Source organism: Coregonus clupeaformis, chromosome 16 (genome assembly GCF_020615455.1).
Source record: "Coregonus clupeaformis isolate EN_2021a chromosome 16, ASM2061545v1, whole genome shotgun sequence".
NCBI lineage: Eukaryota > Metazoa > Chordata > Actinopteri > Salmoniformes > Salmonidae > Coregonus > Coregonus clupeaformis.
The window spans coordinates 4539743-4683921 of record NC_059207.1 but is presented as its reverse complement, the minus strand read 5'-3'; the positions used below and the strand labels follow the sequence as shown (position 1 = coordinate 4683921).

At 45.1% G+C, this 144179-nt stretch overlaps 1 protein-coding gene and 3 pseudogenes across 1 annotated transcript; 2 read left to right on the top strand and 2 right to left on the bottom strand.

The window, feature by feature from the left end:
• Positions 1–17027: 17027 nt before the first annotated feature.
• LOC123492738 lies at positions 17028–23433 on the bottom strand (annotated as a pseudogene).
• Positions 23434–37488: 14055 nt separating this feature from the next.
• Positions 37489–46927, bottom strand: LOC123492713 (annotated as a pseudogene).
• A 329-nt stretch (positions 46928–47256) lies between these two features.
• Positions 47257–69951, top strand: LOC123492737 (annotated as a pseudogene).
• Positions 69952–72037: 2086 nt separating this feature from the next.
• Positions 72038–125291, top strand: LOC121572601 (titin-like). Its single transcript, XM_045225874.1, has 9 exons — positions 72038–72047; positions 95318–95662; positions 109877–110242; positions 110390–110734; positions 123876–124220; positions 124371–124415; positions 124658–124771; positions 124870–124904; positions 125020–125291. Exons 1-9 carry the CDS (start codon positions 72038–72040, stop codon positions 125137–125139), a joined length of 1725 nt encoding a protein of 574 aa, XP_045081809.1. The 3' UTR covers positions 125140–125291.
• The last annotated feature ends 18888 nt before the right edge of the window (positions 125292–144179 follow it).

Genomic DNA, 144179 nt, shown 5'->3' with positions numbered 1-144179 from the left:
CCTCACCTGGGATTTGAACTCACAACCTCTTAGTTCCAATTTTTCTGCTTCACCGCCATGTCTGTATTAATGACTGATTTCACCTGTAGCCCTATTCCTACACTTTGCACTTTAAAGTAAATCTCAGCTCTTTTAAAAATACACTCAAGAAAAAACTGAACAAAAATATGAACGCAACATCCAACAATTTCAACAATTTTACTGAGTTACAGTTCATATAAGGAAATCAGTCAATTGAAATAAATTCATTAGGCCCTAATCTATGGATCTCACATGATTGGGCAGGGGCACAGCCATGAGTGGGCCTGGGTGGGCATAGGCCCACCCATTTGGGAGCCCACCCACGAGGGAGCCAGGCCCAGCCAATCAGAATTAGTTTTTCCCCACAAAAGGGCTTTATTACAGACAGAAATACTCCTCAGCATCCCAACCCCCCAAGCAGATCAGGGATGTCAAGGTGGTACCCAAACATATGCTATGTGTATAGTGTATATAACAACTACCAATAGCACCTACTAAATTATAAGCGTATAGTCAATAAAATAATTACTCTGTAAAACGAGGAATGCATTTACTCAATTCAACTCCACATTCGAATTAATGTCACAAAATAATTAACACTCCAACAATTACAGTGTACATGAAATACAGTTGAAGTCGGAAGTTTACATACACTTAGGTTGGAGTCATTAAAACTCGTTTTTCAACCACTCCACAAATTTCTTGTTAACAAACTATAGTTTTGGCAAGTCGGTTAGGACATCTACTTTGTGCATGACACAAGTAATTTATCCAACAATTGTTTACAGACAGATTATTTCACTTATAATTCACTGTATCACAATTCCAGTGGGTCAGAAGTTTACATACACTAACTTGCCTTTAAACAGCTTGGAAAATTCCAGAAAATGATGTCATGGCTTTAGAAGCTTCTGATAGGCTAATTGACATCATTTGAGTCAATTGGAGGTGTACCAGACTACGGTTTGCAACTGCACATGGGGACAAAGATCGCACTTTTTGGAGAAATGTCCTCTGGTCTGATGAAACAAAAATAGAACTGTTTGGCCATAATGATCATCGTTATGTTTGGAGGAAAAAGGGGGCTGCTTGCAAGCCGAAGAACACCATCCCAACCGTGACGCACGGGGGTTGCAGCATCATGCTGTGGGGGTGCTTTGATGCAGGAGGGACTGGTGCACTTCACAAAATAGATGGCATCATGAGGAAGGAAAATTATGTGGATATATTGAAGCAACATCTCAAGACATCAGTCAGGAAGTTAAAGCTTGGTCGCAAATGGGTCTTCCAAATGGACAATGACCCCAAGCATACTTCCAAAGTTGTGGCAAAATGGCTTAAGGACAACAAAGTCAAGGTATTGGAGTGGCCATCACAAAGCCCTGACCTCAATCTTATAGAACATTTGTGGGCAGAACTGAAAAAGCGTGTGCGAGCAAGGAGGCCTACAAACCTGACTCAGTTCCACCAGCTCTGTCAGGAGGAATGGGCCAAAATGTACCCAACTTATTGTGAGAAGCTTGTGGAAGGCTACCCGAAACGTTTGACCCAAGTTAAACAATTTAAAGGCAATGCTACCAAATACTAATTGAGTGTCTGTAAACTTCTGACCCACTGGGAATGTGATGAAAGAAATAAAAGCTGAAATAAATCATTCTCTCTACTATTATTTTGACATTTCACATTCTTAAAATAAAGTGGTGATCTGAACTGACCTAAGACAGGGAATTTTTACTAGGATTAAATGTCAGGAATTGTGAAAAACTGAGTTTAAATGTACTTGGCTAAGGTGTATGTAAACCTCCGACTTCAACTGTACATGATACATAACAGACTACTCAGAGTAAATTACTCACCAATAGGCTAAGTCTTAACGTGGTTACATGTCTTCAGTTCAGAATAATCTCTAAGAGAAAAAACGGTGTGTGATGCACACAGGAGCTTGCTAACAAGTATGAACAAATTCCCTGTCCTTTTAACCAAATTCAAGCAGAAACTTACGCCCAACCTGAATTAACATTTCTTTGCACTTTGCTAGTAAAAACAAAAGACAGGAACAACACACCCAGATTCTAATCTAATCAACTCAATTGAAGTGATAGGAGCTCACCCCTGTGTCGCTCCTCTTTGAACTATCCTCCGTCCAAAGAACAAAATAACACCGTTCCTGTAACAATAAATCCATAGCACTTACAGTACAATAAAATATATCAAAATTCGAAGCTCTTTATGAACTCTTGAAACAATCCAAACATGACAATTCACACAATTGTCAAAATAAACGTTTTCATCAGTCTTCACATCTCCAGCGGTGTCCGTGCTTGCAGGGTTCTGTGGGAACGTCCCTCCCCAGAGAAAGTCACAGATAAGGTATGTTTGACCCCTGTGATAGCATACAGATGGTCAGCCATCCAAACAATGTCATAAATCGTGATTGAGTCATCACACTGGGCCTCAGCACCTGCAAGTCGTTAGTCGCGAGTATTACCTTCTCTAAATTTTCCACTACAACGTTCCCTTGGGACCATCACGCAAGGACTAGTAACATGAATGTCCTAAAAAGATCCTGACATAATTCTGACATGGTCCTCAGTGATGTCCTGGGAACTTACAGGGAACTAGACAAAGATCCCCAAGAGAACCTTCCCTTGGGACCATCACACAACATTCTTAGAACGTTCTCAGAAGGTCACAGGGATAACGACACGACGAAACCCTTAAGGGACCTAATGGGAATGTCGCCGAATGTCCTCAGGATGTCCCCTGTTTGCTGAGTAGTGTTTGTGAGTTGTACCTCAGGGCCACTGTAGACCTCTCCAACTCAGTTAGGGCATACAGCTCAGTGGTACAGGGTGTGGTTGGAGAAAGGGAGTTAGAATTAAAAACACCACTGTTTAATGGCCGCAGGGGAGTAGATGGCCTCTCTTAGCTTAGATCTCTGTTGTATGAGCCCCTCAGGGGTGCGTGCTTAGTCCCCTCCTGTACTCCCTGTTCACCCACGACTGTGTGGCCAAAAAACGACTCCAACACCATCATTTTTTAAATTAATTGTTTTGGGGTACTCCAACACCATCATTAATTTGCTGACGACACAATGGTGGTAGGCATGATAACCAACAACGATGAAACAGCCTGTAGTGTAGTGGAGCGGGTTGAGTGGAGCGGGTTGAGAGCTTCAAGTTCCTTGGTGTCCACATCATCAACAAACTATCATGGTCCAAACACACCAAGACAGTCATGAAGAGGGCACGACAACGCCTATTCCCCCTCAGGAGACTGAAAAGATTTGTCATGGGTCCCCAGATCCTCAAAAAGTTATACAGCTGCACCAACGAGAGCATCCTGACATGTTGCATCACCGCCTGGTATGGCAACTACTCGGCATCTGATCGTAAGGCGCTACAGAGGGTAGTGCGTACGGCCCAGTACATCACTGGGGCCAAGCTTCCTGCCATCCAGGACCTCTATACTAAGCAGTGTCAGAGGAAGGCCCAAAAATGTTTAAAAGACTCCAGTAACCCAAGTCATAAACTGTTCTTTCTGCTACTGCATGGCAAACGGTACCGGAGCGCCAAGTCTACGTCCAAAAGGTTCCTTAACAACTTCTACCCCCAAGCTATAAGACTGCTGAACAATAAATCAAATGGCCACTCGGACTATTTGCATTGACACCACCCCCCCCCCCTGCAACTCGCTGTTTATTATTTATGCATAGTCACTTTACCCCTACCTACATGTACAAATTACCTTGACTAACCTGTACTCCCGCACATGTACATATACCCTCTGTATATATAGCCTCGTTATTCTTATTTTATTGTGTAACTTTTTTTAAACTTTAGTTTATTTAGTAAATATTTTCTTAACTCTATTTTCTTAAAACTGCATTGTTGGTTAAGGGCTTGTAAGTAACCATTTCACAGTAAGGTCTACACCTGTTGTGTTCGGCGCATGTGACAAATAAAATGTGATTTGTTATACATCCCCATGTCAGACTGCATGTCATCTAAAATGGTCAGCACAGAACTGGATCCACTCTTCCTTGTAGCAATGCGAACCTTGTTGTCAAACTCTCCAAAGAACATTGCAGCGAGCATACAGAGATTAGATCAACACTGGCGCTTGTCCCATTGTCACATTGAACCAGTTGTAGTAGTTGCCAAAGTCCCCAGTGAGGAAGCATTCCAAATGAACTGTGTCTCAAGGGATAAAGGTCTTAAAACATCAGACTGAGCAAGAGCAAGAGCAAGAGCAAGAGCAAGAGCAAGAGACAAAGCTGAAAAAAGTTAAGTTTTGATTAATGAAAGACCTCAATATTAATCTAGTTCATGCGTGTTCAGGTACTATAGTGAACATTGTTACAAAGTGTAGTATTGGACAACATATATTTCAATCTTAAATACAGTTGAAGTCAGAACACCTTAGCCAAATACATTTCAACTCAGTTTTTCACAATTCCTGACATTTAATCCTAGTAAAAATTCCCTGTTTTAGGTCAGTTAGGATCACCACTTTATTTTAAGAATGTGAAATGTCAGAATAATAGTAGAGAGAATTATTTCTTTCAGCTTTTATTTCTTTCATCACATTCCTAGTGGGTCAGAAGTTTACATACACTCAATTAGTATTTGGTAGCATTGCCTTTAAATTGTTTAACTTGGGTCAAACGTTTCGGGTAGCCTTCCACAAGCTTCCCACAATAAGTTGGGTGAATTTTGGCCCATTACTCCTGACAGAGCTAGTGTAACTGAGTCAGGTTTGTAGGCCTCCTTGCTCGCACACGCTTTTTCAGTTCTTCCCACACATTTTCTATAGGATTGAGGTCAGGGCTTTGTGATGGCCACTCCAATACCTTGACTTTGTTGTCTTTAAGCCATTTTGCCACAACTTTGGAAGTATGCTTGGGGTCATTGTCCATTTGGAAGACCCATTTGCGACCAAGCTTTAACTTCCTGACTGATGTCTTGAGATGTTGCTTCAATATATCCACATAATTTTCCTTCCTCATGATGCCATCTATTTTGTGAAGTGCACCAGTCCGTCCTGCAGCAAAGCACCCCCACATCATGATGCTGCCATCCCCGTGCTTCACGGTTGGGATGGTGTTCTTCGGCTTGCAAGCGCACCCTTTTTCCTCCAAACATAACGATGATCATTATGGCCAAACAGTTCTATTTTTGTTTGTCCAAAAAGTATGATCTTTGTCCCCATGTGCAGTTGCAAACCGTAGTCTGGCTTTTTTATGGCGGTTTTGGAGCAGTGGCTTCTTCCTTGCTGAGCGGCCTTTCAGGTTATGTCGATATAGGGCTCGTTTTACTGTGGATATAGATACTTTTGTACCTGTTTCCTCCAGCATCTTCACAAGGTCCATTGCTGTTGTTCTGTGATTGATTTGCACTTTTCGCACCAAAGTACGTTCATCTCTAGGAGACAGAACGCGTCTCCTTCCTGAGCGGTATGACGGCTGCGTGGTCCCATGGTGTTTATACTTGCGTACTATTGTTTGTACAGATTAACGTGGTACCTTCAGGCATTTGGAAATTGCTCCCAAGGATGAAACAGACTTGTGGAGGTCTACAATTTTCTTCTGAGGTCTTGGCTGATTTTTTTTGATTTTCCCATGATGTCAAGCAGAGAGGCACTGAATTTGAAGGTAGGCCTTGAAATTCATCCACAGGTACACCTCCAATTGACTCAAATGATGTCAATTAGCCTATCAGAAGCTTCTAAAGCCATGACATCATTTTCTGGAATTTTCCAGGCTGTTTAAAGGCACAGTCAACTTAGTGTATGTAAACTTCTGACCCACTGGAATTGTGATACAGTGAATTATAAGTGAAATAATCTGTCTGTTAACAATTGTTGGATAAATTACTTGTGTCATGCACAAAGTAGATGTCTTAACCGACTTGCCCAAACTACAGTTTGTTAACAAGAAATGTGTGGAGTTGTTGAAAAACGAGTTTTAATGACTCCAACCTAAGTGTGTGTAAACTTCCGACTTCAACTGTACATAGGCATGATCCTCCGTTTCAATAGTAAGTTTCCACTATTACAGCTGACTCTACCTGCTACAAATAACTTACAGAGTTTAGTCATTGTCCTCCTCTGTAGATAGATCCCATCATGTGTGTACTAGTCAGGCCTGATTGGCTGTTCTGAGACCAGCAGAGAGAAGGAAGAGGACAACCTACTGTATCATCAGTCCTGCTTCTAACAGTGAACTCTGAAGTTATGAATAATGAAATAAAGTCATGAATAATCACGAGGTGAAAAACATTCTAATCTGTTTGTAATTTGTACACTTTTTCCTACAATGTTTATATGTATATGAATCAACCATCTTTTCAACTTAAATTAAATAGAATAGTAATAATTACTGTACCTTTTCCTCCAAAGTCCATCTTGAACAGCATGACTGTGTGATTGTTCTTCAACTGCTGTATGTTGCTGTATCAGAGCTTGGCTCAAACGTGGAAAAAGGTCCTCTATAGGTGTCAGCTAATGCCCCTTTCTTGCAGTTTGTCTTCATGGACTAACTAATATTAGAAAGGCGACAAGTGCATCAACCACAGTTTGAGGTGACAGGAACTAAATTACAAGGTTGGGGCCAGAGATGACCTGACATTATAGGTTAGTAGCTCTGACTCCCAGACAGACCTGCTTGCTTTGATCAGAGCAAAAAGGCCTGTATACCATTGTAGCTGTGCAGATGTAGGATATTAATTTGATCACCCTGTTATTACAGTCAATGCAAACGTGTAGTGTATTCGAGGTTGAAAAAGGCTTTGACTAAAGTTTGTTCCTGTCCCTCGCACCAAGCCTGTGGTGCGCGTCGCCAGCCCGGTCCAGCCTGTTCCTGCTCCCCGCACCAAGCCAATGGTGCGCGTCGTCAGCCCGGTCCGGCCTGTTCCTGTTCCCCGCACCAAGCCAATGGTGCGCGTCGCCAGCCCGATCCGGCCTGTTCCTGCTCCCCGCACCAAGCCAGTGGTGCGCGTCGTCAGCCCGGTCCGGCCCGTTCCCACTCCCCGCACCAAGCCAGTGGTGCGCGTCGTCAGTCCGGCACGGTACGTGCCTGTTCCACCTGTGCCTGGTCCGGCACCGGTCAGCTGCTCCACGCCGGAGCCAGAGCAATCCGCTCCACCGGTGTTCAGTCCAGCTCCGGCCAGCAGGGCCAGACCACGAGGGCGAGAGAGAGAGTGGTGGTCACGCCCCGGAGCCGGATCCGCCTCCGAGGCGGAATGCCCACCCGGCCCCTCCCCTGTGGTGTTTGGTTGGCGCGGTCGCAGTCCGCGCCTTTGGGGGGGTACTGTCACGCCCTGGCTCTGGGGACTCTTTAATGTTGAGCCAGGGTGTTAGTTCCTATGTTTAGTTGTTCCTTGTTTTCTGTCTAGATCGTTTAGATCTATGTTGGCCAGGGTGGTTCCCGATCAGAGGCAGCTGTTGCTCGTTGTCTCTGATTGGGAACCATACTTAGGCAGCCTGTTTTGCACAGTTGATTGTGGGATCTTGTTCCGGAGAGGTTTGTGTTTGTTAACCTTAGGACTTCACGTATCGTTTTGTTGTTTTGTTGTTCGTGTTTAAAGTACTCATTAAAAGATGTACGCATATCACGCTGCGCCTTGGTCTGTTACTTACAACGATCATGACAGCATCATGGAGAAGTGACAGGATGAAGGCGAACTGCTACCAGACCGCTCGACCACAAAGATAACAGCACAACATATAGGCAGTTTTGGGCAACAGAGGGACAGTTCTGAGAAGTCACACCTCTAATCTCGTCATGACATATAAGTGTGTTTGCAGCTGAAGCATGCAGTGGGTTGAATAAACTTGGTTTGAGCATTTTCTAGTTGTCCGTCTGAGTTCATGCTCTGTTTGTTCAGAACCTAACGCCAGCCTTATTTCGATTATTTTGATTGGCCGTAAGACCAATTAGAACATAACTTCCATTTTAATTGCCTTTAATTGCATCAGGGGGACATGGAAACTGAAAATGACTTTTTTATTTGATTACAATCACATAAATATCACAGTTAATATTAGACACTGTATCAACTACTGCACATACTGTAGCACAGTGGAGTGGAGAATGATAGATAGTATTATTTCAGGTGAAGAAGGAACCAAGCTGGGTGTTGGGGTGGTGACTTTTCTTCACAGATGAGAATCCTGGTCCTTCTCTCCATCATAATGTCACGGTTCAGACAGACGACAAGAGGACCACAATTGCGTCACACCAGAAAGTTTATTTAAACTTAAGGGAAAAGGGAAGTAGGGAGTGAGTGAAGGCTCCAGGGGTTATCCCGTCCAATGTGCTGGGTCTGTGCCTCCCCCCAGTGGCAGCGATGCGTCCGATGACGCCGGTGGTTGGTGGTCCAGAAGTCCTGGGGGGGGAGGAAACACAGACACAACGGGGCGGATGAAAACAGGCAGAAGTACAGTTCAAGGGAAATCCAAATACGTTGTAGCAAGGCAGAAGGCTGGTCAGAGTTACCGGGGTCGAAGAGTAGTCAGGAGTCGTAATGGCAGAAAGCAGGTCTGGTTTTCCTGGGGCAGAAGAGTATCCAAGCATCAGGCAGGTCCGGGGTCACAAAACAAGGGTGAGCCAGAAGCGCGAGCACACAGGTTCCGGGTGTGAGCTTTGCAGACGATCTGACAAAGGAGAGCTGAAAGACAGGACTTTAAATACTGGGAGAGGTTAGTGGGTAATGCAGCGCAGCTGGCAGAGTAATTAGAGCCGAGCAGAGCAGGGACAGGTGGAGCTCGTTAGGCTGAGTAGAGAGAGAGAGATGAGCAGAGTGGAAGATAGTGGAAACACATTAAGGTGGTAACCCGGTGGAGTGAGAGGGCTCATGACAGAACCCCCCAAGGGACGGCCCCAGAAGTCCCAAGAGCAACACCACGCCGGGCGGGAGGAGGGGAGCCGGAGGAGGGCTAGAACTCCTCCGAACGGTCCGAGCGAACGCCCTCATCCTCGGAGGAAGCCGGAGGGCCGTGGTCGGGGAGATGGGACAGGTCCCGAGACAGGATCAGGCACAGGACAGGAAGCCGAGCGGGCAGGACGGTTAGGGATCCCTCTGGGGCGGCCCCCTACGGATTGCAGGTTGATCAGGATGCCGTTGGTGGAAGGCGGTGATGAGAGTCCTATCCACAATCCGACTAGCTGGCACCCAGGTCCTTTCCTCAGGTCCATAGCCCTCCCAGTCAATGAGGTACTGGAGACCCCTACCCCTCCGTCTGGACTGAAGCAGGCGGCGGACGGTGTAAACCAGACCACCATCGACTGAGCCGTGGAGGAGGAGGACAAGGCGCAGCAGGGACCAGCGGACTCTCATGAATGGGCTTAATCTTAGACACGTGGAAAGTGGGGTGCACCCTCATGGAATTAGGCAGTTGGAGCCGGACAGCAGTTGGGCTAATCACTCTTATGATAGGGAATGGGCCAATGAACCGAGGTGCCAACTTCTGCGACTCCACCCTGAGTGGCAGGTTCCTTGACGACAACCACACCCTTTGACCAACATGGTAGGTGGGAGCAGGGATTCTCCGACGGTTGGCCCCGGTAGTGTAGCTGGCAACGGATCTGAGAAGTGTGGCTCGGGCCTGTGACCAGGTGCGGCGACATCGACGGGCAAACGCAAGTGCAGATGGGCAAGTAACCTCCCCTTCCTGACTGGCAAATAGAGGAGGCTGGTATCCATAAACACATTGGAAAGGGGACATACCGATGGCAGAGCAGGTCAGAGAATTGTGTGCGTACTCCACCCATGTCAATTGCTGCGACCAGGAGTGGGGGTTGCGTGAAGTCATGCATCGCAGTGCCTTCTCGAGCTCCTGATTTGCCCGCTCTGACTGCCCATTGGATTGGGGATGGAATCCGGAAGTCAGACTGACTGTGGCTCCCAGCAGGTGACAGAACTCCTTCCAAAAAGCGGAGGAGAATTGTGGACCACGGTCAGAAACTACATCCTTTGGCAGTCCGTGGATCCGGAAGACGTGTTCCAGGACCACCTGGGCGGTCTCCTTGGCGGTTGGGAGCTTGGGGAGGGGAATGAAGTGTGCCATCTTGCTGAATCGGTCAACTATGGTGAGAATGACGGTCTTGCCCCTTGAAGGGGGCAGCCCCGTGACAAAGTCAAGGGCGATGTGAGACCAGGGACGTCTGGGCACAGGCAGGGGCTGCAGCAATCCGGCTGGGGGCTGGCAGGACGACTTGTGTTGGTTGCAGATGGGGCAGGCTCGGACGAATTCCCGTACATCCTTTCTCAGAGCGGGCCACCAGAACCTCTGGGCGAGCAGGTTGTAAGTGCGGGTGGAGCCAGGGTGACAAGCTAGGCGGGAGTCATGTCCCCACTGAACGACCTGGGACCTTAGGTTTTCGGGGACAAAAAGGCGGTCAGCTGGGCAAGTGCTGGGACCGGGCTGGTTACGGAGAGCTTCCAGCACCTGTTCCTCAACAGCCCAGGTCAGAGCTGCTACGATGCAGGGACTTGGCAGAATCGACACAGGATCCTTGGAGGGGTTGTCATCCTTCTGGAATTGACGGGAGAGGGCGTCTGGCTTGGTGTTGCGTGATCCAGGCCGGTATGACAGAGTGAAATTAAACCTGGTGAAGAACAGGGCCCAGCGGGACTGCCTGGAGTTCAACCGTTTGGCCGTGCGGATGTACTCCAAGTTCTTATGATCGGTCCAAACGAGAAATGGAATGGTGGACCCCTCCAGCCAGTGACGCCACTCCTCCAAGGCAAGCTTCACAGCCAGCAGCTCTCGGTTCCCTATGTCGTAATTGCACTCAGAGGGGGACAACCGACGTGAGAAAAAGGCACAGGGATGGAGCTTCCTATCCTCCGCAGCCCACTGAGAAATCACAGCACCAACTCCCACATCCGAGGCGTCCACCTCCACAATGAATTGCCGGTCCACGTCAGGCATCTGGAGGATGGGAGCGGAGGTGAACCTTACCTTGAGGGTACTGAAGGCCTTGTCGGCTGCTGGGGTCCAGGTGAAGGGTTGCTTGGTGCTGGTTAGAGCAGTGAGAGGGGCAGCAACGGTACTGTAGTTCCGGATAAACTTTCTATAGAAGTTAGCAAACCCCAGAAACTGTTGCAGCTTCTTTCTGTTCTCCGGGAACTGGCCATGACGTGACTGCTGATACTTTGGCAGGATCCATTTGGATACTTCCCTCTGCCACTATGTACCCCAGGAAGGCCACTGTCTTGACGTGAAACTCACATTTCTCTGCCTTGGCGTAGAGGGAATTCTCCAGAAGACGATGAAGGACTTGCTGGACATGGCGGGTGTGTTCAGACAGGTTTCTGGAGTAGATTAAGATGTCATCCAGGTAAACGAAGACAAACTTGTTTAACATGTCCCGCAGTACATCATTCACTAGAGCCTGGAACACAGCAGGAGCATTGGTGAGGCCAAAAGGCATAACCAGATACTCGTAGTGGCCTGTTGGTGTATTGAATGCGGTCTTCCATTCATCTCCCTCCCGGATCCGCACTAGGTGGTAAGCGTTTCTGAGATCCAACTTGGTAAAAACAGTGGCTCCCTGGAGCAACTCAAAAGCAGAGGTGAGCAGAGGGAGAGGGTAACGGTTTTTCACTGTGATGTCGTTGAGTCCCCTGTAGTCGATGCAGGGCGAAGAGATCCGTCCCTCTTCCCCACAAAGAAGAAGCCAGCACCAGCCGGAGATGAAGATGAACGGATCAATCCTGTGGACAGAGAGTCATTGATGTAGTCCTCCATGGACCTTCTTTCAGGAGCAGACAACGAATAAAGACGGCCCCTTGGAGGGGCTGTTCCAGGGAGGAGGTCGATGGCACAGTCGTACGGTCGGTGAGGGGGGGCAGAGATGTGGCTCTTGCTTTGTTAAACACTTCTCTGAGACCATGGTAGCATTCTGGGACATGGGAGAGGTCAGGGGCGGAGTTAGTAGGTACTGGCCGAGGGGGTAGTGCGGCAGCAAGCAGGCAGGTACGGTGGCAGTCCTCTCCCCACTCCCTGATCACCCCGGTCACCCAGTCGAGCTGAGGGTTGTGCCGGCGGAGCCATGGGTAACCCAGGATGAGGGGTTGGCCTGGAGAGGGGAGCAGGTGAAACTGGATAGTTTCTTGATGGTTTCGGACAGACCCATCAAGACCGGGGCCGTGACATGAGTGACCGATCCGAGTAAGTGTCCGTCCAGTGCCCGGGCAGGAATAGGAGGTGTCAAACGGAGGTTCTCCAGTCCCAGTTGGCGTGCCAGCTTGATGTCCATTATGTTGGCTTCGGCGCCAGAATCCACCAGAGCAGCCAGGGTGTGAGTAGAGTCAGAGAGGCGGAGGTGAACTTGCAGCAAGGGTTTGCGGTCGGAGGACTGGATGGTCATTGAGCTCAACCGGACTCCCCCTATGCCCGGTGAGCTTCGGCTTTTAAAGGGCAGGTTACCACACGATGTCCATCACCTCCACAATAGAGGCAGAGGTTTGAGGTGAAGCGGCGCTGGCGCTCTGCAGGAGTGAGAGAGGCTCGCCCAATCTCCATAGGCTCAGACTGATCAAGCTGACTTGGGTGAGTGGCAGTAGCTGACAGGAGCCCAGTCGGATCTCTCCGAATGCCGGTAGTTGGTGGACCTTGGCGCCCCCTCTCACGACCGACGGGTCTGTATCCTTCTGTCGATCCGGACAGTCAGTGCGATGGCTTCATCAAGAGTGGAAGGCAGTTCATGGGAGACCAACTTCGTCCCTTGATATAGTCAGCCAAGCTATGGAAGAACGCGTCCACCAACGATGGTGTGTTCCAAGAACTTCGTCTTGCCAGGGTTCGGAAGTCGATGGAATGGTCTGCGACTGTACGTCTGCCTTGTCGAATACTGAACAGTTCACGAGACGCCTCTGCGGTTGGTGAATCCAGGTCAAACACCTTCAGCATCTCCTCAGCAAACAGGTCGAAGGTTGCACATGCGGGGGTTTGACGTTCGAACTCTGCTGTTCCCCAGAGTCGAGCTCGGCCCGTCAGGTGAGTGATGGCATACCCGACCCTAGCCCCCTCCGTGGCGAAGGTCCTTGGCTGCAAGGAGAACTGAAGTCGGCAGCTAGTCAGGAATGGCCGGACCTGGGTAGAATCGCCGTTGAACCGCTCGGGGTTTCCAATCTTGGGTTCCGGGGCAGCGGCTGAAATGACCGGGGCAGGTAACTCGGAGGCAGGGCTGGTGGGCAGACTGGCTGGGGTAAGGTTGGTGAGGAGTTGGATGATCCTGGCGAGTTGTTGTTGCTGCTGCTGGGACTGCTGCTGGTGCTGCTGGAACTGCTGATGCTGTTGGTAGCCGGCCTGAAGCAGAGAGGTGATGTCGCGCTCATGCGGCCTAGCTCTCTCTCAGTGTGTTCCAGGCGTAGCATGGCGGTGGGTTGCTCAGGTTCTTCGGTTTCCATGTCGGGGGAAGTGTGCGCTGAGTCCATGATGGTCAGATCGTACTGTCACGGTTCAGACAGACGACAAGAGGACCACAATTGCGTCACACCAGAAAGTTTATTTAAACTTAAGGGAAAAGGGAAGTAGGGAGTGAGTGAAGGCTCCAGGGGTTATCCCGTCCCAATGTGCTGGGTCTGTGCCTCCCCCAGTGGCAGCGATGCGTCCGATGACGCCGGTGGTTGGTGGTCCAGAAGTCCTGGGGGAGGAAACACAGACACAACGGGCGGATGAAAACAGGCAGAAGTACAGTTCAAGGGAAATCCAAATACGTTGTAGCAAGGCAGAAGGCTGGTCAGAGTTACCGGGGTCGAAGAGTAGTCAGGAGTCGTAATGGCAGAAAGCAGGTCTGGTTTTCCTGGGGCAGAAGAGTATCCAAGCATCAGGCAGGTCCGGGGTCACAAAACAAGGGTGAGCCAGAAGCGCGAGCACACAGGTTCCGGGTGTGAGCTTTGCAGACGATCTGACAAAGGAGAGCTGAAAGACAGGACTTTAAATACTGGGAGAGGTTAGTGGGTAATGCAGCGCAGCTGGCAGAGTAATTAGAGCCGAGCAGAGCAGGGACAGGTGGAGCTCGTTAGGCTGAGTAGAGAGAGAGAGATGAGCAGAGTGGAAGATAGTGGAAACACATTAAGGTGGTAACCCGGTGGAGTGAGAGGGCTCATGACACATAAGAACTGGAGTTCTCCTCTGCTGTCTGACCATCTTCATCATCATCTACACCACCATGAAATAGGGTAGTCACTATCTGGCCAAGTTGCAAAGTCAAAAGCCCCGCCTAGTTCTACAACTTATCTTCTTAAAATCTGATTTTAAAACTAACCCTAATTTTAAATGAAGACCAAAAAGCTCAGTTTCGTTATCATAAATGTTTACGATAGACAATTTTGACTTTGTAGCTTGGCCATCTAGCGGGAAACAGGAAATAGATAAAGCTAAGGCCAATGTCAGTAGAGGTTTTTATCACTAATAAAATAATCAGTGTTTTACATATACACAGTAAATCTAATGTTCTATTTCCTGTTGTTGTTATTATGCACTGACCTTAGGCACCCATTCTGAGATGCCGTATCATTTCAAACATATTGGGGCCTTGCGTAGAGGAGTGGCCAGTAAGAAACACATCCCTTCCTGTGGTATGTGTGACAGGAAGGAGAAGCTCAGTGTTGAGTGAGACTTGCTGAGGTGAAAATGACTGGGCCTCTCATAGACTATCACTAGGGGATGAAATGGCCATTGTATGTCACACTCTGAAGGAGAGCCTCTCTCTTATTAAAGTGCCATAAAATAAATTGATGCTTAGCACCTACAGTACCAGGCAAAGGTTTGGACACACCTACTCATTCAAAGGTTTTTCTTTATTTTGACTATTTTCTACATTGTATAATAATAGTGAAGACATCAAAACTATGAAATAACAGATATGGAATCATGTAGTAACCAAAAAAGTGTTAAACAAATCAAAATATATTTTATATTTGAGATTTTTCAAATATCCACTCTTTGCCTTGATGACAGCTTTGCACACTCTTGGCATTCTCTCAACCAGCGTCACCTGGAATGCTTTTCCAGCAGTCTTGAAGGAGTTCCCACATATGCTGAGCACTTGTTGGCTGCTTTTCCTTCAATCTGCCATCCGACTCATCCCAAGTCATCTCAATTGGGTTGAGGTCGGGGGATTGTGGATGCCAGGCCATCTGATGCAGCACTCCATCACTCTCCTTCTTGGTAAAATAGCCTTTACACAGCCTGGAGGTGTGTTGGGTCATTGTCCTGTTGAAAAACAAATGATAGTCCCACTAAGTCCAAACCAGACGGGATGGCGTAGCGCTGCAGAATGCTGTGATAGCCATCCTGGTTAAGTGTGCCTTGAATTCTAAATAAATCACAGAGAGTGTCACCAGCAAAGCACCCCCACACCATAACACCTCCTCCTCCATGTGTTACGGTAGGAACTACACATGCGGAGATCATCCGTTCACAAAGACACGGCGGTAGGAACCAAAAATCTCCAATTTGGACTCCAGACCAATTTCCACCGGTCTAATGTCCATTGCTCGTGTTTCTTGGACCAAGCAGGTCTCTTCTTATTATTGGTGTCCTTTAGTAGTGGTTTCTTTGCAGCAATTCGACCATGAAGGCCTGATTCACACAGTCTCCTCTGAACAGTTGACGTTGAGATGTGTCTGTGACTTGAACTCTGTGAAGCATTTATTTGGGCTGCAATTTCTGAGGCTGGTAACTCTAATGAACGTATCCTCTGCAGCAGAGGTAACTCTGGGTCTTCCATTCCTGTGGCGGTCCTCATAAGTGCCAGTTTCATCATAGCGCTTGATGGTTTTTGCGACTGCACTTGAAGAAACGTTCAGTTCTTGAAATGTTCCGTATTGACTGACCTTCGTGTCTTAAAGTAATGATGGACTGTCATTTCTCTTTGCTTATTTGAGCTGTTCCTGCCATAATATGGACTTGGTCTTTTACCAAATAGGGCTATCTTCTGTATACCCCCCTTACCTTGTCACAACACAACTGATTGGCTCAAACGCATTAAGAAGGAAAGAAATTCCACAAATTAACTTTTAAGAAGGCACATCTGTTAATTGAAATGCATTCCAGGTGACTACCTCATGAATCTGGTTGAGAGAATGCAAATTGAGATGGGTCGGATGGCAGAGTGAAGGAAAAACAGCCAACAAGTGCTCAACATATGTGGGAACTCCTTCAAGACTGTTGGAAAAGCATTCCAGGTGAAGCTGGTTGAGAGAATGCCAAGAGTGTGCAAAGCTGTCATCACGGCAAAGGGTGGATATTTGAAGAATCTCAAATATAAAATATATACACTTTTTTGGTTACTACATGATTCCATATGTGTTATTTCATAGTTTTGATGTCTTCACTATTATTCTACAATGTAGAAAATAGTAAAAATAAAGAAAATCCTTTGAATGAGTAGGTGTGTCCAAACTTTTGACTGGTAGTGTATGAGTTTATGTTTACTATCAATTTACTTATTGTTTTCTCTTTTTCAGTAATGATTAGTCTAGTCCCAGTAATAGTAGGCATACAGTATGTTTCACCAGAGTTGTAATGTGCCTGCCAATAGATGCTATGGATGGTGAAGCACTTGGGGGGATGAGGGACACCAACAGTAACTTTCCACTGTGTGTCATTATCTCTCTATTGAAGATGAGTAACCTGCGCCACAGGAGGACTGGAATTCAGCTCTCACCACACCACTCAGTGTATCAAGACCACACACTCTCTTTTCACACCTCTCTTCATCTGTTCGACACACCAGACCCCTGCAGCTCAATAAGATTAGTGTGTAAAGAAAACAAACAAGGCCATTCTCAAGCATTCAACAAGTGTACAAAGCACACCTCTGACCCATGAACTCAATACATAAAACGACTTCAGTTCACAATGGTATTTATTCATGCTTACAATAGGTGCATACACAGGGATTTGGGGAAAGCATATAACATGCAATATGCTAGGTAATATATGCTAGGTAGACATATCCCCCTCTATTAACTTTTCCTTTGCTTTATCTATTTATTTGTGTTGTAGAGGAGGATGCAAATGATGAGGCAGCAGAGGAGAACTCCAGTTCTTATGATGGAGAGAAGGGTCAGGATTCCCATCTGGGCAGCAAAGTCACCACCCTCAAAGTCCATCTTGGTCCCGTTCCCAAACAGTATCTCCCCACATGAGGCCACAGCACAGTAGTAAGTCCCAGCATCAGAGAGGCTGAGGTTCCTCTTGGGGAGGTTGTAGACACAGCTCTGTGTAGGAGACCCAGTCTCAGGGCTCTTCTCACACTGATCATTCCTGTCTCCATGGGTAGAAATTATTCCTGGATGGGATTCTCCTGAGCCATGTCTGAACCAATAGACACTATATTCTGCTACACAGGTCTCAGTGTGTATTGTACAGTTCAGAGTCACAGAGTCTCCTGGCTGGACTGACTCAGACACAGGCTGCTGGAGCACAGACATGTTTCTGGACCCTGATCCTGACAAGAAGGTTTATAAGTCAGTAAATCTGTTCTCTATGTTGTGTCCCAACTTAACATTTTTGGAATCATACACAGTAATATCTGATTATGCAAATACAGCATAATTAAGTGTCACGATCATTGAGAGGCGGGTCGGACCAAGGTGCAGCGTGAAAAGCGTACATGTTAATTAACTCAATAAACACAAAACAAAACAAGAAACATTGTAACGTGAAGTCCTCAGCCTATACACATACAAGCCTAAACGGAACAAGATCCCACAACTAAGGTAGGCAACCAGGCTACCTAAGTATGAGCCCCAATCAGAGACAACGAGCGACAGCTGTCTCTGATTGGGAATCACACCCGGCCAAACATAGAAACACAACCTAGATCTACCACATAGAAATACACTAACATAGATCAACAGAAAACTCACACCCTGACCCAACCAACGAGAGTTTTCTTGATCAGGGCGTGACATTAAGCCATTGTATCCAAAACGTAATGTGGAAAAAACCCTCAAGATTATAGTTGCAGAACATGAGTTACTATTTCCTTTCTCTCTAAATTAAGATCAGAATGGCTCCTTCTCCAAACTCCATCTGGTTGGCATAAGAGTTCCCACAGTAATATGTGGCTGAATCAGAGAGCTGCATGTCTGATATCTTTAGGTGATTCATTCCTTCACCGCTTTGCACTGAGAAGCGAGTGTTACCATTAAACTCATGGTAAAATGTTGCATTCTTATTATACTTGTAAATTTTTGGGGATTGTCACCCAGTGTTTGCTTGTACCACATAAAGTACAGTGCCAGGTTGCATTTATAGAAGCAGTGCAAAGTCACTGTCTCTCCAACATTGGCTGTAACAAGACGAATTTCCAAGGATTGTACAGCAGCTAGAATACAGACAGAGACATGATCCGTTACTTACACAAGTCCTTGATATACCCAAAAAATACATATATGAATTGCATCAATAAAGTAACTTAGTGTACATCCCTTAAGCAGAGAAATATAAAAGTTGGACTTTTATACAAGAAGTGCCAGTATCAGACACAGTGTGATCATCATTGAAGATGTCCTCTTCACAACCTGTGTCTTGAGTGGAAAAAGTCCTCCATGTAGACAATACTTCAACTATGAGGTTATTGGTGATTGGTCGAACTGGATGTGTCATTTTTGTTAACACCTTATTCAGCCCACTATGGTCTTCGTAACTGAAAATCACTCATATACAGTGCCTTGCAAAAGTATTCATCCCCCTTGGCCCTTTTCCTATTTTGTTGCAATACAACCTGTAATTTAAATTTGGATTTCATGTAATGGACATACACAAAATAGTCCAAATTGGTGAAGTGAAATGAAAAAAATGACTTATTTAAAAAAAGTATGAAAAAAAATAACGGAAAAGTGGTGTATTCACCCCCTTTGCTATGAAGCCCCTAAATAAGATCTGGTGCAACCAATTACCTTCAGAAGTCACATAATTAGTTAAATAAAGTCCACATGTGTGCAATCTAAGTGTCACATGATCTCAGCATATATACATCTGTTCTGAAAGGCCCCAGAGTTGGCAACACCACTAAGCAAGGGGCACCACCAAGCTAGCGGCACCATGAAGACCAAGGAGCTCTCCAAACAAGTCAGGGACAAAGTTGTGGAGAAGTACAGATCAGGGTTGGGTTATAAAAAAATATCAGAAACTTTGAACATGCCATGGAGCACCATTAAATCCATTATTAATAAATGGAAAGAATATGGCACCACAACAAACCTGCCAAGAGAGGGCCGCCCACAAAAACTCACGGACCAGTCAAGGAGGGCATCAATCAGAGAAGCAACAAAGAGACCAAAGATAACCCTGAAGGAGATGCAAAGCTCCACAGCGGAGATTGGAGTATCTATCCATAGGACCACTTTAAGCAGTACACTCCACAGAGCTGGGCTTTATGGAAGAGTGGCCAGAAAAAAGCCATTGCGTAAAGAAAAAAATAAGCAAACACGTTTGGTGTTTCTCAAAAGGCATGTGGGAGACTCCCCAAACATATGGAAGAAGGTACTCTGGTCAGATGAGACTAAAATTGAGCTTTTTGGCCATCAAGGAAAATGCTATGTCTGGCGCAAACCCAACACCTCTCATCACCCCGAGAACACCATCCCCACAGTGAAGCATGGTGGTGGCAGGGACTGGTAAACTGGTCAGAATTGAGGAATGATGGATGGCGCTAAATACAGGGAAATTCTTCAGTCTTCCATTTTCAGTCTTCCAGAGATTTGAGACTGGGACGGAGGTTCACCTTCCAGCAGGACAATGACCCTAAGCATACTGCTAAAGCAACACTCAAGTGTTTTAAAGGGAACCATTTAAATGTCTTGGAATGGCCTAGTCAAAGCCCAGACCTCAATCAGCGGAACCCATCCAACTAGAAGGAGCTGGAGCAGTTTTGCCTTGAAGAATGGGCAAAAATCCCAGTGGCTAGATGTGCCAAGCTTATAGAGACATACCCCAAGAGACTTGCAGCTGTAATTGCTGCAAAGTATTGACTTTGGGGGGCATGCTGTGTTAATCAAATGATACAAACCCCCCAAAAAAATCAATTTTAATTCCAGGTTGTAAGGCAGCAAAATAGGAAAAATGCCAAGTGGGGTGAATACTTTTGCAAGCCACTGTAATCCATGCAAAGTTAACCAATGCTTACTGTATAGAATATGTTGTAGGGGGTGGTTGAAGCATAAACACTTTTTGGTGTCTAGATGATAATTGTTTTTTTGAGAAACATTGTATGGTTTGCTATTTAGGCACCAGCTGAATCAAAGATGTCCAATACTGAAGCAGTGTGTAAAGAGAATATATGAATATCCTTCTGTAAAGTGGGTTAAAATTATAATGATATCTGGTAAGTATACAGTACATTTTCAAGCATACATTACACATACATGTACCTGTATGCTCTTGGTATCAAACTTGTGTGCCTTAAATACATTTTGCCACACCCCATGCAACAGTTACAGACAGTACTCCTGATATAGGAGTGTAATACATAGAACATACAGTGCATTTGGAAAGTATTCAGACCCCTTGACTTTTTCCACATTGTTACGTTACAGTCTTATTCTAAAATGGATTAAATGTTTTTCCCCCCTCATCAATCTACACACAATACCCCATAATGACAAAGCAAAAACAGGTTTTTAGAAATTTTTGCAAATTTGTTAAAAATTTTAAACTGAAATATGACATTTACATAAGTATTCAGACCCTTTACTCTGTACTTTGTTGAAGCACCTTTGGCAGTGATTACAGACTTGAGTCTTCTTGGGTATGACGCTACAAGCTTGGCAAACCTGTATTTGGGGAGTTTCTCCCATTCTTCTCTGCAGATCCTCTCAAGCTCTGTTAGGTTGGATGGGGAGCGTTGCTGCACAGCTATTTTCAGGTCTCTCCAGAGATGTTAGATCGGGTTCAAGGCTCTGGCTGGGCCACTCAAAGACATTTAGAGACTTGCCCTGAAGCCACTCTTGCGTTGTCTTGGCTGTGTGCTTAGGGTCGTTGTCCTGTTGGAAGGTAAACATTCACCCCAGTCTGAGGTCCTGAGCGCTCTGAGCAGGTTTTCATCAAGGATCTCACTGTACTTTTCTCCGTTCATGTTTCCCTCGATCCTGACTAATCTCCCAGTCCCTGCCACTGAAAAACATCCCCACAGCATGATGCTGCAACCACCATGCTTCACCATAGGGATGGTGCCAGGTTTCCGCCAGACGTGACGCTTGGCATTCAGGCCAAAGACTTCAATCTTGGTTTCATCAGACCAGAGAATCTTGTTTCTCATGGTCTGATAGTCCTTTAGGTGCCTTTTGGCAAACTCCAAGTGGACTGTCATGTGCCTTTTACTGAGGAGTGGCTTCCGTCTAGCCACTCTACCGTAAAGGCCTGATTGGTGGAGTCCTGCAGAGATAGTTGTCCTTCTGGGAGTTTCCTCTGTCAGAGTGACCATTGGGTTCTTGGTCACCTCCCGGACCAAGGCCCTTCTCCCCCGATTGCTCAGTTTGGCTGGACGGCCAGCTCTAGGAAGTTCTTGGTGGTTCCAAACTTCTTCCATTTAAGAATGATGGAGGCCACTGTGTTCTTGGGGACCTTCAATGCTGCAGACATTTTTTGATACCCTTCCCAGATCCGTGCCTCGACACAATCCTGTCTCGGAGCTCTACGGACAATTCCTTTGACCTCATGTCTTTGTTTTTGCTCTGACTTGCACTGTCAACTGTGAGACCTTATATAGACAGGTGTGTGCCTTTCAAAATCATGTCCAATCAATTGAATTTACCACAGGTGGACTCCAATCAAGTTGTAGAAACATCTCAAGGATGATCAATGGAATCAGGATGCACCTGAGCTCAATTTTGAGTCTCATAGCAAAGGGTCTGAATACTTATGTAAATAAGGTATTTCTGTTTTTTATTTTGAATAAATTTGCAACAATTTCAAAAAACCTGTTTTCACTTTGTCATTATGGGCTATTGTGTATAGATTGATGAGGATTTGTTTTTATTTAATCCATTTTAGAATAAGGCTGTAACGTAACAAAATGTGGAAAAGGGGAAGGGGTCTGAATACTTTCCGAATGAACCGTATCCTGATATGTCGGGTGAACAGGGTGAAGCATTACTGTGAGGGTATGTGGGGGAAACACCTACAGTGTGAAAGTCAGTCTTATCCCTGTCATTCATGTACTAACTCAAGTGTAGGCTACTGGTTGAACGGTTAATAGGGGTGTACCTCGTGGGTAGGCCTCTTCGCTGTAGCCTAGCATACATTGATACAAGTTCTACTTTAAACTCTGTAAACACATGATTGTAGTTTGAATGAATTAAACCTATGATCTTGTGACAAGATCAGGGGCGGTGTGTTCATTAGGGCGATATGGGCGACGCACTGCCAAACGGGAAAAGGAAGGGATTTTTTTTCTAATCAATTATATCACGGCAACAGTAGTTATCAGTGTTCTAATCTAGACGTCTGATCTGCCACTAAATGTCCAATCAGGCTAAAGTCGTGCTTCAAATGGCCCCCGCCCCTTTTGGGGCGATTTCCAGTCAGGTTGAAAATCGCCCCAGAAGTCTGTCATAGCCTCTCATGTAAAATCTTTTTTTTTCAAATATCAGAGCTTTCAATACAATCTCTATGGGTTTCTGAGGGCTTGCACTTACGCGCTTTCGTCATACGTAACATAACCATGAACGTAACTAAGAAAAAGAGCGGTAGCAAAGCGTCAATCAATTCACGTACTACTATCAAAAGATGGCTAGCGTTCAGTGCAACTCGATTGTCTCGTTGAAAGAAGTTCACATCAAAGACCATTCAAAACGAGCTACTGGAGTGTATGCTAGCGGTCATGAGGGAACATATTGTGGAGGAGGTGAAGTCGGCGAACTTCGTAGCTATCCAAGCTGACGAGACCACGGACGTTTCTACACAGACACAGCTGGTGCTTGTGCTGAGGTACATAGATAGCAACCACAAAGTGCAGGAGCGCTTTTTTGAGTTCCTTCCCATCTCGGAATCAACCTCAGTCTCAATCGCCAGTGTGCTTTTGGAGAGACTGAACGGTCTTTTGCCGGCTGACGAGAAAGTCAAACTGTGGTGCACTGGCACTGTACCAGGTTCTCATGAGCTACAACCTCCAGGAGACGTTCTCTGAGACTGTGACTCTGTTGAACATCCTCATAACTACTCCCATGACAACAGCTGAAGCTGAGAGATGTTTCTCAACTTTGACACGAGTTAAGACATTCCTGCGAAATTCAATGGGCCAGGAACGTCTGAATGCACTGGCCATGCTTTCCATGGAGAGGGAACTAGTCCTCAGCATGCCTGATTTCAATGAGAAAGTCATTGACCGCTTTGCTGCATTGAAAGAGAGAAGAGAACAGTTTCAGTACAAGTAATGTAGCCTCTCTCTCTCTTTGTCCCTCCCTGTCTGTCTCTTTAACACACACACGCCCAAATCAGTTCACAGTTGATGTTGTTTAAAATAGTTATTTTTCATTTAAAAAAATAAAAAATAAAAAATTCTGTTCATGTTCATTTTTACAAATCTATACAATTGGCCAGAATATGGTTGTTCATATTTACAAATCTATACAATTGGCCAGAATATGGTTGTTAATTTTTACAAAGCCATACAGATAGCTGTGTTTACCTTTTCTATAAATTATTTTCAAATTCTGTTTTCAGGCAAAATGTCTATCACTGTTCATTTTCACAAATCTATACAAGAGGGCAGAATATGGAAGTCTATAAAAATTTCTTATTACCAATAACTTGCATCAATGTTTTCAGTAGCCTCTATCAAAAGCTCCTGCTTGCTTGTTGTGAATTATGCTCAGGTGCACATATTTCCAATTCAACCATGAGGCAAAAAATGTGGTAAAAGCTCTTGTTGATCCTGCAATCTGAACAAATACCAAGATGCTGTATTTTCAGCTGATATTTCATTTGTTTATGGAAATGCATATTGTTTATGCAGTGTTGAGGAATGTGAAAGAACACCCTTGATTATTTTTACTGTGATAACTTATTTTGCTTTTGTAAGCCAACACTTTTGAGATCAGTCAATAAATGCTTCTGGCATTGACTTATATGCTGCCCCTGTCTTCATGTTGTTGCTGGACATATCTTTTTTTAAATGTGTGTAGGTCACCTAAATCATCAGAAAAATTGCCCCCCCTGAGAATTTTTTCAGGAGCCGCCACTGGACAAGATACAGGCTACATGGCATTCAGTATATAAGTGGACTGCGTTGCTAATTGTCTTGGTTGTGAACAACAATGAAAGAATGAGAGAAAACAGACTGACACCACATAGACATCCTGCTGAAAACCACATAGAGACACATGTAAAAGGCCAGCAGGCCTGTCCAAAGCATAGAGACGGACTTGTTTTGTGCTCACAGCAGACCACAGTGTGGAGGTACCTGTGAACATCTCACTGTGTGGGTGCAAGCATGGGTGGGTTTAGCATATATCAGTAGGTTGTGTCTGCAGAAGCCCTCTGCACAAACCTCTATACAGACTTACTACTGTACACGAAATGGAACAAGTCTATTTTAGTCAATATCTGTTGTTTAACCCCCTAGAGTCAATAGACGCACTGGTGCGTCAATCTAAGTAACATTATAACAAAAATCCTCATCAAGAAGTATCAGTTTAAGCTTGAGAGATCTGATTTTTGCATTGGCTGCGTCTCAATCCACTACATCCGCCGATGTCGCACTTCCACATCTGCGGTGAAAGGTAGCATAGCTAGAGCAGTGTTTCTCAGACCATGAGACATCCCGAAAATTGGTCTTCTCTCGAAAGCGTCTGTAGCATCGGAACGGTTTGGCCTAAAAATGTATGACCACTCTATGGAAAGATGAGACTCTCATGAACACGATGGTGTTCTCCATTTTGCTCTACAACCCCCTCAAGTGTGTAACGTAATACGCTGGGAGTCAGGAAGCAGGTGCAGAAGGTGAGTTTAATAATGAATCGATGCAGATGAACAAAACATGAGAAACGTACAGAACTTGAGAGAAAACAACACTACCTAATGACTAATGTCTACTGATTGCTAAATAAAGGGGGAGTATTCACGGCAATAAAGATGACCAGATGTGCGTAATGATGGGGAGCAGGTGTGCGTAATCATAGTTGCCAGGGCCAGTGGTTAGTAGACCGGTGACGTCAAGCGCAGGAGGGAGGGAGCAGGAGTAGGCATGACAGTGTTTCACGGGACTCGTCTTAAGGTCACCGGTACCGGTTTAAAAAACGAATGGAAGTATGGAGGTCGTTTTGTACTTACCCAAAAAACGGGGTTAAATATGTATAATAAATATACAGTGGAAGTCGAAAGTTTACATTCACTTAAGTTGGAGTCATTAAAACTTGTTTTTCAACCAATCCACAAATTTCTTGTTAACAAACTATAGTTTTGGCAAGTCGGTAAGGATATCTACTTTGTGCATGACACAAGTAATTTTTCCAACAATTGTTTAAGGACAGATTATTTCACTTATAATTCACTGTATCACAATTCCAGTGGGTCAGAGGTTTACATACACTAAGTTGACTCTGCCTTTAAACAGCTTGGAAAATTCCAGAAAATGATGTCATGGCTTTAGATGCTTCTGAAACTTTGAACATCCCACAGAGCACCATTAAATCCATAATTAAAAAATTGAAAGAATATGGCACCACAACAAACCTGCCAAGAGAGGGCCGCCCACGAAAACTCACAGACCAGGCAAGGAGGGCATTAATCAGAGAAGCAACAAAGACACCAAAGATAACCCTGAAGGAGCTGCAAAGCTCCACAGCGGAGATTGGAGTATCTGTCCATAGGACCACCTTAAGCCGTACACTCCACAGTGCTGGGCTTTACGGAAGAGTGGCCAGAAAGAAGCCATTGCGTAAAGAAAAAAATAAGCAAACACGTTTGGTGTTTGCCAAAAGGAATGTGGGAGACTCCCCAAACATATGGAAGAAGGTACTCTGGTCAGATGAGACTAAAATTGAGCTTTTTCACCATCAAGGAAAACGCTATGTCTGGTGCAAACCCAACACCTCTCATCACCCCGAGAACACCATCCCCACAGTGAAGCATGGTGGTGGCAGCATCATGATGTGGGGATGTTTTTCATCGGCAGGGACTGGGAAACTGGTCAGAATTGAAGGAATGATGGATGGCGCTAAATACAGGGAAATTCTGAAAACTTTCCAAATGCACTGTATGTATATTTACAGAAGAGCAGTTAAATCAATTAACATGCAACTTTTTAAACAAGGTAACATGACTATTAGTTTAATAATAGTAGACTATTAGTTTTCTCACCTCTCTGGAGAACACTGGGTCAAAATAGTAGACTATTAGTTTCCTCACCTCTCTGGAGAACCCTGGTTCAAAATAGTAGACTATTAGTGTTCTCACCTCTCTGGAGAACACTGGGTCAAAATAGTAGACTATTAGTGTTCTCACCTCTCTGGAGAACACTGGGTCAAAATAGTAGACTATTAGTTTCCTCACCTCTCTGGAGAACACTGGGTCAAAATAGTAGACTATTAGTTTTCTCACCTCTCTGGAGAACCCTGGGTCAAAATAGTAGACTATTAGTTTTCTCACCTCTCTGGAGAACACTGGGTCAAAATAGTAGACTATTAGTTTTCTCACCTCTCTGGAGAACCCTGGGTCAAAATAGTAGACTATTAGTTTTCTCATCTCTCTGGAGAACACTGGGTCAAAATAGTAGACTATTAGTTTTCTCACCTCTCTGGAGAACACTGGGTCAAAATAGTAGACTATTAGTTTTCTCACCTCTCTGGAGAACACTGAGTCAAAATAGTAGTCTATTTGTTTTCTCACTTACTTTAGTTACACTTGATTTATCTGGCCTCCATTGCAAAAGACCAGCAAAACCAAGTGTACTTAAAGTATTTGAAAGAAAACTATTATTATTTTGAACAAGTCATTCAACAGTTACAGTACTCCAGATGACCCATAGGACGGCTGTTATACAGTACATAGAACATGTCTTGTCAAGCGGTTAAGAGCATTGGGCTGGTTCAAATCCCTGTGCCGACTAGGTGAAAAATCTGTGGATGTGCCCTTGAGCAAGGCACTTAACCCTACTTGCTCCCGTAAGTTGCTCTGGATAAGATATTCAATCTCTTCCTATCCCAGTCTTTTGTACCCACTTGCTACAAGATGTCCACTATTGTTCCTGTACCCAAGAAAGCGAAGGTAACTGAATTAAATGACTATCGCCCCTTAGCACTCACTTCTGTCACCATGAAGTGCTTCGAGAGGCTAGTTAAGGATCATACTGTATCACCTCCACCTTACCCGACACCCTAGACCCAATGCAATTTGCATACCGCCCCAACAGATCCACGGATGACGCAATTGCCATCGCACTGCACATGCCATATACCATCTGGACAAGAGGAATACCTATGTAAGAATGCTGTTCATTGACTACAGCTCAGCCTTCAACACCATAGTGCCCTCCAAGCTCATCATTAAGCTCGGAGGCCTGGGTCTGAACCTCGCCCTGTGCAACTGGGTCCTGGCCTTCCTTACGGGCCGCCCCCAGGTGGTGAAGGTAGGCAACAACACCTCCATTACACTGATCCTCAACACAGGGGCCCCACAAGGGTGCATACTCAGCCCCCTCCTGTACTCCCTGTTCACCCATTAATGTGTGGCCACGCACGTCTCCAACTGAATCATCAAGTTTGCAGACAACACAACAGTGGTAGGACTGATTACCAACAACAACGAGACAGCCTAAAGGGAGGAAGTGAGGGCACTGTCAGAGTGGTGTCAGGAAAATAACCTCTCCCTCAACGTCAACAAAACTAAAGAGCTGATCGTGGACTTCAGGAGACAACAGAGGGAACATGCCCCCATCCACAGGGCCGCAGTGGAGAATGTGGAAAGATTCAAGTTCCTATTCATATACATAACTGAAAATCTGACATGGTCCACCCACACAGACAGTGTGGTGAAGAAGGCACAACAGAGCCTCTTCAACTTCAGGAGGATGAAGAAATTTGACTTGACAAATAAGACCCTCACAAACTTTTACAGATGCACCATTGAGAGCATCCTGTCGGGCTGTATCACCGCCTGGTATGGAAACTGCACCGCCCACAACCTCAAGGCCCTCCAGAGGGTGGAGCGTTCTGCCCAACGCATCAGTGGGGGCACACTGCCTGTCCTCCAGGACATCTACAGCACCCTGTGTCATAGGAGGACCAAGAAGATCATCAAGGACCTCAGCCATCCGAGCCACGGCCTGTTCACCCCGCTACCACCCAGAAGGCGAGGTCAGTGCAGGTGCATCAAATCTGGGACCAAGAGACTGAAAAACAGCTTCTATATTAAGGCCATTAGACTGTTAAATAGTCACCACTAGCTGGCCCCGCCCAGTACCCTGCCCTGAACTGTAGTCACTGTCACTAGACGGCTACCACCAGGTTACTCTACTATGCACCTTAGAGGCTGCTGCCCTCTGTACCTACAGTGGCTTGCGAAAGTATTCACCCCCTTGGCATTTTTCCTATTTTGTTGCCTTACAACCTGAAATTAAAATTGATTTTTGGGGGGTTTGTATCATTTGATTTACACAACATGCCTACCACTTTGAAGATGCAAAATATTTGTTATTGTGAAACAAACAAGAAATAAGACAAAAAAAAACAGAAAACTTGAGTCAATACTTTGTAGAGCCACATTTTGCAGCAATTACAGATGCAAGTCTCTTGGGGTATGTCTCTACAAGCTTGGAACATCTAGCCACTGGGATTTTTGCCCATTCTTCAAGGCAAAACTGCTCCAGCTCCTTCAAGTTGGATGGGTTCCGCTGGTGTACAGCAATCTTTAAGTCATACCACAGATTCTCAATTGGATTGAGGTCTGGGCTTTGACTAGGCCATTCCAAGACATTTAAATAGTTCCCCTTAAACCACTTGAGTGTTGCTTTAGCAGTATGCTTAGGGTCATTGTCCTGCTGGAAGGTGAACCTCCGTCCCAGTCTCAAATCTCTGGAAGACTGAAACTGGAAGACTGAAGAATTTCCCTGTATTTAGCGCCATCCATCATTCCTCAATTCTGACCAGTTTACCAGTCCCTGCCGATGAAAAACATCCCCACAGCATGATGCTGCCACCACCATGCTTCATTGTGGGGATGGTGTTCTCGGGGTGATGAGATGTGTTGGTTTTGTGCCAGACATAGAGTTTTCCTTGATGGCCAAAAAGCTCAATTTTAGTCTCATCTGACCAGAGTACCTTCTTCCATATGTTTGGGGAGTCTCCCACATGCCTTTTGGCGAACATCAAACGTGTTTGCTTCTTTTTTTTCTTTAAGCAATGGCTTTTTTCTGGCCACTCTTCCATAAAGCCCAGCTCTGTAGAGTGTACGGCTTAAAGTGGTCCTATGGACAGATACTCCAATCTCCACTGTGGAGCTTTGCAGCTCCTTCAGGGTTATCCTTGGTCTCTTTGTTGCTTCTCTGATTAATGCCCTCCTTGCCTGGTCCGTGAGTTTTGTTGGGCGGCCCTCTCTTGGCAGGTATGTTGTGGTGCCATATTCGTTCCATTTTTTTATAATGGATTTAGTGGTGCTCCGTGGGATGTTCAAAGTTTCTGACATTTTTTTATAACCCAACCCTGATCTATACATCTTCACAACTTTGTCCCTGACCTGTTTGGAGAGCTCTTTGGTCTTCATGGTGCCGCTTGCTTGGTGGTGCCCCTTGCTTAGTGGTGTTGCAGACCTTGGGGCCTTTCAGAACAGGTGTATGCATACTGAGATCATGTGACAGATCAAGTGACACTTAGATTGCACACAGGTGGACTTTATTCAACTAATTATGTGACTTCTGAAGGTAATTGGTTGCACCAGATCTTATTTAGGGGCTTCATATCAAAGGAGGTGAATACATATGCATTCACCACTTTTCCATTATTTATTTTTTTGAATTTTTTGAAAAAAGTTGTTTTTTTCATTTCACTACATGAAATCCAAATAAAAATCTATTTAAATTACAGGTTGTAATGCAACAAAATAGGATAAACGCCAAGGGGGATGAATACCTTTGCAAGGCACTGTAGTCATGGAACACTGGTCACTTTATTAATGGAACACTGGTCACTTTGTTAATGGACCACTGGTCATTTTATTAATGGAACACTGTTCACTTTAAATAATGTTCACATAATGTTTTACCCACTTTATATGTACAGTGCATTCGGAAAGTATTCAGACCCCTTGACTTTTTCCACATTTTGTTACGTTACAGCCTTATTCTAAAATTGATATAAAATTGAAAAAATCCTCATCAATCTACACACAATAGCCTATAATGACAAAGCGAAAAACGGTTTTTATAATTTTTTGCAAAAAAAATACATTTAAAATAACAGAAATACCTTATTTACATATGCATTCAGACCCTTTTCCATGAGTCTCGAAATTGAGCTCCGGTGCATTCTGTTTCCATTGATCATCCTTGAAATGTTTCTACAACTTCATTGGGGTCCACCTGTGTTAAATTCAAATGATTGGACATGATTTGGAAAGGCACACTACTGTCTATATAAGGTCCCACAATTGACAGTGCATGTCAGAGCCATGAGGTCGAAGGAATTGTCTGTAGAGCTCAGAGACAGGATTGTGTTGAGGCACAGATCAGAGGAAGGGTACCAAAACCTTTCTGCAGAATTGAAGGTCCCCAGGAACACAGTGGCCTCCATCATTCTTAAATGGAAGAATTTTGGAACCACCAAGACTCCTCCTAGACCTAACCGCCCGACCAAACTGAGCAATTGTGGAAAGGGCCTTGGTTAGGGAGGTTACCAAGAACCCGATGGTCACTCTGACAGAGCTCCAGAGTTCCTCTGTGGAGATGGGAGAACCTTCTAGAACAGGGGTGTCAAACATACGGCCCGCGGGCCGGATCAGGCCCGCAAACGGGTTTAATCCGGCCCGCGAGATGATTTTGAAAAGAAAGGAATTTTTTTTTAATTTTTTTAATTTTTTTTTAAGTATAAAAATGCGCTGCAATTTTTCTATAAAATAAACTGCTGTTCCAATTGCGTCCACTGGATGGCGCAATAGCAATTGTGTTAAGCAAGCAAACTGTTTAAAACGGGGCAGAGCAAGTAGGTCAAGCACGTGCAGCCAATGAGCTACTTTGTTTTGCCCGCGATATTTATTACGGCTTCTACTTTTAACATTATGTGCTTTGGCACCCTCATTGCCCCAATATGTCTCTGTCAAAAAAGAGAAAAGTGGACGCAGAGTGCAGAGTGTTCCAAGAAAAATGGTCATCCTATTTAATCACGGAATTGAATGGGAAAGCTGTATGTTTGGTGTGTTCAGAGCATGTTGCAGTGCTGAAAGAATATAACCTTCTGTCGCCACTATGTGAGTCTTCATGCCGACAAATATGACAACTTTCAAGGACAGCGGAGATGAGAGAAGGTGAATGAACTGTTGGCGGGTCTGAAGAAACAGCAGTCTGTGTTTACTCACAGCCGAGACATCAGTGACGCTGCAGTGAAAGCTAGCTACCTCATTGCTAATGAAATCGCAGTGGCTTCAAAACCATTTAGTGAGGGTGAATTTGTAAAAACATGCATGATGGAGGCAGCGGGAGATTGTGTGCCCTGAAAAGTGGCAGGCTTTTTGCAAATATCAGCCTGACAAGAAAACACAGTTGCAGACAGGATTTCCGATCTTTCAGTGGATTTGGACAGCCAGTTGAAGCAAAAAAGTAAAGTCATTTATTGCGTTTTGGTTGCAATTGATGAAAGCACGGACATTACAGATGTTGCACAACTGGGCCATTTTTTTCATCCGCGGAGTTGATGACACATTGACCGTCACCGAGAGTTCGTGAGTTGGTGCCGATGACAGATACAACGACAGCAGCTGATATTTTTACCGCACTTTCGTCGGGCGCGCTGGACAGAGTCGGAGTGGACTGGTCCGCGCTGTCAGCCTGGCTACAGATGGTGCGCCCTCAATGATCGGAAAAAAGCAGGCATTGTGACAAAGTTCAGAGAGAAAGTGCAATCTGCAAATGGAGGACGTGATTTTTTGACTTTTTCACTGTATTTTGCACCAGGATGCTTTGTGTTGCAAGTCATTAAAGATGGATAACGTCATGAAGGTGGTCATCCAAACTGTTAATTTCATCCGATCCAGAAGCCTGAATCACCGTCAGTTTGACAGCCTTCTCAGAGAGAAAGACCACATCTATGGCCTGCCATACCACACTGAGGTAAGATGGTTAAGCCGAGGTGCTGTGCTGAGGCGTTTCTTTGATTTACGAGAAGAAATTGAACAGTTCATGGAAGAAAAGGGCAAACCAGTGTTAGAATTTCATTCCGCAGAATGGATGCCGGACCTTGCATTTATGGTGGATGTTACAGAGCACCTGAATAACTTGAACAAACAGCTGCAAGGGCGCAACAAAGTTGTCACGCAGTATTATGACAGCATACGTTCTTTCAAGTTGAAGCTGTCATTGTGGGGAGACGCAACTTGCCGGTGGTGATGCAGCTCACTTCCCCTGTCTGAAAAATGTGTGCGCGACCCAACATGTGGCAGACATGAAGCGGTTCAAAGATAAAATAACTGGACTGTTACGGGAGTTTGAGCAACGCTTTCAGATTTATGTTTATATGTTTTTATGTTGATGTGCTATTGTTTTTAATTTATTTTATTTGTATATTTAACCTATTCTTGACTCTGTCACTGAGGCATTGTGTGTTTGTGTGTTCTTTTTCTTTAGAATTTTCAAATAAACTTGACGTGTTTTATGATTAATAGTGATGTTGTGCTTGTACTATTTTGGACACACTGTCCTCAGGCTCCAGCTTTATGTTGTATGTTGATACGTATTAAAACAAAGAAAACAATCTGAAGTTGTTGTTTTTAAGTTATATATACCATGATTTTTCCGGTCCGGCCCACTTGGGAATAGATCCTCCATGTGGCCCCTGAGCTAAAATGAGTTTGACACCCCTGTTCTAGAAGGACAACCAGCTCTGCAGCACTCCAATCAGGCCTTTTTTGTAGAGTGGCCAGACGGAAGCCACTTCTCAGTAAAAGGCACATGACAGCCCGCTTGGAGTTTGCCAAAAGGCCCCTAAAGGACTCTCAGACCATGAGAAACAAGATTCTCTGGTCTGATGAAACCAAGATTGAACTCTTTGGCCTGAATGCCAAGCGTCACGTCTGAAACCAGGCACCATCCGTATAGTCAAGCATGATGGTGGTGGCAGCATCATGTGGAGATGTTTTTCAGTGGCAGCGATTGGGAAACTAGTCAGGATCGAGGGAAGGATGAACAGAGCAAAGTACAGAGATATCCTTTATGAAAACCTGCTCCAGAGCGCTCAGGACCTCAGACTGTGGTGAAGGCTCACGTTCCAACAGGACAACGACCCTAAGCACACAGCCAAGACAACGCAGGAGTTGCTTCAGGACAAGTCTCTGAATGTCCTTGAGAGGCACAGCCAGAGCCCGGACTTGAACCCGATTGAACATCTCTGGAGAGACCTGAAAATAGCTGTGTAGCGACGCTCCCCATCCAACCTGACAGAGTTTGAGAGGATCTTCAGAGACGAATGGGAGAAACAAATACAAGTGTGCCAAGCTTGTAGCATCATACCAAAGAAGACTCGAGGGTGTAATCGCTGCCAAAGGTTCTTCAACAAAGTACTGAGTAAAGGGTCTAAATACTTATGTTAATGTGATATTTCCGTTTTTTATTTTATAAATTTACAAAGATTGCTATTAACCTGTTTTTGCTGTGTCATTATGGGGTATTGTGAGTAGATTGATGGAAAAAAAGAATTTAATCAATTTTAGAATAAGGCTGTAACGTAACAGAATGTGGAAAAATTCAAGGGGTCTGAACACTTTCCGAATGCACGGTATATACTGTATTCTAGTCAAGGCCTATCCTAATGAACTTTTGCTGTACATATACTATTATTCAGGTATACTACATATTTTATCCATATACTGTCCATATTGTCTATACAGTGAGGGAAAAAAGTATTTGATTCCCTGCTGATTTTGTACGTTTGCCCACTGACAAAGACATGATCAGTCTATAATTTTAATGGTAGGTTTATTTGAACAGTGAGAGACAGAATAACAACAAAAAAATCCAAAAAAACGCATGTCAAAAATTGTATAAATTGATTTGCATTTTAATGAGGGAAACAAGTATTTGACCCCCTCTCAATCAGAAAGATTTATAGCTCCCATGTGTCTGTTATACAGGTAACGAGCTGAGATTAGGAGCACACTCTTAAAGGGAGTGCACCTAATCTCAGCTTGTTACCTGTATAAAAGACACCTGTCCACAGAAGCAATCAATCAATCAGATTCCAAACTCTCCACCATGGCCAAGACCAAAGAGCTCTCCAAGGATGTCAGGGACAAGATTGTAGACCTACACAAGGCTGGAATGGGCTACAAGACCATTGCCAAGCAGCTTGGTGAGAAGGTGACAACAGTTGGTGCGATTATTCGCAAATGGAACAAACACAAAAGCGCTGTCAATCTCCCTCGGCCTGGGGGTCCATGCAAGATCTCACCTCGTGGAGTTGCAATGATCATGAGAACGGTGAGGAATCAGCCCAGAACTACACGGGAGGATCTTGTCAATGATCTCAAGGCAGCTGGGACCATAGTCACCAAGAAAACAATTGGTAACACACTACGCCGTGAAGGACTGAAATCCTGCAGCGCCCGCAAGGTCCCCCTGCTCAAGAAAGCACATATACAGGCCCGTCTGAAGTTTGGGTGAGAACCTCCTTCCCTCAGCCAGGGCATTGAAAATGAGTCGTGGATGGGTATTCCAGCATGACAATGACCCAAAACATACGGCCAAGGCAACAAAGGAGTGGCTCAAGAAGAAGCACATTAAGGTCCTGGAGTGGCCTAGCCAGTCTCCAGACCTTAATCCCATAGAAAATCTGTGGAGGGAGCTGAAGGTTCGAGTTGCCAAACATCAGCCTCGAAACCTTAATGACTTGGAGAAGATCTGCAAAGAGGAGTGGGACAAAATCCCTCCTGACATGTGTGCAAACCTGGTGGCCAACTACAAGAAACGTCTGATCTCTGTGATTGCCAACAAGGGTTTTGCCACCAAGTACTAAGTCATGTTTTGCAGAGGGGTCAAATACTTATTTCCCTCATTAAAATGCAAATCAATTTAAAACATTTTTGACATGCGTTTTTCTGGATTTTTTTGTTGTTATTCTGTCTCTCACTGTTCAAATAAACCTACCATTAAAATTATAGACTGATCATTTCTTTGTCAGTTGGCAAACGTACAAAATCAGCAGGGGATCAAATACTTTTTTCCCTCACTGTACATCCCATCACATATATATTTATACTCCGGAATCCGACATTAATCATTCCAATATTTCTGTTTTTCATAATTCCATTCTTTTACTTTTTAGATTTGTGTGTATTGTTGTGTATTGTTAAATATTACTGCACTGTTAGATCTCTACATCTGCTAAGTATATGTATGCGACCAATAACATTTGATTTGAGCCTAATGTAACCAATACACATGGCACACTTTATCCACTCTGTATCACTGTCTGGTTATTGTGGTTCTCATAGGAGGCAATCTATCAGAAGGAGAATCCTCCTCTATTGGTCTCCTTACAGAGAACCCTGCAGTAGTCCTAGAACACTTGTCTGATTGAGAACGTACTAGTTCTCCCATGACATCATCATAAAATGGCCCCTCCCCCTGAGCCCATAGATATAGTATAGATGGTTCTGTATTACACATGACATGAGATGCTTAACTTGTAGAGTTCAAATAGAGCTCATTAGCAGTTCTTTGCAGTTTGTAACTGATTTCAGTTGGGTGGTCCTCTGTAGCTCAATTGGTAGAGCATGGCGCTTCTAACGCCAGGGTAGTGGGTTCGATCCCCGGGACCACCCATACGTAAAAATGTATGCACACATGACTGTAAGTCGCTTTGGATAAAAGTGTCTGCTAAATGGCATATTATTATTTATATTATTATTATCTCAGATAACTATATATATCGGGGTAAGTTTATAAAGAACTGGTTTGCTGTGGCTGCAAGTTGTCAGTAGCAACATGAACAACAGTAACAAATGCTAAAACAACAGACTTACACTAGATAGACATCCTGCTAAAAACCACAGAGACACAGAGACACAAAGATCAAGTAGGAGGGTCCTTTGTGTACAAGGCCAGCAGGCCTAACCAAAGCCTAGATATGGCCTCGTACTTAGAGCAGACCGCAAGTACCTGTGAACTTGTTAGCTGTGTGTGTGTGGATATGGGTGTCATGCTATCAACACATCTAAAAGATCAATACATTTCAGAGGAGATAAAACTTGAAAAAATAGGTTGTGCTTTACTTATGCAAAGACTCCCTGGAACACAATTACAAAACTACACACTCAAACTCATGAGTCATTGTCTTCATCATACAGATCACTCCACTACCTGTTTCATTTTGAGTGATTGTTGCTCCTTGTTACTAAGCTTCACTTTATTATATGTTGAGGTTAGTGGTAATGATCCAGTGATGATGACTGCCTGGCCTGTTTGGGGATTTCTACTTACAGCTGGATTTTCTTTTTACATGTAATGACTATATTACCTTGTTATAGATTCTTAATAGCTACACATGTCTTTTTTAGCATTTGTTTGACTGCAATTTTGGCTAGACATATGAATGCTGTTAATGATACTTCATCAAATTAGTGAACATTCTGAACATTTTGACAACTTCTACAAGTTGCTGCCAACTCTACTGTTGAGGCAGTTATGGGGACTTCCATGTACACTGCTGCTCCCTGTTGAAAGACAAATGAATTGCAGTCCTGCAAGGTGCACTTATACATATTCACATTTTGTCAATAGTTTGTGAAAACTGCTCAGTTACTATGTGAACATTGTCATATTTGAAATCAGTCTCTCAACCATATCAAAACTTTTCAAAGTATATTCAGCTAACAAGTTTATTTTTAGTTCAGTCTTTTCTTTTGGAGAGAGAGAGAGTTGTGCTCTTAGTGGCATGGATGTTTGTGGTTTTGATGGTGTGTGAAAGAGTGTGGCGAGGACTGACGGTCATTGCTGGGGGTTAGAGTTGAGTTTACGTGAGTGGAAAATCTATTTAGGGAAGTCAGAACACCAAAGAGAGCTGTGATACAGGATACAGCTAAAATAATATGTGGGAGGAAGTGTTGTAGAAATGTAAGGACAAAAACATATAGGCAAATCAAACAATTACTCTATTTGAAAGTAGTTGAATGTTTTATTTGATCTAAAATGCACAACAGTATCAATGTAAAAATTAGCAATGAAAAAGCCACAGTCATACATACATACAGTGTAGAACACACAAAATCAATGCAAGTTATTAAAGAGGAAAAGTTGACATTTCAGTCCATGTTTTGGCGTCTCACCCCAGAGTACACAGTGTCTCTCTCCATGTCGCTCCTCTGTCTCTCGGCCTTCGGATTCTTGTGGACGACCGTCAGAGCGGCATAATGGAGTGTGTCAACATCTTGATCCTGAGAGCAATAGAAAAAATCTAAGTCCAATATTTGGTATTAGACTAAACATTGCGGTATTGTGAAACAAAACTTCTAAGAAAATGCACATTTTAATATTTTTATCAAAGGAAAAATACATTGATTCAGCAACAGCTAAACAAGTGTTAGGTCAGGTTACCTGGTTATCATGACTGGGGACAGCAGGAGCACTTGGCTGAGGGTGTGTTCCTTTTAATCAAACATAAGAATCAATATAATCATCATCATACAATGAAGAGCCTTTATGACCAACTTTGACCAAAACATGTAAAATAATGTAATTCTACCAACAATTAATAAGCATACTGTATCTTGCACAATAATATTGCTTACCTGTGCACTTGCTCATCTTGTACAAAACACAAGTAAGGACAATGATGAGGATGACACACAGACCCAACGCTACGCCCAGGAAGTACATGAACAGAAGATGGTCCTCCTTACAACCATCTGTGAAATATCAAATAGGGACAGAGACACTGAGACACTGAGGGATAAAGCCTTGACAATGTTTAAGACACCAACAAGACTCTACCTGATCTGAGAGTCATACTTTCTTCTCTCAGATACAAAGATATCTGAAGGATATAGAAAAAATGTATCTGAATGATATAGAAAACAAAGATATCTGAATGAAAGAGAAAAACTAAGATATCCGAATGATATAGAAAAACAGAAGTAACTAAATGATACCTTGCCTGCAATGTAAAGAACAATGATTATAACAAAACAGAATGTCAGAAGTATCACTTACGGTCAATGTCCAGTGTGGTCCCGTTCCCAAACAGTATTTCCCCACATGAGGCCACAGCACAGTAGTAAGTTCCAGCATCAGAGAGGCTGAGGTTCCTCTTGGGGAGATTGTAGACACAGCTCTGTGTAGGAGACCCAGCCTCAGGGCTGTTCTCACACTGATCACCCCTGTCTCCATGGGTGTAAATGATTCCTGGAAGGGATTATCCTGAGCCATGTCTGAACCAATAGACACTATGTTCTCCTACACAGGTCTCAGTGTGTATTGTACAGTTCAGAGTCACAGAGTCTCCTGGCTGGACTGATTTAGACACAGACTGCTGAACAACTGTCTTGCTGTTGGACTCTGAACCTGAAAATAAGTATCATGTCAGTAAATCTTTTGAATATCCAAAACATCCCTACCTAAAATGTTTTAACCATGATAACTCCTGAGTGGCGCAGTGGTCTAAGGCACTGCATCGCAGTGCTAACTGTGCCACTAGAGATCCTGGTTTGAATCCAGGCTCTGTCGCAGCCGGCCACAACCGGGAGACTCATGGGCGGTGCACAATTGGCCCAGCGTAGTCCAGGGTAGGGGAGGGAATGGCCGGCAGGGATGTAGCTCAGTTGATAGAGCATGGCGTTTGCAATGCCAGGGTTGTGGGTTCGATTCCACGGGGGCCAGTATAAAAAATATGTATTCACTAACTGTAAGTCGCTCTGGATAAGAGCGTCTGCTAAAAAATAAAATGTAATGATAGGATCTCATTTTGATAATACTTAACCCATTAGAGTCTATTTTTTGTACATGTATTTAACCCATTATTTTTGGAACTAAATAATCTAAAAAGCTAAACTGGGAGGGTGGGGGGGGGGTTCTATTAAGCTATATGGAATTGTTTTAAGAAGGTCATACCAAGGATCATTTTGCTATTTGATTTTGAATTTTAAGACCCCTTGAAGTATAAAAAAAAATATATGAAACAATTATTTGATGGAAAATTGTATTTGGCATTACTGCTATTAGGCCATACTGTCATGAGCACTCTCTCTCCCTGGTAGCAACATTAATTGCATTCAATTATCTTCCACTCTGCTCACCTCCCTCTCTCTACTTAGCCTAACTAGCTCCACCTGCCCTGCTCTGCTCTTGTTACCTGGCCAGCTGCACTGCATTTCCCACTCACCATCCTCACCTTGCCTCACTCTGTTCTAATTACTCTGCCAGCTGAACTGCATTTCCCCACTACCTCTCCCAGTATATCAAGCCCTGGTTTTCAGCCAAGCCCTGTCAGATCGTCTTCAAACCCGGACCAGTAACCTGCCTGTCTGCGCTCTGACTCCTGTTTGTGATACCGATCCTTTCTTGACTGCCTCCTTGTTCTACTGCCCCGTCTATCCCAACCTGCCTTCTGGACCTCGACTACTCTCCGATCTTCAGCCCCTCCGGTAACTCGTTTCTGCCTTCTGTCTCTCACCACGATATTTGCCCAGCCCTGATCTGTACTTCTGCCTGCCATTCATATTGCTGTTGTGTGTGTGTGTTCCCCAGGTCTCCGACCACCAGATGAGCGTGCCCAGACGTTTTCACCACCCTCGGCCCGATACACCGCTCCATCAACTGGGAACACACACACTAAGCACTGGACTGGACACCCCGGACATTTGGTGACCCCCGGAGCACAGGTACCCACAGGAGGACCCTGAAAGACCCCTGACACCCCTGGGACTCCTCTTCCCGCCTGTAACCTTGAATAAAGAACTCTGAATTTGAACTTGCGCTCTTGGGTCCTCTTCTGTTCGTGACAGAACGATCTGACCATCATGGACCCAGCGCACTCCCTGACCACGATGGAGGAAGAGCCAGAGAGGACTGCCCTACAGCGACTGGAACGCTCTGAGGGAGACATAAATCGGATGGCTGGCGACATGCTTCCCTTCTCCAGCTATTCAACCAGCAGCAACAACAGTTCCAACTGCAGCAACAACAGCTAGCCCAAGCCCTGCAACTACTCTCAAGCCCGGCTACTCCACCTGCACCCCCCTGGTCCTTTTGTTCCTGTACCACCGATACTCCTTCATCCCTCCGCTGGAGGTCCCAATGCTGCAGGCCCGGCAGTGCTGCCACCAGATCCCCACGCTCCTGAACCAAGGATTGGGAACCCGGAACGTTTTGATGGCAACCAGAAGCAAGTAAGACCATTCTTGAGCAGCTGCCGAATCCAGTTTGCACTACAGCCCAGGACTTTCTCAACAGAGGGAGCCAAGGTGGGGTATGTCATCACACATCTCACCGGTCGAGCTCGGTTGTGGGGAAACGGCGGAATTCGACCGGCAAACCCCCAGCCTGTGCCTCCTTCAGTGCCTTTGAGGAGGAGATGTTAAAGGTCTTTGACCTAGGCTCGCCAACAGCCGAAGCGTCACAAGCTCTGCTCACCATCCGTCAGGCAATCGGACAGTGGCAGACTTCTCCATTGACTTTCGTACCCTGGCCAGTCAAAGCTCGTTTAACCCAGAGGCACTGGTGCAAGCCTTCCTCCATAGCCTGGCGGACTATATCAGGGACGAGCTTGTTTCCCATGACCCGCCCTCAACGCTTGATGCCGCCATTGACCTTGCCGTTCGCATTGACCGCCGTATACAGACCCGGAGGAGGGAGAAGGGGCCGTCTCAGTCAACCTGCCATCCGTACTCGGGTCGATACCGCTTCTGTCCAGCCCCTGCCTGTCAAGTCCCATAGCCAACTCAATCAGCCTGAGCCCATGGAGATTGGCCGTGCCTCTCTGACTCCCGAGGAGCGTCGGCGCCGTCTAAGCTCCAACCTTTGCCTCTACTGTGGTGGCGAGAATCACCGTGTCGCTACTTGTCCGGCAAAAGCCGCAGCTCACCAGGTGTAGGGGAGATCCGGGTGAGCTCAACAAGCCTTCAGTCTCCCTCCATCCGAAAGACCCTGCTTCATCTCCGCCTTCAGCTTTCTGACAAGACTCATACATTGGCCGCCCTTGTGGATTCGGGAGCCAAGCAAACATCATGGACCCTGAGCTTGCACAGCAACTGGGCGTGAACCATCATCAACTGACACAACCCATTCCTGCACGAGCCCTGGATGGGCATCATCTTGGCACTGTCACTCATATCTCCGCCCCCTGCTGACAATCCTGCTGTCAGAAACCACCAGGAGTCCATCCAGTTTCACCTCCTACACTCACCTGGCCAACCACTCATTCTTGGATACCCGTGGCTCCGTCAGCACAACCCCCACATCGACTGGGAGACAGGAACAGTCGTGAGTGGGGAAGGAGTTGTCACCAGACCTGTTTAAGGGGGCCACCCTGCCCGTTCACCGGGAAGGATCTAGCGCTACCTCCGAGCATATCCAATGTTCCGGCCTGTTACCACAGCCTGAAAGAGGTGTTCAACAAATCCAGGCGACATCTCTACCCCCACACAGACCCTATGACTGCGCGATTGATCTCCTGCCTGGCACAGCACCTCCCAAGGGTCGTCTGTATTCACTGTCAGCCCCGGAAAAGAAAGGCCATGGAGGACTACATTAATGACTCTCTTGCCTCCGGGATAATTAGACCGTCGTCTTCCCCCGCGAGGCCGGGATTCTTCTTTGTCGGCAAGAAGGACGGTTCTCTTCGTCCATGCATAGATTACCGGGGTCTGAACGACATCACGGTTAAGAATCGCTACCCACTGCCCTTACTCCGTCTGCCTTCGAACTGCTGCGGGAGCCACTGTATTCACTAAGCTGGACCTTCGCAATGCCTACCATCTGGTGCGGATGAGGAGGGAGAACAGATGGAAGACAGCGTTCAACACACCAACCGCCACTATGAATATCTCGTCATGCCCTTCGGCCTCACCAATGCCCCAGCAGTTTTTCAAGCCCTAGTGAATGATATCCTCAGGGACATGCTAAATACGTTCGTATTTGTGTACCTTGACGATATTTTAATATTCTCAAAGACTCTGTCAGAACTACACGCACCACGTCCGGTTGGTCCTGCGCCGCCTGCTGGAGAACTCTCTTTTCGTGAAGGCAGAGAAGTGCGAGTTCCATGCCAAGACGATTTCATTCCTGGGGTATGTGGTGACCCGAGGGCAGCATTCAGATGGATCTCACGAAGGTGTCGGCTGTCACTTCCTGGCCAGTTCCTGAGTCTCGGAAGAAGTTGCAACAGTTCCTGGGCTTTGCCAACTTTTTATAGGAGATTCATCAGAAACCTATAGCACAGTGGCTGCACCCCCTCACGGCGCTAACCAGCACTAAACAACCGTACCAATGGACATCAGCTGCTGATAAGGCCTTCAATATCCTCAAGACATGTTTCACTTCTGCTCCCATCCTCCAGATGCCAGATGCAGCAAGGCAGTTTGTGGTGGAGGTAGATGCTTCGGACGTGGGAGTGGGTGCAGTGCTTTCTCAAAGAGCAGCTGAGGATGGCAAGATGCACCCCTGTGCCTTCTACTCCGTCGGCTAACCCCTGCCGAATGCAACTACGACATTGGGAACCGCGAGCTGTTGGCTGTCAAGCTCGCCCTTGAAGAATGGCGGCACTGGTTAGAGGGGTCAAAGGAACCATTCCGTAGTGTGGACAGACCACAAGAACCTGGAGTATATCCAAACAGCCAGGAGGCTGAACTCCCGTCAACAGCGGTGGTCTCTGTTCTTTACGCGCTTCAATTTCACGCTCTCCTACCGCCCGGGATCTCGCAACATCAAACCTGATGCTCTTTCCCGGATGTTTCAGAAGAGACGAGACCACCGCCATGACAGCTCCCATTCTTCCCAGCCACTTGGTCGTAGCGGCCCTCACCTGGGAGATCGAGAAGCAGGTCATGGAGGCTCTTCGGGACCAGCCAGGTCCAAGCACCAGCGCCCCCCAACCGTCTGTTTGTTCCAGCAAATCTCAGGTCACCTGTGATTCAGTGGGGGCACGAATCCCGTCTGGCCTGTCATCCCGGCATCACTGCGCACCCTTCATCTGGTCCGCCAGCGGTTCTGGTGGCGGGGATGAGACGGGATGTCCGAGGAATTCATCCGAGCTTGTCCCACTTGTAACCAAACAAGACTCCCAACCAGCCTCCTGCTGGGTTGCTGCAACCCCTACTCATACCCAAGAGGCCCTGGTCCCACGTTTCACTGGACTTTGTTACGGGCCTTCCGCCCTCTGACGGACACACAGTCATCCTTACCATTGTTGACCGCTTTAGTAAGATGACCCACTTCGTGCCCCTTCCCAAACTACCCTCTGCTAAAGAGACCTCCCAGGTGGTCCTGGAACATGTGTTTCGTATCCATGGCCTACCCCAGGATATAGTGTCAGACCGGGGCCCGCAATTCTCAGCAACCTTTTGGAAGGAGTTCTGTCATCTCCTTGGGGCCACCGCCAGCCTATCGTCTGGATTCCACCCCCGCAGTCAAACGGCCAGACTGAACGCATGAACCAGGAGCTGGAGAAGGCACTGAGGTGTGTGGCTTCCCAAAATCCCCGGGCCTGGGCTCAACACCTGCTCTGGGTGGAATATGCCCATAATTCACTCACCAGTTCCTCCACCGGGCTCTCCCCCTTTCAGTGTGTCTACGGGTATCAACCTCCACTGTTTGCCAGCCAGGAGGCGGATGCCACCTGTCCGTCTGCTCTTGCGTATGCCTCGCTGCCGCCGCACTGGGCCCAGGCTCGCACTGTGCTCCTGAAGTCTGGAACCAGCTACGCCGTCGGTGCCAACTGACGGAGGACCCAAGCACCTACTTACCGGGTTGGTCAGAAGGTCTGGCTGTCTGCCCGGGATCTGCCGCTGCGGGTTGTATCACGAAAGCTGGCCCTCGCTTCATTGGTCCTTTTCCTGTGCAGAAAGTCATCAGTCCAACGGCGGTCCGACTTCAGTTGCCCGCTTCCATGCGGGTCCACCCCACCTTCCACGTCTCCAAGGTCAAGCCGGTCCATGAAAGTCCCCTGGTCCCTGCAGCTCCGGCGCCACCTCCTCCGCGCCTCGTAGATGGCGGTCCTGTCTTCACCGTCCGGGGCTGCTCCGCTCTAGGCGAAGGGGTAGGGGTCTCCAGTACCTCGTTGATTGGGAGGGATATGGTCCAGAGGAGAGGACCTGGATCCCGGCCAGGAGGATAGTGGACCGGACCCTTATCACTGACTTCCACCGACTACATCCTGATCAGCCTGCAATCCGTAGGGGCCGTCCAAGAGGGGTTCCCTAGCCGTCCGGCCCGCCCTGCTCCTGTCTCAGTGCCTGTCCTGTCTCCCGACCGTGACCCTCCAGCTCCTTCTGAGGATGAGGAGATTCACTCGGACCAGCTCGGAGGAGTTCTGACCCCGCCTGCTCCCCTCCACCCTCCCGGCATGATGTTGTTCTTGGGACTTCTGGGGCCGTCCCCTTGGAGGGGGTCCTGTCATGAGCACTCTCTCTCCCTGGTAGCAACATTAATTGCATTCAATTATCTTCCACTCTGCTCACCTCCCTCTCTCTACTTCGGCCTAACTAGCTCCACCTGCCCTGCTCTGCTCTTGTTACCTGGCCAGCTGCACTGCATTTCCCACTCACCATCCTCACCTTGCCTCACTCTGTTCTAATTACTCTGCCAGCTGAACTGCATTTCCCCACTACCTCTCCCAGTATATCAAGCCCCGGTTTTCAGCCAAGCCCTGTCAGATCGTCTTCAAACCCGGACCAGTAACCTGCCTGTCTGCGCTCTGACTCCTGTTTGTGATACCGATCCTTTCTTGACTGCCTCCTTGTTCTACTGCCCCGTCTATCCCAACCTGCCTTCTGGACCTCGACTACTCTCCGATCTTCAGCCCCTCCGGTAACTCGTTTCTGCCTTCTGTCTCTCACCACGATATTTGCCCAGCCCTGATCTGTACTTCTGCCTGCCATTCATATTGCTGTTGTGTGTGTGTTCCCCCAGGTCTCCGACCACCAGATGAGCGTGCCCAGACGTTTCACCACCCTCGGCCCGATACGCCGCTCCATCACTGGGGAACACACACACTACGCACTGGACTGACACCCCCGGACATTTGGTGACCCCCGAGCACAGGTACCCACAGGAGGACCCTGAAAGACCCCTGACACCCCTGGGACTCCTCTTCCCGCCTGTAACCTTGAATAAAGAACTCTGAATTTGAACTTGCGCTCTTGGGTCCTCTTCTGTTCGTGACACATACAAACACATTGAATAACAGATTCACTGCATGGAACAACAGATAGTCCCCCAAAACATAGTCTAAAGGAAGTTTGTTCTGAAGTGTCTGTCCTATATCTGAGAGATATAAGAAAGATCAGGAATGTTTTTATTTGTTTTGTACCTGTATTTAACCCCATATTTTTGGCACTAAACAGTCTCTATATTTTTTCAACTGGTATCAGGGGACATTCAGATGAGTCTAGAGCAAATCAACCGACACGTACGTTTTTGTGATAGTCTCACCTTTCTACAGAGGGGTCATATTAGTGTGTAGCCCAAACTGTTCAGACGCACCAGACAGAAGTTGTCAGATCGGCTGTACCGACTGCAGACGAGTCCCAAGACGCTTGTGGGGGTTGTAGAGCAAAACAGAGAACACCATCATGTTCCTGAGAGTCTCATCGTTCCATCATTTTCGGGATGTCTCATGGTCTGACAAACACCGCTCTAGCTCTGTCACCTTTCACCGCAGATGCGGAAGAGCGACATAGGCGGATGCGGTGGATTGAGACTCATCCAATGCAAATAAACAGATATCTCTAGCTTAAACTGAAGGATTTCTATGGGTATTTTTATGATTCTAATTAGATTTCCGCAGGGGCGCAGACATCAACCTTTTATGTACATTTGATTGTCACAATAATTCAATTTCCTTTAGCTATTCTTCTACACTCTTCATGTATAATCTAAGATTTGTAACAATCTGAAAATAATAATTATTTCTGTACCTTTTACAATGAGAATGGTTCCTTCTCCAAACTCCATCTTGTTTCCATAAGTGCTCCCACAGTAGTATGTGGCTGAATCAGAGAGTTCCATGTCTGAGATCCTTAGGTGATTTTTTCCTTTGTCACTTTCCACTGAGAAGCGAGGGTTACCCATAAATTCATGGTAAAATACAGCGGCACTGTCATACTTAAAAAAAAATGTTGACATGAGCCGAGGAATATTTCCAAAGGGTTGCTTGTACCAGGAGAATATTACTGCCATGTCACCTTCATAGAAACAGTGCAAAGTCACTGTGTCTCCAACATTGGCTGACGTGAGACGAATGGCTGAGGATTGTGCTGCAGCTGGAACATGATCTATAACACACACAAAAAAAACATTTATTTCTTAGCTACTCACATATATTAGCCATCACATAATTAAAAATGCAATTATTCTATGTGGATTGCTTGAAATGGACTGTAATATCAATACCCAATGTATTTTGTTATGGTATACATCACACAAGCAGAGAAATCTAATTAAATGTGACTTACCCATTTGTTTAAGGAGGAGAAATATCATACACAGTGTGAACATCTTTGAAAGTATCATCTTGAGTGGAAAAAGACTACCCATGTGTACAACACTTCAACAATGGGGGCTATTGGTGATTGGTCGAACTGAAGGCGTCATTTTGTTGACGCCTCATTCAGACAACCATTGGTCTTGTATTGTACCATAACTCCTGAATGGTCTTGCAAGAAATTGTGGTTTGTAGTTCTCACATTCACTCTGGCCGTACCTGTGAACTGGTTCAAGTAAGTTTATGGCTGCAAACTGTCAGTGGCAACATGAACAACAGGTAAAGATTGTAAGAACAACAGACTTACATCAAATAGACGTCCTGCTGAAAACCACAAGGAGACACAGAGTGCAGATAGCAGAGTAGATACGGCCTCATGTTGCTTAGAGCAGACTGCAAGTACCTGGGAACTGGTTCTATGTGTGGTAGTTGGGTGTGAGTGGCATGATATCAAGACGTCTGAAAGAGGACAAAACATTTCCGAGTAGAGATGACTTGAATAAATAGGTTACTTATGCAAAGACTTCCTTTAACTAAATAGTTTTTTATTTGTAAATGATTTTACATTTCTAATAACCTGTTTTTGCTTTGTCAGAATTGGGTATTGTGTTTAGATTCTGTGCTTCCAACTTTGTGGCAACAGTTTGGGGAAAGCCCTTTCCTGTTTCAGCATGACAATGCCCCCGTGCACAAAGCGAGGTCCCTACAGAAATGGTTTGTCCAGATCGGTGTGGAAGAACTTGACTGGCTTGCACAGAGCCCTGACCTCAATCCCATTGAACACCTTTGGGATGAATTGGAATGCCGACTGTGAGCCAGGCCTAATCGCCCAACACCGACCTCACTAATGGTCTTGTGGCTGAATGGAAGCAAATCCCTGCAGCAATGTTCCAACATCTAGTGGAAAGCCTTCCCAGAATGTACAGTTCAGAATCACAGAGTCTCCTGGCTGGACTGACTCAGACACAGACTGTTGGAGAAAGTGAAAACTAAAGTAAAACTAAGGTGTGAGTGAAATACAGTGGGAGAAAAAAGTATTTAGTCAGCCACCAATTGTGCAAGTTCTCCCACTTAAAAAAGATGAGAGAGGCCTGTAATTTTCATCATAGGTACACGTCAACTATGACAGAAAAAATGAGATTTTCTTTCTCCAGAAAACCACATTGTAGGATTTTTAATGAATTTATTTGCAAAATATGGTGGAAAATAAGTATTTGGTCAATAACAAAAGTTTCTCAATACTTTGTTATATACCCTTTGTTGGCAATGACACAGGTCATACGTTTTCTGTAAGTCTTCACAAGGTTTCACACACTGTTGCTGGTATTTTGGCCCATTCCTCCATGCAGAACTCCTCTAGAGCAGTGATGTTTTGGGGCTGTCGCTGGGCAACACAGACTTTCAACTCCCTCCAAAGATTTTCTATGGGGTTGAGATCTGGAGACTGGCTAGGCCACTCCAGGACATTGTAATGCTTCTTACGAAGCCACTCTTCGTTGCCCGGGCAGTGTGTTTGGGATCATTGTCATGCTGAAAGACCCAGCCACGTTTCATCTTCAATGCCCTTGCTGATGGAAGGAGGTTTTCACTCAAAATCTCACGATACATGGCCCCATTCATTCTTTCCTTTACAGGGATCAGTCGTCCTGGTCCCTTTGCAGAAAAAACAGCCCCAAAGCATGATGTTTCACCCCCCATGCTTCACAGTAGGTATGGTGTTCTTTGGATGCAACTCAGCATTCTTTGTCCTCCAAACACGACGAGTTGAGTTTTTACCAAAAAGTTATATTTTGGTTTCATCTGACCATATGACATTCTCCCAATCCTCTTCTGGATCATCCAAATGCACTCTAGCAAACTTCAGACGGGCCTGGACATGTACTGGCTTAAGCAGGGGGACACGTCTGGCACTGCAGGATTTGAGTCCCTGGCGGCGTAGTGTGTTACTGATGGTAGGCTTTGTTACTTTGGTCCCAGCTCTCTGCAGGTCATTCACTAGGTCCCCCCGTGTGGTTCTGGGATTTTTGCTCACCGATCTTGTGATCATTTTGACCCCCATGGGGTGAGATCTTGCGTGGAGCCCCAGATCGAGGGAGATTATCAGTGGTCTTGTATGTCTTCCATTTCCTAATAATTGCTCCCACAGTTGATTTCTTCAAAACAAGCTGCTTACCTATTGCAGATTCAGTCTTCCCAGCCTGGTGCAGGTCTACAATTTTGTTTCTGGTGTCCTTTGACAGCTCTTTGGTCTTGGCCATAGTGGAGTTTGGAGTGTGATTGTTTGAGGTTGTGGACAGGAGTTTATACTGATAACAAGTTCAAACAGGTGCCATAAATACAGGTAACGAGTGGAGGACAGAGGAGCCTCTTAAAGAAGAAGTTACAGGTCTGTGAGAGCCAGAAATCTTGCTTGTTTGTAGGTGACCAAATACTTATTTTCCACCATAATTTGCAAATAAATTAATAAAAAATCCTACAATGTGATTTTCTGGGGAAAAAAATCTCAATTTGTCTGTCATAGTTGACGTGTACATATGATGAAAATTACAGGCCTCTCTCATCTTTTTAAGTGGGAGAAATTGCACAATTGGTGGCTGACTAAATACTTTTTTTCCCCACTGTATCTGTCTTCGTTTCCTGCCTTTGTGGGAGAGCCCTGGAGTGGGCCAACGCGGTGTGGAACGAGGGAGGTGCCGCGTTGGAGGACTACGGGGAGTTTGCTCGCCTCTTTCGGGCCGTTTCGATCACACGCCTGAGGGTCGAGAGGCGGGCGAACGACTGGTCCATTTGAGGCAGGGGACGAGGACCGCACAGGACTACGCGCTGGAGTTCCGGACGCTGGCAGCGGGGTTCCGGGTGGAACGAGCGGGCCCTGATCGACCATTTCCGGTGCCACCTAAGGGAGGATGTCCGACGGGAGCTAGCCTGCCGTGATGCCATGCTTTCGTTCCATTTGTATTTGCCAAGGTGGAATATTTCCCTTGTGATGTTTCGTTTTGTCGCTGGGTGCGTTTTATTTATGTAAACTGAATAAACTCTGGACTTCAGTATTTTACCTTCTGCGCCTGACTCCTTCATTCACACCTCGTCACAGAAACAAAGATATTCAAGTATGCTACATTTTGTTTTTTTATTATTTTTAAGGCTGTTCTCTTGCTACGATCATTCAGTCTGATATCCTGAAGACATTCACCCAAGGATATACAGTACATTTGCAATGCCTCATGTCAGGTGAAGTTGGAAACTACTACGGGTTCAAACTGACAGTGGGACAAGCTCCAGTGATGATTGTATCTATTTATGCTCACTCTGGAAGTCCAACATTTTATAGGGAGTTTGACAACAACCCTTGGTTTGCTGCAGAGAAGAACAGGGACAGTTCCCTTTCAGTCGGTCACTCGGTATAACATACTATGGGGAGTCAATTACCAATCATATTCACCTGAAGAAAACTAAAAACACACCCAACGGGCCAATGAATGCAGAGGCCGCCTCGGAAGCCCCGCCTTCCTGTCTAAAACACCAGTGCTCGCATTCATTTCCTAAATTCTTCACTCTTCAGTTCGCCTGAAAGAGAACATGTCACGCAATTTACAAATATTTCCAATTTAGATGTCTGTTAGTGGGGGAGAGAATTCTCGTACCCCTAGTTGCGAGTTCGGGTCTTGGTATCAGTCTTTGTGTTTCCTAAAAGCTAGCTACTTTCTGCTCTGCTTGTGTAGCTAATGCTTCCTTGCTTGGGTAGGATTTGTGTTTGCTAAAACCCTACCACTTCTGCTCTGCTTGAGTAAGATGGCCAGTGGTAAGAGTAAGTTCAAAAAGGCTAAACAGCCGGTTTTGAGACTCAGACCGTGCCCTAGGGCATGTGATTTAATAATGAAAATTAAAGATACTCACAAGTGATGTCCTGTTTGCCTGTAACTGTGTTACAGTGGCCTCAGGGCTGCCGGAGATGGGGAGAGGGGGGCTGTTTGTGGTCAGAGTTGTTTCCCGCCTGTAATGCAGGGGACTGGAGTTCAATTCCCTGATGGGCATCCCAGCCAAGCAATGGCTAGCTGGATGGGTTCTCTGCTTCCCTGAAGGTGTTTGGGAACTACATTCTGGAAAGGATGTGGTGTCTCTGACTGGTTCATGTTTTTTTTCGTGCCTCTGCCACAGATATTGCGGCCGGCGGTATGGTTCTCCTCTCCTTCGCAACTTGGTGTCTAGGTTGGGGAAAGTTTTACCACCTGTCATGACTGCGGTAAAGCGTCGCTTGACTCTTTTCAGTTTTTTGACCTGGAATAACTCACATTCAGCCAAAATGCATGAATGTGGAACTGTTTTATAGGGCCGTGGCTAGCTTGCATGCCTGGTCTCGGAGGCCAACAGAGAGGCTAATCCCAGTCCTTTGCTCCTGAATAGAACATGGCTGGTTCCGGTGGACTTGGTCACAAATAGCCTACCGGAGCGGGGAGAATGTGTTTTGGGCGAGACAATTTCCCCGAACTAGTGTTTGGCTCAGCTATGGAGTCCATGCAGTCCCGTTCCGAGGACAAGCGAAAGCAGGAAGTAGCAGTCATTTCTTGCTGCGTTCATGTCATAGTGGGAACTCGTGGAATACGACCTTCCTGCTGGGAAAATGCACGTAAATGCTAGTCCAACTCTTGATTATGACTAGGAGACTCTGGTATGATATCTGGACCCCTGTTTTTTTTCATATGCGGAGCATCAATGTCATGCACCGCTGAGAATGACAAACAGGGCCACGTTTTTGGGCTGTCAATGGTGACAATGTGTATTTAGCATTTTGGTCATTTGATGGACGCTCTTATCCAGAGCGACTTGCAGTAGTGAGTGTAGATGACAATGTATGGGAGGTTGGCTGCGTGCTCCACCCAGTGGAGGGCATGCAAGATGTCCCCGTGTGTGTGTCCTAGCATCTGTTTTAAGAGAGGAGATTTCCTCCCTTCTTTGGAAGCGAGCTATTCGGGTGATTCCTGTGTCGGAAGTACAGAGCGGTTGGTACAGCTGGTATTTCCTAGTTCCTAAAAGCAATGGAACGTTGCATCTCATCCTGGACTTGAGTGGTTTGGACAAACAACTCAAGGTGCTCACGCATTGGTGCATCCAAGCGATTGGTTCATGTCCATTGATCAGAGCATGCATATTTTTGTGTGGCTATACATCCTCACCACAGAAGGTTTCTGAGGTTTCATTTTGAGGGTGTGGCTTACGTGTTCCTGGTCCTGCCTTCAGACACTCCCTGTCACCCGCACCTTTGCTATGGTGGCGAGGCAGCTTTGGCACCGTCCTGTGTCAGGGGATCAGAATATTGGCCTGTCTGGATGATTGGCTGGTCATAGCGGAGTTGAGGGATCAGGTGAATCTTCACACTGTTTTCTGATATTTGGTCTCTGGGTTCATGGTGACTCACAGGTAAAGTTGTCTGACACGTTCAGTTTTCTGGGTCTCGTTCTGGACTCGGTTCCATTAACTCCTTGGAGTAGCCCGCGACTGCTGTCACAGTGAGTTCCCATGGGCCGGGTAATGTCCCGAAAGGTGATCGCAACAGAGTCATCCTCACTGGGATGGGGAGCACTGTGTGTGGGCTACTCGGAAAGGGGGGTTTGGTCGACAGCGCTAAGGGTGCTGCAAATCAATTACTTGCAGCTACCTGCAGTTTTTCTGGCATTTTCTTCCGATATTGGAGGGGCAGCATGTGTTGGTAAGGTCTGACAACAGGACGGCGGTGACGTAGAGAGTGGTCTCTCTCTCTCTCTCCCTCTCTGTCTCTCTCCCTCTCCTGAACCTGTTCCGTTATCTGCTCATAAGGAGCAGTGTGCATTTCTTGTCACTCAGCCCGACATACCTTTCCGGATCTCTCAATGTGGGTGCGGATCTACTTTCCTCTCTCAATGGAGTGAAGACTTCACCCCTCGGTGGTTGCCCAGATATGGGATCGGTTCAGCAAGGCCAATGTAGATCTTTACGCATTGCGAGAAAAAGCGCTTTGTCTCCTGTGCTTCTCAATGAGGGATCTGGACGATCCGTTGGGAACGGATGCTTTGGTGCATCAGTGACCTCGGGCTCGGCTTTATGCTTTTCCTCTTTGGAGAGGGTCCATCAGGAGGGTCTGTTGTTGATTTCTGGGGGCTCTCCGTTGGCCGAGACAACCCTGGTTCGCAGAGATCATCCGCCTGTTAGGCAGGGACCCGTGGAGAGTTCCGTGTCGTCGGTATCTTTTGTCCAAGGTGCACAGGAGTGTTTGGCATCCACGACCACAGATATGGAATCTTTGGGTTTGGCTGAAATTGACGGCTAGGGGTTTACCCTCGAATTTGATTACGACTATACAGTTGGCGTGAACGCCCTCTACGAGGGGGTTGTAAACGTACAAGTGCAGTGCGTTTGAAGGTTGGTGTCAGATTAAAGGAGTTTCTCCTTTTCAGAGCTCTATTGTGGTGTTCTTGCAAGAGCTTTTTGAGCAGGGCTTTTCCTTTTCCACATGGATAGTTTATATGGCAGCCATCTCGGCGTGTCATGTAGGGATTGATGGCTCTACCCCGGGGTCTCATCCTCTGGTGGTGCAGTTCCTGAAAAACTAGCATCACTCAGACCAGTGTCTAAGCCTTTGGCACTGACCTGGGACCTGGCTTTGGCCCTGGCTACTCTGTGTGAGCCTCATTTTGAAACATTGGAGTCTGTGGACCTGGAGGTCCTTTCCCACTAGTCTGCCCTGCTCATGGCCATTGTGGAAATCTCCACGCGCTATAAGTACACCCTCCCTGTTTGGAGTTTGCGACTGGCGACTCCAAGGTGATGTTACGTCCTAATGCAGCTTTTGTTCCTAAGGTTATGCGTATATCTTACAGGTTTCTAGCTTTCGAGGTGTTACCCTTTTCATCTCCTCCGTTTGCTTCTAGTGAGCAACGATGGTTGAGTGGCCTGTGACTATTGCGTGCTCTGCGAGAGTATATAGATCGGCGCTCTGCGCCCGTATATAGATCAGCTCAAGGATATCTGCGTTTGTCACCAGCTATTTGTCTGTTTTGCTAATCCATTTCGGGGTAAGGTACTTTCTAAACAGCGTCTTTCTCTTTGGTTTGTGGAGGCTATCTCCTTGGCGTATGACAGCAAAGGGCAATGTTTGCATAGCGGTGTGTGTGCTTACTCCACTAGGGGTGTGGCAGCTTCTTGGGCATTGTTCAGGTGCATAGCGATTGGTGATATCTGTGCTGCAGCAAGTTGAAGTTCACCACATGCCTTTGTGAGGTTTTATCGCTTGGACGTAACTGCTCCCAGTCTGGCTCATAGTGTTCTTCTGGCTGTGTCTGGGAGTTAGGAAGAGCACTGGTTATGCACTCTTATCCGGGTTACCACAGTTTCCCTGTGGGTTTGAGCCTTGGGCTGCCATGGTTCGGCGATGAGGCAGCGTGCAAATGCGCATTATCAAGTGACAGCAGGTGCCCTGTTGTTTTTTTGGACTCCTTGTGTGAGTTCAGGCATTCCAGACTCCTCAGGAGCCTTTTTGGAACCGGTAGGGTCTATGGACTTGTTTGTGGTCGAAGTTAGGCAGCATTATGTCCAGGTTACCACAGTTTCCCTGTGGATTCCCTTCAGCAGCCTTCAAATCAAATCAAATTACTTACTTACAAGCCCTTAACCAACAATGCAGTTTTAAGAAAGAATACAAAAAAATACTACAAATAATAAGAAATAAAAGTAACAAAGAATTAAAGAGCAGCAGTAAAATAACAATAGCAAGGCTATATACAGGGGGTACCGGTACCAAGTCAATGTGCGGGAGCAACGGTTAGACGAGGTAATTGATGTCATATGTACATGTAGGTAGAGTTATTAAAGTGACCATGCATAGATAATAAACAGAGAGTAGTAGCAGCGTAAAAGAGGACGGGGGGGGGGGGCAATGCAAATAGTCTCAGTAGCATTTGATTAGATGTTCAGGAGTCTTATGGCTTGGGGGTAGAAGCTGTTTAGAAACCTCTTGGACCTAGACTTGGCGCTCTGGTACGGCTTGCCGTGCGGTAGCAGAGAGAACAGTCTCTGACTAGGGTGGCTGGAGTCTTTGACAATTTTTAGGGCCTTCCTCTGACACCGCCTGGTATAGAGGTCCTGGATGGCAGGAAGCTTGGCCCCAGTGATGTAATGGGCCATACGCATTGCGGTCGGAGGCCTAGCAGTTGCCATACCAGGCAGTGATGCAACCAGTCAGGATGCTCTCGGTGGTGCAGCTGTAGAACCTTTTGAGGATCTGAGGACCCATGCCAAATCTTTTCAGTCTCCTGAGGGGGAATAGGTTTTGTCGTGCTCTCTTCATGACTGTCTTGGTGTGCTTGGACCATGTTAGTTTGTTGGTGATGTGGACACCAAGGAACTTGAAGCCCTCAACCTGCTCCACTACAGCCCCGTCGATGAGAATGGGGGCGTGCTCGGTCCTCTACTTTTTCTTGTAGTCCACAATCATCTCCTTTGTCTTGCTCACGTTGAGAGAGAGGTTGTTGCCCTGGCACCACATGGCCAGGTCTCTGACCTCCTCCCTATAGGCTGTCTCGTCGTTGTCGGTGATCAGGCCTACCACTGTTGTGCCATCAGCAAACTTAATGATGGTGTTGGAGTCGTGCCTGGCCATGCAGTCATGAGTGAACAAGGAGTACAGGAGGGGAATGAGCACGCACCCCTGAGGGGCCCCCGTGTTGAGGATCAGCGTGGCAGATGTGTTGTTACCTACCCTTACCACCTGGGGGCGGCCCGTCAGGAAGTCCAGGATCCAGTTGCAGAGGGAGGTGTTTAGTCCCAGCGTCCTTAGCTTAGTGATGAGCTTTGAGGGCACTATGGTGTTGAACGCTGAGCTGTAGTCAATTAATAGCATTCTCACATAGGTGTTCCTTTTGTCCAGGTGGGAAAGGGCAGTGTGGAGCGCAATAGAGATTGCATCATCTGTGGATCTGTTGGGGCGGTATACAGATAGGAGTGGATCTAGGGTTTCTGGGATAATGGTGTTGATGTGAGCCATGACCAGCCTTTCAAAGCACTTCATGTCTACAGACGTGAGTGCTACGGGTCGGTAGTCATTTAGGCAGGTTACCTTAGTGTTCTTGGGCACAGGGACTATGGTGGTCTGCTTGAAACATGTTTGTATTACAGACTCAGACAGGGAGAAGTTGAAAATGTCAGTGAAGACACTTGCCAGTTGGTCAGCGCATGCTCGGAGTACACGTCCTGGTAATCCGACTGGCCCTGCGGCCTTGTGAATGTTGACCTGTTTAAAGGTCTTACTCACATCGGCTACAGAGAGCATGATCACACAGTCGTCTGGAACAGCTGATTCTCTCATGCATGTTTCAGTGTTACTTGCCTCGAAAGCGAGCATAAAAGTGGTTTAGCTCGTCTGGAAGTCTTGTGTCACTGGGCAGCTCACGGCTGTGCTTCCCTTTGTAGTCTGTAATAGTTTGCAAGCCCTTCCACATCCGACGAGCATCTGAGCCGTTGTAGTACGATTCGATCTTAGTCCTGTATTGACGCTTTGCCTGTTTGTTCTTTCGTCGGAGGGCATAGCGGGATTTCTTATAAGCTTCCGGGTTAGAGTCCCGCTCCTTGAAAGTGGCAGCTCTACCCTTTAGCTCAGTGCGGATGTCGCCTGTAATCCATGGCTTCTGGTTGGGGTATGTACGTACAGTCACTGTGGGGACGACATCATCGATGCACTTATTGATGAAGCGAGTGACTGATGTGGTGTGCTCCTCAATGCCATCGGAAGAATTCCGGAATATTTTCCAGTTTGTGCTAGCAAAACAGTCCTGTAGCTTAGCATCTGCTTCATCTGACCACTTTCTTATTGAATGAGTCACTGGTGCTTCCTGCTTTAGTTTTTGTTTTAAGCAGGAATCAGGAGGATAGAATTATGGTCAGATTTGCCAAATGGAGGACAAGGGAGAGCTTTGTAGGCGTCTCTGTGTGTGGAGTAAAGGTGGTCTAGAGTTTTTTTCACTCTGGTTGCACATTTAACATGCTGGTAGAAATGAGGTAAAACGGATTTAGGTTTCCCTGCATTAAAGTACCTGGCCACTAGGAGCGCCGCCTCTGGATGAGCGTTTTCCTGTTTTCTTATGGCCGTATACAGTTCATTGAGTGCGGTCTTAGTGCCAGCATCGGTTTGTGGTGGTAAATAGACAGCTACGAAGAATATAGATGAAAACTCTTTTGGTAGATATTGTGGTCTACAGCTTATCATGAGATACTCTACCTCAGGCGAGCAAAACCTCAAGATTTTCTTAGATATCATTCACCAGCTGTTGTTTACAAATATACATAGACCGCCACCCCTTGTCTTACCAGAGGCTGCTGTTCTATCGTGCCGATACAGTGTATAATCCGCCAGCTGTATGTTATTCATGCCATCGTTCAGCCACGACTCAGTGAAACATAAGATATTACAGTTTATAATGTCCCGTTGATAGGATATACGTGCTTGTCCACTTTATTATCAAGCTATTGTACGTTGGCCAATAGTATCGATGGCAAAGGCAGATTAGCCACTCGTCGCCGGCTCCTTAACAGGCACCCCGATCTCTTTCCGCGATATCTCCTTTTCTTTCAACTGCGAATGACGGGTATGCGGGCCCTGTCGGGTGTCTGGAGCAAATCCCTCTCGTAAGAACTCATTAAAGAAAAATTATTCGTCCAGTTCAAGGTGAGTAATCGCTGTTCTGATGTCCAGAAGCTCTTTCCGGTCATAAAGACAGTAGCAGCAACCTTATGTACAAAATAAGTTACAAACAATGCAAAAAAAAAAACTTAAACAGCACGGTTGGTTAAGAGTCCATAAAACTGCAGCCATCCCCTCTGGCACCATTACAACTGTGTGCGGAAGTGCGCAGAGTGTGCATTTATCAGGGTTACCACAGTTCCCTGTGTGTTTGAGCCATGGGCTGCCACGGCAGCGCATGAGTACACAGATTCAAGGGTACTGCAGGTTTTCCTGTGGATTTGAGCCTCGGGCTGCTGTGGTTCACGGACTCTGGTCAATGCTATGCAGCGCACGTGTGCGCTTTGCCAAGTTACAGCAGCTGTTCTGTTGTTGTGGACTTCCGGTTCCTTGTATGAGTTCTGGCATTTCAGGCTTGTAAGGTAGTATTGTGCTCTGTGTGGGAAGTTTCTTGGAACTGTGGTGTCTATGGACTTGGGCTGCAGCATGTCAGTGCACAGAGCCAAGTTGCAGCAGGATCTGGTTCCCTATATGGGGCACTGACAGTTCAGGCCTCATAAGGCTCTGACAGTTCAGGCATCTCGGGTAAGTATTAGACCCCCTTTTGGAGCCAGTGGAACCTCTGTGTGATTGGGCTGCCGTGTGCCTCCTAGTTTGCTACCCTCTGAGCCGGCTTGGGGCGGGATTATGTGTCCCCATAGTATGTTATATCAAGTTACCGACTGAAAGGGAACGTACTGTTATGAATATAACTACCTGTTCCCTGAAGGAGAGAACAAGGTATAACATATTTTGGCCCCGCACCGTCAGGGGGTTTGAGCTCGCTCAAGAGCGGTACTGAATTGACTAAATTAATGCGAGCCCTGGTGTTATAGCCAGGAAGGCGGGGCTTCCGAGGCAGGCTCTGCATTCATTGGCCCATTGGGCTTGTTTTTTGCTTTCTTCAGGTGAATGTGATTGGTCCTTGACTCCCCATAGTATGATAACTAGAACAGTAGTTATATTCATAACTCTACGTTTTGTGCTGACCATTTCAGATGCAAGGCAGTCAGATATTAGGATACAGTTACTTTGGAAACTGTGACCTTCGGGAAAGGTGTGTTTTTGAGTATGATGGTAAGTAACACAGAAGTTTAATAATACGTAACTGTCTGGCTTTTTGTATGTAGAAATTATGCCATTCATATGGAATCATGTAGAGCCTTGGCTTTATTGCAAAATGTGCAGATTCCAGTACCAAGCATCTCATTCGGCAGCTTGTGTCTAAGTCAGTCCAGCCAAGAGACTCTGTGACTCTGAACTGTACAATACACACTGAGACCTGTGCAGGAGAACAGTGTCTATTGGTTCAGACATGGCTCAGGAGAATCCCGTTCAGGAATAATTTACACCCATGGATACAGGCAGTGGCGGCTCCTGAAAAAATTCTCAGGAGGGGCAATTTTTCTGATGATTTAGGTGACCTACACACATTTAAAAAAAGATATGTCCAGCAACAACATGAAGACAGGGGCAGCATATAAGTCAATACCAGAAGCATTTATTGACTGATCTCAAAAGTGTTGGCTTACCAGGGTTGGTGGAGCCCTCAGTTTCATCTTTGCCTCGCAAAGCTAACTCAAACACTCCGCAAAACTTCACACACTGGATTAGCCGGCTGAGGATGTGGCGGTTCTTGCTAATGTCGTAGTAAATATATTTGTTATAGTGAATATGGAATATGATATGTTGAGTAAAATGTTGTGCTAAGATCTATTTAGGTCAGGAGCTGGTTATAAGTTCTGTTCCTATCCAATAACAATGGACAAAAGGGTCCTATCTTGTCAGCCTTGTCAGCAGGTGGCCAAGGACAACACCCACGCCATAGGCCTCTCAGTTCTTCCAACTCACGAGTTCTTGCTCTGAGGACACACACACACACAAACACACACACACACACATCATCACTGTTAAACACACACACACACACACACATCATCACTGTTAACACACACACACACACACACACACAAAAAATCCCTCTCTTAGGCTGAACATTTGAAGACAGAGAACCCGACTCAGAGCCAATGCAACAGTGACAGTAGCCTGCAGGGGACCTCGCCCAACTCATCAGGACCAATCAGAAGATCAGAACTACTAGATTGAACCTACTTCATTTATTGCATAAAATGTCTGCACACAATGTTTCGGGGCTCTCTTCAGATAATAATAATAATAATAATATATGCCATTTAGCAGACGCTTTTATCCAAAGCGACTTACAGTCATGCGTGCATACATTTTTGTGTATGGGTGGTCCCGGGGGATCGAACCCACTACCTTGGCGTTACAAGCACCATGCTCTACCAGCTGAGCTACAGAAAGTGGATACTCATGGATGCGCATTGCAATTGTAAAATGTCAACACAATTGGAGACACCACGTCATTTTTGGAGACATGTTATTGACAGTAAACTATTGTAGATGCGACTGCTAACTAAATAAAACATTTTAGCTGGCTAGCTAATCATCTTAGCTAAATGTGGGGCAAACAATTCAGTTATTTACCATTAATTTGAGGGATTGGGGTGAAAGAAATCGAGTTACATAGTGATACTTTACGATATACTGTATTGACAATATCGCAATATTTTAGCGCTAGTTGGCTGTACCTGCACCAAAACACCATTATTGTTCCTTCATAGCTTGTTCTCAATCTTTTCACATTGGGAGCAAATTTGTTTTCAGCACTTTTATTTCCATGACTGATCAAAACTTCGTTCTCATGGCTTTCTGATCCCTCTGCAACAGACATATGGTGCGCAATAAAATCACAGTATCGAATCGCAATACGTATAGAATCATGAGACTCGCAATGCTGATGCATATATCTTATCGTGAGGTTCCTGGCAATTCCCAGCCCAAGTTCATTTGCCACAACAAATCTCTTCGCTAGCAAACGCGATGTCTTCTCCAAAACGGCAATGTGTCTCCAGCAATGTTTACTTTTTTGACGTTCTATGGCATCTCCACTTTCCAAGCATATATGACCACATGTAATATTTTGTTAAGTGATGCAAATTGTGAACTATGTAGGGCCAGGATGTAAAATATATGTAGCTGCAGCAATTTCTCTTATCTGATATGGTAAGTAATGGGGCTTAATTTATAGCTCCCTAAGAGTTTGACGAACGGGTCCGTGAACGCGATTCCAGATATATTTACCTCTGAATAAACTGCCTTTATTACACCATATCCACATCCAGTAAACTTGTGATTATCAACACTAACCTCATCGTTGTGGCGGCGGACAGCTAGCCTGTATCCCTCGTCATCCAGTTGAGTGAGTGGCAATGTCTTTTTCGTTCGTACCAATTTTTGGAAAATCCTCGGGTGTAGGACTTTCCGCCTTTAGTAGAAACCTGTTGAATTATTAAATTTGGTCTGGGAGGTCCTAATTGTTTCGTTGCCAATTTATCTCCATTTGTTCGCCGACAAAAAGGAACTTCTTTCAAACAATCCACTCTTTTCTCAGTTACGTTCATGGTTACGTAACGTATGACGCAAGCGCGTAAGTGCAAGCCCACAGACACCCATTGAGATTGTATTGAAGGCTCTGAAATTTGAAAAAAATAGATTTTACATGGGAGTCTATTACAGACTTCTGGGCGATTTTCAACCTGACTGAAATCGCCCCAAAAGGGGGGGGAGCCATTTGAAGCACGACTTTAGCCTGATTCGACATTTAGTGGCAGTGTGGCACTGTGGCAGATCAGACGTATAGATTACAACACTGATAACTACTGTTGCCGTGATATAATTGATTAGAAAAAAAATCCCTTCCTTTTCCCGTTTGGCAGTGCGTCGCCCATATCGCCCTATTGAACAGGCCGCCCCTGGATACAGGAATGATCAGTGTGAGAAGAGCCCTGAGACTGGGTCTCCTACACAGAGCTGTGTCTACAACCTCCCCAGCAGGAACCTCAGCCTCTCTGATGCTGGGACTTACTACTGTGCTGTGGCCTCATGTGGGGAGATACTGTTTGGGAACAGGACCAAGCTGTACCTTCAAGGTAATTTCTTTCACTTATTTTACCAATTTACCATTTCCAGAGTTTTATAGCATGCATAATTAGTAACCTGTATTGTAAGATAAAGTGTACTATTACCTGATATTATTCAAATAAAACATTATATTATTAGATACATAGATTATTATTTATTTATTTATTTATTATTAGATACATTATTATATTTTAACGATCAGAGACCTGATCTCTAAGTAAAAGGTTGCATAAAATGCCCAAGAATTGGATAATATCATTTTATCCTCACACGGGGCACCAAGTATAGGTACAGGTATTATTAACTACACCATTTGTTTTGGTCAGCAACCTTACCAATTCCTTCATTTGAAATTTAGATATTATTTTTCTCCTTCTCAAGAGAATCAAACCCGATTGCTGAACTACATAATGTTTGTTCTGATTGTTATCATCTTGATCGTAACAAACATTCTCTCTGTTACATTCTCAAGCAGAATTACAACCCAGATTACAAGAGGCCAGATAGACAGACCTGAGCGTCCTGTTGGGCTGACACTATTGTTTTTAGCTTCTATGATCAAATGTAATGCAGCGAAGCTCACAATACCTTTAAGGTATACTATAGTGTGACTAAAAGCCAATGCTCCTGCCAAACGCATGTGTTCTTCCGTTCAGTGATCTACCTGGTGCAGTCAGAGGAGTGCCCCCTATTGGTTAACAACCACCAATTCCAGCCAATAGTTATCCACCCCAGATAGAATGGCCAAAATAATGACTAGACGTAACTTTAATGGGTGTCATCACTGTGAAAACATATTTTTAATGTTTACTATCCAGACCCGTTATTACTTTAAAATTGACAATATACAGTATGTTTTACCAACTTAAAATGGTAATTCTGGGAACTTCTATAATGATAAACTACAGCCTACAATAATATATTATCATTCTCTCTCTCAAACCAAATGTAAGAGTAGAAAATCAGTGGTTGGTGGTAAGAACAAAATAATCTGTGGTCATTTTATGCAGATATGGCTCTCACACCATGTCCCGCCCCTAATCACAAATTACTTTCATCTAAAGGTGGAGTCCTTCCTTCATGGTCTGGCAGTGTAGATCTAAACACAGAATGGCACGCATATATTTACCAGCTCTTGTCCTCTACAGCTTGTGTAAGTTTTCTAAGTCATTATGATTTTGGGATTCATAGTTAAGACTATGCTTAGGTATAGTAGTGCATGAGTGAACAGAAAGTTCTATGTTTGGAATTGTTTCTAAACCTTTGTCTTCTCTCTTTCAGATCTGACCCCTGTTGTGTCGGTCTCTCCTCCTTCCTCAGTGGTGGTCCATCCTGGAGATAATGTCACTTTGCAGTGCACCAATGTCACTGGAGCTCCAGGACACATTGGCTGGTTCAAGCAAGTCAACTACTCAGAGCCCCTAGGCATCGCGTCTATGTACAGCTCTGAGTCAACTGTCCGGCATCACAATGGTTTTCAGCCCAGCCATATGGAAATGTTTGTCAGCCATATAATAATCTTCCTCAAAATCACAGAGTTGGATGTAGCTGATTCTGGTCTTTACTTCTGTGGAATGTTCGATAAATACGTCATCTTCACCAATGCAACTCTCCTGAAGGTCCAAGGTAATCTTTTCAACAACTTGTCTGCTATGACTCCAAATGCACTAACATGTATATGAGGTATCAGAGATATTATTGAGAAAATGTTGGAGATATAATACTATCGTACTACAGTGGGAATAACAGTGGGAATATTTATCTCTCCTAATCTTCCAAAAGGTCACAAAGATTCTGAAAAGGACCTTACAGAGTATTGTGAAGAAGGTATGTTTATTCTGTTATTTTAAGTGAGAATCTTTCGTAAATGAATTTATATGATGTACCATGAAAGTACCACAGAATATAAATAAAGTACAACAGCGTCTTATAGCAACCTAGACTGAGAATTCTTGTTATTTCAGTTGCTGATCCACAGATGAGAATCCTGGTCCTTCTCTCCATCATAAGAACTGGAGTTCTCCTCTGCTGTCTGACCAGCTTCATCATCATCTACACCACCAGGAAATAAATAAAGCTAAGGCCAATGTCAGTAGAGTATATGTAGTATGTTACTTGCTTTCACCAAATCCCTATGTACAGGGGTGTCAGTTGGGTGTGGCAGGGTATGGCAGTCAAACATGTAAAAGTAGGCTACAAAAAGGTAGACTAAAATCATTCTAATCCTAATTAAAATACAACGGATGTTTAGCATATTGATTGGCTGGGTTAAGGACCATGCGGAGCATCGCTAGGGGAGAAGCTGCCAGCCTGTGCGCCTTTTCTCTCACTTTAAGAAAGCAGAGCAGTGCCAGGAAGTTTGCTTTGCTGGTCAGCCGTTTAGGCAGTGCGCCGATTGCTTTGAATTTGATGTCGCATTTGAACTCGGCCATGTAAGCCTTGCCGCCAGCTGTTTTATGCACCGGTTACATCCATATTGATGTCGGCACAATTAGCTATATAATTACTCGTGCCTGTACAGAAATAAATAAAATCATTCAAAATACAACACCAGAGAGCATGATTTGGCCACAGAGTATCATCTTATTTAAAAAATGGGCTGTGGATTGTTTTAAACGTGCAATTTGAGCAGTGCACGCGGCAAGACAAATAGCCTACCAAATTGCTTATTGTTGAGTTGTGGCGGTTAGTGAAAAGCTGTTAAATATGCCTAGGCCTATCGCATTTTTCAAAATACAATCGTAAGGAAAACATAGTTCAGAAAGTAAATGGCTATTGCTGAAAAGAGAACACAATAAAAAGCCAAATCTGTCTCTACCAATTGAGCGAACAGTACCTTATGTTGTTGGCACCAGCGGAGGCCAAAGCCCCGGTGAGCGCGAGCATATTCACTGTCTTTATCATTGGATCAGTACCACTGGAACGTTTTTTGGGGACAATCATTTCCTCCTTCAGGCTAGATGGACATCATATTGTACAATTTGTGTCTCCCCTTTCCGTAGGCCAGATTAGATGGTTGCATTCAAGACAAGGTCACTTTTAATGATCTGTTGTCAGTGTCACCAGAGTAGGATACTCATTTGTTTATAAAAGGCCACATTTTTCCTGTGCAAAGAATGGAGAAGAAACATCTCTGATTAGACCTACGTGTTCAGAACTGTCTGTTTTGCTAAGAGTGATTGAGTTATATTATTAGCCTAAATTCTGACTATGCAATCTACTCATCGCATTAGGAATAGTAGCCTATCTTACATTGGTCTGCAAATGCGATGCTAGATGTATGAAATCCTTCATTATAAAGGTGCAATTTTATGGTGAAGAAATATCTTCCCCAAACTATGGATGTCTGCATTTGATGTCGGCCTTGTTGTGACTTGATAGCGTGTAATATGCATCTATTTCACATTGCACTGTATGTGCCGTTCCACTAGTAAATAAGTCAATTTATGATGAGATTGAGTATATACTATAGTGTTTGACATTTTATAGGTCACTTTCAATAAAACATCACAATAAGGTGTAGAGCGCTCAATTTGCCTGCTGGGGGGCAAGGAGGCCCACAGCTCCGCTAATATCATCACCTCTTGAAGTGCATAGTCAGACCTACACATTTCCTGATTATTCCATGCAAAACAATTGTGCACATTTAGCTCTATCATCAGAGTTATACAGCAAGTAACTGTATGCTTTTCATGATCAGTAAACATCAATTCATCATTGATCAATTGATCATTTGCAGTGATAATTAATGGCTGTTTTTGTTTTTGCTGTTCTCCAAATAGCATTTTAGAGTTTATAAATTGTGTAGAAATGCAGTAAATCAGCGTCAACTTACACCCCCCTGAAAAAAATATCCCCCCCACCCTCACTTTGCCATACCCTAGGTTTAGCTGAACTGACGCCACTGCATGTGTATGCACCTGTATAAGCAGTGTTTAATTTGAGCCGGATCCTGTTCTGCCAGAATCCGGCTCAAATTATACACCTCTCAGTTGTGGACTGTTTCGCTCCAGAACCTATTTGGCTGGATCCGGTACCTCTACTTGAGAAAAGAAATAGCTGTTTGCAATGTAAGCTGAACTGACGCCACTGCATGTGAATGCATCTGTATAAGCAGTGTTTAATTTGAGCCTGATCCTGTTCCGCCAGAATCCGGCTCAAATTATACACCTCTCAGTTGTGGACTGTTTCGGCTCCAGAACCTATTTGGCTGGATCCGGTACCTCTACTTGAGAAAAGAAATAGCTGTTTGCAATGTAAGCTGAACTGACGCCACTGCATGTGAATGCATCTGTATAAGCAGTGTTTAATTTGAGCCTGATCCTGTTCCGCCAGAATCCGGCTCAAATTATACACCTCTCAGTTGTGGACTGTTTCGCTCCAGAACCTATTTGGCTGGATCCGGTACCTCTACTTGAGAAAAGAAATAGCTGTTTGCAATGTAAGCTGAACTGACGCCACTGCATGTGAATGCATCTGTATAAGCAGTGTTTAATTTGAGCCTGATCCTGTTCCGGCAGAATCCGGCTCAAATTATACACCTCTCAGTTGTGGACTGTTTCGCTGAGAAAATAAATAGCTGTTTGCAATGTAAAAATTATAATAAAAGCGATCAAAGTTCATTCGAGTTGCCACCTCATTAATTCTCCTGCCCTAAAAAACGTAATGTGAAAACGTCGATTTTCAGCCATTATAGCGCATGTTTGAGACCAATGCATGGCCGTTGCTGTGGTGAGAGAGAGAAGCGCGCCTGTATCTCTCTCTCTCAGAACTAGAATGAGATTCACTTTTCCCTCTCTCTGCTCTGATAGACATGAGCCTGCAACTCTCATCGGGGTCAGTATGCTGCTGGAGCCGCGCATCAAGGGGGGGGGTGGGGGGTACTGTCACGACTTCCGCAGAGGCTGCCTCCCTTCCTTGTTCGGGCAGGTTTCGGCGTTCGTCGTCACCGGCTTACTAGCTACTGCTGCTCCCATTCTCATCACTCCACTTGTCTTGTCTTGTCTTTCACACACACCTGGTGCTCATCCCCTAATTAGTCTGTGTATAAGTGTTCCCTCTGCCCCCTTGTCTTTGTGAGTGATTGTTCTATGTGGGAGGAGAGTAGCTCGGTTGAGATACTCTCTCATTTATTTTGCCAGGGTTGATTTTCCCCTGTGTCATTACCTTTATTGTATTTTCTTAGACTGTGTTTGGACGGGGAGGATTGTTGCCCCTGTACCTGTTTCGATTGCCATTGTAGGCTTGTATGTCTGGAAGGAATAAATCTGCATCCGGTTATTTTACTCCTGCGCCTGACTCCGTCCATCATTCACCACAGTTCCAACCGCTGTGTCTTTGTGAGATGCCATGTGGGTGAACAGATGATCACTGCATGTCTAGTTCCCACTGTAAAGCATGGAGGAGGAGGTGTTATGTGTGGGGGTGCTTTACTGGTGACAATGTCTGTGATTTATTTAGAATTCAAGGCACACTTAATAAGCATGGCTACCATAGCATTCTGCAGTGATACGCCATCCCATCTGGTTTGGGCTTAGTGGGACTATCATTTGTTTTTTAACAGGACAATGACCCAACACACCTCCAGGCTGTGTAAGGGCTATTTTACTAAGAAGGAGAGTGATGGAGTGCAGCATCAAATGACCTGGCCTCCACAATCTTAACCCAATTGAGATGGTTTTGGATGAGTCAGACCGCAGAGTGAAGGGAAAAGCAGCCAACAAGTGCTCAGCATATGTGGGAACTCCTTCAAGACTGTTGGAAAAGTATTCCAGGTCAAGCTGGTTGAGAGAATGAGAAGAGTGTGCAAAGCTGTCATCAAGGCAAAGGGTGACTATTTGAAGAATCTAAAATATAAAATATATTTTGATTTGTTTAACACTTTTTTGGTTACTACATGATTCCTTCCATATGTGTTATTTCATAGTTTTGATGTCTTCACTATTATTCTACAATGTAGAAAATAGTAAAAATAAAGAAAAACCCTTGAATGAGTAGGTATTCTACAACTTTTGACCGGTAGTGTATGTTTAACTTAGTGAAAGGCTTTCCAGTCATGAAGCATTCAACAATGCATAAGGGTAAGAGTCTAGCTACATTTTCAAATTTTGTCAGAAAGTTGTTTCCATTGAAAGTTAAAGCCTGCTGTTAGCTAGCTAGGTAGCTATCTAGCTAACGTTAGCTGGCTGGCTAGCTAGCTACAGTACGTGTATGAGCTGTGTAGTAATATTATTCATCTCATAAAACCATTTGCATTGCTAGTTATATAGCCTACTGATAGCTAGCTATCATTTAACCTAGTTGTTTAGCTTTCAACCTGCAGATTCATACTACATAATTTCATGCATGGTGGCTAGCTATGACAATCCATTTGTATTACCATACCGTATGCGTTGGGATTATTGTTCATTGTTTAGCTAGCTATCTTGCTAACGTTAAATGTCTAAACACAAGACTCAACTTCGCCAGATGATTACCTGACCCATCAACTTAGCCAGGTGTGTCTTGGGGTGATTACGGCCTAATCTATTGTATTTCATGAACATGTGTACATATCTAGACAATAGAGACCCATACACTTAGCTAGATGTGGCTGGTGGGTGGATATAGCCTTTCTTTTTCATGAACCATCTACTTGGCCAGGTGTGTCTGGGGGAGATTTCAGACACACTCACACACATACACACACACATTGCTGCTACTATTTATTTTTTATCCTGCTGCTCAGTCAATTTACCCTTGATTGTATGCATATAACTACCTCATCTATCACCAGTATCACTGATCTCGTTATTGATATTGTTATTGTACATAGTGTATATTATTTTGTTCTTTCTCTACTGGAATTTACACTTTGTTGACTCTTTTCCATTGACACATTCTATTTTTGATATTGCTAATTGCAAATGTGCAAGTAAGCGTTTCATTGTACTGTTTACACCTTCTGTATCCTGTGCATGTGACAAATAAACTTAGATTTTATTTGAAATAGTGTGTGTTTACATTTACATTACATTTTAGTCATTTAGCAGACGCTCTTATCCAGAGCGACTTACAGTTAGTTTACCAGAGGCAGCAATGTAAAGAACAACATGAGCTCCACCAAAGTCAGATTAGGATATAGGCCAAGGACTAGATAAGGTGTATTTTTACCTGGAGTTTTTCCCTTATTGTGGGCTACTACTTTTCACCCCTTTTAGTCTTTAAATATTTGGTTGTTTACTACACTACCTTACTCACTCTGTTTAGCGCATGGCCTCACATGTGAATCCTTAAAGAGATGGGTGGGGCTAAGGCTTAAGAGGTGTGAATGATGCTGAATGTGTGTAAACAAGGAAGAGCTCTCTAGTAGGTGTACCAAAACATTCAAGGGCCATTTTCTCAAAAGTGGGGTTACAAGTTAATCAACTTTCAAAGTAGTATTACTTTCCCAAGGTCCTCAACTGCAGTGTATGATATACCATTTTGAAGCTCTGAGTCTGTACGTTTATCCGATGTAAAAAATATTTTTTATTTTATTTAATTTTGGTACAAAAGACCAAAAAGTGTAAGCACTCTTCCAAACATTTGCTAGAGAACGCATTTATAAGCAGTTGTCATACTAATGATACCTTTGAGTGTGTAGATATGAGCTTGACAACCAGTTGAATGAGAACACATTCTAATTTACAGCAACAACATAGGGAATAATAACAGGGGAGTTTAATGAACCATTTGGAAGCCATGTTGGTCAAATTGGAAATTTGCCAGGACACCAGGGTTAACACCCCTACTCTTACAATAAGTGCCATGGGATATTTTAGTGACCCCAGAGAGTCTGGACACAATGTCCCCAAACACTGCCCTGGGACCTTTTTTTAGACCAGAGGAAAGAGTGCCTCCTACTGTCCCTCAAACATCACTTCCAGCAGCATCTGGTCTGCCATCCGCAGATCAACCAGGACCGACCCTGCTTAGCTTCTGTGGCAAGCCAGCAGTAAGATGCAGGGTGGTATGCTGCTGGACAATTATTACATATCATAACAATTCAAATTTAAGAACTGAAATGAGAAGTATATATCCATATCGGACATATAGTGTTCTTATTTCTCAATCATTACCAATGATAGCTTTCTGAAGAAAACGGAAACGGTTCTCTTGTAGCATGAGGACAGAAAAAGTTCAGAGTGGAGGGTACATCTGTGCTGTTCCATGTGTTTACTGATGTCACAGCAGCCAATCAGGCCTGTGGACCCTCACTCCACTTCTGTAGAAACAGACACCCATAACCTCCTGACTCTCACTCCCATCTGACACACAGGACGAGTAGTCTATGCATGAGGAGATGCTGTCATCAAAGATGGAATTATACATTGACGCAACTATTTTTCCATTTTTGTCTGACATTTAGCATAGGTAGGTTTCAGAAATTCATAAGTATAAAAACGTACTGTAAAATTGCTGACAGAACAGCCTGGAAAAGGTATAGAGAAGAGACGAAACTGTCACGACTTCCGCCGAGGCTGCCTCCCTCCTTGTTCGGGCAGGTTTCGGGCGTTCGTCGTCACCGGCTTACTAGCTACTGCCGATCCCATTCTCATCACTCCACTTGTCATGTGTTGTCTTGTCAATCACACACACCTGGTGCTCATTCCCCTAATTAGTATGTGTATAAGTGTTCCCTCTGTTCCCCTTGTCTTTGTGAGTGATTGTTTCATTGTGAGAGCGAGTAGTTCAGTTGAGCTACTCTTCCATTTGTATTTGCCAAGGTGGAATATTTCCTTGTGATGTTTCGTTTTTACGCTGGGTGCATTTTATTTATGTAAACTGAATAAACTCTGGACTTCGGTATTTTACCTCCTTTGCCTGACTCCTTCATTCACACCTCGTCACAGAATCACTCACCTGCTGAATGGAGTCAGCAGGAGAAGACCGCATGATTGGAGTTGTGGCAAGGGTCCAGGAGCATTCCTCAATGCTTGCCAGCTTGGGGGAAGCGATGGATCGAGTTCTTCAGGTAGCACAACGCCTGGAGAAGAGAGGACCCGATCTATCGAGACCAGCTGGTCAACCGGATCCAGCCATCTACACACCAGCCCCTGGAGGGATCCAGATATCTCGGCCACCGGCGTTTGATGGGACGGCAGCGCGATGTAAGGGATTTCTGCTCCAACTAGAGCTGTATTTCTCCAGCATCAGGCCGGCGCCACTGGAGCGGGAGAAGGTATCTGTCCTCGTTTCCTGCCTTTGTGGGAGAGCCCTGGAGTGGGCCAACGCGGTGTGGAACGAGGGAGGTGCCGCGTTGGAGGATTACGGGGAGTTTGCTCGCCTCTTTCGGGCCGTTTTCGATCACCCGCCTGAGGGTTGCGAGGCGGGCGAACGACTGGTCCATCTGAGGCAGGGGACGAGGACCGCACAGGACTACGTGCTGGAGTTCCGGACGCTGGCAGCGGGGTTCCGGGTGGAACGAGCGGGCCCTGATCAACCATTTCCGGTGCCTCCTAAGGGAGGATGTCCGACGGGAGCTAGCCTGCCGTGATGCCATGCTATCGTTCCATTTGTATTTGCCAAGGTGGAATATTTCCCTTGTGATGTTTCGTTTTGTCGCTGGGTGCGTTTTATTTATGTAAACGGAATAAACTCTGGACTTCGGTATTTTACCTTCTGCGCCTGACTCCTTCATTCACACCTCGTCACAGAAACAAAGATATTGAAGTATGCTACATTTTGTTTTTTTATTATTTTTAAGGCTGTTCTCTTGCTACGATCATTCAGTCTGATATCCTGAAGACATTCACCCAAGGAGATACAGTAAATTTGCAATGCCTCATGTCAGGTGAAGTTGGAAACTACTACGGGTTCAAACTGACAGTGGGACAAGCTCCAGTGATGATTGTATCTATTTATGCTCACTCTGGAAGTCCAACATTTTATAGGGAGTTTGACAACAACCCTTGGTTCGCTGCAGAGAAGAACAGGGACAGTTCCCTTTCAGTCGGTCACTCGGTATAAAATACTATGGGGAGTCAATTACCAATCATATTCACCTGAAGAAAACTAAAAACACACCCAACGGGCCAATGAATGCAGAGCCCGCCCTCGGAAGCCCCGCCTTCCTGGCTAAAACACCTGTGCTCGCATTCATTTCCTAAATTCTTCGCTCTTCAGTTCGCCTGAAGGAGAACATGTCACGCAATTTACAAATATTTCAAGCACATGAACACTACTAAATTCCGCTCCAACTTAGATGTCTGTTAGTGGGGAGAGAATTCTCGTTACCCCTAGTTGCGAGTTCGGGTCTTGGTATCAGTCTTTGTGTTTCCTAAAAGCTAGCTACTTTCTGCTCTGCTTGTGTAGCTAATGCTTCCTTGCTTGGGTAGGATTTGTGTTTGCTAAAAGCCTACCACTTCTGCTCTGCTTGAGTAAGATGGCCAGTGGTAAGAGTAAGTTCAAAAATGCTAAACAGCCAGTTTTGAGACTCAGACCATGCCCTAGGGCATGTGATTTAATAATGAAAATTAAAGATACTCACAAGTGATGTCCTGTTTGCCTGTAACTGTGTTACAGTGGCCTCAGGGCTGCCGGAGATGGGGAGAGGGGGGCTGTTTGTGGTCGGAGTTGTTTCCCACCTGTAATGCAAGGGACTGGAGTTCAATTCCCTGATGGGCATCCCAGCCAAGCAATGGCTAGCTGGATGGGTTCTCTGCTTCCCTGAAGGTGTTTGGGAACTGCATTCTGGAAAGCTACATTGATGGACGCTCTTATCTAGAGCGACTTGCAGTAGTGAGTGTAGATGACAATGTATGGGAGGTTGGCTGCGTGCTCCACCCAGTGGCGGGCATGCGAGATGTCCCCGTGGGTGTGTCCTAGCATCTGTTTTAAGAGAGGAGATTTCCTCCCTTCTTTGGAAGCGAGCTAGTCGGGTGATTCCTGTGTCGGAAGTACAGAGCGGTTGGTACAGCTGGTCTTTCCTAGTTCCTAAGAGCAATGGAACGCTGCATCTCATCCTGGACTTGAGTGGTTTGGACAAACAACTCAAGGTGCTCACGCATTGGTGCGTCCAAGCGATTGGTTAATGTCCATTGATCAGAGCATGCATATTTTTGTGTGGCTATACATCCTCACCACAGAAGGTTTCTGAGGTTTCATTTCGAGGGTGTGGCTTACGTGTTCCTGGTCCTGCCTTCAGACACTCCCTGTCGCCCGCACCTTTGCTATGGTGGCGAGGCAGCTTTGGCACCGTCCTGTGTCAGGGGATCAGAATATTGGCCTGTCTGGATGATTGGCTGGTCATAGCGGAGTTGAGGGATCAGGTGAATCTTCACACTGTTTTCTGATATTTGGTCTCTGGGTTCATGGTGACTCACAGGTAAAGTTGTCTGACACGTTCAGTTTTCTGGGTCTCGTTCTGGACTCGGTTCCATTAACTCCTTGGAGAAGCCCGCGACTGCTGTCACAGTGAGTTCCCATGGGCCGGGTAATGTCCCGAAGGTGATCGCAACAGAGTCATCCTCACTGGGATGGGGAGCACTGTGTGTGGGCTACTCGGAAAGGGGGTTTGGTCGACAGCGCTAAGGGCGCTGCAAATAAATTACCTGCAGCTACTTGCAGTTTTTCTGGCGCTGAGGCATTTTCTTCCGATATTGGAGGGGCAGCATGTGTTGGTAAGGTCTGACAACAGGGACGGCGGTGACCGTACATCAGGGAGACGTGGTCTCTCTCTCTCTCTCCCTCTCCTGAACCTGGCCCGTTATCTGCTCATAAGGAGCAGTGTGCATTTCTTGTCACTCACCCCGACATACCTTTCCGGATCTCTCAATGTGGGTGCGGATCTACTTTCCTCTCTCAATGGAGTGAAGACTTCACCCCTCGGTGGTTGCCCAGATATGGGATTGGTTCAGCAAGGCCAATGTAGATCTTTACGCATTGCGAGAAAAAGCGCTTTGTCTCCTGTGCTTCTCAATGAGGGATCTGGACGATCCGTAGGGAACTGATGCTTTGGTGCATCAGTGACCTCGGGCTCGGCTTTATGCTTTTCCTCTTTGGAGAGGGTCCAACAGGAGGGTCTGTTGTTGATTTCTGGGGGCTCCCCGTTGGCCGAGACAACCCTGGTTCGCAGAGATCATCCGCCTGTTAGGCAGGGACCCGTGGAGAGTTCCGTGTCGTCTGTATCTTTTGTCCAAGGTGCACAGGAGTGTTTGTTATCCACGACCACAGATATGGAATCTTTGGGTTTGGCTGAAATTGACGGCTAGGGGTTTACCCTCGAATTTGATTACGACTATACAGTTGGCGTGAATGCCCTCTACGAGGGGGTTGTAAACGTATAATTGGAGTGCGTTTGAGGGTTGGTGTCAGATTAAAGGAGATTCTCCTTTTCAGAGCTCTATTGTGGTGTTCTTGCAAGAGCTTTTTGAGCAGGGCTTTTCCTTTTCTACATGGATAGTTTATATGGCAGCCATCTCGGCGTGTCATGTAGGGATTGATGGCTCTACCCCGGGGTCTCATCCTCTGGTGGTGCAGTTCCTGAAAAACGAGCATCACTCAGACCAGTGTCTAAGCCTTTGGCACTGACCTGGGACCTGGCTTTGGCCTTGGCTACTCTGTGTGAGCCTCATTTTGAAACATTGGAGTCTGTGGACCTGGAGGTCCTTTCCCACAAGTCTGCCCTGCTCATGGCCATTGTGGAAATATCCACGGCCTGTGACTATTGCGTGCTCTGCGCGAGTATATAGATTGGCGCTCTGCGCCCGTATATAGATCAGCTCAAGGATATCTGCATTTGTCACCAGCTATTTGTCTGTTTTGCTAATCCATTTCGGGGTAAGGTACTTTCTAAACAGCGTCTTTCTCTTTGGTTTGTGGAGGCTATCTCCTTGGTGTATGACAGCAAAGGGCAAGGTTTGCATAGCGTTGTGTGTGCTTACTCCACTAGGGGTGTGGCAGCTTCTTGGGCATTGTTCAGGTGCATAGCGATTGGTGATATCTGTGCTGCAGCAAGTTGAAGTTCACCACATGCCTTTGTGAGGTTTTATCGCTTGGACGTAACTGCTCCCAGTCTGGCTCATAGTGTTCTTATGGCTGTGTCTGGGAGTTAGGAAGCGCGCCCGGTTACGCACTCTTATCCGGGTTACCACAGTTTCCCTGTGGGTTTGAGCCTTGGGCTGCCATGGTTCGGCGATGAGGCAGCGTGCAAATGCGCATTATCAAGTGACAGCAGGTGCCCTGTTGTTTTTTTGGACTCCTTGTGTGAGTTCAGGCATTCCAGACTCTTCAGGAGCCTTTTTGGAACCGGTAGGGTCTATGGACTTGTTCGTGGTCGAAGTTAGGCAGCATTATGTCCAGGTTACCACAGTTTCCCTGTGGATTCCCTTCAGCAGCCTTAAAATCAAATCAAATTACTCACTTACAAGCCCTTAACCAACAATGCAGTTTTAAGAAAGAATACAAAAAAATACTACAAATAATAAGAAATAAAAGTAACAAAGAATTAAAGAGCAGCAGTAAAATAACAATAGCGAGGCTATATACAGGGGGTACCGGTACCGAGTCAATGTGCGGGGGCAACGGTTAGACGAGGTAATTGTCACGGTTTCGGCCGAGACTGCTCCTCCTCCTGGTTCGGGCAGGCTTCGGCGAGCGCCGTCCCCGGAGTACTAGCTACCACCGCTCTATGTTTCTGCAGTCCATTGCTTTTGTCTGTCGGTACCACCGGTGGCCAATTGTGTGTTGATTGCGTGCCCTAATAGTTCCTTGTTTTGTGTTAGTATTATTGTGTGTTGTTTTTCCCTGTCATGTTGTTCGGAGCTACGTGTTCGCACTCTGTTTGTTTTATGTTTAGTGTTTACGCGTGTTTGCGTAATGCTCCCTCGCCTCTTGTTTTTGTCGAGGTCGTGTTATTTGACTTTGGATTATTAAAATCTGTTGGACTTAACCTCTGTGTCCTGCACCTGACTCCTCCACCACATCCACATCGGTTCCCTTCTGATAGAACAACACACCTTTATGGAGTCAGCAGGAACAGCGGCGGCACCCGAATCCCTGGAATACCGGATCAATTACCAGGACACCATGATCCGGCAACTCGGGGCCGCCATGGACGAGGTGTCCAACAGACTGCGCCGTTTGATGAATCGGGAGGTGCCCACGCCTTCTCACACCATCCCAGCACCAACGGCCAGTCCTCCTCTCTCAGCACCGGAACCCAGTGGCATTCGGCTCTCGCTCCCGAGGGCATATGACGGTTCTGCAGCCGGGTGTCAGGGCTTCCTCCTACAGGTAGAACTTTACCTTGCCACTATACACCCGGCGCCCTCGGGATACGAGAGCGTCTCCGCCCTCATCTCCTGTCTCTCCGGCAAGGCGTTGGAGTGGGACAACGCCGAATGGAGGGGAATAGACGCCGCAACCATCACCTACGCAGAGTTTTCCCGCCGCTTCAGGACTGTCTTCGATCATCCACCTGAGGGGAAAGCGGCGGGAGAGCGTCTATTCCACCTCCGACAGGGGAAGAGGAGCGCACAGGAGTTTGCACTGGAGTTCCGGACACTAGCAGCGGATGCGGGGTGGAATGAGAGGGCCCTCATCGACCACTACCGGTGTAGCCTACGAGAGGACGTTCGTCGTGAGATGGCCTGCAGGGACACCAACCTGTCGTTCGACCAGCTGGTGGACATCTCCATCCGTCTAGACACCCTGCTGGCTACCCGCGGACGTCCCAGTGGGGGGTCGTCCATTCCACCCTCCAGCACCTCCGAGCCGATTCCTATGGAGCTCGGGGGTGCTGGTGCTAGAGAGAGGAGGAGAGGGAACCCGAGGGAGGCCATCCCCTGCACCACCTGTGGTCGTGGAGGACACACCGCGGCCAGGTGCTGGGGAGGGTCTCCTGGGAGAGGTGACAGCAGGCCACGCACTGGGGAGTCATTTCAGGTGAGTAGGCGCCCCACTTACCCAGAGCTCTCTGTTGGTCACATGAGTATTCCTGTGAGATTTCCACAGGTGGCACCTCATTCCCAGCATAAGGCGCTAGTAGATTCAGGCGCAGCTGGGAACTTTATTGATCGGGCATTTTGTGCTAGGTTAGGAATTCCCCTTCGGCCGGTAGAAGTTCCATTCCCTGTCCACGCATTAGACAGCCGGCCGTTGGGGTCGGGTCTGATCAGGGATGTCACAGCACCGCTGACGATGACGACGCAGGGGGGTCATGAGGAAATCATTCAGTTCTATCTGATTGACTCTCCTGCGTACCCAGTGGTGTTGGGCCTTCCCTGGTTAAGCACCCATGATCCTACCATAGCGTGGCAACAGAGGGCTCTTATGGAGTGGTCTGCCCAGTGTGTAGGGAGATGTCTAGGTGTTTCCATAGGGCCGACCTCGGTAGAGAGTCCGAACCAAGTGCCCGCACTGCGCATTCCCCCCGAGTATGAGGATTTAGCACTCGTGTTTAGCAAATCGAGGGCAACACGGCTACCTCCTCATAGACAGGGGGGACTGTGCGATAAATCTCCAGACAGGAGCAGCTCTTCCCCGGAGTCATGTGTATCCCCTGTCTCAAGAGGAAACTGCGGCTATGGAGACTTACATAGCCGAGTCCTTGGCACAAGGATACATACGGTCCTCCACTTCTCCGGTCTCCTCGAGTTTCTTCTTTGTGAAGAAGAAGGGCGGGGATTGCGCCCGTGTATTGATTACCGTAGTCTCAATCAGATCACAGTGAAATACAGTTACACACTTCCACTGATTGCGACGATGACGGAGTCATTACGCGGAGCGCGGTTCTTCACAAAGTTGGATCTCAGGAGCGCGTACAATCTGGTGCGCATTAGGGAGGGGGATGAATGGAAAACAGCATTTAGCACCACCTCGGGTCATTACGAGTATCTCGTCATGCCATACGGGTTAATGAATGCTCCTTCAGTCTTCCAATCCTTTGTTGACGAGATTTTCCGGGACATGCATGGGCAGGGTGTAGTGGTGTACATCGACGACATCCTAGTGTATTCTTCTACACGAGCTGAGCATGTAGCCCAGGTGCGCCGAGTGTTGAGACGACTGTTGGAGCATGACTTGTATGTCAAGGCAGAGAAATGCCTGTTCTTCCAGGAGTCCGTCTCCTTTTTGGGTTATCGGTTGTCCGCGTCTGACGTGGAGATAGAGGTAGACCGGGTATCGGCTGTGCGTAATTGGCAAACTCCAACCACTGTAAAAGAGGTGCAGTAGTTCTTGGGTTTTGCTAATTACTACCGGAGGTTTATTCGGGGGTTTTGGACAGGTTGCAGCTCCCATTACGTCCCTGCTAAAGGGGGTCCGGTGCGTTTGCAGTGGTCGGCTGAGGTGGACAGGGCATTTGTCAAACTAAAGAACCTGTTCACCTCGGCTCCTGTGCTGGCGCATCCGGATCCCTCTTTACCATTCCAAGTAGAGGTAGACGCGTCCCGAGACCGGTATTGGGGCAGTTCTATCACAACGGTCCGGCACGCCACCTAAACTCCGCCCCTGTGCTTCTACTCCAAGAAGCTCAGCTCGGCGGAGAGTAACTATGATGTTGGGGACAGGGAGCTGTTAGCCGTAGTCCAGGCCCCTAAAGGTGTGGAGGCATTGGCTTGAGGGGGCTCAACACCCTTTCCTCATTCTGATGGATCACCGTAACCTGGAGTACATCCGGGCAGCTAGGAGATTGAACCCTCGTCAGGCTAGGTGGAACATGTTCCTAACCCGGTTCGTTTTAAGATCACATACATCCCTGGGTCCCAGAATGGTAAGGCAGATGCCCTGTCCCGGCGGTATGACACAGAGGAGAGGTCCAACGAGCCTACTTCCATACTGCCGGAGTCTTGTTTGGTGGCTCTGGTGGTATGGGAGGTCGATTCAGAAATCGAGCGGGCACTGCGTACCGACCCTACTCCCCCCGAGTGTCCTGTGGGGCGGACGTACGTTCCGCTCGAGATTCGTGATCGACTTATTTATTGGGCTCATACATCACCCTCCTCTGGACATCCAGGTATTGGCCGGACATTGCACTGTCTTAGCATGAAATACTGGTGGCCAACGTTAGCCAGGGATGTGAGGGTTTATGTCTCCTCCTGCTCGGTGTGTGCCCAGTGTAAGGCGCCTAGACATTTGCCCAGGGGTAAGCTACATCCCCTGCCCGTTCCACAACGACCATGGTCCCACCTATCGGTGGATTTCGTAACCGACCTTCCCCCCTCCCAGGGGAATACCACCATTTTGGTCGTTGTGGATCGGTTTTCCAAGGCCTGTCGTCTCCTTCCCATGCCGGGTCTCCCTACTGCCCTACAAACCGCTGAGGCCCTATTCACCCATGTTTTCCGGCATTATGGGGTACCCGAGGATATAGTGTCTGACCGAGGTCCCCAGTTCACCTCCAGAGTTTGGGGGGCGTTCATGGAACGGTTGGGGGTCTCGGTAAGCCTTACCTCGGGTATCACCCAGAGAGTAATGGGCAGGTGGAACGTGTCAACCAGGATGTGGGTAGGTTTTGAGGTCCTATTGCCGGGACCGGCCGGAGGAGTGGTCTAGGTTCATCCCCTGGGCAGAGATGGCCCAGAACTCTCTCCGCCACTCCTCCACCAATTTAACACCCTTCCAGTGTGTTTTAGGTTATCAGCCGGTCCTGGCACCATGGCACGAGAGCCAGATCGAGGCCCCTGCGGTGGACGAGTGGATTCGGCGCTCGGAGGAGACGTGGGGACGCTGCCCATGTCCATCTGCAGCGTGCCATCCGTCAACAGAAGGCGGCGCCCGACCGCCACCGCAGTGAGGGACCGGTGTATGCACCGGGAGATTGAGTCTGGCTCTCGACTCGAAACCTGCCCCTCCGCCTGCCCTGCCGGAAGCTGGGTCGGGCGGTTTGAGGGGCCCTTCAAAGTCCTGAGAAGATTGAACGAGGTGTGTTACAGGTTACAACTGCCTATAGAGTATAAAAATATTAACCCCTCGTTCCATGTGTCTCTTCTCAGGCCGGTGGTAGCTGGCCCACTCCAAGAGGATGAGATAGGAGAGACCCCTCCGCCCCCCTTTGGACATCGAGGGGGCCCCGGTGTACAGGGTCCGGACCATCTTGGACTCAAGGCGCCGGATGAGTGGTCTCCAGTATCTCGTGGAGTGGGAGGGGTACGGTCCGGAGGAACGGTGCTGGGTGCCCAGGAGGGACATACTCGATCCATCCCTCCTGACTGAGTTTCACCATGGGCATCCCACGCGCCCGGGTCCGCGTCCTCCTGGCCGTCCCCGAGGCCGGGTCGGCGCTACGGCTGGAGCCGCGCGTCAAGGGGGTACTGTCACGGTTTCGGCCGAGACTGCTCCTCCTCCTGGTTCGGGCAGGCTACGGCGAGCGCCGTCCCCGGAGTACTAGCTACCACCGCTCTATGTTTCTGCAGTCCATTGCTTTTGTCTGTCGGTACCACCGGTGGCCAATTGTGTGTTGATTGCGTGCCCTAATAGTTCCTTGTTTTGTGTTAGTATTATTGTGTGTTGTTTTTCCCTGTCATGTTGTTCGGAGCTACGTGTTCGCACTCTGTTTGTTTTATGTTTAGTGTTTACGCGTGTTTGCGTAATGCTCCCTCGCCTCTTGTTTTTGTCGAGGTCGTGTTATTTGACTTTGGATTATTAAAATCTGTTGGACTTAACCTCTGTGTCCTGCACCTGACTCCTCCACCACATCCACATCGGTTCCCATCTGACAGTAATTGATGTAATATGTACATGTAGGTATAGTTATTAAAGTGACCATGCATAGATAATAAACAGAGAGTAGTAGCAGCGTAAAAGAGGACGGGGCTGGGGGGGGCAATGCAAATAGTCTTAGTAGCATTTGATTAGATGTTCAGGAGTCTTATGGCTTGGGGGTAGAAGCTGTTTAGAAACCTCTTGGACCTAGACTTGGCGCTCCGGTACCGCTTGCCGTGCGGTAGCAGAGAGAACAGTCTATGACTAGGGTGGCTGGAGTCTTTGACAATTTTTAGGGCCTTCCTCTGACACCGCCTGGTATAGAGGTCCTGGATGGCAGGAAGCTTGGCCCCAGTGATGTAATGGGCCATACGCACTACCCTCTGTAGTGCCTTGCGGTCGGAGGCCTAGCAGTTGCCATACCAGGCAGTGATGCAACCAGTCAGGATGCTCTCGGTGGTGCAGCTGTAGAACCTTTTGAGGATCTGAGGACCCATGCCAAATCTTTTCAGTCTCCTGAGGGGGAATAGGTTTTGTCGTGCCCTCTTCATGACTGTCTTGGTGTGCTTGGACCATGTTAGTTTGTTGGTGATGTGGACACCAAGGAACTTGAAGCCCTCAACCTGCTCCACTACAGCCCCGTCGATGAGAATGGGGGCGTGCTCGGTCCTCTACTTTTTCTTGTAGTCCACAATCATCTCCTTTGTCTTGCTCACGTTGAGGGAGAGGTTGTTGTCCTGGCACCACACAGACAGGTCTCTGACCTCCTCCCTATAGGCTGTCTCGTCATTGTCGGTGATCAGGCCTACCACTGTTGTGCCATCGGCAAACTTAATGATGGTGTTGGAGTCGTGCCTGGCCATGCAGTCATGAGTGAATAGGGAGTACAGGAGGGGAATGAGCACGCACCCCTGAGGGGCCCCCGTGTTGAGGATCAGCGTGGCAGATGTGTTGTTACCTACCCTTACCACCTGGGGGCGGCCCGTCAGGAAGTCCAGGATCCAGTTGCAGAGGGAGGTGTTTAGTCCCAGCGTCCTTAGCTTAGTGATGAGCTTTGAGGTCACTATGGTGTTGAACGCTGAGCTGTTGTCAATTAATAGCATTCTCACATAGGTGTTCCTTTTGTCCAGGTGGGAAAGGGCAGTGTGGAGCGCAATAGAGATTGCATGATCTGTGGATCTGTTGGGGCGGTATACAGATAGGAGTGGATCTAGGGTTTCTGGGATAATGGTGTTGATGTGAGCCATGACCAGCCTTTCAAAGCACTTCATGGCTACAGACGTGAGTGCTACGGGTCGGTAGTCATTTAGGCAAGTTACCTTAGTGTTCTTGGGCACAGGGACTATGGTGGTCTGCTTGAAACATGTTTGTATTACAGACTCCGACAGGGAGAAGTTGAAAATGTCAGTGAAGACCCTTGCCAGTTGGTTAGCGCATGCTCGGAGTACACGTCCTGGTAATCCGTCTGGCCCTGCGGCCTTGTGAATGTTGACCTGTTTAAAGGTCTTACTCACATCAGCTACATAGAGCATGATCACACAGTCGTCTGGAACAGCTGATTCTCTCATGCATGTTTCAGTGTTACTTGCCTCGAAAGTGAGCATAAAAGTAATTTAGCTCGTCTGGAAGTCTTGTGTCACTGGGCAGCTCGCGGCTGTGCTTCCCTTTGTAGTCTGTAATAGTTTGCAAGCCCTTCCACATCCGACGAGCGTCTGAGCCGTTGTAGTACGATTCGATCTTAGTCCTGTATTGACGCTTTGCCTATTTGTTGGTTCGTCGGAGGGCATAGCGGGATTTCTTATAAGCATCCGGGTTAGAGTCCCGCTCCTTGAAAGTGGCAGCTCTACCCTTTAGCTCAGTGCGGATGTCGCCTGTAATCCATGGCTTCTGGTTGGGGTATGTACGTACAGTTACTGTAGGGACGACATCATCGATGCACTTATTGATGAAGCGAGTGACTGATGTGGTGTGCTCCTCAATGCCATCGGAAGAATTTCGGAATATTTTCCAGTTTGTGCTAGCAAAACAGTCCTGTAGCTTAGCATCTGCTTCATCTGACCACTTTCTTATTGAACGAGTCACTGGTGCTTCCTGTTTTAGTTTTTGTTTTAAGCAGGAATCAGGAGGATAGAATTATGGTCAGATTTGCCAAATGGAGGTCAAGGGAGAGCTTTGTAGGCATCTCTGTTTGTGGAGTAAAGGTGGTCTAGAGTTTTTTTCACTCTGGTTGCACATTTAACATGCTGGTAGAAATGAGGTAAAACGGATTTAGGTTTCCCTGCATTAAAGTACCCGGCCACTAGGAGCGCCGCCTCTGTATGAGCGTTTTCCTGTTTTCTTATGGCCGTATACAGTTCATTGAGTGCGGTCTTAGTGCCAGCATCGGTTTGTGGTGGTAAATAGACAGCTACGAAGAATATAGATGAAAACTCTTTTGGTAGATATTGTGGTCTACAGCTTATCATGAGATACTCTACCTCAGGCAAGCAAAACCTCGAGATATCCTTAGATATCAATCACCAGCTGTTGTTTACAAATATACATAGACCGCCACCCCTTGTCTTACCAGAGGCTGCTGTTCTATCGTGCCGATACATTGTATAACCCGCCAGCTGTATGCTATTCATGTCATCGTTCAGCCACGACTCAGTGAAACATAAGATATTACAGTTTATAATGTCCCGTTGGTAGGATATACGTGCTTGTCCACTTTCTTATCAAGCTATTGTACGTTGGCCAATAGTATCGATGGCAAAGGCAGATTAGCCACTCGTCGCCGGCTCCTTAACAGGCACCCCGATCTCTTTCCGCGATATCTCCTTTTCTTTCTACTGCGAATGACGGGGATGCGGGCCCTGTCGGGTGTCTGGACCAAATCCCTCTCGTAAGAACTCATTAAATAAAAATTATTCGTCCAGTTCAAGGTGAGTAATCGCTGTTCTGATGTCCAGAAGCTCTTTTCGGTCATAAAGACAGTAGCAGTAACCTTATGTACAAAATAAGTTACAAACAATGCAATTTTTTTTTTTTAAACAGCACGGTTGGTTAAGAGTCCATAAAACTGCAGCCATCCCCTCTGGCACCATTACAACTGTGTGCGGAAGTGCGCAGAGTGTGCATTTATCAGGGTTACCACAGTTCCCTGTGTGTTTGAGCCATGGGCTGCCACGGCAGCGCATGAGTACACAGATTCCAGGGTACTGCAGGTTTTCCTGTGGGTTTGAGCCTCGGGCTGCTGTGGTTCACGGACTCTGGTCAATGCTATGCAGCGCGTGTGTGCGCTTTGCCAAGTTACAGCAGCTGTTCTGTTGTTGTGGACTTCCGGTTCCTTGTATGAGTTCTGACATTTCAGGCTTGTAAGGTAAGTATTGTGCTCTGTGTGGAAAGTTTCTTGGAACTGTGGTGTCTATGGACTTGGGCTGCAGCGTGTCAGTGCGCAGAGCCAAGTTGCAGCATTTTCTGGTTCCCTGCCTCATAAGGCTCTGACAGTTCAGGCATCTCGGGTAAGTATTAGACCCCCTTTTGGAGCCAGTGGAACCTCTGTGTGATTGGGCTGCCGTGTGCCTCCTAGTTTGCTACCCTCTGAGCTAGCTTGGGGCGGGATTATGTGTCCCCATTGTATGTTATATCACGTTACCGACTGAAAGGGAACGTACTGTTATGAATATAACTACCTGTTCCCTGAAGGAGAGAACAAGGTATAACATATTTTGGCCCCGCGCCGTCAGGGGGTTTGAGCTCGCTCAAGAGCGGTACTGAATTTACTAAATTAATGCGAGCCCTGGTGTTATAGCCAGGAAGGCGGGGCTTCCGAGGCAGGCTCTGCATTCATTGGCCCGTTGGGCTTGTTTTTTGCTTTCTTCAGGTGAATGTGATTGGTCCTTGACTCCCCATAGTATGATAACTAGAACAGTAGTTATATTCATAACTCTACGTTTTGTGCTGACCATTTCAGATGCAAGGCAGTCAGATATTAGGATACAGTTACTTTGGAAACTGTGACCTTCGGGAAAGGTGTATTTTTGAGTATGATGGTAAGTAACACAGAAGTTTAATAATACGTAACTGTCTGGCTTTTTGTATGTAGAAATTATGCCATTCATATGGAATCATATAGAGCCTTGGCTTTATTGCAAAATGTGCAGATTCCAGTACCAAGCATCTCATTCGGCAAGCTTGTGTCTAAGTCAGTCCAGCCAAGAGACTCTGTGACTCTGAACTGTACAATACACACTGAGACCTGTGCAGGAGAACAGTGTCTATTGGTTCAGACATGGCTGAGGAAAATCCCGTTCAGGAATATTTTACACCCATGGATACAGGAGTGATCAGTGTGAGAAAAGCCCTGAGACTGGGTCTCCTACACAGAGCTGTGTCTACAACCTCCCCAAGAGGAACCTCAGCCTCTCTGATGCTGGGACTTACTACTGTGCTGTGGCCTCATGTGGGGAGATACTGTTTGGGAACAGGACCAAGCTGGACATTCAATGTAATTTCTTTCACTTATTTTACCAATTTACCATTTCCAGAGTTTTATAGCATGCATAATTGGTAACCTGTATTGTAAGATAAAGTGTACTATTACCTGATATTATTCCAATAAAACATTTATTGAAAATGAGCAGATTGAAATCATCAAATCATTTGGTTTCAGAGTATGAATTTCCCATGACTCTTACCGCTCTTGCACTGGTTGTGATTGGGATCATTCTACTGTCATGGGGGATATGCAAGGAAACGAACAGAGGACCTAGAGGTGTAGAAAGACTCGTCATTTGCATCTAACGTGCATATTAATAGCTACTAATCGACGTACTGTTATGTATGTTTCACAGTAATGTTCAACGATGTGTCCATGTAAGAGGAAAATATACTGCTTCAATAAGATTGCTCGTATACTGTACTTAATGTCATTTTTTTCCTTCCTATTTTTAATCTGAACTGATAGATTACCAATTGCACCAGTCGATCAGGTAAACTTTAACACATATTCTTCCCCATTATAAATTATTAGACTATTATTATTATTTTATTATTAGATACATAGATTATTATTTATTTATTTATTTATTTATTATTAGATACATTAATATATTTTAACGATCAGAGACCTGATCTCTAAGTAAAAGGTTGCATAAAATGCCCAAAAATTGGATAATATCATTTTATCCTCACACGGGGCACCAAGTATAGGTACAGGTATTATTAACTACACCATTTGTTTTGGTCAGCAACCTTACCAATTCCTTCATTTGAAACTTAGATATTATTTTTCTCCTTCTCAAGAGAATCAAACCCGATTGCTGAACTACATAACGTTTGTTCTGATAGATATCATCATCATCTTGATCGTAACAAACATTCTCTCTGTTACATTCTCAAGCAGAATTACAACCCAGATTACAAGAGGCCAGATAGACAGACCTGAGTGTCCTGTTGGGCTGACACTATTGTGTTTATCTTTACATTTACATCATTTAGCAGACGCTCTTATCCAGAGCGACTTACAAATTGGTGCATTCACCCTATAGCCAGTGGGATAACCACTTTACAATTTGTTTTTTTGTTTTTTTAGGGGGGGGGGGGGGTAGAAGGATTACTTTATCCTATCCTATTCCTTAAAGAGGTGGGGTTTCAAATGTCTCCGGAAGGTGGTGAGTGACTCCGCTGTCCTGGCGTCGTGAGGGAGCTTGTTCCACCATTGGGGTGCCAGAGCAGCGAACAGTTTTGACTGGGCTGAGCGGGAACTATGCTTCCGCAGAGGAAGGGGAGCCAGCAGGCCAGAGGTGGATGAACGCAATGCCCTCGTTTGGGTGTAGGGACTGATCAGAGCCTGAAGGTACGGAGGTGCCGTTCCCCTCACAGCTCCATAGGCAAGCACCATGGTCTTGTAACAGATGCAAGCTTCAACTGGAAGCCAGTGGAGTGTGCGGAGGAGCGGGGTGACGTGAGAGAACTTGGGAAGGTTGAACACCAGACGGGCTGCGGCATTCTGGATGAGTTGTAGGGGTTTAATGGCACAGGCAGGGAGCCCAGCCAACAGCGAGTTGCAGTAATCGAGACGGGAGATGACAAGTGCCTGGATTAGGACCTGTGCCGCTTCCTGTGTAAGGCAGGGTCGTACTCTCCGAATGTTGTAGAGCATGAACCTGCAGGATCGGGTCACCGCCTTGATGTTAGCGGAGAACGACAGGGTGTTGTCCAGGGTCACGCCAAGGCTCTTCGCACTCTGGGAGGAGGACACAACGGAGTTGTCAACCGTGATGGCGAGATCATGGAACGGGCAGTCCTTCCCCGGGAGGAAGAGCAGCTCCGTCTTGCCAAGGTTCAGCTTGAGGTGGTGATCCGTCATCCATACTGATATGTCTGCCAGACATGCAGAGATGCGATTCGCCACCTGGTTATCAGAAGGGGGAAAGGAGAAGATTAGTTGTGTATCGTCAGCGTAGCAATGATAGGAGAGGCCATGTGAGGATATGACAGAGCCAAGTGACTTGGTGTATAGTGAGAATAGGAGAGGGCCTAGAACTGAGCTCTGGGGGACACCAGTGGTGAGAGCACGTGGTGCGGAGACAGCTTCTCGCCACGCCACTTGGTAGGAGCGACCGGTCAGGTAGGACGCAATCCAAGAGTGAGCCGCGCCGGAGATGCCCAGCTTGGAGAGGGTGGAGAGGAGGATCTGATGGTTCACAGTATCAAAGGCAGCAGACAGGTCTAGAAGGACAAGAGCAGAGGAGAGAGAGTTAGCTTTAGCAGTGCGGAGAGCCTCCGTGACACAGAGAAGAGCAGTCTCAGTTGAATGACCAGTCCTGAAACCTGACTGGTTTGGATCAAGAAGGTAATTCTGAGAGAGATAGCAAGAGAGTTGGCTAAAGACGGCACGCTCAATAGTTTTGGAAAGAAAAGAAAGAATGGATACTGGTCTGTAGTTGTTGACATCAGAGGGATCGAGTGTTGGTTTTTTGAGAAGGGGTGCAACTCTCGCTCTCTTGAAGACGGAAGGGACATAGCCAGCGGTCAAGGATGAGTTGATCAGCGAGGTGAGGTAGGGGAGAAGGTCACCGGAGATGGTCTGGAGAAGAGAGGAGGGGATGAGGTCAAGCGGGCAGGTTGTTGGGCGGCCTGCAGTCAGAAGTCGCAAGATTTTATCTGGAGAGAGAGGGGAGAAAGAAGTCAAAGCATAGGGTAGGGCAGTGTGAGCAGGACCAGCAGTGTCATTAGACTTAACAAACGAGGATCGGATGTCGTCAACCTTCTTTTCAAAGTGGTTGACGAAGTCATCCACAAAGAGGGAGGAGGTGGGGGGGATTCAGCAGGGAGGAGAATGTGGCAAAGAGCTTCCTAGGGTTAGAGGCAGATGCTTGGAATTTAGAGTGGTAGAAAGTGGCCTTAGCAGCAGAAACAGATGAAGAAAATGTAGAGAGGAGGGAGTGAAAAGATGCCAGGTCCGCAGGGGAGTCTAGTTTTCTTCCATTTCCGCTCAGCTGCCCGGAGCTCTGTTCTGTGAGCTCACAATGAGTCATCAAGCCACGGAGCTGGAGGGGAGGACCGAGCCGGCCGGGAGGATAGGGGGACACAGAGAGTCAAAGGATGCAGAAAGGGGAGGAGAGGAGGGTTGAGGAGGCAGAATCAGGAGATTGGAGGAGAAGGATTGAGCAGAGGGAAGAGATGATAGGATGGAAGAGGAGAGAGTAGTGGGAGAGAGAGAGCGAAGGTTGCGGCGGCGCATTACCATCTGTGTAGGGGCAGAGTGAGTGGTGTTGGAGGAGAGCGAGAGAGAAAAGGATACAAAGTAGTGGTCGGAGACATGGAGGGGAGTTGCAGTGAGATTAGTAGAAGAACAGCATCTAGTAAAGATGAGGTCAAGCGTATTGCCTGCCTTGTGAGTAGGGGGACGGTGAGAGGGTGAGGTCAAAAGAGGAGAGGAGTGGAAAGAAGGAGGCAGAGAGAAATGAGTCAAATGTAGACGTAGGGAGGTTGAAATCCCCCAAAACTGTGAGGGGTGAGCCATCCTCAGGAAAGGAACTTATCAAGGCGTCAAGCTCATTGATGAACTCTCCAAGGGAACCTGGAGGGCGATAGATGACAAGGATATTAAGCTTAAATGGGCTAGTGACTGTGACAGCATGGAATTCAAATGAGGAGATAGACAGATGGGTTAGGGGAAAAATTGAGAATGTCCACTTGGGAGAGATGAGGATTCCTGTGCCACCACCCCTCTGACCAGATGCTCTCGGGGTATGCGAGAACACATGGTCAGACGAGGAGAGAGCAGTAGGAGTAGCAGTGTTTTCAGTGGTAATCCATGTTTCCGTCAGCGGCAGGAAGTCGAGGGACTGGAGGGTAGCATAGGCTGGGATGAAGTCAGCCTTGTTGGCAGCAGAACGGCAGTTCCAGAGGCTGCCTGAGACCTGGAACTCCAGGTGTGTGGTGCGTGCAGGGACCACCAGGTTAGAGAGGCAGCAGCCACGCGGTGTGAGGCGTTTGTGTAGCCTGTGCGGAGAGGAGAGAACAGGGATAGGCAGAGGCATAGTTGACAGGCTGTAGCAAATGGCTACAATAATGCAGAGGAGATCGGAATGAAATGAACTAAACATCTGGGAAAGGAGAGAGCGGGGCCTCCCTCACCACAACCCCCAAATATAACTCTCCCAACTTCCACCTCAGAAACTATAATTGTTTCACTGAAACACCCGAATAAAACTCTCCCAACTTCCACTTTAGAAATTAGAATTGTTGTAAACTACAGCGGTTCAATGTTTCTAGGAATAGACTCTAACTTACTTTATTCAGCTAGCTAACTATGACGCCATAGCTAACATAGCTAACATAATACTATCTTCTATGTGTAACGATCCCGGCTGTCTGAGTCGGGTCCTGTCTGGTGACTAGTGTTCCTGTTCGTAATCTCCAGTTTCCCGAGGGTTCGGGAACGCTCCGGGGAGCGCTCTTGTTTCCGCACCTGCATCCCATCAGCAATCTGCACACCTGGTCCTGATCATCACCCTTCTTAGGCTCTGGCCCAACATCCAGTTCCTGCCGGATCGTTAGCCATGAACAGTATGTTTGTCAGCGTATCAGTCTCTGAGCCATTAGTGTTAGTTTTGTTGTTTTGCACCTTTTTGACTTGCTGTGTACTGACCTCCGTTTTGTTCTGTCTGCAGTCTCTCACCCGGAACCTTCACCCAACCTCTGCCTGATGGTCGGCGGCTGCCGAGCCAGTACCGGACCAACCACTGCACCCTCAACAACCCATCCACGCCACCCGCTCTGTTCCCTGGATTATTCAGCCTCACTCGGAATCTATTAATAAACACTCACCTTTGTCTCAACGTACCTTGTCCTGGTCTGCTTCTGGGTTCTGGCTTAGTTAACCGTGACAGAACGATCCGGCCAGTAATGAACCCAGCGGACCTGGACTCTGTTCGCCATGCTATTACCCAGCAGGAGAAGATGTTGGGCCATCATAGCACGGTACTACAGGAGATCGCGTTGTCAGTTCGGAACCTTTCTACCGGTCTGACGGAGGTCCAGAACCAACGCAAGTGTCCGGTGGAGGATCCACTACCGGTTTCACCCATCTCGCCTGCCGCTTCTGAAGCTGTGTCCATCCGTGAGCCCAAGGTTCCGACGCCGGATAAGTATGAGGGGGAGCTGGGAAGATGCCGTTCCTTCCTTATGCAGTGTGGACTAGTGTTCGATCTACAGCCCTACTCTTATGCCACAGACAAGGCTAGGATAGCCTTTGTGATTGAGTTGCTGCGTGGTCGAGCGCTGGAGTGGGCTTCAGCCGTTTGGGAACGACAGGATCCCTGCATGGCTTCATACCAGGGGTTCACGGCCGAGATGAGGAAGCTCTTCGACCATTCCGTCCGAGGGAGGGACGCAGCTAGGCGCCTGTTTTCGCTTCGCCAAGGAACTGCGCAGCGTGGCCGACTTCGTGATCGAGTTCAAGACGTTGGCTGTGGAGAGTGGGTGGAACGAGGAGTCTCTGCAAGCGGCCTTTTACCAGGGTCTGTCGGAGCAGCTCAAGGATGAGTTGATCTCCTATCCGGAGCCTAGTGACCTGGACAGCTTGGTAGCTTTGTCTATTCGGGTGGATAATCGAGTCCGAGAGCGAAGGAGGGAGAAGCAATGGGGTCCGTCCAATCGATCAGCTTCTCAGTTCCCAGTCGGGTCGGGTGGTGGACCAGAACACGTCGATCATTCTCCACCACAATGGATTAGTGGAGAGGTCCTCTCTCCCGATTCTGAACCCATGCAAGTGGGGCGGCACGGGTTAACCAAGGAGGAGCGTCAACATAGACGTAAGACCAACTGCTGCCTCTACTGTGGTAGCTCGGGACATTACATCTCCACTTGTTCCCGGCGGTCGTCAAACTGCCCGGCTCGCTAAAGTTGGGAGGACTTTTAGCGAGCCAGTTTCAACCTCTCAGTACCTCTGTCAGACCCCGTTTCCCGGCTACCCTTGTGAACAGGAATCAGAGCTTAGCGCTTAACGCTTTTATCGATTCAGGTGCCGATGGAAGCTTTCTTGATGCCGAGTTGGTGGAACAGCTGGGGCTTTCCAAGGAGCAATTGCCGGAAGCCATTAAGCGACCACTCTGAACGGCAGTAGTCTGGCACGTATCACGATGAGGACTGAACCGGTTAAGATGCGGTTGTCGGGGAATCATTCTGAGATGATTTCATTCTTCATTCTGCCGTCTTCCCATGTTCCTCTGGTCCTTGGATACCCCTGGCTGAAGGAACACAATCCCACGTTCGATTGGGTGACGGGCAAGGTAACGAGTTGGAGCCTTGATTGTCATGCTAACTGTCTCAAGACTGCCTGCCCCCATTCGGTTCCCAGTCAGGTGATTGAGGCTAAACCCCTAGATTTGTCCCTGGTTCCCGAGACATATCACGATTTGGGGAAGTTTTCAGTAAGCAGAAGGCTCTGTCACTCCCTCCCCACCGACCATATGATTGTGCCATCAACCTGGTCCCTGGAGCTGTCTACCCCAAGGGAAGGTTATACAGTATCTCCCGACCTGAACGTGAGGCGTTGGAGACCTACATCAAGGAGTCCCTAGCTGCTGGTCTCGTTCGTCCCTCGTCATCACCCCTGGGGGGCAGGATTCTTCTTTGTGGGTAAGAAGGATGGCTCTCTTCGACCGTGTATTGATTATCGGGGTTGAATGACATCACGGTCAAGAACAAGTATCCCCTGCCCTTGATGAGTTCTGCCTTCGACTCCTTACAGGGTGCTACGGTGTTCACCAAGCTAGACCTACGCAATGCGTATCACCTGGTCCGGATCAGAGAGGGGGACGAGTGGTTGACGGGTTTCAATACACCGATGGGTCACCGAGTATCAGGTGATGCCGTTTGGACTGACCAATGCTCCAGCGGTATTCCAGAGTATGGTGAACGACGTCCTGAGAGATATGATCGGTCTCTTTGTGTTTGTTTACCTGGATGACATTCTGATCTTCTCGAAGGAACCTTCCGACCACGTCCAGCATGTCCGGCAGGTTCTGCAGCGATTGTTGGAGAATCGCCTGTTCGTGAAGGCCGAGAAGTGCGAGTTTCACGCCCACACGACATCCTTTCTCGGGTACATCATCTCCAGGGGAGAGATTAGGATGGACCAGGAGAAGGTTAGAGCGGTTCTGGAATGGGCCCAGCCCGGTACGAGATTGCAGCTCCAGAGATTTTTGGGGTTTGCGAATTTCTACCGCAGATTCATCCGGGATTACAGCCGTGTGGCCGCTCCGTTAACTGCCTTGACTTCCAGTATCAGGACCTTCAAGTGGAATCCGGAGGCGGATCGAGCGTTTCTGGATTTGAAGAGGCGATTCACCAACGCACCGATTCTCTCTCAACCGGACACGGCCCGTCAGTTCGTCGTTGAAGTGGACGCGTCTGATGTGGGAGTTGGCGCCATCCTGTCGCAGCGATGCTCCACGGACAGTAAACTCCATCCCTGCGCCTACTACTCTCGTCGCCTTTCGCCTGCGGAGAGGAATTACGATGTGGGTAACCGGGAGCTTCTCGCGGTGAAACTTGCCTTGGAGGAGTGGCGCCACTGGTTGGAGGGGCGGAGCAACCGTTTATTGTCTGGACGGACCACAAGAATCTTGCTTACGTGCAATCGGCTAAACGTCTCAACTCCCGTCAGGCCAGGTGGCGTTGTTTTTCGGACGATTCAAGTTTGCCCCTGACGTTCCGACCTGGATCTAAGAACGGCAAGGCGGACGCCTTGTCCCGGATGTTCTCCAAGACGGAGGAGAGTGGGTCCAAGACCGAGACAATCCTCCCCCGGAACTGCGTCGTGGGAGCAGTTATGTGGAAGATTGAGGAGGAGGTGCTGGCGGCCCTTCGGACTCAGCCCGGTCCCGTAACGGTCCACCCGGTCGGTTGTTTGTGCCTGAGTCGGTTCGTCCTGCTGTCCTCAAATGGTCCCACGCCAGCAAGATGGCTTGTCACCCTGGCGTGGCTCGGACAATGGCGTTTCTTCGCAGACGTTTTTGGTGGCCTGCCATGGCCGAGGATACTCGGGGGTTTTGTTGCTGCCTGTCCAGTGTGTGCGCAGAATAAGAGTACCAATCGGCCCAGCTCTGGACTACTTCACCCCCTTCCTATTCCCCGGCGACCATGGTCGCATCTGGCCCTGGACTTCGTCACGGGGTTGCCCGCTTCTGAGGGGAACACGGTCGTTCTGACTATCGTGGACAGATTCAGCAAGTTCGCCCACTTTGTGCCAATTGCCAAGCTTCCCTCTGCCTCGGAGACGTCCGAGATCCTGGTTAGGGAGGTTTTCAGGGTCCACGGTTTGCCCAGTGATATCGTTTCCGACCGTGGCCCTCAGTTTACCTCTGCTGTCTGGAAGTCCTTCTGTTTGGCCATTGGAGCTACTGTCAGTCTCACATCTGGTTTTCACCCCCCAATCCAATGGTCAGGCGGAGAGAGCCAACCAGAAGATGGAATCAACGCTACGCTGTCTGGTCTCTTCCAACCCCACCTCCTGGGTCTCTCAGTTGCCTTGGGTTGAGTATGCCCACAATACTCTTCCTACATCTGCCACTGGGATGTCTCCCTTCCAGTGCCTGTATGGCTACTAACCTCCCCTGTTTCCTTCTCAGGAGAAGGAGCTCTCAGTGCCTTCTGTTCAGGCCCATATTCGTCGTTGCCACCGGACCTGGCATCGGGCCAGAAAGGCGCTCCTTAGAGTTTCGGACCGGTATCAGCTCCAGGCGAATCGTCGCGGATCCCCGCTCCCACCTATACCATCGGAGATAGGGTTTGGTTGGCCACGGGATCTTCCGTTACGGACTGAGTCTAGGAAGTTGTTACCGAAGTTCATTGGTCCGTTTGTGGTGGAGAAGGTGATCAATCCAGTGGCAGTTCGACTCAAACTACCGAGGACGCTCAGAGTCCATCCCACCTTTCATGTCTCCTGCCTCAAGCCTGTCTTCCTCAGTCCTCTGTTGCCTCCTCCGCCTCCTCCTCCTCCTCCTCGGATGATCGGAGGTGGTCCTGCCTACACGGTGCGTCGCATCATGGATTCCAGACGGCGGGGCCGGGGTTTCCAGTATCTCGTGGACTGGGAGGGGTATGGCCCTGAAGAGAGGAGTTGGATTCCGCGGCGACAGGTCCTAGATGCGGACCTCATCAGTGACTTCTACCGCCTCCATCCTGGCGCTCCGGGGAGTCCGCCCGGTGGCGTTACGTCGGAGGGGGGTACTGTAACGATCCCGGCTGTCTGAGTCGGGTCCTGTCTGGTGACTAGTGTTCCTGTTCGTAATCTCCAGTTTCCCGAGGGTTCGGGAACGCTCCGGGGAGCGCTCTTGTTTCCGCACCTGCATCCCATCAGCAATCTGCACACCTGGTCCTGATCATCACCCTTCTTAGGCTCTGGCCCAACATCCAGTTCCTGCCGGATCGTTAGCCATGAACAGTATGTTTGTCAGCGTATCAGTCTCTGAGCCATTAGTGTTAGTTTTGTTGTTTTGCACCTTTTTGACTTGCTGTGTACTGACCTCCGTTTTGTTCTGTCTGCAGTCTCTCACCCGGAACCTTCACCCAACCTCTGCCTGATGGTCGGCGGCTGCCGAGCCAGTACCGGACCAACCACTGCACCCTCAACAACCCATCCACGCCACCCGCTCTGTTCCCTGGATTATTCAGCCTCACTCGGAATCTATTAATAAACACTCACCTTTGTCTCAACGTACCTTGTCCTGGTCTGCTTCTGGGTTCTGGCTTAGTTAACCGTGACACTATGATCAAATGTAATGCAGCGAAGCTCAGAATACCTTTAAGGTATACTATAGGTGGACTAAAAGCCAATGCTCCTGCCAAACACATGTGTTCTTCCGTTCAGTGATCTAATTGGTGCAGTCAGAGGAGTGCCCCCTGTTGGTTAACAACCACCAACTCCAGCCAATTGTTATCCACACAAGGGGGGTGGATAGAATGCCCAATAGAATGATTAGACCCAACTGTAATGGGTGTCATCACTGTGAAAACAGATTTTTTTTGTATATTTACTGTAATCCAGACACTTTATTTACACGTTATTACTTTAAAATGGAAAATATACAGTGTGTTTGACCAACTTAAAATGGTCAGTTCTGGGAACCTCTATGATGATAAACTACAGTCTATAACTAATATCTTATCATTCTCTCTCAAACCAAATGAAAGAGTGGAAAATCAGGGATTGGTTGTAAGAAAAAAACTATCTGTGGTCATTGTTTGCCTCTATGGCTCTCACACCATGTCCCGCCCCTAATCATAAATCACTTTCTAATAAAGATGTAGTCCTTCCTTCATGGACTGGCAGTGTAGATCTAAACACAGAATGGCACGCATATGTTTATCAGCTCTTGTCATCTATGGCTTGTGTAAGTTATCTAAGTCATTACGAGTTTATGATTCATAGTTAAGACTAGGTTTAGGTATAGTAGTGCATGAGTGAACAGAAAGTTCTATGTTTGGAATTGTTTCTAAACCTTTGTCTTCTCTCTTTCAGATCTGACCCCTGTTGTGTCGGTCTCTCCTCCTCCCTCAGTGGTGGTCCATCCTGGAGATAATGTCACTCTGCAGTGCACCAATGTCACTGGAGCTCCAGGACACGTTGGCTGGTTCAAGCAAGTCAACTACTCAGAGCCCCTAGGCATCGCGTCTATGTTTAGCTCCGAGTCAACTGTCCAGCATCACAATGGTTTTCAGCCCAGCCATATGGAAATGTTTGTCAGCCATATAATAATCTTCCTCAAAATCACAGTGTTGGATGTAGCTGATTCTGGTCTTTACTTCTGTGGAATGTTGGATAAATACGTCATTTTCACCAATGCAACTCTCCTGAAGGTCCAAGGTAATCTTTTCAACAACTTGTCTGCTATGACTCCAAATGCACTAACATGTATATGAGGTATCAGAGATATTATTGAGAAAATGTTGGAGATATAATACTATCGTACTACAGTGGGAATAACAGTGGGAATATTTATCTCTCCTAATCTTCCAAAAGGTCATAAAGATTCTGAAAAGGACCTTACAGAGCATTGTGAAGAAGGTATGTTTATTCTGTTATTTTAAGTGAGAATCTTTCGTAAATGAATTGATATGATGTACCATGAAAGTACCACAGAATATAAATAAAGTACAACAGCGTCTTATAGCAACCTAGACTGAGAATTCTTGTTATTTCAGTTGCTGATCAACAAATGAGAATCCTTGTCCTTCTCTCCATCATAAGAACTGGAGTTCTCCTCTGCTGTCTGACCAGCTTCATCATAATCTACACCACCAGGAAATAAATAAAGCTAAGGCCAATGTCAGTAGAGTATATGTAGTATGTTACTTGCTTTCACCAAATCCTTATGTACAGGGGTGTCAGTTGGGTATGGCAGGGTATGGCAGTCAAACATGTAAAAGTAGGCTACAAAAAAGTAGACTAAAATCATTCTAATCCTAATTAAAATACAACGGATGTTTAGCATATTGATTGGCTGGGTTAAGGACCATGCGGAGCATCGCTAGGGGAGAAGCTGCCAGCCTGTGCGCCTTTTCTCTCACTTTAAGAAAGCAGAGCAGTGCCAGGCAGTTTGCTTTGCTGGTCAGCCGTTTAGGCAGTGCGCCGATTGCTTTGAATTTGATGTCGCATTTGAACTCGGCCATGTAAGCCTTGCCACCAGCTGTTTTATGCACCGGTTACATCCATATTGATGTCGGCACAATTAGCTATATAATTACTCGTGCCTGTACATAAATAAATAAAATCATTCAAAATACAACACCAGAGAGCATGATTTGGCCACAGAGTATAATCTTATTTAAAAAATGGGCTGTGGATTGTTTTAAACGTGCAATTTGAGCAGTGCACGCGGCAAGACAAACAGCCTACCAAATTGCTTATTGTTGAGTTGTGGCGGTTAGTGAAAAGCTGTTAAATATGCCTAGGCCTATCGCATTTTTCAAAATACAATCGTAAGGAAAACATAGTTCAGAAAGCAAATGGCTATTGCTGAAAAGAGAACACAATAACAAGACAAATCTGTCTCTACCAATTGAGCGAACAGTAGCTTATGTTGTTGGCACCAGCGGAGGCCAAATCCCCGGTGAGCGCGAACATATTCACTGTCTTTATCATTGGATCAGTACCACTGGAAAGTTTTTTGGGTACAATAATTTCCTCCTTCAGGCTAGATGGACATCATATTGTACAATTTGTGTCTCCCCTTTCCCGTAGGCCAGATTAGATGGTTGCATTCAAGACAAGGTCACTTTTAATGATCTGTTGTCAGTGTCACCAGAGTAGGATACTAATTTGTTTATAAAAGGCCACATTTTTCCTGTGCAAAGAATAGAGAAGAAACATCTCTGATTAGACCTACGTGTTCAGAACTGTCTGTTTTGCTAAGAGTGATTGAGTTATATTATTAGCCTAAATTCTGACTGTGCAATCTACTCATCACATTAGGAATAGTAGCCTATCTTACATTAGTCTGCAAATGCGATGCTAGATGTATGAAATCCTTCATTATAAAGGTGCAATTTTATGGTGAAGAAATATCTTCCCCAAACTATGGATGTCTGCATTTGATGTCGGCCTTGTTGTGACTTGACAGCGTGTATTATGCATCTATTTCACATTGCACTGTATGTGCCGTTCCACTAGTAAATAAGTCCAGTTATGATGAGATTGAGTATATACTATAGTGTTTGACATTTTATAGGTCACTTTCAATAAAACATCACAATAAGGTGTAGAGCGCTCAATTTGCCTGCTGGGGGGCAAGGGAGGCCCACAGCTCCGCTAATATCATCACCTCTTGAAGTGCATAGTCAGACCTACACATTTCCTGATTATTCCATGCAAAACAATTGTGCACATTTAGCTCTATCATCAGAGTTATACAGCAAGTAACTGTATGCTTTTCATGATCAGTAAACATCAATTCATCATTGATCAATTGATCATTTGCAGTGATAATTAATGGCTGTTTTTGTTTTTGCTGTTCTCCAAATAGCATTTTAGAGTTGATAAATTGTGTAGAAATGCAGTAAATCAGCGTCAACTTCCACCCCCCATCCCCCCCGAAAAAAATATCCCCCACCCTCACTTTGCCATATCCTAGGTTTAGCTGAACTGACGCCACTGCATGTGTATGCACCTGTATAAGCAGTGTTTAATTTGAGCCGGATCCTGTTCCGGCAGGATCTGACTCAATTATACACCTCTCAGTTGTGGACTGTTTCGCTCCAGAACCTATTTGGCTGGATCCGGTACCTCTACTTGAGAAAAGAAATAGCTGTTTGCAATGTAAGCTGAACTGATGCCACAGCATGTGAATGCACCTGTATAAGCAGTGTTTAATTTGAGCCTGATCCTGTTCCGGCAGAATGCGGCTCAAATTATACACCTCTCAGTTGTGGACTGTTTCGCTGAGAAAAGAAATAGCTGTTTGCAATGTAAAAATTCTAATAAAAGCGATCAAAGTTCATTCGAGTTGCCGCCTCATTAATTCTCCTGCCCTAAAAAACTTAATGTGAAAACGTCGATTTTCAGCCATTATAGCGCATGTTTGAGACCAATGCATGGCCGTTGCTGTGGTGAGAGAGAGAAGCGCGCCTGTATCTCTCTCTCTCAGAACTAGAATGAGATTCACTTTCTATGGTCTCTCTCCCTCTCTCTGCTCTGATAGACATGAGCCTGCAACTCTCATCTCTCCAGCATTGCACATCATCATTTATTTCCTTATAGAATCATAGCCGCGGTAAGGGTGCTGGAGGAGCTGCAGCACCTCTGATTCACTGAAATACATTTGCCAATGTTATATAATTACTGCTGTCTGTTCAGAAAGAAATCAAATAATTCAGAATACTACTCCAGGGGTAGGCCTATAATTTAACCACAGAAAATTGCCTAGCTGTGGATTGTGTTTATGTAGCCCAATCACAAGGCATATAGCCCGGGATCGCGTGGCAAATCCGTTTTTAGTGTCAAAGTATCATGTCATTTCAATCATTTGTGCAGTTTTAAAAAATATTCTGCTAAAGTCTCCAGTCATATAAAATGTTGTAGAATTGCATGAAATGTGTTTATAAAAGGCCAAATTCTTCCCATGTGTGCAACTTCTGTAAGCGAATCTACTTGTCTATGCCACTGCGTAAATGTGATGATATGCATGCACTGCTTTATTATAAAGGTGCTTTTTTTTATCCGTTCCGGTACCTCAGAGCCCCCCAGGTCACCCCCTTCTCGCATTCACTTTTTATTCCGATACCTCCCGATTTACAACTTAAGCACTGTGTATAAGCATTAATAACTATCACTGTGAACATTGATACTGACTGCAGTTGTTTTTTCATGAAGGAAAAGAGTTGGCAAATGTATAAATAGATGATACTTTTCAAGTCAAGTTAAAGGTGTCTGTACTTTGTACGCTTTTTGAATGCTTTATAGTATGGGAAATACTTTTACCTTGTTGGTATTTTAAAAAAAATACTTTGAACATCTAATTGAGCAGCAGGGGTCTGGTCTAGTGTTTCTCATCCAGATGAACAGATGAAGAGATGTGTGAAAAGAGTGTGTGTGGTTTTGATGCACTGAGAGGTGTGGTGAGAGCTGAGAGCTGAAGGCCAGTCTTCCTGTGGTGCAGGTTTTTTTGTCTTCAGCAGAGAGAGAGAGAGAGAGAATGACGCATGTTAAGTCTACCGCAATGGAAAATGACGGTTGGTCAGTGTCTCTGTCTCACATCCCCTTATCGCCAATCCCCCCTAAAATCACCCACACATTTACACTCAAATGCTTCACCAACCACACTGATGTGTTGGCAGGTGGACTGGAAATCTGGTGAGAGAGAGAGAGGACATAAGGGCCATGTCATCCCCCAGTGTTAGTCTATGAGAGGCCCAGTGATGTTCACCTCAGCAGGTATCACTCATCACTGAGCTGCTCCTTCCTGTCACTCATACCACAGGAAGTGATGTGTTGCTCACTGGTCCCGCCTCTACCTCAGACCCCAATCCTATTCTCCCTAACCCTAGCCCAAACGTTAACCATAGCCCTGACCCTTTTAGCTCATGATCAAAGCCTGCAGATCTGTCTGGGTATCAGAGCCAATAACTAATAATATCAGGTCATCACTGGCTCACTGTGGTTGATGCACTTATCACCTTTCTAATGTCAGTTAGACAATGAAGTACAAATTGCAAAAAAAGGGGCATTAGCTGGCACCTATAGAGGACCTTTTCACACATTTGAATCAAGGTACACCTATAGGGATTATTCAGGAATTTCATATAACTTCACAGGTCACTGTTCGACGCAGGACTAATGATACAGTAGACTCAAAGACATTCTCAAAGAGAACCAACAAATTATCAGGTGAAACGTCATAGTCAATCGATCAATAATATAATAATACTTTTAGCAGACATGTTTATTTTCAATTTACAATCTGTAGAAACAATGAGAATAGAAGGGTTCAGAACTTTTGTGAAACATCACAGTACAGTTGAAAAATATATGGCAAATAGAAATCCAATATGGATGGTGTTAAGAGATAGATGGGAGGTGTTGAATGGAGCTGAAGGATGGGACTAATTACAACTAACAACAACTAATAACAACAAGATAACTAATGTAAAGCATACTGTGTCTATAATAAGTATATAGGTTATAGGTTGAGAGCTTTTGTGAAAGATCACAGTTAGAAAGATATGGCATATAGAAGCAAACCGGATGGATATCATGAAAATGATCGGAGAGGTTGAGGGTAGAGGAAGTTCAGGAGTAAAAACAAACTAAATATAATTATTGTAAAATTGACTGTGTCCATAAAATGTATATAGTATGTATAAGCTGGAAGTAGAGGCCTAAGCATTGTTGTTCACTAGTTTACTCCAATTAGGGAAGGGGTGGTGGGGTTGGAAAGTAATAAAGGGAAATATATATTTTTAAAGGATATGTATATATATATGTATGTAGAGGTATTTACATGTAAATTAGGTATGTGTATATGTATGTGTATATGTATGTATATATATATATATATTTGCGAGAGAAAAAAAAACATATGGGGGATTGGAAGTGATGCAGACAATTAGGGTGCAGTCTTTCGGATGAGACGTTAAACGGGTGTCCTGACTCTCTGTTGTCACTGAAGATCTCATGGCACTTATTGTAAGAGTAGGAGTGTTAACCCCAGTGTCTTGGCTAAATTCCCAATCTGGCCCCTCATACTATCATGGCCACCTAGTCATCACCAGCTTCCAATTGACTCATTCATCCCCCCTCCTCTCCCCTGTAACTATTCCCCAGTTCGTTGCTGTAAATGAGAATGTGTTCTCAGTCAACTTACACAGAAGGCTGTTGTATAAAACATCTGTCTCCGGATTGCATCTTCAAACTAAGGGCAACCATGGCATCCGTGACAGAGAGGGAGAAGCGTTCATCCATGTATACGGGTAAGAGAGTCTAGCTAGCTAAATTTTCAGATATTATAAGTTTCTAATTTAGTCAGAAAGTCGTTTTCATTGCAAGTTAAAATGTACTGTTAGCTAGCTAGCTAACGTTAGCTGGCTGGCTGGCTCACTTACAAACGTTATGTGTATGATCTATGTAGTAATATTATTCATATCTCAGAACCATTTGCATTGCTAGTTATAGCCTAATGTTAGCTAGCTAACTAACATTGAACCTAACTAGTTGGTAAGCTTTACCTACCTGTAGATTCATGCAGGGTAGTAACATTATGAGTTGGCATTATCGTTCATTTTTATAGCTAGCTAGCTAGCTAGCTACATGTCTAAACAAAAGACTCCACTAGTAATGGTGTGGTTAGAGAGGAGGAGTTAGAAGTCAAAACACAACTGTTTAATTGCCACACAGGAGTAGTTGCCTCTTTTGGCCTCTCTTAACTTAGATCTCTGTTGTGTATATTAGTGATTTGGTTATTTCTAATAAGGTGGCCTTAAAGGGTAAAGTACCCAGCAGTTGACGATTGTATTGTATTTGTCACTTATAAAGACAAATAAAGAGTTAAATCAAAATTGACTTTCTCATGATGTTATTCATCCCTTTACTATTTCCTGTTTTTTCTTTTCACTGATCACAGCTCCATATTCTGAGAAGCAGCTAGTCACCTTTTATGGAGAATATGATATAGGTCAGAGGTAGAGGAGGGGCCAAGTGAGGAGGAGCAGCTCAGTGTTGCCTGAGACCTGCTGCGGTGAACATCCCTGGGCCTCTCACAGACTAACACGGAGAGAGTGTCTCTCTCTCTCTCTCTCTCTCTCTCTCTCTCTCTCTCTCTCTCTCTCTCTCTCTCTCTCTCTCTCTCTCTCTCTCTCTCTCTCTCTCTCTCTCGGCAGGGGGGGTTGACGATAAGGGACCTAACATGCATCTTTCTCTGCTGAAGACAAGCACCCTGCACTACAGGAAGACTGGCATTCAGTTCTCACCACATCTCTCATTTCAGTGCATCAAAACCACAACCTATTTTCTCACCTCTCTTCATCTGTTTATCTGGACGAAAACACCAGACCCCAGCTGCTCAATTAGGGTGTAGAGTATAGAGTGTTTGAAGAACACAGAAAACAAGCTAAAAGCATTCAACACGAGTTCAATGTACATTTTCTCTCACTTTTCAGGGGGGAAAAAGTATCTTATTAATAGTTTTGTTAACTCTTTCTCTTAATGAAAACCTCTGTCACCTAAGGGTCCAATGCAGCCATTTTTATCTCAATATAAAATAATTTCTGGATAACAATTAAGTACCTAACTTTGATTGTTCACAATGAAAATTGTCAAAAAGTAACAAAAATTGCTTCATAGCAAATAACAATTTCTCAAGCAATAATTTTCCTAGGACTGTCCGGGAGTGGTCTTAGTGGGGAGGGAAAAACTGAAAACTAGCTGTTATTTGCAGAGAGATCAGGAACTCTCTTTCTTATTGGTCTAATAATTTACAGCCTGGTGATGTCACCAGGCAGGCCAAAGCTCCATCTCACCAAAACTGGCAGACATTTCAGGAGCTCTTTTTAAACAGCTTACACTAAAAGGGCATTATATCATTTTCACAATTACACAGTCTTATTCCAACCTCCTAGTGTGGAAATATATGTGACTGGTTACAGGAACTGAGGCGTTTGACGCCTGTTCTTAATTCACAATAGGGCTGTTTGAAAATATACAGTGCATTCGGAAAGTATTCAGACCCCTTGACTTTTTCCACATTTTGTTACATTACAGCCTTATTCTAAAATGGATTATTTAAAAAAAAATCAATCTACACACAATACCTGTCACGTTGTATAATGATTAGAAGACAGGCGCAGGAATACGTATTATGGGTTTTATTTACTTCACCTAACACAAACACGTATATATATATTTACATTTACATTTTAGTCATTTAGCAGACGCTCTTATCCAGAGCGACTTACAGTTAGTGAATACATATTTTTTTATACTGGCCCCCCGTGGGAATCGAACCCACAACCCTGGCGTTGCAAACGCCATGCTCTATCAACTGAGCTACATCCCTGCCAGCCATTCCCTCCCCTGCTATATATATATCAAAGGGATGTAACACAAACAAAGAGCGAGGTGTAACCTCTACACAATCACGGGACGAGACCCGTAAACAACAAGAGCACTATACACGGTACTCACGAGACCAACGGACATGGGACAACAATCGACAAGGACAATGGGGAACAGAGGGCACATATATACACATACTAATCAAGGGGGAATGGGAACCAGGTGTGCGTAATGAGACAAGACAGTCCGGTGTTGGTGGTAATGATCTAGTTCAGCGACACCTAGAAGGCCGGTGACGTAGACCTCTGGAGCTGGTGATCGGAATGAGCAGCAGTACCGGGGGGATCCGTGACAATACCCCATAATGACAAAGCAAAAACAGGTTTTTAGTAATGTTTGCAAATTTATAAAATATACAAAACTGAAATATCACATTCACATAAGTATTCAGACCCTTTCCTCAGTACTTTGTTGAAGCACCTTTGGCAGCATGTATTTGGGGAGTCTCTCCCATTCTTCTCTGCAGATCCACTCAAGCTCTGTCAGGTTGGTTGGGGCGCATCGCTGCACAGCTATTTTCAGGTCACTTCAGAGATGTTAGATCAGGTTCAAGTCCGGGCTCTGGCTGGGCCACTCATGGACATTCAGAGACTTGTCCCGAAGCCACCCCTGCGTTGTCTTGGTTGTGTGCTTAGGGTCGTTGTCCTGTTGGAAGGTGAACCTTCGCCCCAGTCTGAGGTCCTGAGCGCTCTGAAGCAGGTTTTCATCAAGGATCTCTCTGTACTTTCCTCCGTTCATCTTTCCCTCGGTCCCGATTTGTCTCCCAGTCCCTGCCGCTGAAAAACATACCCACAGCATGGTGCGGCCACCACCATGCTTCACCGTAGGGATGGTGCCAGTTTTCCTCCAGACGTGATGCTTGGCATTCAGGCCAAAGAGTTCAATCTAGGTTTCTTCAGACCAGATAATCTTGTTTCTCATGTTCTTCAGGTGCCTTTTGGCAAACTCCAAGCGGGCTGTCATGTGCCTTTTACTGAGAAGTGGCTTCCGTCTGGCCACTCTAGCATAAAAGCCTAATTGGTGGAGTGCTGCAGAGATGGTTGTACTTCTGGAAGGTTCTCCCATCTCCATCAGAGTGACAATTGGAATTTTGGTCACCTCCCTGTCCAAGGCCCTTCTCCCCAGATTGCTCAGTTTGGCCGGGCGGCCAGCTCTAGGAAGAGTCTTGGTGGTTCCAAACTTCTTCCATTTAAGAATGATGGAGGCCATTGTGTTCTTGGGGACCTTCAATGCTGCAGACATTTTTTGGTACCCTTCCCCAGATCTATGCCTCGACCTCATGGCTTGGTTTTTGCTCTGACATTCACCGTCAATCAATTGAATTTACCACAGGTGGACTTCAATCAAGTTGTAAGAACATCTCAAGGATGATCAATGGACACAGGATGCACCTGAGCTCAATTTTGAGTCTCATAGCAAAGGGTCTGAATACTTATGTAAATAAGGTGTTTCTGTTTTTTATTTTCTAGAAATGTACAAACATTTCTAAAAACCTGTTTTCACTTTGTCATTATGGAGTATTGTGTGTAGATTAAAGAGGAAAATGTTTTATTTAATCAATTTTAGAATAAGGCTGTAACGTAACAACATTTTGAAAAAGTCAAGGGGTCTGAATACTTTTCAAATGCACTTTATATATATATTTTATTTTTTTTGCAGAAATGCCTTCTTGAACATGTGAACTTTCATGTGCCTTATTTAAAAACTTGTATTGAATCTGTTAATATGAATAAAGATGTTCAATTATGAGCTCTGAGCTATACAGGGAGAAAGAAATCATCCTTCCTGGCTGGTCATGATTGGCTGAGAGATGAGTCCTGATTGGTCTTTCATGTCACAGGGTTCTGTCTATAACAGAATGGGGGCTTTGCTGGTCAGTATATAGTTAATCTTTGCTAGTGCAGATTTTTGGAAATATAAAGCTTTGGACAACTGCAAAAGTGTTGATACAGCCCTCAAAAGCATTGCCTCCCTGAATATAGCTGGGTTTAGTAGAGAGACTACTTTCTGGAGGACAATGCAATGCTGACTCGCATGTTTTTACATGTGTGTAAGGGGCTAAGGCTTAAGAGGGTGTGAACAATGCTATATGGGCGTAAACAAAGAACAGCTCTCTAGGAAGTGTGAAAAGCTAATTTCTCCTACTTGCCTACTTAGTGGGATAACACGTTTATCAACATTTAAAGCAGCATAACTTTCCCATGTTTCCTCCAACTACAGTGTATGATATACCATTTTAAAACTCTGAATCTGTACTTTTCATAACAAATAAACAAATCACTTACATTTGATATAATCCTCAATAGAGAAATCCGGACACATATAGAAATGAGGAAAATCAAGTTTTTGACTGCACTGGGACTTCAATGCGTATACAATAGGTGGATACACAGGGATTTGATGAAAGCAAGTAACATACTACATATACTCTACTGACATTGGCCTTAGCTTTATTTATTTCCTGGTGGTATAGATGATGATGAAGCTGGTCAGACAGCAGAGGAGAACTCCAGTTCTTATGATGGAGAGAAGGACCAGGATTCTCATCTGTGGATCAGCAACTGAAATAACAAGTATTCTATGGCTAGGTTACTATAAGTTGCTGTTGTACTTTATTTATATTCTGTGGCACTTTCATTGTACATCATATTACTTTATTTACAAAAGATTCTCACTTAAAATAACAGAATAAACATACCTTCTTCACAGTGCTCTGTAAGGTCCTTTTCAGAATCTTTGTGACCTGTTGGATGATTAGGAGAGTTATATTAGGAGAGAACATTATAGTATTTTATCTCTAACATTTTCTCAATAATATCTCTGATACCTCAGATACATGTTAGTGCATTTGGAGTCATAGCAGACAAGTTGTTGAAAATATTACCATGGACCTTCAGGACAGTCGCATTGGTGAAAATGACGTATTTATCGAACATTCCACAGAAGTAAAGACCAGAATCAGCTACATCCAACTCTGTGATTTTGAGGAAGATTATTCTATGGCTGATTAATATTTCCATATGGCTGGGCTGAAAAAGAGTGCGATGCTGGACAGTTGGCTCAGAGCTGTTTACTTGCTTGAACCAGCCAACGTGTCCTGGAGTTCCAGTGACATTGGTGCACTGCAAAGTTACATTATCTCCAGGATGGACCACCCACTGAGGGAGGAGGAGAGACAGACACAACAGGGGTCAGATCTGAAAGAGAGAAGACAAAGGTTTAGAAACAATTCCAAACAATAACTTTCTGTCCACTCATGCACTACTATACCTAAACCTAGTCTCAACTATGAATCACATAATCATAATGACTTAGAAAACTTACACAAGCTATAGAGGACAAGAGCTGATACAAATATGTGTGCCATTCTGTGTTTAGATCTACACTGCCAGACCGTGAAGGAAGGACTCCATCTTTAGATGAAAGTAATTTGTGATTAGGGGCGGAACATGGTGTGAGACCACAGATAATGTTTTCTTATCACCAACCACTGATTTTCCACTCTTGCATTTGGTTTGAGAGAGCGAAGGATAATATATTTTAGTTGTAGGCTGTAGTTTATCATCATAGAGGTTCCCAGAATTGTACCATTTTAAGTTGGTCAAACATACTGTATATTGTCAATTTTAAAGTAATGACGTTTAAATAAAGGGTCTGGATGACCGTTAGTAAATATTCCAAATCTGTTTTCACAGTGATGACACCCAGAACGGTTGCATTGAATAATTGTATTGGGCGTTAGGAGCTCCTGGTATGGGTAACTTTTGGCTGAAAATGGCACTCTTCTGACTGCACCAAGTAAATCACTGAACTTAGGAACTCTTGCGGATGACAGGAGCATTGGCTTGTAGTCCACCTAATGTATACCTTAAAAGGGATTGTCCTTTGAAAATGAAGGCCAGGCTTTAGCTTAACTTCATTAAGACAATGGTATCTATCCTCGTTTGAAAACGAAGGCCAGGCATTAGCTAAACTTCATTCTTTATCCAAAAAGTGACATTCTGAGCTTCGCTGCATTACATTTGATCATAGAAGATAAACACAATAGTGTCAATCCAACAGGATGCTCAGCTCTGTCCATCCGGTCTCTTGTAATCTGGGTTAGGTGAAGCCACCACAGGGGCACTTAGCCTACCACTGGGGAAACTAGCAAATTCTGCTGAAATGCTACATGACATACTGCAGACTATACAATGCATCTCAGAAACGAAATAACCTCATTTGAGAAGTGGTCTACAAGGGTAGACTTTTCCACTCAAGACACAGGTTTGAAAAGGATGACAGCTATTAAGATGTTCGCACCACTGTGCAAATTTCTTCTTCTTGGAGAGATTGGTACGTTTTTAAAACTTTATTATGATGGTATGTTCAATAGAACAACATTTACCAAAAAAAATCTGACATCTTTCAGCATAGCCTTCATCAGGGTGTATAATGGTACAATTGATTTCATTAACATTCACAGACACTTTGAGGCAATCCAATCTTGCACTTAAAATCAAATCAAATGTTATTGGTCGCATACACATATTTAGCAGATGTTATTGCGGGTGTAGCGAAATGCTTGTGTTCCTAGCTCCAACAGTGCAGTAATATCTGTGTGTATACACAACAGAAACATAGGTGTCATTGTACGCTGATGATTCCTGTTTTCTTTTAAATCCACAATTTGGATCCCTCCATAGCCTCATAGAGGATCTAGATAATGTGTCTAACCTCTCTGGATTACAACCAAATTATGATAAATGTACTATATTACGTATTGGATCACAAAAAAAAGACAACTTTTATACTACCGTGTAGTTTACCAATAAAATGGTCTGATGGTGACGTGGACATACTCGGTATTCATATCCCGAAATAAATAAATAATCTCACTACAATACATTTTTATAGAAATGTAGCAAAAATAGATAAGATCTTGCTGCCGTGGAAAGGTAAATACCTGTCTATTTGTGGGAAAATCACCCTGATTAACTCTTTAGTCATATCCAGTTTACCTATTTGCTTATGGCCTTGCCTACACCTAGCGACTTGTGTTTTTAAATTATATGAGCAAAAAATATTCCATTTTATTTGGAACGGCAAGCCAGACAAAATGAAATGGGCCTATTTATATAATTAATATGAATTCGGAGGGCAGAAATGATTAAATATTATAGCATTAGACCTCTCACTAAAGGCTTCAGTCATACAAAAGTTATACTTAAATCCGAACTGGTTCTCTAGCAGATTAGTAAGAATGTCTCACCCCATGATCAAGAATGGCCTTTTTCCCTTTATGCAGGCAAGTGGAAGGAGGAGAAAGTAAGGAACTTTTCTGTCGGCCCTGCATTAAAGACCAAAATTGGTTAAAGAAAATTGTGATAAATAAAAAAGTATACCAGTTTCATTTAAGGACCAAACAATTCACAGCTGTGCCATGTAGATTGCAAAATATACCGATATACCGATTCCATGGCACATGGTATATGAACTGATACACAAAACTTAGAGTTTTTCCATTTAAATGATAAGACAAAATTCTTGCAACCAATGGTATATATATGGGGGTTACAACCATCCCAGCTCTGCACATTTTTCCTGCGAAGAGACAGAATCATTAGATAATTTGTTTTGGTACTGTCCATTTGTAGCTAGTTTTTGGTCGCAGGTTCAGGAATGGCTGGAGAATTGCAACAATTAACTGGAGCTAACTCTGCAAATAGCACTACTGGGTGATTTAAAAAGTCATAGATCAACAATATAATAATACTCTTAGCAAAAATGTTAATCTTTAATTTACAATCTGTAGAAACTATAAGAATAGAAAGGTTCAGAACGTTTGTGAAACATCACAGCACAGTTTAAAAATATATGGCAAATAGAAATCAAAACTGGATGGTGTTCAGAGATAGATGGGAGGGGTTGAGTGGAGCTGAAGGATGGGACTAAAAACAAACAAAAGATAACTATTGTCAAATATACTGTGTCTGTAAAATGTATATAGTATGTATAAACTGGAGGTAGAAGCCTAAGTGTTGTTGTCCATTAGTTTACTCCAATATACTCCAGTATATACAGTGCCTTCGGAAATTATTCAGACCCCTTCCCTTTTTCCACATTTTGTTACGTTACAGCCTTGTTCTAAAATTGATTCAATTAATTGTTTTCCTCATCAATCTACACACAATACCCCATAATGACAACGTGAAAACAGGTGATGGGATGTATAGACATTATGGGCGGTATATGGATAGAGTATGTAGTATATCTGAAGAATACGTTGTCTAGAATAGTATATGGACAACAATAGTTAAACAGCATAGGCCTTGACTAGAATACAGTATATACATATGAAGCGGGTAAAACAGTATGTCAACATTATTAAAGTGACCATAGGCAGCAGCCTCTAAGTTGCAGGCAATCCAATCTTTTAATGTATATAAGGTTTAATATATCTTTGTAAGATGTTTTTCTTTTGTTTTTTTGTAGTTCATGCGCTAGATGGGACTGAGCCCTCTGCCATAAAACAGGAGAGTGGTCTCATGTCAGCCAATGTTGGAGACACAGTGGTTCTGCACTGCCTCTATAAAAGCGACATGGCCATGCATTTCTCCTGGTACAAGCAACCCTTCGGAGAAAAACCTCATCTCATCTCAACCATCTATAAGTATGACAAAGGTGCTACATTTTACCATGAGTTTAAGGATAACCCTCGCTTCTCAGTGCAAAGCAGCAAAGGAATAAATCACCTCAGCATTTCAGACATGAAAAGCTCGGATTCAGCCACGTACTACTGTGGAAGTGCACACTCAAATGTGGTGGAATTTGGAAAAGGAACCATTCTCAATGTAAAAGGTATAGTACTGATTTTCAGACATTCCAAAAAAATGTAATTGATCGATAAAGAGCAGTAAATATAAAAGTAACATTTTGGATATAATCTTACTACAGCATATTCAACACTGATTTACTGACATATATAAACACTATTTTCAGGTTCAGAGTTCAACAGTAAGACTGTGCTCCAGCAGTCTGTATCTGAGTCAGTCCAGCAAGGAGACTCTGTGACTCTGAATTGTACAATACACACTGAGACCTGTACAGGAGAACACAGTGTCTATTGGTTCAGACATGGCTCAGGAGAATCCCTTCCAGGAATCATTTACACCCATGGAGACAGGGGTGATCAGTGTGAGAACAGCCCTGAGGCTGGGTCTCCTACACAGAGCTGTGTCTACAATCTCCCCAAGAGGAACCTCAGCCTCTCTGATGCTGGGACTTACTACTGTGCTGTGGCTTCATGTGGGGAAATACTGTTTGGAGACGGGACCAAGCTGTACATTCATGGTAAATATAATATGCTTGTTTATTAACAATATACAAACATGACCCTTAGGTATTACACTGTATTAGCCAATACTATATTATATACAGGGTTGGGGAGTAACTGGGGAGTAACTGATTACATGTAATCAGTTGTATGTCAACTTTTTTTTTTTTACAGAAACATAATCAGTTACGTTACCAGCAAAAATATTGCAATCAGATTTCAGATACTTTTGAAAAGCTAAATGATGAATTATTGGATTACTGCTAAATTCAGAAAGGATGGTTGGGGAAAAATACATTATAACACCTTTCTGTTTTCTCAATGACATTCAATTCAGCATTGAAAAAAGGCGCAAATTAAATTTTGTTTCACCTGATTGAGTCTGACCACAAGTCAGAGACCACTAAGTTACATAACTGATTATAATTTTGGGGACAGGTAACTAGTAACTGTAACAAATTACATTTAGAAAGTAACCTACCCAACCCTGATTACATAAAAATATACAAAAATTGAAAATATAAAATGTTTAATTCTTTCAGGTGGTGATATTCAGGTGGATATGAGGATCCTTGTACTCCTCTCCATCATAAGAACTGGAGCCCTCCTCTGCTGTCTGACCATCCTCTTTATCATCTACCTCATCAGGAAATAGATCAATTCAATGATTCAGTTTCTCAATCCTTCAGCTGTTACAAATGCAAATGTTGTTTACTGTCTGTTCAAATGTTTCAGCACTTATCAATTTAGGTGACATACTGTAAAAGTAAAATGCCCATATGTTGATGATGCAGATTCACTTGTAATCATTTGGGGTTCCACCTTGAACATTTTGGAAAACCTTTAAAAAACGTATTCTCATGAACCATTATCGCAAATAACACAAATGTACATGATATATATAGTGGCTTGCGAAGGTATTCACCCCCCTTGGCATTTTTCCTATTTTGTTGCCTTACAACCTGGAATTAAAATAGATTTTGGGGGGGGTTGTATCATTTGATTTACACAACATGGCTACCACTTTGAAAATGCAAAATATTTTTTGGGGTGAAACAAACAAGAACTAAGACTAAAACATAAAAAACTTGAGCGTAAATGTCTCTATAAGCTTGGCACATCTAGCCACTGGGATTTTTGCCCATTCTTCAAGGCAAAACTGCTCCAGCTCCTTCAAGTTGGATGGGTTCCACTGGTGTACAGCAATATTTAAGTCATGCCACAGATTCTCAATTGGATTGAGTTCTGGGCTTTAACTAGGCCATTCCAAGACATTTAAATGTTTCCCCTTAAACCACTCGAGTGTTGCTTTAGCAGTATGCTTAGGATCATTGTCCAGCTGGAAGGTGAACCTTCGTCCCAGTCTCAAATCTCTGTAAGTCTGAAACAGTTTTCCCTCAAGAACTCCCTGTATTTAGCGCCATCCCTCATTCCTTCAATTCTGACCAGTTTTCCAGTCTCTGCCGATGAAAATCATCCCCACAACATGATGCTGCCACCACCATGCTTCACTGTTGGGAAGGTGTTCTCGGGGTGATGAGAGGTGTTGGGTTTGCGCCAGACATTTTCCTTGATGGCCAAAAAGCTCAATTTTAGTCTCATCTGACCAGAGTACCTTCTTCCATATGTTTGGGGAGTCTCCCACATGCCTTTTGGCGAACACCAAACGTGTTTGCTTATTTTTATCTTTAAGCAATGGCTTTTTTCTGGCCACTCTTCTGTAAAGCCCAGCTCTGTGGCGTGTACGGCTTAAAGTGGTCCTATGGACAGATACTCCAATCTCCGCTGTGGAGCTTTGCAGCTCCTTCAGGGTTATCTTTGGTCTTTTTGTTGCCTCTCTGATTAATGCCCTCCTTGCCTGGTCTGTGAGTTTTGGTGGGCGGCCCTCTCTTGGCAGGTTTGTTGTGTTGCCATATTCTTTCCATTTCTTAATAATGGATTTAATGGTGCTCCGTGGGATGTTCAAAGTTTTTGATATTTTTTTATAACCCAACCCTGATCTGTACTTTTCCACAACTTTGTCCCTGACCTGTTTGGAGAGCTCCTTGGTCTTCATGGTGCCGCTTGCTTGGTGGTGCCCCTTGCTTAGTGGTGTTGCAGACTCTGGTACCTTTCAGAAAATATGCATTAACCATAAGACCAAATGACAGCAAATGTAGGAATGTAGGCCCATGGCACATCTTTACTTAGTTTGAGAAAAGTCAAGAGATTGGTCAAAAGATGGCTGAGTTATTGACTAATAAAAAATCTGATTGTATGTGTCCATCTAAACCCCTATAAATCCACTCCACAGTGACCTATCAGCTTGAAACCTGTCAAAGTGATCATGAACATCCCTAAGATGAACAACACTGAATTTGGTATTGATATCTCAAAAAACAAGGAAGCTATTAACAACTAATTCTTTGCATGTGTAACGCTAATGCTCAAAATCATCTTCAATCATTTTCTCCTCATAAACCATATGTCAGAATCACTCCAGATTTTGTATTTAGACTCACTACATCAGTTTTTAATGGTTTTGAGAATAATATTATGGCTGCACTGTACCTATAGATGCATTTTAACACATATGCTAATGATAAAAAAATACTTTAAAAATCTTCTTCTCATGAACCATAAGTCAGATTGACTCCAGATTCGGCATATAGACTCAATGAATTAGTATCTAGGGAATTTGAGAATGATGAATTGCTGCATTCAAAGTTGGTTATGCTACACCGCTAGATGGCACCATATAACACCCGGGCTATGAGAACTGAACTGATGGACATAGGGCCATGAAATCTGGTATGTAAAACGTTTATATATATATATGAGTAAATATGATTATTTAATGACTAACTTACATCTGTACCCCACACATACAATTATCTGTACGGTCCCTCACTCGAGCTGTGAATTCCGAACACAGATTCAACCACAAAGACCAGGGAAGTTTTCCAATGGCTCACAAAGAAGGCACCTATTGGTAGATGGGTAAATATTTCAAAAAAGCAGACATTGAATATTCCTTTGAGCATGGAGATTTTATTAATTACACTGTAGATAGTGTATCAATACACCCAGTCAATACATAGATACAGGCGCCCTTCCTAACTCAGTTGCCGGAGAGGAAGGAAACCACTCATGGATTTCACCATGAGGCCAATGGTGACTTTAAAACAGTTCCAGAGTTTAATGGCTGTGATAGGAAAAAACTGAGGATGGATCAATAACATTATAGTTACTCCACAATACTAACAAAATGGCATAGTGAAAAGAATGAAGCCTGTACAGAATACAAATATTCCAAAACATGCAACCTGTTTGCAATAAGGTACTCAAGTAAAACTGCAAAAACAAATGGCAAAGAAATTAACTTTATGTCCTGAATACAAAGTGTTATGTTTGGGGCAACAGCACTTCACTAGGTACCACTCTTGATATTTTCAAGCATGATGGTGGCTCCATCATGTTATGGGTATGCTTGTCATCGGCAAGGGAGCTTTTTAGGATAAAAAGAAACGGAATAGAGCTAACCACAGGCAGAATCCTAGAGGAAAACCTAGTTAAGTCTGCTTTCCAACAGATACTGGGAGACAAATTCACCTTTCAGCAGGACAATAACCTAAAACACAAAGCCAAATATAGACTGGAGTCGCTTACCAAGACTACATTGAATGTTCCTGAGTGGCCTAGTTACAGTTTTGACTTAAATCGGCATGAAGGTCTATAGCAAGACTTGAAAATGACTGTCTAGCAATGATCACTTTGTCATTATGGGGTATTGTGTGTAGATGGGTGAGAGATGTATTTATTTTTTATCCATTTTGAATTCAGGCTGTAACACAACAACATGTGGAATAAGTCAAGGGGTATGAATACTTTCTGAAGGCACTGTATTTCGTATCACTGAAGAGATGCTTTTTTATTTAACCTATGTTTAGTCTCGTTGAGATAAACATATATTTTTCAAGAGAGACCTGGTGCTTAAACACCATGAGAATTTCTCTGACTCCACATACTGCATAGATATACATGTATTGTATATGATTTGCAATAAATGCTCTCTTTGTGAGAAGTACAGTGTCTGTTCACCCACCTACCATGAAGGGTGTGATGTCTCTCCCACCAATCAGAGAAAAAAGGTGACTTTCTGCCTTTCTCTGTAACTGTCAGGCAAAAAAGCCTACTGATCAGATTACTGCACCAGTCCATTTGGTTCATGGTGGGGGAGAGTAACCACTCAGGATGGACTGCAAGATGACCCCACTATTCATCTGTATGGTGATTCTGCATCTCACTAAGTACTGTATGTGCATATCTAGACTGCCTAGTCCATTTCTCCTGTGTTTTGGAAGCTATTTACTGTAAGATAACTGACATTGTTCTCTACCTTGGCTCAACTTATTGACATGGCTTTACTGTAACTATTATGCAAATGAGGATGTCCATTTATTAATTTTACATCAATCTACATCAATTAGCCAAACATGAGCCCTTTACCTCTGAATGATTTACACCATGGGCAAATATTTCCCTCTCCAACTATGTCCTCTGTCCTGTGTGTTCCAGATGGTACCTTGCATCCCATTGTATCTCAGTCTGTGCAGACAGAATCGATGCCCCTAGGGGGATCTGTGACTCTGGAGTGGTTCTCCACAGTAGACTCAGTGTTACCCTGGATAGGGCTGAAATACACACCAGGACATGGACTTGTACCCATTGTAACAACCTACTATGAAAAAGTGCAATTCCAGCAAGATTTCGCAAATACATCTCGTTTTGAGCTGCAAAAGGATGATTTTAGCTTTAATTTGACCCTATGGAATGTTGCCCATGCTTATGTTGGATCGTATCATTGTGGAATATTCTGGTATAATTAATACTATTTTGGAGATGGTGCATATCTCATGTGTCAAGTTAAGTGAAGAAACAGGAAGTTTAATAGCATACTATGTTTCCAGTTTTAATTTCTGAGTTTCTCTTTATCCAATGAATAACTCAAGTGAACGAAACCAAGCTGGACATTGAGGGTAAGAACTTCTAAGAGCTGACTTTAAAAAAGCTATGCATATAACTTTACATATTCTGATAATCATGCCTTCTCCTCACACGGGGCACCAAATGTAGTTACAGTTATTATAAACTATATGTGGGGGTTTCTGGTCAGCATCCTTAAGAATTCCCTCCTTTTACACTTATGTATTTATTTTTCTACTTCTCAAGAGAATCAAGCCGGATTGCTGAACTACAAAACGTTTGTTCTGGTTGATATCATTACTATCCTCATAGCAACACACATTCTCCTGATAGTCTTGTGGAGGAGAAAAGTCTGCAAAAGTCTAAGTAGAACCGGGACAAAATAAACATTTTTAGTTTTTTTTCCTAATTACTAAGAGATCGATAGAACTAGAGACATCATATTTTATGACAAACAACTTATATATGTCCACTACCATTAGCAACTGTAATTTCATTTCTAGGTTAAATGCGTTGAAATTAAATAGACCAAGAACAGAACTACCGCAACGTTACTTTTGTACCTGCTGGTGGGGTGGGAGTAACACAGCCATGGGACGGAAGTAACAGCTGGCAAAAAGTGCAGAATATCTGTTATCTAAATTTTTCTGGTTTGTAATGTTTGTTACTTTCAACAAATGTACTATCAGCCATAATTTCATGTTCGTGTCGATTTGAATAATGAATGCTACAGGTTCGAAATTTATGAAAATGAACCATGCGTCAGCATCGCAATGTTGCACAACCACAATATTTTGCCTTACAATATTAATCGGACAAAAATGGATGACATAATAGTTATATTAACAATCATTTTCTCATCTCACTTTAATGGGAATGTAGAAGGAGATGTTTTTCACAATTTTCAATTACTATTCATGCTTAGCCCTACCAATCAGGTGCACTCCAGCTGTCCTTGTCATGCGTGCTCCTTGTGTGTTGATAGAATAAACATTTTTATTTTCTTCACAAACGGGAAACTCATCATGGTTATTACATTTCCATGGCTTGACACAAGGTAATTCACCCCCAGAATCATAAAGATACCTATTTTTAACCACTAACCTGTCTATAAAAGCTTATGTGAGATGCTGATCCATCAAGTTGATTGATTATTGCCTAATTCTAAAAATGACATAATTTTCAAACATTGTTGATATTTTGCTAACATTATAATAGCAATATGAATTAGAGGGGACAATGGCCTGTGCTTAAACTTTGTTTTATTTTATTCCAGGTCATCAGTTAACAATGTGTTACTTTTGTCCCTCCCATCTCTTCTCCTGTAACTTCTTCCAGGCTAACACCCAAGACTAGCTAGCATGATACTTGAGACCTATGCTGTCATTTAGTCACTAGATGTGTTAAGAAAATGACATTGTTGGAACCTTAAACAACTAAACACAACTCTTCAACCGAAAAACTCTTCTGGGTCTGTTTTTTTACTTACATCGTTCAAACACACTTTGCCACATGACAGCAAAGGGGAAGGTTTGCCTAGCGGTGTGCGTGCTTACTCCACTAGGGGTGTGGCGGCTTCTTGGGCATTGTTCAGGGGCATGACGATAGGTGATATCTGTGCTGCAGCGAGTTGAGGTTCCCCACATGTCTTCGCTTGGATGTAACTGCTCCCAGTCTGGCTCATAGTGTTCTTATGGCTGGGTCCGGGAGCAGGTGTTAGGCAGCACGCCGGTTGCGCATTTTTATCCGGGTTACCACAGTTCCCCTGTGGGATTGAGCCTTGTGCTGCCATGGTTCGTTGATGAGGCGGCGTGCGAATGCGCATTATCAAGTCACAGAGTGTGCATTTATCAGGGTTACCACAGTTCCCTGTGTGTTTGAGCCTTGGGCTGCCATGGCAGCGCATGAGTACACAGATTCCAGGGTACTGCAGGTTTTCCTGTGGGTTTGAGCCTCGGGCTGCTGTGGTTAATCGACTCTGGTCAATGCTATGCAGCGCGTGTGTGCGCTTTGCCAAGTTACAGCAGCTGTTCTGTTGTTGTGGACTTCCGGTTCCTTGTATGAGTTCTGACATTTCAGGCTTGTAAGGTAAGTATTGTGCTCTGTGTGGAAAGTTTCTTGGAACTGTGGTGTCTATGGACTTGGGCTGCAGCGTGTCAGTGCACAGAGCCAAGTTGCAGCAGGATCTGGTTCCCTATATGGGTCTCTGACTGCTCAGGCTTCTTGAGGCTCTGACAGTTCAGGCATCTCAGGTAAGTATTAGACCCCCTTTTGGAGTCAGTGGAACCTCTGTGTGATTGGGCTGCCGTGTGCCTCCTAGTTTGCTACCCTCTGAGCCGGCTTGGGGCGGGATTATGTGTCCCCATAGTATGTTATATCGAGTGACCGATTGAAGGGGAACATACAGTCATTAATATAAGTACCTGTTCCCTAAAGGAGAGAACGAGGTATAACATATGTTGACCCCACGCCGTCAGGGTGTTTGGGCTCGATCAAGAGCGGTAGTGAATTAATTGGCCCGTTGGGCATATTTATTGTTTTCTTCAGGTGAATTTGATTGTTGTTGAATCCCCATTGTGTGATATACTCTACCTCATTCCCTCCTTCATGCTGACCATTTCAGATGCAAGGCAGTCAGATACAGTTGAAGTTGGAAGTTTACATACACTTAGTCAAATACATTTAAACTCAGTTTTTACAATTCCTGACATTTAATCCTAGTAAAAATGTCCTGTCTCAGTTCAGATCACCACTTTATTTTAAGAATGTGAAATGTCAGAATAATAGTAGAGAGAATTATTTATTTCAGCTTTTATTTCTTTCATCACATTCCCAGTGGGTCAGAAGTTTACATACACTCAATTAATATTTGGTAGCATTGCCTTTAAATTGTTAAACTTGGGTCAAATGTTTCGGGTAGCCTTCCACAAGCTTCCCACAATAAGTTGGGTGAATTTTGGCCCATTCCTCCTGACAGAGCTGGTGTAACTGAGTCAGGTTTGTAGGCCTCCTTGCTCGCACACGCTTTTTCAGTTCTGCCCACAAATGTTCTATAGGATTGAGGTCAGGGCTTTGTGATGGCCACTCCAATACCTTGACTTTGTTGTCCTTAAGCCATTTTGCCACAACTTTGGAAGTATGCTTGGGGTCATTGTCCATTTGGAAGACCCATATGCAACCAAGCTTTAACTTCCTGACTGATGTCTTGAGATGTTGCTTCAATATATCCATATAATTTTCCTTCCTCATGATGCCATCTATTTTGTGAAGTGCACCAGTCCCTCCTGCAGCAAAGCACCCCCACAGCATGATGCTGCCACTCCCGTGCTTCACGGTTGGGATGGTGTTCTTCGGCTTAGGACTCGTTTTACTGTGAATATAGATACTTTTGTACCTGTTTCCTCCAGCATCTTCACAAGGTCCTTTGCTGTTGTTCTGGGATTGATTTGCACTTTCCGCACCAAAGTACGTTCATCTTTTGGAGACAGCACGCGTCTCCTTGCTGAGCGGTATGACGGCTGCGTGGTCCCATGGTGTTTATACTTGCGTACTATTGTTTGTACAGATGAACGTGGTACCTTCAGGCATTTGGAAATTGCTCCCAAGGATGAACCAGACTTGTGGAGGTCTACCATTTATTTTCTGAGGTCTTGGCTGATTTATTTTGATTTTCCCATGATGTCAAGCAAAGAGGCACTGAGTTTGAAGGTAGGCCTTGAAATACATCCACAGGTACACCTCCAATTGACTCAAATGATGTCAATTAGCCTATCAGAAGCTTCTAAAGCCATGGCATCATTTTCCTGAATTTTCCAAGCTGTTTAAAGGCACAGTCAATTTAGTGTATGTAAACTTCTGACCCACTGGAATTGTGAATTATAAGTGAAATAATCTGTCTGTAAACAATTGCTGGAAAAATTACTTGTGTCATGCACAAAGTAGATGTCCTAACCGACATGCCAAAACTATAGTTTGTTTACAAGAAAATTGTGGAGTGGTTGAAAAACGAGTTTTAATGTATATAAACTTCAGAATGCAACTGTCACGCCCTGACTCAGAGGACGCTTGTATGTTGAGTCAGGGTGTGTATTTTCCTTGCTGTGTTTGTCCATGTTGTACATTCTAGGATGTATAGATCTATGTTGGCCTGTGTGGTTCCCAATCAGAGGCAGCTGTCGCTCGTTGTCTCTGATAGGGGACCATACTTAGGCAGCCCTTTGGCACTAGTGGGTTGTGGGATCTTGTTCCGTGTTAAGGTATGTTGTGCTGCTTTGGACTTCACGTTTCGTTGGTTTGTTGTTTTGTCGGTTGTTTATTCATTTAAATAAACATGTACGCATATCACGCTGTGCCTTGGTCCGTCCCGTCTGTAAACGAACGTGACAGAAGATCCCACCAAACGAGGACCAAGCAGCGTGCCCAGGAGGAGCGAATAGCCATGGCACAGGTGGGCAAATTGTGGTCATGGGAAGAGATTTTTGCAGGGAAAGGGCCATGGGTGAAGGTAGATGCCCAGGCAGGAGAGGAGCAACGGCAACACGGAAGCCGGCCGAGGAGGACGCCAGAGAAGCAGCCCCAATAAAAACAAATTTGGGGGGCTAAAGGGGTGGTCGGGGAGCGAGAGAGAAGAGCCCCGACCACTGCACCCGGTTGGTTTCAAGATTGGGTCCCCACGACCATGGGAAGAGGAATGGGAACAGTATTATACTGAGGAGTCGGAGGATGACGACGACGACGAGTTTCTGTTCCCTAACTCGTGGGGGCTCCCGGAGGAGTCCTCATGGGATGAGGAGTGCCGTCGACGGAGACCCGAGAGGCAACCCCAAGAACATTTTGGGGGGGGGGCACACGGTGTGGACGACGAGGCAGCAGGAGGCCGCGACAGGACGGATCTGCAGGTTAGGAGAGGAGGCCACCATGTTACGGGGGCTATTAGTTCAGAGGGAGCAGGAGTTATTCGGTCAGAGGGAGGCGCTACAGGAGGCTATAAGGGAGAAGGAAAGTGTAGAGGCACATCGAGAGGAGCTGGTTAGGCAGCAGAAGGAGCGGGGGTTAATAAAGGAACCCAGTCCCGCTCCTCGCACCAAGCAAGTGGTGCGTGTCGCCAGTCCGGTCCGGCCCGTTCCTGCTTCCCACACTAAGCCAGTGGTGCGTGTTCCCAGTACGGCCCGACCCATTCCTGCCCCTCGCACCAAGCCAGTGGTGCGCGTCGCCAGTCCGGCCCGGCCTGTTCCTGCCCCTTGCACCAAGCCAGTGGTGCGCGTCGCCAGCCTGGCCCAGCCTGTTCCTGCCCCTCGCACCAAGCCAGTGGTGCGCGTCGCCAGCCCGGTCCGGCCTGTTCCTGCCCCTCGCACCAAGCCAGTGGTGCGCGTCGCCAGCCCGGCCCGGCCTGTTCCTGCCCCTCGCACCAAGCTAGTGGTGCGCGTCGCCAGCCCGGCCCGGCCTGTTCCTGCCCCTCGCACCAAGCCAGTGGTGCATGTGTCCAGTCCGGCACGGCCCGTGCCTGTTCCACCGGTCAGCTGCTCCACTCCGGAGCCAGAGCAGTCCGCTCCACCGGGGTCCAGTCCAGCCCCGGTCAGCGGCTCCACTCCGGAGCCAGAGGAGTCCGGTGCCTGATCCAGCTCCGGTCAGCTGCTCCACTCCGGAGCCAGAGCAGTCCGCTCCACCGGGGCCCAGTCCAGATCCGGTCAGCGGCTCCACTCCGGAGCCAGAGCAGTCCGCTCCACCGGTGCCCAGTCCAGCTCCGGTCAGCGGCTCCAGTCCGGAGCCTGTTAAGAGTCGCTCCACCGGTGCCCGGTCCAGCTCCGGTCAGCGGCTCCAGTCCAGACCCAGACGTCAGCCCCTCTCCAGGTTCGGGGTCTCCCACACCAGGGTCCAGACAGGGCTTGGTACTTCGTGGGAGGAAGGAGAGGGGAAGCAGCGCGCCGAGGTCCAGACCAGACCAGGGGCGCAACAGGGTGGCAGAGAGTAAGTGGTCGTCACGCCCTGAGCCGGATCCGCCTCCGAGGCGGAATGCCCACCCGGCCCCTATCCTGTTATATTTATGTTGTGCGGTCGGAGTCCGCACCTTTGGGGGGGGGGGTACTGTCACGCCCTGACTCAGAGGACGCTTGTATGTTGAGTCAGGGTGTGTATTTTCCTTGCTGTGTTTGTCCATGTTGTACATTCTAGGATGTATAGATCTATGTTGGCCTGTGTGGTTCCCAATCAGAGGCAGCTGTCGCTCGTTGTCTCTGATTGGGGACCATTCTTAGGCAGCCTTTTGGCACTAGTGGGTTGTGGGATCTTGTTCCGTGTTAAGGTATGTTGTGCTGCCTTGGACTTCACGGTTTGTTGTTTTGTCGGTTGTTTATTCATTTAAATAAACATGTACGCATATCACGCTGTGCCTTGGTCCGTCCCGTCTGTAAACGAACGTGACAGCAACTGTATAGGGATGCATTACTTTGCTGCACAGGATTATGAAACTGTGACCTTTGGGAAAGGTTTGTTTTTGAAGTATGATGTCTGAGTCAGTCCAGCCAGAAGAGTCAAGGTAATTTCTTTCACTTATTTCACCAATTTACCATTTACAGTGTTTCATAGCATGCATAATTTGTAACCTGTATTGCAAGATCAAATGTACTATTACCTGATATTCCTCCAGTAAAACATTTATTGAAAATTAGCAGATTGAAATCATCAAATCCTTTGGTTTCAGAGTATGATTTCCACCTGATTTTTACCGCTCTTGCTCTGGTCACATCAAACATTGTCATTGTGATCTTTCTACTGTCATGTGGGATATGCAAGGAAAGGAACAGAGGACCTAGAGGTGTAGAAAGACTTGTAATTTGCATCTAATGTGCATACTAATAGCTACTAATCGATGTACTGTTATGTTTCACAGTAATGTTCGACGATGTGTCCATGTAAGAGGAAAATATACCGCTTCAATAAGATTGCTCGTAAACTGTACTTAATGTCATTTTTTTCCTTCCTATTTTTAATCTGAATTGATAGATTACCAACTGCACCAGTCGATCAGGTAAACTTTAACACATAATCTTCCCCATTATAAATTATTAGACTATTATTATTTATGATACAATATTATATTTTAGCAATCAGAGACCTGATCTCAAAATAAAAGGCTACATACAATGTAAAGAAATCTGATAATGTCATTATATCCTCACACGGAGCACCAAATATAGGTACAGGTATTATTAACTACACCATTTGTTTTGGTCAGCAACCTTACCAATTCCTTCATTTGAAACTTAGATATAATTTTTCTCCTTCTCAAGAGAATCAAACCCGATTCCTGAACTACATAACGTTTGTTCTGATAGTTATCATCATCATCTTGATCGTAAGAAACATTCTCTCTGTTACATTCTCAAGCAGAATTACAACCCAGATTACAAGAGGCCAGATAGACAGACCTGAGCGTCCTGTTGGGCTGACACTATTGTTTTTAGCTTCTATGATCAAATGTAATGCAGCGAAGCTCACAATACCTTTAAGGTATACTATAGTGTGACTAAAAGCCAATGCTCCTGCCAAACGCATGTGTTCTTCCGTTCAGTGATCTACCTGGTGCAGTCAGAGGAGCGCCCCCTATTGGTTAACAACCACCAATTCCAGCCAATAGTTATCCACCCCAGATAGAATGGCCAAAATAATGACTAGACGCAACTTTAATGGGTGTCATCACTGTGAAAACATATTTTTAATGTTTACTATCCAGACCCGTTATTACTTTAAAATGGACAATATACAGTATGTTTAACCAACTTAAAATGGTAATTCTGGGAACTTCTATGATGATAAACTACAGCCTACAATAATATATTATCATTCTTTCTCTCAAACCAAATGTAAGTGGAAAATCAGTGGTTGGTGGTAAGAACAAAATAATCTGTGGTCATTTTATGCAGCTATGGCTCTCACACCATGTCCCGCCCCTAATCACAAATTACTTTCATCTAAAGGTGTAGTCCTTCCTTCATGGTCTGGCAGTGTAGATCTAAACACAGAATGGCACGCATATATTTACCAGCTCTTGTCCTCTACAGCTTGTGTAAGTTTTCTCAGTCATTATGATTTTGGGATTCATAGTTGAGACTAGGTTTAGGTATAGTAGTGCATGAGTGAACAGAAAGTTCTATGTTTGGAATTGTTTCTAAACCTTTGTCTTCTCTCTTTCAGATCTGACCCCTGTTGTGTCTGTCTCTCCTCCTCCCTCAGTGGTGGTCCATCCTGGAGATAATGTCACTTTGCAGTGCACCAATGTCACTGGATCTCCAGGACACGTTGGCTGGTTCAAGCAAGTCAACGACTCAGAGCCCCTAGGCATCGCGTCTATGTACAGCTCTGAGTCAACTGTCTGGCATCACAATGGTTTTCAGCCCAGCCATATGGAAATGTTTGTCAGCCATAGAATAATCTTCCTCAAAATCACAGAGTTGGATGTAGCTGATTCTGGTCTTTACTTCTGTGGAGTGTTTGATAAATACATCATCTTCACCAATGCAACTGTCCTGAAGGTCCAAGGTAATCTTTTCAACAACTTGTCTGCTATGACTCCAAATGCACTAACATGTATATGAGGTATCAGAGATATTGAGAAAATGTTGGAGATATAGTATCGTACTACAGTTGGAATAACAGTGGGAATATTTATCTCTCCTAATCGTCCAAAAGGTCACAACAATTCAGAAAAGGACCTTACAGAGCACTGTGAAGAAGGTATGTTTATTCTGTCATGTTAAGTGAGAATCTTTCGTAAATTAATTAATATGATGTACCATGAAAGTACCGCAGAATATAAATAAAGTACAACAGCATTTTATAGCAACCTAGACTGAGAATGTTCCATTGGTAGCAAACGGGGTAATGTTTTATAGCAACCTAGACTGAGAATGTTCCATTGGTAGCAAACGGGGTAATGTTTTAAATAGTTCTGATTCTGATTGAAATCGGTTTTGTAGGAATGTACCTCAATCCACTGGTTTTGATCCTGGGTGTTGTGACTGCGGCACTGCCTATAGTAATCCTCATCCTGGTCCTCAAGATTAGACGAGACACAAACAGACACAACACAGGTAAGAGCCCATTTCATGATAATATGGGGCCTGTGAACTAGAATGAAATTATCCGTTAATCTCTTCTCTCATCCATCTCTCTTTTATATCATATTCAGGACCTGATTCTCAACGACAAACACAAAATGATCAGGTAAATATTGTATGATTAAATACTGTATGTTCAGTGATATTATTTTTGAAATATAATTCAGAAATACTATTCAGAAACACTGTAATTGTATGTCATGGTATTTATACATCTACAGAACCAAGATCCAGATGCATTGAATTATGCCGCCCTGAATTTAACCTCCAAGAAGAGGAAGATGGAGAGGAGAAGAGAGAAGGAGCTGGACCCCCATGTAGTATATGCTGCTACAAGATGACAAAGTGGAGGAGGATGGAAGAGGAGGAAAATCGGTTGGCCATATCTTTGAATATAAGTTGAAATCTTACTGTATTGTATATGTGTAATTATATTACATGTATTAAAATGTAAATCAATCAATCTCTGCAGTATATATTTAAGCAATAAGGCCTGGGGGGGTGTGGTATATGGTCAATATACCACGACTAAGGGCTGTTCTTAAGCACGACGCAACGCGGAGTGCCTGATACAGCCCTTAGCCGGGGTATATTGACCATATACCACAAACCGCTGACGTGCCTTATTGCTATTATAAACTTGTTCCCAACTTAATTAGAGCAGTAAAAATAAATCTATTGTCATACCCGTGGTATACTGTCTGATATACCACGGCTGTCAGCCAATCTGCATTCGGGGCTCGAACCACCCAGTTTATAATTGTGAATTGTACCTCATGGCGACTGTAGCCCTCTCCAACTCAGTTAGGCCACACAGCTCAGTGGTACAGGGTGTGGTTAGAGAGGAGGAGTTAGAAGTAAAAACACAACTGTTTAATGGCTTCAGAGGAGTAGTTGCCTCTTTTGGCCTCTCTTAACTTAGATCTCTGTTGTGTGTGTTAGTGATTTGGTAATTTTTTTTACAGGGTGACCCTGAGGGGCAAAGTACCCAGCAGTAGACAATTGCATTATACTGATCACTTATAAAGACAAATAAAGAGTTAAACCAAAATTGCCTTTGTCATGATGTTAAACGCCAATTAGGATTTCCTGTTTGGGCTTTACACTGATCACAGCCCCCTATTCCAAGAATGACTTATAAGGAGAATATGATAGGGGTCTGAGGTAGAGGAGGAGCGAGTGAGGGTATTGCTCACTTCCTGTGGTGTGAGTGACAGGAAGGAGCAGCTCAGTGTAGAGTGAGACCTGCTGAGGTGAACATCACTGGGTCTCTCATAGACTAACACTGGGGGATGAAATGTACCTTATGCTCTCGCTCTCTCTCGCCCGATTTTCAGTCCACCTGCCATTAGATAGAATTGGCAAAATATTTATGACGACAAATAAAGAGTTTTTTAAAAATTGCCTTTGTCATTATGTTATTTGTCAATTAGTAGTTCCTGTCTTTGCACTGATCACAGCCCCCTATTCCGAGAAGCACCTTTTAAGGAGAATATGATTGGGGTCTGAGTTAGAGGAGGGGCAAGTGAGGAACGCATCACTTCCTGTGGTTTGAGTGACAGGAAGAAGCAGCTCAGTTTAGAGTGAAACCTGCTGAGGTGAACATCACTGGGCCTCTCATAGACTGAGAGATGAGATGGCTATTATGTCTCAGTATGTTTTGCCAGATTTACTGTCCACATGTCAACAGAGTGTGGTTGGTGAAGCATCTAATCATTGACTCTCTTTTTAAAAAATGGGCAAAATATTTAGGTGTGTGTCACAGGTGTGACTAATTGACTCACTAAATCTCCCATTTAACCCCTGTTTCTGTTTGTTTGAGATACGGCCGCCCACAGGAATTGATGCAGTCCAGGGGCATGGTGGATCCCTTTGTTGGCTGAAAGCGTATGCGTTTGGTGAGATCATACAGAGGACTTTCAGTTGAAGCAACGGTACTATAGAGAGAATATGGACGCCTGTTTCCTGGTCTTCACCACTTCCTGTGCCCCTTTTCTGTTTGGTTTGTTTCATTTTTGTTATTTGTTTGAGATTCGGAACATTGAAAAAAAAACTATGAAATGGAACGTGTGACCACCGCCATTCCCTATTAAAAGTGTTGTTTGTTGAAACTGTTGTCTGACTGTACTTTACTCGGCCTGCTCAACCCAGTTCCAAAAGAACCAGCGCCCGGGTTCCCAAAGGCATCTTAAGTCAAAGATCCTGTGGTTCTAACGATGAACTTAGCCTTAAGATGCTTTTGGGAAACCGGGTCCTGGTCACTTTTCCACCAAGTATAAATGTGTGGGTGATTTGAGGGGTAGTTGACAATAAGGGTGATGTGAGACAGAGACACTGACCAACTGTAACTTTCCACTGCAGTAGGGCTAACATGCATCATTCTCTTTCTCTGCTGAAGACAAGCACCCTGCACTACACCTGTCCATCTGTTCATCTGGACGATAAACACCAGACCCCTGCCCCTCAGTTAGATATGAAACGTATGTGAAGAATATAAACAAGCTAAAATAATTTCCCATACCCTTAGCATTCAACAAGACTACAACGTCCAGATTCTCTGTCACTTTTCGTGAAATAAAAAATGATTTTCCTTCATGATAACCTCTGGCACCTCTGACCAATGCACTCAATACATATTGTAACAACTTCAATCAGTATCAATGTTCACAGTGATATTTATTAATGCTTACATACAATAGGTGCACACACAGGGATATGGCAAAAGCAGGTAACATACTACATATAATATACTGACATTTGTCTTAAATTGATCTATTTCCTGGTGGTGTAGATGATGATGAAGATGATCAGACAGCAGAGAACTCCAGTTCTTATGATGGAGAGAAGGACAAGGAGTGATGGTCCACAGACCTGATTGGCTGATCTGACGTGACATCAGTAAAGATGCGGATCAGGACGAAGATGAGGTTTTGTCAAAGTTATGAATGATCACATGGTGATCAACATATTTTTTTCATTTTTACACTTTACCTACAATGATATGTACATTAATTAACCACCTTTTCAAGTTAAATTAAATAGTATAGTAATAATTACTGTACCTTTTCTCCAAAGTCCCTCATGAAAAGTCCTATGTGTGATCGGTCTCTTCAACCGCAGTATATCGCGGCATCAGAGTTAGACTCAAACGTGTGAAAAGGGTCCCTAATAGGGTCAGTTAATGCCCATTTCCTGCAGCTTGTTCTTCGTGGTCTAATTGACATTTTAAAAGTTTAAAGTGCCAGTGATGACCTGATATTATTGGCTAGTAGCTCTGACACACAGACTGATCTGAAGGATCATGAGCCAAAAGGCCTATCTCTGAAAAGACCTGTCTACTTTTGTAGCTATAGCTACAGCCAGGCAAGGGTTAGGGTTAAGGTTAGGCTAGGTCTAGGGTTAGAGTTAGGGCTGGGGTTAGGGGTTAGGGATTGCGTTAGGGTTAGTGGATAGTTAGTTGAACATCTATAAACCAGCACTAAATCTGTTAGGCTAAAGTCTTGTGGTCACCTATGAACTCAACCGAACCCAAACGCTTCCCCAAACATTTTATTTTACATTTTAGTCATTTAGCAGACGCTCTTATCCAGAGCGACTTATGTCAAACCCTGTGGTGTTTTTACTTTAGGTCACTTACTTTGAAATGCACATAAATGTAAACACTTCTCTTTTGACATTCCACATAAAATGCCTTTAAAAGTGTCACTTCTGTTTCCTATAAATGTATATTGCTGTCCAATACCAAGTACCACGCCCCCTTCCAATGAAATCCCTCACTGTGATCTCAGAGTGAATGAAGAGGTGTTCTCTGATTCACAACCAGACAGATCAGAATAGATCTACACAAAGAATGGCCAGAACCTTCCTACCAGCTTTACTGCTCCATGGGTTGAGTAAGAAGACTATGGTTAAAGTAATATTGACTGCCTCATCCATTCTAGAATCTAAATATGAGGATAGATTGTGTCTCAACAGAATGTTCCGTGCAGGACTTTTGTTGATTTCCTAAATATATATTACATTTTATCATTTCTTACGTGTATTTGTGTTTCAGGTTTGGTCCCGGTTTCGGTTTCTCTGTCTCAGACCATAGTGGTACGTACTGGGATAATTGTTACCCTCCAGTGCTCCAATATTTCATTGGTTGTGTGACACACAGAATGAAGTTTAGCAAAAGCTTAATCTTCAAAGGAGGACAGATGTTGTTGTCTTAACAACACGCCCCCCTGCAAGTTATACTATGGGTGAACTACAAACCACTGTTCCTGCCAATCACAAGAGTTCCTAAGTTTAGTGATATACTTGGTGCAGTCAGAAGAGTGCCCCCTATTGGCTAACCACCACCAAATCCAGCCAATAGCTTCCCACCCCAGGGGGTCCTCCTGCCCAATATAATTATTAAACCAAACCGTGCTGGGTGTCATCACTGTGAAAAGAGATTTTGATTTTGAATAGTTACTAACTGTCATGCAGACCCTTTATTTAAATGATATTTTTGAATTCTGAGTATTTACAATTTTATGATCATGATAAACTACAGTTTACAACTAAAATATCTTATCATTCTCTCTCTCACACCGAATGCAAGAGTGGTTGGTGATAAGAACAAATTAATATCTGGTCATTGTTTGCAGCTATGGTTGTCACTCCATGTCCCACCCCCAATCACAAATTACTTTAATCTCTCTTATGTGAAGATTCAGTCCCTTAATTGTCTGGCAGTGTATATGTACACACAGAATGAAACGCATACTGTATTTACCAGCTCTTGTCCTCTACTGCTTATGTAAGTTACTGTATCTTCAGTTCAGATGTTGTGATTCATCGATAGATTTGGTCTTTCAAATAGTTGTGACCGTGTCTAGCTGTGTGTATAGTATATGTGTGTGTGTGTGTGTGAACAACCGTTTTTTATTGAATCACACCAGATGTACATTCCATAAGAATTAGACCGAAAGTTGTTTCTAAATCTTTTTTTATGTTTCAGGTCTGACCCCTGTTTTGTCTGTCTCTCCGCCACACTCAGTGGTGGCCCATCCTGGGGAGAATGTCACCCTGCAATGCACCGATGTCACTGGGGCTCCAGGACACGTTGGCTGGTTCAAGCAAGTCAACGCCTCAGAGCCTCAATGCATCGCATCTATGTACATCTCTGAGCCAACTGTCCAGCAGCACAATGGTTTTCAGCCCAGCCATATGGAAATGTTAATCAGCAATAAAATAATCTTCCTCAAAATCACAGAGGTGGATGTACTTGACTCTGGCCTTTACTTCTAAGGAATGTTCGATATAAATACTTCATCTTCACCAATGCAACTGTCCTGAAGGTCCAAGGTCATCTTTTCAACAAATTGTCTGTTATGATTCCAAATGCATGAACATGTATCCAAGGAATCAGATACATTTTTTACTAAATGTTGGAGATACAATAGTATCGTACTACAGTGTAAATAACAGTGGGAATATTTAACTCTCCTAATCATCCAAAGGTCACAAAGATTCTGAAAAGGACCTTACAGAGCACTGTGAAGAAGGTATGTTTATTCTGTTATTTTAAGTGAGAATCTTTCGTAAATTAATTAACATGATATACCATGAAAGTACCACAGAATATAAATAAAGTGCAACTGCATCTTATAGCAACCTAGTCTGAGAATTCTTGTTATTTCAGTTGCTGATCCACAAATGAGAATCCTGGTCCTTCTCTCCATCATAAGAACTGGAGTTCTCCTCTGCTGCCTGACCATCTTCATCATCATCATCTCCCTCACCTGGAAATAGATCAAGCTAAGGCCAATGTCAATAGAGTATATTTAGTAGGTCGACCCCTGTTTTGGTCTCAAATCAATGTCCCCGCCCCCCAAATGTATTGTGGTCCATCAACTACTGATCCATTCAAAGCTCTTTGTCTTTTGGCAATGCTAGGGGCACCAACAAAAACAGTGCTTTTAACATAGTGTTTTCAACTTACAGTGAGGGAAAAAAGTATTTGATCCCCTGCTGATTTTGTACGTTTGCCCACTGACAAAGACATGATCAGTCTATAATTTTAATGGTAGGTTTATTTGAACAGGGAGAGACAGAATAACAACAAAAACATCCAGAAAAACGCATGTCAAAAATGTTATAAATTGATTTGCATTTTAATGAGGGAAATAAGTATTTGACCCCTCTGCAAAACATGACTTAGTACTTGGTGGCAAAACCCTTGTTGGCAATCACAGAGGTCAGACGTTTCTTGTAGTTGGCCACCAGGTTTGCACACATCTCAGGAGGGATTTTGTCTCACTCCTCTTTGCAGATCTTCTCCAAGTCATTAAGGTTTCGAGCCTGACGTTTGGCAACTTGAACCTTCAGCTCCCTCCACCGATTTTCTATGGGATTATGGTCTGGAGACTGGCTAGGCCACTCCAGGACCCTAATGTGCTTCTTCTTGAGCCACTCCTTTGTTGCCTTGGCCATGTGTTTTGGGTCATTGTCATGCTGGAATACCTATCCACGACCCATTTTCAAGGCCCTGGCTGAGGGAAGGAGGTTCTCACCCAAGAATTGATGGTACATGGCCCCGTCCATCGTCCCTTTGATGCAGTGAAGTTGTCCTGTCCCCTTAGCAGAAAAACACCCCCAAAGCATAATGTTTCCACCTCCATGTTTGACGGTGGGGATGGTGTTCTTGGGGTCATACGCAGCATTCCTCCTCCTCCAAACACGGCGAGTTGAGTTGATGCCAAAGAGCTCGATTTTGGTCTCATCTGACCACAACACTTTCACCCAGTTCTCCTCTGAATCATTCAGATGTTCATTGGCAGACTTCAGACGGGCCTGTATATGTGCTTTCTTGAGCAGGGAGACCTTGCGGGCGCTGCAGGATTTCAGTCCTTCACGGCGTAGTGTGTTGCCAATTGTTTTCTTGGTGACTATGGTCCCAGCTGCCTTGAGATCATTGACAAGATCCTCCCGTGTAGTTCTGGGCTGATTCCTCACTGTTCTCATGATCATTGCAACTCCACGAGGTGAGATCTTGCATGGAGCCCCAGGCCGAGGGAGATTGACAGTTATTTTGTGTTTCTTCCATTTGCGAATAATCGCACCAACTGTTGTCACCTTCTCACCAAGCTGCTTGGCGATCGTCTTGTAGCCCATTCCAGCCTTGTGTAGGTTTACAATCTTGTCCCTGACATCCTTGGAGAGCTCTTTGGTCTTGGCCATGGTGGAGAGTTTGGAATCTGATTGATTGATTGCTTCTGTGGACAGGTGTCTTTTATACAGGTAACAAGCTGAGATTAGGAGCACTCCCTTTAAGAGTGTGCTCCTAATCTCAGCTCGTTACCTGTATAAAAGACACCTGGGAGCCAGAAATCTTTCTTATTGAGAGGGCGTCAAATACTTATTTCCCTCATTAAAATGCAAATCAATTTATAAAAAAATGTACATGCGTCTTTCTGGATTTTTTTGTTGTTATTCTGTCTCTCACTGTTCAAATAAACCTACCATTAAAATTAGAGACTGATCATTTCTTTGTCAGTGGGCAAACGTACAAAATCAGCAGGGGATCAAATACTTTTTTCCCTCACTGTACATATTTGACACAATTTGACATAGAGTATGTTACATTGTGTATGTTCATTCATACAGTAATTATTATTTAACACGTCCTCACCTGGGATTTGAACTCACAACCTCTTAGTTCCAATTTTTCTGCTTCACCGCCATGTCTGTATTAATGACTGATTTCACCTGTAGCCCTATTCCTACACTTTGCACTTTAAAGTAAATCTCAGCTCTTTTAAAAATACACTCAAGAAAAACTGAACAAAAATATGAACGCAACATCCAACAATTTCAACAATTTTACTGAGTTACAGTTCATATAAGGAAATCAGTCAATTGAAATAAATTCATTAGGCCCTAATCTATGGATCTCACATGATTGGGCAGGGGCACAGCCATGAGTGGGCCTGGGAGGGCATAGGCCCACCCATTTGGGAGCCAGGCCCACCCACGAGGGAGCCAGGCCCAGCCAATCAGAATTCGTTTTTCCCCACAAAAGGGCTTTATTACAGACATAAATACTCCTCAGCATCCCAACCCCCCAAGCAGATCAGGGATGTCAAGGTGGTACCCAAGCATATGCTATGTGTATAGTGTATATAACAACTACCAATAGCACCTACTAAATTATAAGCGTATAGTCAATAAAATAATTACTCTGTAAAACGAGGAATGCATTTACTCAATTCAACTCCACATTCGAATTAATGTCACAAAATAATTAACACTCCAACAATTACAGTGTACATGAAATACAGTTGAAGTCGGAAGTTTACATACAGTGGGGAAAAAAAGTATTTAGTCAGCCACCAATTGTGCAAGTTCTCCCACTTAAAAATATGAGAGAGGCCTGTAATTTTCATCATAGGTACACGTCAACTATGACAGACAAAATGAGATTTCTTTTCTCCAGAAAATCACATTGTAGGATTTTTAATTAATTAATTTGCAGATTATGGTGGAAAATAAGTATTTGGTCAATAACAAAAGTTTCTCAATACTTTGTTATATACCCTTTGTTGGCAATGACACAGGTCAAACGTTTTCTGTAAGTCTTCACAAGGTTTTCACACACTGTTGCTGGTATTTTGGCCCATTCCTCCATGCAGATCTCCTCTAGAGCAGTGATGTTTTGGGGCTGTCGCTGGGCAACACGGACTTTCAACTCCCTCCAAAGATTTTCTATGGGGTTGAGATCTGGAGACTGGCTAGGCCACTCCAGGACCTTGAAATGCTTCTTACGAAGCCACTCCTTCGTTGCCCGGGCGGTGTGTTTGGGATCATTGTCATGCTGAAAGACCCAGCCACTTTTCATCTTCAATGCCCTTGCTGATGGAAGGAGGTTTTCACTCAAAATCTCACGATACATGGCCCCATTCATTCTTTCCTTTACACGGATCAGTCGTCCTGGTCCCTTTGCATAAAAACAGCCCCAAAGCATGATGTTTCCACCCCCATGCTTCACAGTAGGAATGGTGTTCTTTGGATGCAACTCAGCATTCTTTGTCCTCCAAACACGACGAGTTGAGTTTTTACCAAAAAGTTCTATTTTGGTTTCATCTGACCATATGACATTCTCCCAATCCTCTTCTGGATCATCCAAATGCACTCTAGCAAACTTCAGACGGGTCTGGACATGTACTGGCTTAAGCAGGGGGACACGTCTGGCACTGCAGGATTTGAGTCCCTGGCGGTGTAGTGTGTTACTGATGGTAGGCTTTGTTACTTTGGTCCCAGCTCTCTGCAGGTCATTCACTAGGTCCCCCCGTGTGGTTCTGGGATTTTTGCTCACCGTTCTTGTGATCATTTTGACCCCACAGGGTGAGATCTTGCGTGGAGCCCCAGATCGAGGGAGATTATCAGTGGTCTTGTATGTCTTCCATTTCCTAATAAATGCTCCCACAGTTAATTTCTTCAAACCAAGCTGCTTACCTATTGCAGATTCAGTCTTCCCAGCCTGGTGCAGGTCTACAATTTTGTTCTGGTGTCCTTTGACAGCTCTTTGGTCTTGGCCATAGTGGAGTTTGAAGTGTGACAGTTTGAGGTTGTGGACAGGTGTCTTTTATACTGATAACAAGTTCAAACAGGTGCCATTAATACAGGTAACGAGTGGAGGACAGAGGAGCCTCTTAAAGAAGAAGTTACAGGTCTGTGAGAGCCAGAAATCTTGCTTGTTTGTAGGTGACCAAATACTTATTTTCCACCATAATTTGCAAATAAATTCATTAAAAATCCTACAATGTGATTTTCTGGAATTTTTTTCCTCAATTTGTCTGTCATAGTTGACGTGTACCTATGATGAAAATTACAGGCCTCTCTCATCTTTTTAAGTGGGAGAACTTGCACAATTGGTGGCTGACTAAATACTTTTTTCCCCCACTGTACACTTAGGTTGGAGTCATTAAAACTAGTTTTTCAACCACTCCACAAATTTCTTGTTAACAAACTATAGTTTTGGCAAGTCTGTTAGGACATCTACTTTGTGCATGACACAAGTAATTTATCCAACAATTGTTTACAGACAGATTATTTCACTTATAATTCACTGTATCACAATTCCAGTGGGTCAGAAGTTTACATACACTAACTTGCCTTTAAACAGCTTGGAAAATTCCAGAAAATGATGTCATGGCTTTAGAAGCTTTTGATAGGCTAATTGACATCATTTGAGTCAATTGGAGGTGTACCTGTGGATGTATTTCAAGGCCTACCTTCAAACTCAGTGCCCCTTTGCTTGACATCATGGGAAAATCCAAATAAATCAGCCAAGACCTCAGAAAAAAATTGTAGATCTCCACAAGTCTGGTTCATCCTTGGGAGTAATTTCCAAATGCCTGAAGGTACCACGTTCATCTGTACAAACAATAGTACGCAAGTATAAACATAATGGGACCACGCAGCCGTCATACCGCTCAGGAAGGAGACGCGTTCTGTCTCCTAGAGATGAACGTACTTTGGGGCGAAAAGTGCAAATCAATCCCAGAACAACAGCAAAGGACCTTGTGAAGATGCTGGAGGAAACAGGTACAAAAGTATCTATATCCACAGTAAAACGAGCCCTATATCGACATAACCTGAAAGGCCGCTCAGCAAGGAAGAAGCCACTGCTCCAAAACCGCCATAAAAAAGCCAGACTACGGTTTGCAACTGCACATGGGGACAAAGATCGCACTTTTTGGAGAAATGTCCTCTGGTCTGATGAAACAAAAATAGAACTGTTTGGCCATAATGATCATCGTTATGTTTGGAGGAAAAAGGGGGCTGCTTGCAAGCCGAAGAACACCATCCCAACCGTGAAGCACGGGGGTGGCAGCATCATGCTGGGGGGTGCTTTACTACAGGAGGGACTGGTGCACTTCACAAAATAGATGGCATCATGAGGAAGGAAAATTATGTGGATATATTGAAGCAACATCTCAAGACATCAGTCAGGAAGTTAAAGCTTGGTCGCAAATGGGTCTTCCAAATGGACAATGACCCCAAGCATACAGTGGGGAAAAAAGTATTTAGTCAGCCACCAATTGTGAAAGTTCTCCCACTTAAAAAGATGAGAGAGGCCTGTAATTTTCATCATAGGTACACGTCAACTATGACAGACAAAATGAGAAGAAAAAATCCAGAAAATCACATTGTAGGATTTTTAATGAATTTATTTGCAAATTATGGTGGAAAATAAGTATTTGGTCAATAACAAAAGTTTCTCAATACTCTGTTATATACCCTTTGTGGCAATGACACAGGTCAAACGTTTTCTGTAAGTCTTCACAAGGTTTTCACACACTGTTGCTGGTATTTTGGCCCATTCCTCCATGCAGATCTCCTCTAGAGCAGTGATGTTTTGGGGCTGTCGCTGGGCAACACGGACTTTCAACTCCCTCCAAAGATTTTCTATGGGGTTGAGATCTGGAGACTGGCTAGGCCACTCCAGGACCTTGAAATGCCCGGGCGGTGTGTTTGGAATCATTGTCATGCTGAAAGACCCAGCCACGTTTCATCTTCAATGCCCTTGCTGATGGAAGGAGGTTTTCACTCAAAATCTCACGATACATGGCCCCATTCATTCTTTCCTTTACACGGATCAGTCGTCCTGGTCCATTTGCAGAAAAACAGCCCCAAAGCATGATGTTTCCACCCCCATGCTTCACAGTAGGTATGGTGTTCTTTGGATGCAACTCAGCATTCTTTGTCCTCCAAACACGACGAGTTGAGTTTTTACCAAAAAGTTATATTTTGGTTTCATCTGACCATATGACATTCTCCCAATCCTCTTCTGGATCATCCAAATGCACTCTAGCAAACTTCAGACGGGCCTGGACATGTACTGGCTTAAGCAGGGGGACACGTCTGGCACTGCAGGATTTGAGTCCCTGGCGGCGTAGTGTGTTACTGATGGTAGGCTTTGTTACTTTGGTCCCAGCTCTCTGCAGGTCATTCACTAGGTCCCCCCGTGTGGTTCTGGGATTTTTGCTCACCGTTCTTGTGATCATTTTGACCCCATGGGGTGAGATCTTGCGTGGAGCCCCAGATCGAGGGGAGATTATCAGTGGTCTTGTATGTCTTCCATTTTCTAATAATTGCTCCCACAGTTGATTTCTTCAAACCAAGCTGCTTACCTATTGCAGATTCAGTCTTCCCAGCCTGGTGCAGGTCTACAATTTTGTTTCTGGTGTCCTTTGACAGCTCTTTGGTCTTGGCCATAGTGGAGTTTGGAGTGTGACTGTTTGAGGTTGTGGACAGGAGTCTTTTATACTGATAACAAGTTCAAACAGGTGCCATTAATACAGGTAACGAGTGGAGGACAGAGGAGCGTCTTAAAGAAGAAGTTACACGTCTGTGAGAGCCAGAAATCGTGCTTGTTTGTAGGTGACCAAATACTTATTTTCCACCATAATTTGCAAATAAATTCATTAAAAATCCTACAATGTGATTTTCTGGATTATTTCTTCTCAATTTGTCTGTCATAGTTGACGTGTACCTATGATGAAAATTACAGGCCTCTCTCATCTTTTTAAGTGGGAGAACTTGCACAATTGGTGGCTGACTAAATACCTTTTTCCCCCACTGTAACAGACTACTCAGAGTAAATGACTCACCAATAGGCTAAGTCTTAACGTGGTTGCATGTCTTCAGTTCAGAATAATCTCTAAGAGAAAAAACAGTGTGTGATGCACACAGGAGCTTGCTAACAAGTATGAACAAATTCCCTGTCCTTTTAACCAAATTCAAGCAGAAACTCACGCCCAACCTTAATTAACATTTCTTTGCACTTTGCTAGTAAAAACAAAAGACAGGAACAACACACCCAGATTCTAATCTAATCAACTCAATTGAAGTGATAGGAGCTCACCCCTGTGTCGCTCCTCTTTGAACTATCCTCAGTCCAAAGAACAAAATAACACCGTTCCTGTAACAATAAATCCATAGCACTTACAGGACAATAAAATATATCAAAATTCGAAGATCTTTATGAACTCTTGAAACAATCCAAACATGACAATTTTATTCACACAATTGTCAAAATAAACGTTTTCATCAGTCTTCACATCTCCAGCGGTGTCCGTGCTTGCAGGGTTCTGTGGGAACGTCCCTCCCCAGAGAAAGTCACAGATCTGACCCCTGTGATAGCATACAGATGTTCAGCCATCCAAACAATGTCATAAATCGTGATTGAGTCATCACACTGGGCCTCAGCACCTGCAAGTCGTTAGTCGCGAGTATTACCTTCTCTAATTTTTCCACTACAACGTTCCCTTGGGACCATCACGCAAGGACTAGTAACATGAATGTCCTAAAAAGATCCTGACATAATACTGACATGGTTCTCATTGATGTCCTGGGAACTTACAGGGAACTAGACAAAGATCCCCAAGAGAACCTTCCCTTGGGACCATCACACAACATTCTTAGAATGTTCTCAGAAGGTTACAGGGATAACGACACGACGAAACCCTTAAGGGACCTAATGGGAATGTTGCCGAATGTCCTCAGGATGTCCCCTGTTTGCTGAGTAGTGTTTGTGAGTTGTACCTCAGGGCCACTGTAGACCTCTCCAACTCAGTTAGGGCATACAGCTCAGTGGTACAGGGTGTGGTTGGAGAAAGGGAGTTAGAATTAAAAACACCACTGTTTAATGGCCGCAGGGGAGTAGATGCTTAGCTTAGATCTCTGTTGTATGAGCCCCTCAGGGGTGCGTGCTTAGTCCCCTCCTGTACTCCCTGTTCACCCACGACTGTGTGGCCAAAAACGACTCCAACACCATCATTTTTTAAATTAATTGTTTTGGGGTACTCCAACACCATCATTAATTTGCTGACGACACAATGGTGGTAGGCATGATCACCAACAACGATGAAACAGCCTATAGGGAGGAGGTCAGAGACCTGGCAGTGTGTTGCCAGGACAACAACCTGTGAGCAAGACAAAGGAGCTGATCATGGACTACAGGAAAACGAGGGCCGAACACGCCCCCATTCACATCGACGGGGCTGTAGTGGAGCGGGTTGAGAGCTTCAAGTTCCTTGGTGTCCACATCATCAACAAACTATCATGGTCCAAACACACCAAGACAGTCATGAAGAGGGCACGACAACGCCTATTCCCCCTCAGGAGACTGAAAAGATTTGTCATGGGTCCCCAGATCCTCAAAAAGTTATACAGCTGCACCAACGAGAGCATCCTGACCGGTTGCATCACCGCCTGGTATGGCAACTACTCGGCATCTGATCGTAAGGCGCTACAGAGGGTAGTGCGTACGGCCCAGTACATCACTGGGGCCAAGCTTCCTGCCATCCAGGACCTCTATACTAAGCAGTGTCAGAGGAAGGCCCAAAAATGTTTAAAAGACTCCAGTAACCCCCCCGCAACTCGCTGTTTATTATTTATGCATAGTCACTTTACCCCTACCTACATGTACAAATTACCTTGACTAACCTGTACTCCTGCACATTTACATATACCCTCTGCATATATAGCCTCGTTATTCTTATTTTATTGTGTAACTTTTTTTTAACTTTAGTTTATTTAGTAAATATTTTCTTAACTCTATTTTCTTAAAACTGCATTGTTGGTTAAGGGCTTGTAAGTAAGCATTTCACGGTAAGGTCTACACCTGTTGTATTTGGCACATGTGACAAGTACAATTTTATTTTATTTTACTTGTTTGGTTATTTCTTAATACGGTGGCCCTGAGGTGCAAAGTACCCAGCTGTGGACAATTGTATTGTATTACATTGACCACTTAATACAAATAAAGAGTTTAATCAAAACTGCCATAATGTTGTTATTCGTCCCTTCGTATTTCCTGTTTTGGCTTTGCACTGATCACAGCCCCCTATTCCGAGAAGCACCTTATGAACATGATTGGTGGTCTGAGGTAGAGGAGGGGCCAGTAAGGGTATGCATCACTTCCTGTGGTGTGAGTGACAGGAAGGAGCAGCTCAGTGTAGAATGAGACCTGCTGAGTTGAACATCACTGGGTCTCTCATAGACTAACACTGGGGAATGAAATGATGCGTATGCCATTTCTCTCTCTCTCTCTCTCTCTCTCTCTCGCTCGCTCTCTCTCTCTCTCTCTCTCTCTCTCTCTCTCTCTCTCTCTCTCTCTCTCTCTCTCTCTCTCTCTCTCTCTCTCTCTCTCTCTCTCTCTCTCTCTCTCTCTCTCTCTCTCTCTCTCAGTGTCTCGCCAGACTTCCAGTGCACCTGCCAGCAGATAGTGTGGTTGGTGAAGCATCTAATCGGGGGGTTGGCAATAAGGGGAAGTGAGACAGAGATAGACACTGACCAACAGTAACTTTCCATTACTGTAGGCCTAACATGCATCATTCTTTTTCTCTGCTGAACACGAGCACCCTGCACTACAGGAAGGCAGGCCTTCAGTTCTCAGCACCTCTCATCTCAGTGCATCAAAACCACACGCGCTTTTCACACCTCTCCTCATCTGTTCATCTGGACGAAAAACATGTGCAAAGTATGTCAAGAACACAAACAACCAGCTAAAAGCGTTTCCCATTCCCTAAGCAAGAGGACAAAGTGCAGATTCAGATTGAGTGTCATCTCAATAGTTTTGTCAACACTTTTCCTTCATGAAAACCTCTGTCACCATTGATCCATGCACTCAAGACGTAACAACTTCAGTCAGTATCAATGTTCACAGTGATATCTATTAACGCTTACTATACATACAATAGGCGAATACACAGGGTTTGGCAAAAGCAAGTAACATACTAAATACTCTATTGACATTGGCCTTAGCTTGATATATTTCATGGTGGTGTAGATGAAGAAGAAGATGGTCAGACAGCAAAGGAGAAATCCAGTTCTTATTATGGAGAGGAGGACAAGGACTCCACACTGCCCTTTCCCACCTGGACAAAACAAACACCTATGTGAGAATGCTGTTCATTGACTACAGCTCAGTGTTCAACACCATAGTGCCCACAAAACTCATCACTAAGCTAAGGACCCTGGGACTAAACACCTCCCTCTGCAACTGGATCCTGGACTTCCTGACGGGCCGCCCCCAGGTGGTAAGGGTAGGCAACAACACATCTGCCACGCTGATCCTCAACATGGGGGCCCCTCAGGGGTGCGTGCTTAGTCCCCTAGTGTACTCCCTCTTCACCCATGACTGCATGGCCAAGCACGACTCCAACACCATCATTAAGTTCACCGACAACGATGAGACAGCCTATAGGGAGGAGGTCAGAGACCTGGCAGTGTGGGGCCAGGACAACAAACTCTCCCTTAACATGAGCAAGACAAAAGAGCTGATCGTGGACTACAGGAAAAGGAGGGCCGAACACGCCTCCATTCAAATCGACGGGGCTGTAGTGGAGCGGGTCAAGAGTTTCAAGTTCCTTGGTGTCCTCATCACCAACAAACTATCATGGTCCAAACGCACCAAGAAAGTTGTGAAGAGGGCACGACAACACCTATTCCCCCTCAGGAGACTGAAAAGATTTGGCAGGGCATGGGTCCCAAGATCCTCATAAAGTTCTACAGCTGCACCATCGAGAGCATCCTGACCGGTTGCATCACCGCCTGGTATGACAACTGCTCGGCATCCGACCGTAAGGCGCTACAGAGGGTAGTACATCACTGGGGCCAAGCTTCCTGCCATCCAGGACCTATATACTAGGCGGTGTCAGAGGAAGGCCCCAAAAATTGTCAAAGACTCCAGTCACCCAAGTCATAGACTGATCTCTCTGCTACCACACGGCAAGCGGTACCGGAGCGCCAAGTCTAGGTCCAAAAGGCTCCTTAACAGCTTCTACCCCCAAGCCATAAGACTGCTGAACAATTAATCAAATGGCCACCCGGACTATTTGCATTGACCCCCCTCCCCTTTGTTTTTACACTGCTGCTACTCGCTGTTTATTATCTGTGCATAGTCACTTTACCCCTACCTACATGTACAAATTACCTCGACTAACCTGTACCCCCGCACATTGACTCAGTACCGGTATGCCCTGTATATAGCCTCGTTATTGTTATTTTATTGTGTTATTTTTCATTTTTTTACTTTAGTTTATTTAGTAAATATTTTCTTAACTCTATTTTCTTAAAACTGCATTGTTGGTTAAGGGCTTGTAAGTAACCATTTCACAGTAAGGTCTACACCTGTTGTGTTCGGCGCATGTGACAAATAAAATGTGATTTGTTATACATCCCCATGTCAGACTGCATGTCATCTAAAATGGTCAGCACAGAACTGGATCCACTCTTCCTTGTAGCAATGCGAACCTTGTTGTCAAACTCTCCAAAGAACAGTGCAGCGAGCATACAGAGATTAGATCAACACTGGAGCTTGTCCCATTGTCACATTGAACCAGTTGTAGTAGTTGCCAAAGTCCCCAGTGAGGAAGCAATCCAAATTAACTGTGTCTCAAGGGATAAAGGTCTTCAAACATCAGACTGAGCAAGAGCAAGAGCAAGAGCAAGAGACAAAGCTGAAAAAGTTACGTTTTGATTAATGAAAGACCTCAATATTAATCTAGTTCATGCGTGTTCAGGTACTATAGTGAACATTGTTACAAAGTGTAGTATTGGACAACATATATTTCAATCTTAAATACAGTTGAAGTCAGAACACCTTAGCCAAATACATTTCAACTCAGTTTTTCACAATTCCTGACATTTAATCCTAGTAAAAATTCCCTGTTTTAGGTCAGTTAGGATCACCACTTTATTTTAAGAATGTGAAAAGTCAGAATAATAGTAGAGAGAATTATTTCTTTCAGCTTTTATTTCTTTCATCACATTCCTAGTGGGTCAGAAGTTTACATACACTCAATTAGTATTTGGTAGCATTGCCTTTAAATTGTTTAACTTGGGTCAAACGTTTCGGGTAGCCTTCCACAAGCTTCCCACAATAAGTTGGGTGAATTCTGGCCCATTCCTCCTGACAGAGCTAGTGTAACTGAGTCAGGTTTGTAGGCCTCCTTGCTCGCACACGCTTTTTCAGTTCTGCCCACACATTTTCTATAGGATTGAGGTCAGGGCTTTGTGATGGCCACTCCAATACCTTGACTTTGTTGTCTTTAAGCCATTTTGCCACAACTTTGGAAGTATGCTTGGGGTCATTGTCCATTTGGAAGACCCATTTGCAACCAAGCTTTAACTTCCTGACTGATGTCTTGAGATGTTGCTTCAATATATCCACATAATTTTCCTTCCTCATGATGCCATCTATTTTGTGAAGTGCACCAGTCCGTCCTGCAGCAAAGCACCCCCACAGCATGATGCTGCCATCCCCGTGCTTCACGGTTGGGATGGTGTTCTTCGGCTTGCAAGCGCACCCTTTTTCCTCCAAACATAACGATGATCATTATGGCCAAACAGTTCTATTTTTGTTTGTCCAAAAAGTATGATCTTTGTCCCCATGTGCAGTTGCAAACCGTAGTCTGGCTTTTTTATGGCGGTTTTGGAGCAGTGGCTTCTTCCTTGCTGAGCGGCCTTTCAGGTTATGTCGATATATGGCTCGTTTTACTGTGGATATAGATACTTTTGTACCTGTTTCCTTCAATATCTTCACAAGGTCCATTGCTGTTGTTCTGGGATTGATTTGCACTTTTTGCACCAAAGTACGTTCATCTCTAGGAGACAGAACGCGTCTCCTTCCTGAGCGGTATGACGGCTGCGTGGTCCCATGGTGTTTATACTTGCGTACTATTGTTTGTACAGATTAACGTGGTACCTTCAGGCATTTGGAAATTGCTCCCAAGGATGAAACAGACTTGTGGAGGTCTACAATTTTCTTCTGAGGTCTTGGCTGATTTTTTTTTATTTTCCCATGATGTCAAGCAAAGAGGCACTGAATTTGAAGGTAGGCCTTGAAATTCATCCACAGGTACACCTCCAATTGACTCAAATGATGTCAATTAGCCTATCAGAAGCTGCTAAAGCCATGACATCATTTTCTGGAATTTTCCAAGCTGTTTAAAGGCACAGTCAACTTAGTGTATGTAAACTTCTGACCCACTGGAATTGTGATACAGTGAATTATAAGTGAAATAATCTGTCTGTTAACAATTGTTGGAAAAATTACTTGTGTCATGCACAAAGTAGATGTCCTAACCGACTTGCCCAAACTACAGTTTGTTAACAAGAAATGTGTGGAGTGGTTGAAAAACGAGTTTTAATGACTCCAACCTAAGTGTGTGTAAACTTCCGACTTCAACTGTACATAGGCATGATCCTCCGTTTCAATAGTAAGTTTACACTATTACAGCTGGCTCTACCTGCTGCAAATAACTTACAGAGTTTAGTCATTGTCCTCCTCTGTAGATAGATCCCATCATGTGTGTACTAGTCAGGCCTGATTGGCTGTTCT

Coding starts and splice junctions, on each gene's coding strand:
- LOC121572601 (XM_045225874.1), top strand. Junction 124,416..124,657: donor TACAGAGCACTGTGAAGAAG/GTATGTTTATTC, acceptor TCGGTTTTGTAG/GAATGTACCTCAATCCACTG. Junction 124,772..124,869: donor CACAAACAGACACAACACAG/GTAAGAGCCCAT, acceptor TATCATATTCAG/GACCTGATTCTCAACGACAA.